Source organism: Miscanthus floridulus, chromosome 16 (genome assembly GCF_019320115.1).
Source record: "Miscanthus floridulus cultivar M001 chromosome 16, ASM1932011v1, whole genome shotgun sequence".
NCBI lineage: Eukaryota > Viridiplantae > Streptophyta > Magnoliopsida > Poales > Poaceae > Miscanthus > Miscanthus floridulus.
The window spans coordinates 31745936-31890114 of record NC_089595.1 but is presented as its reverse complement, the minus strand read 5'-3'; the positions used below and the strand labels follow the sequence as shown (position 1 = coordinate 31890114).

The 144179-nt window shown below is 45.2% G+C and overlaps 2 protein-coding genes and 1 pseudogene across 3 annotated transcripts; all 3 read left to right on the top strand.

Annotated features, from left to right (window-relative positions):
* Nucleotides 1–34845: 34845 nt before the first annotated feature.
* On the top strand, nucleotides 34846–38885 carry LOC136512515 (uncharacterized). Of its 2 annotated transcripts, XM_066506479.1 has the most exons (4): nucleotides 34855–37004; nucleotides 38028–38128; nucleotides 38216–38392; nucleotides 38485–38885. In XM_066506479.1, the coding sequence occupies exons 1-4, from the start codon at nucleotides 36897–36899 to the stop codon at nucleotides 38534–38536; spliced, it is 438 nt and encodes a 145-aa protein (XP_066362576.1). In that variant the 5' UTR covers nucleotides 34855–36896; the 3' UTR covers nucleotides 38537–38885. The 2 variants fall into 2 exon arrangements, 1 of the variants encoding a protein (XP_066362576.1); XR_010773108.1 differs by lacking the exon at nucleotides 38216–38392 and having other exon boundaries at nucleotides 34846–38128.
* Nucleotides 38886–40963: 2078 nt separating this feature from the next.
* LOC136512514 (serine carboxypeptidase-like 26) lies at nucleotides 40964–115177 on the top strand (annotated as a pseudogene).
* Nucleotides 93287–94901, top strand: LOC136511602 (uncharacterized). The gene is made up of 5 exons (XM_066505644.1): nucleotides 93287–93337; nucleotides 93433–93618; nucleotides 93693–93785; nucleotides 93873–93977; nucleotides 94458–94901. Exons 1-5 carry the CDS (start codon nucleotides 93287–93289, stop codon nucleotides 94899–94901), a joined length of 879 nt encoding a protein of 292 aa, XP_066361741.1.
* Nucleotides 115178–144179: the final 29002 nt, after the last annotated feature.

The following is a 144179-nucleotide window of genomic DNA, read 5'->3' as shown; positions in this document are numbered from 1 at the left end:
AAATCGGCCTTAGGCCTTCTCCATGTCTTGCCGTGACTAGGAGGCTTCATATGTTGGTTTGGTCTATCGCATAACGTTGCTAGATCCACTCTAGCCTTAACGTTGTCCTTTTACTTGTTAGGAATGTCCATGATTGTTGCCCAAAGTGCCTCGACGACATTCTTTTTAGTGTGCATTACATCAATGTTGTGTGGAAGGAGAAGGTCATCAAAATAGGGGAGCCGAGTCAAGCCCGACTTATGAGTCCACATATGTTGCTCTCCATATCCCATAAAACCACCTTCTGGATTGACCATGAGACCATCTATCTGTTCACGAACCGTGGCACCAGTCATTATCGGTGATGCAGGGCCTGTCACTATGACACCTTTCGTAAAGTTCTTGATGTCTCGTCTGAATGCATGGTCAAGAGGGAGGAATTGCTGATGTTTGTCGAACGATGAATACTTACCACCCTTCTCCAACCAAATGAACCTTAGACCTTCCTTGCATACTGGACATGGAAACTTCCTGTGAACACACCAGGCGCAGAGTATCCCATACGCCAGGAAGTCATATAGGGAGTAGTGGTACCAAACATGCATTTTGAAGTTTTTCTTTGTAGCTCGGTCATATGTCCATACCCCTTCCTCCCAAGCACGGACCAATTCATCAATCACAAGCTCCATGAACACACCCATATTATTCCTCGGGTGTCCAAGAATTATCAACGACAAGAATATGTTCTGTCGTTGAAAGCATACGCCGGGGGAGAGATTGAGGGGGATAACGAACACGGGCCAACATGTGTATGGGGCAACCATCATTCCATAAGGATTGAACCCATCTGTTGCCAGTGCAACACGTACATTACGAGCCTCTTTAGCTTTCTCATGATGAATGCCATCAAAGTGTGTCCATGCTCACCATCGGATGCATGTACCATCCTGTTAGGATTGTATCGTTTGCCATTTTTGTGCCATGTCATCTGTTTCGCGGATTCCTCGGTCATGTATAGCCGTTGGATCCTCGGTATGAACGGAAGGCACCGTAGGATTGTCACGGGAATGTCAAGCTGCCTCTTCTAGCCATCACCAGAATCTACCTCCAGGAACCTAGAGGATTTACACTTTGGACAGTACTTTGCTTCCATGTATTCTTTCCTAAATAGGATGCACCCCTTTGGGCAAGCATGTATCTGCTCATACGACATCTTAAGTGCACGAAGGAGTTTCTGTGACTCGTGCATGCACTTTGGCAGAAGGTGACCCTCCGGAAGCAGGCTGCCAATAACTATCAACATACCATCGAAGGCGTCTCGACTCAGGCTATACTGGGACTTTAACGCCATTATGCGTCCAATGGCATCCAGTTGAGAAATCTTTGTCTGGCCGTGAAGGGGTTTCTGTGCCATGGCAAACATGTCATAGAACGCCTTTGCAGTTGCCTCTGGCTCCTCCTCCGTACGTCCTTCAGCGAATTGTGCCTCGTGATAGTCATTTAACATGTCTGCTACCCCCGCATCAGCATCATAATCCTCGATGCGTGGTCTCACCACCTCCTCTCTCATACGATTGGCTTCACCATAGTAGACCCACCGGGTATAGTCTGCCGTAAATCCATTCTTCCAAAGATGTTCCCCCATGACCTTCTTCGTTTGTCTTTTCCTGTTTGCATATTTGCTGCAGGGACAGCAAATTTTACTCGCTCCTTTAGCAGCCACGCCAAATGCCCATTCCAAGAAAGCATCGGTCTTGTTGATCCATTCATTGGTGACCTAATCCTGACTTGCACAGCCCGTGTACATCCACTCATGGTCCTCCATCCTCTAACATATATAGCGACGAGTAATATAAACATCAATTGCATCTACACGACGTTCCTACTATCTAATAGGTGAGGATAGGTCCTATTCCCACGCGAGGATGCGTATGTGGGGTTAGTTTCTATGCTCTACTCCTATCCGAGATAGAATTTCGGTAGCACCTCCCCGCTGTTCTCCAAATACACGTCCTGCCAGGGAGAGTGTGTATCCAGAGAACAACAGGGAGATGATGCCGAAACTCTATCTCGGATCAGAGCAGACCATGGAAACTAACCCCATCTATGCATCCACGGGCTATCCAAAAAATGTGGACAATTCGAAACAGATACAGTTTTAGATATGGAAATATCTGCATATTTCCTACCGTATCTCTTTCGAACGGGAGACGCCTAACTGGGTTACGTGATCTACGACCATGATACGGAAAGAGGGGTTATACCTAGGGTGGCGGTGGAGTCAGGCTAGCGGGGTCATGGCGGGTTGGTGCAGTGGCGAGGCGATGCGGTTCAGGCAGACCCGTAGCGGCGAGGAAGGCGATCGGGGTCGCCGATGTAGTTTGGCTCCGCTCCGACGGGCTCTTCTCTACAAAAAAAGAAACATAAAACTGTCAATACCAAATTTCGGCAGCACCTCCCCTGCACGGTGTGGTTTCCAAAACCTGCAAGAAAACCAACGGCACGATGGCCAACATGCACATATATATGAACGGCACGATGGCCGACATGCACAAGATTATATCCAACCACATATATATAACAATGTCACAAACCACTCCTACGACTACCACCACTGCTACTCTACCACTACTACTACCGCAACTACTAGTAATACTACGATGATGATGACGGTAGGGCATACCTAGTGGGCGTCGTAGGGCGGTGGTGGTGAAGGGGCCAGGGTGCCGGTGGACAAGGCGACGGCTGGGGAAGCACCGGCGACGGCGTGGGCGCGGGCGGGGGCGGCGGCGGGGCTGGCGCCTCCTCCTTCTTCCTCCTTCCTCCTTCCTCCTTCTTCCTCCTTCCTCCTTCTTCCTCCTCCTTCTCTTCCTCCTTCTTCCTCCTCTCCTCCTCCTCCTCTCTTTCTCCTCCTCCGGTGGCGCAGCGCGAGGGGCTGCGCGGGCGGGGGCGGCGGCGGCGGGGCTGGCGCGGCGGCGCGGGCGTGGGCCGGGGCAGCGGCGGCGTGGGTGCGTTGGCGAGGGCGTGGGCGGCGGCGGCGGCGCTGGCGCGGGCGTGCGTGTGTGCGTGCGTGCAGTGTGTGGGCCGGCTGGGCCGGGAGGTTAAATCCCCTCTTTGCCGAGTGCCCCCGATCTAGCACTCGGCAAAGTTTTTTTTTATTTTTTTAATTCTTTGCCGAGTGCCACCTGGCCAGGCACTCGATAAAGAGGGGTTTTTTATTTTTTTAAAAAAAAATCTTTGCCGAGTGCCATAGGTTCTGACACTCGGCAAAGAGACTCCTTTGCTGAGTGTCTTCTCTTGACACTCGGCAAACCATATTTTTTTTCACTTTTGACCTCCAAAGTTTTTCTGTGGTCCTCAGTCAATACCTGGTACTCCATGTTCCAATGTGGCACATTTCTCGGACTTTTTCTATATTTCTTTAATTTATTTCATTTAATTGAATTTTCTATAAAAAGCAAACGAAGTCCAAGAAAATTCAATTAAATGAAATAAATTAAAGAAATATAGAAAAAGTCCGAGCAATGTGCCACATTGGAACATGGAGTACCAGGTATTGTCTGAGGACTGCAGAAGAAGTTTGGAGGTCAAAAGTGAAAAAATATGGTTTGCCGAGTGTCAAAAAAATGACACTCGGCAAAGGAGCCTCTTTGCCGAGTGTCAGGATAAGACACTCGGCAAAGGGTTAACGGCGACTGCCGGCCGTTAATGGCGGCGGCCCTTTGCCGAGTGTTATTGTTTGACACTCGGCAAACCTGGTCTTTGCCGAGTGTTATTCTTTGTCGAGTATTCGGCACTCGGCAAACCACCTTTTTGCCGAGTGCCATTTGTTTGCCGAGTGTTTTCTCTCTGACACTCGACAAACAGCCTCTTTACCGAGTGCCTGATAAAAAACACTCGGCAAAGTCTGGGACACTCGGTAAAGAAGCCGTCTCCGGTAGTGATCATTGTATGTTGGAGACCCTAACACAAATGGATTAAGGTAGATACACAAGAGCATCCAAATAGGCCCTGAAGTGATGCTCTGTCATCCTCGTTACATATGCGTGTATAGTTGCGAAATGAGATCATCACATACATAAACATGCTTTGTGTAAGAATTGATTCGCATATAGTGCCAACTTAACTGCCTCTCGAGCGGTCGGCCTTAACCGATCGAGCATCAAACTGAGAAAACTAATGAAAGCAGATGCACCCATTTCCTAGAATTAAGGAATTAAAATTAGAGCAGACAAAAAGGCCCCAAAGCATCCGCCTTTTGGTTGTATAGAGAGCAGCAACACGGCATCTAACCCTACTTGTTATAGTCTGTTCGATAGATATATAGAGAAGCACACATGCACCAACAGATTCCCAAACAGTGGTCTTCAGCGTGATCAATTTAGTCTAATGCATGCATGCAACAGGCACATCACTACTAGCCACATAATTAATCTATCATCCCCCATCATCAGCTACTGCCTAATGGCCTAACTAACAAAACAAACTCAATTAGATACATAATTGGGGCGTCGATCGAAGACATTGTTCAGGAGCAATGCTCCTCCATGCATCATGCATGCATGAACCATCAATAATGCATGCATGCATGCATACTTGCTTCACAGTGTGTGATTGTACCTACGTGCATGCATGAATCATTTCACGGAGCTTTTGCTTAATCATGTATCATAACAGTATTATATTAAACTACCTGTACTTATCCTCTCAAACGGGATGGATGACATATGATAGATGCAATGTTTTCAACATATATATACTACTACTTCATTCATCACTTTCTCACCTGATCTTTATAAAACTACAAGTACAGTGTAGCATAGTCAAATGAAATTCAATTTAATTCGTAACAGGAGAGTAGTACCTAATTATTATTTTTTGATTACACAGTACACCACATACACGCACACTCACCTCTATAAATATACGCACGCAAACCATACCCCTATGAGCACCTTCCAAGACCGGCAAATCCTCGAGAGATTCAAGAAGTCACCACAGGCTCTTCGCTGTCGACCCTGAAAGTACAAAGCTGTTAAATCCCGATTATTCGCTTTAACGGGGAGTCGAACCTAGGACTTCAGGTGCTAGTAGGCTCTCGTAACCACTATGGTACATGCTCTTTCGCGAGTAGTACCTAATTATTGGCAGACAGGACCTAGTTCCGTTCGGCGCAGTGCATGATTGAACAATGTCATGGATTAATTAGTAGTGCTCGCTAGTTTGATCAATCTATTAGGGCATGCACGTAAGGTCAAGTGTTAGTTTGGAAGGTAGCAGGACACTTTGAGTCCTGCATAATTTATGCCTTAGATTCTGGGAACAAATGTCATCAGATGATAAGAACATCTATCCCGGCCGGCAGGACGACGCTTTTAGTTTTAATTTTAATTAATTTCACTTGCACGCATGCATGGAAGAGGTGTAGCGAAGCTAGTTTGATTAAGGTCAGAGGGCACCGACTTTACCAGACAGAAATGATTTGTGCAATGCTAGCATAGTTTAGCCTCTCTTTTTGTCTCTTTGTCTGAATGTCTTTACAAAAAGCTGTAGTGCCTGACTGCCTCCTCTTACTTCCTGTGATGTTAGCAGCTCCGTGCAAAAAAGAATGCAATTTTCATTTCTTGAAAAGACAAATAATTTTAGATTTAATCAATTTTATATGAAAAATAATAATATTTATGATACCAAATAGATATTTTCATAGTGGACCTATTTGGAGACATAAATGTTGTTACTATTTTTTCACAAACTGTATTGAACTTATGAAAGTTTAACTCATCTCAAGACTAGAATTGCATTTTTTTTACGGAAGTATATCCTAGCTTCTAATATATCTTTGTAAATAATAACTGTAGCAAACATGGGCAAGGTAAAATAAAACCCTAGGTATACACATAGCCTTTTTTTAGTGTGTTACTGTGGTCTTGATTTCTGGTTGCCATGGCGACATATATCTATGCACCTAATCTACTAGCGTTCGTGGATAATTGGGGTGCACACTACAAGTTAGGGAGCTAGCTAGGTACATATATAGCAACTATATATAGCCTATGACTTGTGCACTTGAACTCAATAATTTTAGTGTTTATCTAAGTGACGCATGATCGCTAAACGTGGCACTTACTACATCCATCCATTGTAGGTTGATTTGAAGAATACCAACATGCATGGTTTTATTTGAAGATTTGATGGTTAAGTATTTGTGGGATAAATTAGTAAAGCAGTGCTTGTGACAACGAAACCATTTTGATGAAGTTATATTAACATGCATGACAAATTCAAATAATTGTAAGCTCTGTATATGTGGAAATGCTGTTTTTTAACAAACATATATATAGTGGTACACACATATATATGGAGTCTCTCTTGTCTATTCCTCTTGGCATCAAAATATAATTAAGGACCATGAAGGCATCATTAATTCAATTAATTAACAATCTAAGTTTGACACTTTGCTTAAAGTGCTGATGTGTATAGATGCCAATCAAATAAAGGGAATAAAACATGATGAGGTCGGTGTTATTTATTTGCCTAATTGTACGTGATGTATTTAATTTGTTTATCTTGTACTTTTTTCTTGTCGAAATAATACATTCTGTGAGAGGAGAGACCACACACACAGAGAAATTAAATGAGGAGTTGAGGACGCATACACCAGGCTTTATGTTGATTATTAGTTTGCTTATTATATACAAGAAAACAAAACTAACATGCATAGGTGTACCAACTGCCTCGTCGCCTTTTTGGAACATGGCCACCAAATACGTTTATACTACGTATACGTAGAAGACGTCTTTCTTTTTTTTAATTAAAAAAAACAAAATTCCGGTCTAGAAAGCGAAGGAAGCACACTGAGCCACTGACAAGGAGAACGTGAGCGACGACGTCAATCGCAGCGCCGTCTAATAATTAAGTAATTAATTAGGCGAACAAAGATTAGATTAAGACAAAGTATGTCGATGATTGGCTTTGCATGCATGCATTAGGCCGCAAACACGTTGGATGACAACCTACGTGTGCATGCATGTCGAGCCATATTATAACATACTAATAATGTGGCCGATCGTCAGAATTCAGATGGAGAAATGCATGCAGACGCCGGCAACATGTCATTTTCATGGTCGGTTTGTGATTGCCATTTGGATATTACAATTATTTTATAGATACTTCCTACTCTTTCCGTCCCTAAAATATTACAATTCTAAATTTGAGACATGTCAATTTTTTTCTAAGTTTGACCAAGTTCATTAAAAAAACATTAATATTTATGTCTTCAATTAGATTTACTGTGAAAATATGTTCCGTAATTAATTTAATGATACTTTTTCATTATCATAAAAGTTAGTAGTAGTTTTTTTGTATAAATTTGATAAAGCTTAAAATTGTTTTACTTCTCAGAAGGCAAAAAATTACATTTTTTTGGAACGAAGGGAGTATGTTCTAAAAAAAGAACTCTTCTATGTTGTTGTTGAAAGAGTTTAGGATGGAGCCAACAAGATTTGCTGTATTGATCTCTGTATATTTTATACAAGTACAGGGCAGTGGAACTGCCGGCGCGAGGCGCGTCTGTGGGCCGAGTGCACGGACGTGGAGCCACGACGTGAGCGACGTTGTGGCTGACTAGCGCGTAACCGCGGCGACCGCAGAGCGGGAAAACCTCAGCTAGCCTATCCGAAGTAATACAAATTACACACTTTATTACACACTTTATCACCCCCCGCAGTCTGATGAGTCATAGGCGTGACACAAAGACTGTCCCTAAAAGCCTCGAAGGTCTTCGTCGTGAGTCCTTTCGTCATGATGTCGGCATACTGCTCGCCCGTCGGCACATGTAGAATGCGTAGCTCACCAGCCTGCACCCGTTCTCGCACGAAATGGATGTTGAGTTCGATGTGCTTCGTTCTCTTGTGATGCACTAGATTCGCGGACATGTAGACAACCGACACATTGTCACAGAACGCGATTGTAGCCTTTAGAATGGAGTAGTGAAGTTCGCGTTGCCGTAGCCAAATGCACTCGGCGGCGGCATTGGCCACTGCGCGGTATTCCGCCTCCGCACTGGATCACGACACAGTGGGCTGTCGCTTGGACGACCACGACACCAAGGAGTCGCCAAGGAACACGCAGAAGCCGGACGTTGAGCGTCGAGTGTCGGGGCACCCAGCCCAATCCGCATCAGAGTACGCCGTGACATCGAGGTTCGATGAGGCACGGAGCAGGAGGCCGTGCGACGTTGTGCCGCGGACGTAGTGCAAGATCTGCTTCAGCTGTGCCCAATGTTGCTAGCGCGGATCATGCATGTAGAGGCATGCTTGTTGCACGGCGAAGGCGAGGTCCGGCCGTGTCACTGTCAGGTACTGCAGGGCGCCGACGATGCTACGGTATGACGTCGCGTCTAGCACAGAGGGTCCATCAGAGGAAAGCTTGCCTTTCTCGTCGATCGGCGTCGTGGCGGCCTTGCAGTTGGACATGCCCGCGCGCTGAAGAATATCCTTGGCATACCGGCTCTAGGAGAGGTAGAAGCCGGTCGCCGTGCACTGGACATCGATGCCGAGGAAGAAGCGTAGGTCGCCCATTTCTTTGACAGCGAACTCGGAGCGGAGGGCGTGGACGATCTAGTGCAACAGCGAAGAGCTTGATGTAGTGATGACCATGTCGTCGACATAGAGGAGGAGGTTGGCGACGTCGGATCCTCGGCAAAGAACGAAAAGGGAGGAGTCAGATCGAGTCACCTAGAAGCCGAGATGAACGACGTATGTCGCGAACCGAGTGAACCATGCCTGTGGCTCCTGGCAAAGACCATACAAGGATTTGTCGAGGCGACAGATGGCTTGAGGACGCTCAGCATCCACAAAGCCAATGGGTTGCTGGCACAACACGAATTCATCGTGATGTCCGTGTAGAAAAGCATTCGAGACATCGAGTTGCTGAGTCGGCCACTGCCTGGAGGCAGCAATGGTGAGCACTATGTGCACGGTGGCCAGTTTGACGACCGACGTGAAGGTCTCCTTAAAATTGACCTCGACGCACTGTGTAAAGCCGCGTACCACCCATCTCGCCTTGTACCGCTCAAGAGAGCCGTCTGGATTCAGTTTGTGCTTGAAAAACCATTTACCCGAGATGATGTGCGCAACAGGTGGCTTGTCAACCAGACACCATGTCTGGTTTGCTTGCAAGGCAGAGAACTCAGCCTCCATGGCACCTCACCAATTGGGATCGCGCAAAGCTTCCCGAGCGGATGAAGGGATCAGTGAGATAGGCGTGGTGGTTGCAGCCATGGTGTATTGAGGATTGGGCTTGAAAACACCAGCACGAGCACGAGTGACCATAGGATGTGCGGGAGGTGGAGGTGGTGTGGGTGGTGGTGCTGGTGCGGTGGAACTCTGGGGCGAACCGGAGCTGGCAGACCCAGGGCCGAGCTGCACATCAGCCATGTCAGGTGAAGGTGGAGGCTGCGTGGGCGCTGAGCTTACCACAGGGGATGAGGTGATGCTGGGCGCAAAGACACGACGGCGTTTCGGCGGGGCATCCGGCAGATGCACTAGACCGTCTGCCAAGGCGACCGAGGAAGGCAATGTGGGCGACGTCGTGGGCACAGATGGCGGCCGGAATGGAAACATAGTTTCGTCGAACACCACATGACGAGAAGTAATGACGCGACGGCTAGCAAGGTCGAAGCACCGATAGACGCGGTGGTCAGATGAGTAGCCCAGAAGAACACACGCGCTAGAGCGAGCACTAAGCTTGAGCAGTGCGATGGTTGTTTGGTTGGGAAAGCATAAACAACCGAAGACCCGAAGGTGACTGTATGATGGTGGAGCACCCAGAAGACGCTCGAAAGGTGTGATTGGTGCCATGGCGTGGCACGGATGCCGATTGAGTAGATGAGTGGCAGTAGCGAGAGCTTCAACCCAGAAAGGAAAAGGCAGGCCTGCGTGAAGAAGAAGACTACGCACGCAATCGTTAAGTGTGCGTATGATCCGCTCGGCTTTACCATTTTGCATTGAACTATATGGACAAGAAAGGCGGAAGCTGATGCTGTGTGCGGCAAAATGCTGACAGACTACAGTGTTGTCAAATTCCTTGCCGTTGTCGGTTTGGAAGGAAATGAGTGGCAACTGAAATTGCGTCATGACATAGGCATAGAATGAAATCAGACATTGAGCAACTTTAGATTTGGCACGTAAAGGAAATGTCCAAACGAAGTGAGTACAAGCATCAGTTAAAACCAAATAGTATTTGAAGCCGGAGTTGCTCGGAACAGGCGAGGTCCAAACATCACCGTGTACAAGCTCGAAAGGAACATAACAAACTGAAGAAGAGGGAGAAAAAGGAAGATGGACATGCTTGCCAAGCTGACAGGACTGGCAAGTATGAGCTACTGTCTTTGTACAGGTAAACTCGAACTGATGAAGAGTAGGTTGGAGGGAGTCCCGGCCAGGATGCCCAAGACGTTGATGCCACAAATCAGTGGAGGTAGAGCTGGATAGCAGCGCCAGTGTAGATGGAGGCCGAAGAGGATAGAGCTCGCCATCGCTGTTACATCGGAGCATCTCCGTCCGAGTAGGTAGATCCTAGATAGAAAAACCAAAGGGATCAAATTCGACAGAAACGTTGTTATCGCGAGTGAAAGAACAAACATATATGAGATTTTTAACAAGATCAGGGGAAATAAGAACATTGTTCAGATGAAAGGGAGTGCCAGGAATTACAGAGTTGGCAGTGTGGGTGACGGGCATGGAAGTCCCATTACCAACGGTGATGGGTGCAGAATGAAGAAGGGGGTGGGCAGAAGAAAATGTACCGGAGCCCGAAGCCATGTGAGAAGTGGCGCCTGTGTCCAAGAACCACTCGGATGCTTGAGGTCCAGCGGCTGGCACATTGGTTGTGGCCAGAGCAGCAAGGAGCGCCTACTAATTCCACACACCAGAGCAAGAAGAGGCCGGGGCGGGTGCTGGTGCTGGTGGCGCAGAGCCAGCAAGGTACGCCTGCTAAGGAGAAGCGCCGGGTCGAGGGCCGAGGACGCTAGCGCCGGGAACGCGGAACGACATTGGCCATGCTTGAACCATGCTAGTCCAGGGGTGGAAGCCGGGAACCCATGGAGAGGGTGGGCGGTTGCCACCGGATCCACCCTGGTTGGCGTGGCCGTCGCCGCTGTGGCCACCAGAGGAGTTGTTGCTACCGCCACAGCGCATCTTGTTGCCGCGGTTGTCAGGCCATGTGCCAGCGCCCGCGGTTGGTTGGCTGGACCGAGGGACACCGGCATCGGTGTGAGCAGGAGGCTATGTAGCAGGCAGATGAGGGGCACCGGTCGCCAGGAGGGCCTGGTGAGACGCCATCCGAGCGTGCTCCTTGTCGTAGCGCTCCTCAAGAAGAAGATAGGACCGCTGTTGGATATAATATGGGCTTGGCTCATATAATATTTAATGAATCAAATAAAACTCTATGGTACGTGACATTAAGTGTTGCATGGTTTAATACCATATGGGATTTTGTCTGAACGCTGACTCAGCTTATATGGTTGGAAATTATTCATCTAAATTGAGAAGCTGAGAAAAGGACAAAGGCGTGCCACACGAGCGCGCACGCCGCCGTCGCCGACGGCCGGGCCGGGCCGGGCCGTGGGCGTGGCGGGTGGTGAGCGGGCGGGCGTGGCTAGTCTTTTGCCACTTAATCCACATTACAATGGGAGTTACTCCCCTTGATGGTGGAGGCAAACTGATTGCGGCAGTTACTGTCCCTTCCGCTTCCGTCTCTCCATCTCCATCTCCTGGGATTCTCCGCTGCCTCTCTTCTCCCCGTCCATATATCCGAGTCCTCCGTCCGAGTCCTTTCGCAACCACTCCCGAGAGAAACACACTTCCACAGCCTTCTGGTTTCCCCGTCCCGAACCTCTGCGTGCACGGAGTAGAGGGAGAGCAGGTGCCTCCGGAACCCTCGTTCGCTAGAGAACATTGCACGGGGTGCGCAATGATTAGGTTTTTGGGGAGCGATCCATGACTGCTCATCCACGTACATCTTCTTCTCGGTGATTGCCTGCGGAACGCCAAGGTGTCTTCTTCCCGGTGATCCGTTCGTGGGACTGCACTGTGAACATCTTCCTGCATCGACTGTGGTCCGCGACTTCGAGCAACGCACTATGTCAACTAGTGTGAATGGAGCCTCCGATGCCCTCGGCATGGGAGCCTCCGCTGGGTATAGGCTAATCTCTGTACTTTGTGTTTTTACTGTTTTCACTAGTATGTCATCTCTGCATGCTGTAGTGTTCATAAGAAATATACACATGCACATATATGTCGTCACAAACCTGCTGATGTTATTTTCTGGATTAAACTGATAATGAAATTGTCTAAATTCCTACCAATCCAAAAAACTAATGTTAGGCAATTTTCTGTTAGTGGTTTTGCTGCTGCTTTGAAGCCAAATAATTTTGATGGCAAGAATTTCATGATATGGCGTGCCAAGATGGTATTGTGGTTGACTGTGATGAACTGCTATCACGCCGCATAGGGGAAGCCTGAACAGTTTACTCCTGAGGAGGAGCAAAAGTTCTTGGCTGCCGATAACTTGTTTCGAGGCACCGTGATTAGTGCACTTCATCCCAAGTATGAGAAAAACTACATATCTTGCACATCAGGCAAAGAGTTATGGGATGCTCTTGAGGCAAAGTTTGGGGTTTCTGATGCTGGCAGTGAGCTGTACCTTATGGAGCAGTTGTATGGCTATAAAATGGTTGAAAACCATTCTGTGGTCGAACAGGCTCATGAGATACAGGCGCTAGCGAAGGAACTAGAACATTTCTCGTGTTTGTTGCCCTACAAGTTTGTGGCCGGCGGTATAATCGCTAAGCTGCCACCTTCTTGGAGGGATTTTGCTACTTCTCTAAAACACAAGAGACAAGAGTTTAGTCTTGATGTTGAGGAGAGGGCGAGAGCAAAAGACAACCATGGAAAAGGAGTTGAGTCTTCCACTGCCAATATGGTGCAGAAGAAAAACTCATTTGCATCTCGTAATAAAAAGAAGAAGAACATGCAAGAGAACAACAATGCAAAGCTTAAGCAGACTGCACAGTTTAAGAAGAAAAACAACAAGAAAGGTGGAGGATGCTTTGTTTGCGGGAGTGATGAGCATTGGGCAAGTGCGTGCCCAGACCGCAAATATAAGCAAGAAAAGAAATTAGCAAACATGGTAATTAGCGAGATTGGAGGAGGAACATCTGGGTATGGCAATTCTTTACCTTTTGTTCTTTCAGTTTGTCTTTCACCAGAGTGGTGGATGGACAGTGGTGCTAATATTCATGTGTGTGCTGATGTTTCTTTGTTCATTTCCTATCAGGCCGGTAGGAGTGGAGCCTTGCTAATGGGAAACGGTTCGCATGCGCGTGTTCTTGGTGCTGGTACGGTCGTTCTGAAGTTTACTTCAGGAAAGACGGTGCTATTAAAGAACATGCAGCATGTCCCCTCCATCAAGAAGAATCTTGTTAGCACTTCTCAGATGTGTCGCGATGGCTTTAAAATTGTGCTTAAGTCCAATAAATGTGTTGTGTCGAGACATGGAACTTTTGTTGGAAAATGTTATGATTGTGGAGGCTTGTTCCGCTTATCTTTGCTTGATGATGTGTGTAATAAAGTGGTGAACAATGTTAATGTTTCGGATGAGTCGATTATATGGCATTCACGACTTTGTCACATTAATTTTGGTTGTCTCACGCGGCTTGCAAATCTGAATTTAATCCTGAAATTTAACTTAGTCAAAGATTCTAAGTGACAAGTGTGTGTGTGCAATCAAAGCAACCGCGCAAGCCTCACAAGGCTGCTGAGGCGAGGAACTTGGCACCATTAGAACTCATTCATTCTGATTTATGCGAAATGAATGGCGAATTGACTAAAGGCGGTAGACGATACTTCATGACATTTATAGACGATTGCACTAGATTTTGCTACGTGTATTTATTAAAAACAAAAGATGAAGCGTTGCATTATTTTAAAGTCTATAAAGCTGAGGTAGAAAATCAACTTGAGAAGAAAATCAAGCGTTTATGGTCCGATCGCGGGGGAGAATATTTCTCAAATGATTTTTCTGAGTTTTGCGCGGTGCATGGAATTATTCATGAGAGGACGCCACCATACTCGTCACAGTCTAATGGGACTACAGAGAGAAAGAACCACACTATAACTGATTTGGTTAATGCCATGTTGGAGACTGCGGGACTATCTAAGGAATGGTGGGGTGAGGCTATATTGGCAGCATGTCATGTCCTAAATAGAGTGCCCACAAAGAACAAGAAATCACACCATTCGAGGAATGGGAGAAGAAGAGATTAAATCTCTCTTACCTGCGAACTTGGGGTTGTTTGGCAAAGGTGAATGTGCCAATAAACAAAAAGCGAAAGCTTGGACCAAAGACTGTTGATGGTGTCTTTCTTGGTTATGCTATTCACAACGTGGGTTATAGATTTCTAATTATAAAATCTAGTGTTTCTGAGATGACTATTGATACAATCATGGAATCTAGAGACGCTACATTTTTTTAGAATGAGTTTCCCATGAAAAATGCACCTAGCACAACTGGTCATGAATTTATAATTCCCCATGAGCATGAAAATTTTATTCCGATAGAACAAATTAAGGAACCCTATGTGCAAAATCCTAAGGAGGATGACACTATAGCCACCAGAAAAAGCAAGAGACTGAGGACTGCAAAGTCTTTTGGTGATGACTATATTGTGTACCTTGTGGATGACACACCAACGACCATTGAAGAGGCATATTCCTCTCCTGATGCTGACTTATGGAAGGAAGCAGTACGGAGTGAGATGGATTCTGTTATGTCTAATGGAACTTAGGAAATAGTTGATCGTCCCTATGGGTGCAAGCCTATAGGTTGCAAATGAGTGTTCAAGAAAAAGCTTAGGCTTGATGGTACTATTGATAGGTACAAGGCAAGGCTTATGGCCAAGGGTTATACTCAAAAGGAAGGTGAGGATTTCTTTGATACTTATTCACCGGTTGCCCGATTGACCACAATTCGTGTTTTGCTTTCCCTGGCAGCCTCTTATGGTCTTATCGTTCATCAAATGGACGTTAAGACAGCTTTCCTAAATGGAGAGTTGTAGGAGGAGATCTATATGGATTAGCCTCATGGGTTTGTAGCAAATGGTCAAGAAGGCAAGGTGTGTAAATTATTAAAGTCATTATACGGCCTAAAACAAGCTCCTAAGCAATGGCATGAGAAGTTAGACAAAACTTTAACATCTGTTGGCTTTGTTGTGAATGAAGCTGACAAATGTGTGTACTATCGGTATGGTGGGGGTGAAGGAGTCATTTTGTGCTTATATGTTGATGACATACTGATCTTTGGATCTAGACTCAAAGTGATCGAGGAGGTGAAGGAATATCTATCTAAAAGTTTTGAGATGAAAGATTTGGGAAAGGCTGATGTTATTCTTAATATCAAGCTTCTAAGAGAAGGTGATGGTGGGGTAACTCTATTACAAACCCATTATGTGGAAAAGGTGCTGAGTCACTTTGGGTTCAGTGACTGTGCACCTGCTCCTACACCTTATGACCCTAGTGTGCTATTAAGGAAAAATCGAAGAATAGCAAGGGATCAGTTGAGATATTCATAGATCATTGGTTCGCTCATGTATCTTGCTAGTGCAACAAGGCCTGACATCTCATTTGCTGTATGCAAGCTGAGCCGGTTTGTGTCAAACCCAGGAGATGATCACTGGCGTGCTCTTGAGAGAGTAATGCGCTACATAAAAGGGACCATGGGCTATGGTATTTGTTATACCGGACATCCGAAAGTGCTGGAAGGCTATTGTGATACCAACTGGATTTCTGATGTTGATGAGCTTTATGCCACAAGTGGATATGTGTTTTTGCTTGGAGGTGGTGCTGTCTCCTAGAAGTCTTGAAAGCAGACTATCTTAATGAAGTCTACAATGGAAGCAGAACTCACAGCATTAGACACTGCTAGATCTGAGGCTGAGTGGCTTCGTGATCTCCTTATGGATTTACCGGTTGTTGAAAAACCCATACCAGCTATTTCTATGAACTACGATAACCAGACTGTGATTACAAAGGTTAATAGTTCTAAGGACAACATAAAGTCCACAAGGCATGTTAAGAGACGACTAAAATTTGTCAGAAAATTGAGAAACTCCAGAGTAATAGCGTTGGACTATGTTCACACGTCTAGCAATCTAGCAGATCAGTTCACTAAGGGTCTGTCACGCAACATGATAGAAAGTGCATTGAGAGAGATGGGTTTGAGACCCACTTCAAATTTACTATAGTGGTAACCTGTTCTATGTGATCGGAGATCCCATGAAGTAGGACGGTGAAACAAGCTAGTAGTAAATTGTGAGGAAAGATCCTTAGTAAAACTCATTTTTGATGCATATCTGTCGGTGTAGGACCCACGAGATACCCCGCAAGGAAGGGAGAAGATCTAGTCTAATTAGGATTCTTCCCCTGTAATCTTAGTAGTAGTATTATTCTATAATCCTACTAGGAAATCTCATTGTAAACCGACTAGGATTCTGACCTCCTGACTATATAAAGGAGGGAAGGGTTCCTAAGGACGGGTGACTTTTTGTACAACACAACACTTGACAATCAATCCAACGCAAAGGCTAACACCGATTGGACGTAGGGCTATTACTCGATCATCGATCGAGGGTCCAAACCAGGATAAATTGACTGTCTCTTATGTTTACCATCGAGTTCCGCATACACTGAAGCCCGAACATACTGCCCTGGGGACCCCCGTGGTAGGCTATCGGTGGTCAAACATCGACAGCTAGCGCGCCAGGTAGGGGCTTTCGGTGACTTTGCATCCGAGAGCTCGATGGACCTCGACAACATGATCTTCTCGAAGGGATCAACCTTCATCTTCAGTTCATGGATCTACAAGGCAGGTAACAATGGCAAGCTCCAAGGCCATCTCCTTGAAGATTTAGATCATCATCAAGACCTTTCCATTTCGGCGACAATGATAGATCAACTTGCTGGAAGATTCACGCAGCTTGCGATGTCTGATCTGACTCAGATTTCATGGCTTCACACATCCAATTCAAACTCAAGTTCCACTTCCGAGACGAAGTCTTTTCGGAGTTCTTTCGGAAAACTGAGTTCTTTTCCGACAAGGCTCCGGAACACGACATCAACCTATCAAGAATACAACTCGAAGTACACTCAGAGTACTCTAAAGAAGTCGGGTCCTCTTCCATTCGGACTCCACAACATGACAACATCTTATCAGGCATAGCTCAAAAGATCTCTGAATCTAGTACTTGGAATACCACTGGCGGGAGCTCAAGAAGGTCTCGTCTTAACTATAACATCTCAAGACTGCATCGTCCACTGGCTAGGTTCTGTTCCTGAGGATAGCGGCACACAACTAGTCGACAATGCGACAACAACAATTCTACCCTACCAAGAAGGAGACTCGATCTGCAACCTAGAAGCCTCTACTGAAGTTATCAACAACTCTAACAGTATGAAAACCAACACCGATAATAGAACAACTCATGCTCGAGAAGTATTCATGATTCATCGTCCTCGATCACCATTGGTCCCCCTAGAAGCGCCCGACGTCAGGTCTTCAGATGAATCTGAGTCCAACATATCACCATTTACCCAGGGGCACGATGGTGAGACCGAGAGTCAGAGACAAGCTAGAGAAAGAAAGAACAAATTGAAACAAGGGCGTCAATGCCGTGCTAAGCAGCGCAAGGAAGCTTGGATCAAATATGACTTAGACCTAGCCGAGTACAATAGAAGAAAATCAGAGCGAGAGGTCGAAGAAGGACAAGCAGTGAATACACCCTATGATAAGATTTGAGAAGCACTAGAAGAACTCAGGGCGACTTCACATCCCAATGAAAAACAAGAACAGCTCTGGGATTCCTCCAATCAATAGTCCTAAGGATGCATGACTAAAGGGCAACATCTCATGAGTAGGAAGATCAAAATCAAAGGAAGTCCACCTTCGAGAGACTTCGACCAAGTGAAAGTCACAACAGAGAAAGTAAAAGAAACCATAGTCAAAACGACTGAGTCGAACAACCAAGAAAGGCCAGAAGCAAAGCACCTACTCGGACAGCTACGCAAAACTACTCTCACCAAGACAACAGTTGGCAAGAAGGGGGCGCTGAATCAGAATACACAGAAGCCAGAACGCACGATAGATTCCCCTATTTTGCAAACAGACTTGCTTCAATACGACTGCCTCACAAGTTCAAGCCGTCCAACCACTCCAAGTATGATGGCAAGACCGAACCAAGGTAGTGGCTCAGGATTTACTCGCAATCAACTGAATTGGTCGGAGGAGACGATGTCATCAAGACCTTGTTCTTTCCCATGGCCCTAGAAACCATGCCCCTTCAGTGGTTTGACAAATTGAACCAAGGATCAGTCAAAAATCAGGAGGACTTACAAAGAGCTTTCTGCGAACTACGAGCTCAAGTACATGACATCACCCAATGAGAAGTGATCGAAGCTTTCTCTCACGGAATCATAGCTAGGTGGCAATTCCAAGACTTCTGCAAAGAAAACCCAAGAAACAATGAAGAATTCAGATGAATAGTGGAAAAAATGATTACCGCAGAGGAAAAGACACGAGAAAGATTCCTAGATAGAAACAACAGAAACAACCCGGATAGGCAAAATCCTCGAAACAACAGACATCAGGAAAGAAAATGTGGACCAGACAACACCGTAGCAGTGACTGACAAATCAAGGAAATTTTCCAAACCCAGGAGGTATGACGACATTGAAAACATGTGTTGCGTCTTGCACCCCAAAGGAAATCACACCATTGGAGATTGCTACACCTTCAAAGATCGATACACAAGAAAGGATAGTAAGGAAAATACCAAAGAAGGCAATCAGAGAAAAGAAGAAGACAACCACGAAGACAAAGGATTCCAAAAATCTAGGGGGGATAGTAGCAGTAATCTTTGCCAGAGTTCTAGATTCTAGAAGCAAACATCAAGAAAAGCTAGCACTGCGAACCATCATGGCAGCAGAACTGGCTACTCCAAGATATCTCAACTGGTCACAGTATCCAATCAAATTTTCAAGAGAAGACCAATGGACTAGCGTAGGAAACGTAGGCCATTACCCACTGGTTCTATATCTAACTATTACCGGTATGACTGTCACAAAAGTACTAATCGACGGGGGAGCCGGACTCAACATCATTTTCTCAGAAACTCTAAGGAAGATGGGACTACACCTTGCCGAGATGATTACACCAACAAGCACGCCTTTTTATGGCATAGTACCCGGTAAGGCAGCAATGCCACTTGGACAAATCACTCTACCAGTTACTTTTGGGACTCCCTCGAACTACCGTACAGAGTTCATCAAGTTCGAAGTTGCAGATTTTGATTCATCATATCACGCAATCCTCGGGCGCCTAGCACTAGCAAAATTCATGGCAATACCGCATTATTCGTACCTGTTGCTTAAGATGCCAGGGCCTAACGGTGTTCTCTCCTTTCGGAGTGATTTGAAGCGCGCATTTGACTGCGATGTTCAGGCAATCCAAATTGCAGCAAAAGCACAGGCTGCCGATGGAAGAAAAGAAATAGCCACTGTTGCAGCAGAAATGAGCCCAGAAGATCTAGTGATACTGGCTAAAAAACCCAGCATCCTAGCACCACCAAAAGAAGCCGACGTCAAGCAAAACGACATGGGCACCGGTGATCCATCAAAAACGGCAACCATCAGCGCCCACCTCTCGGCAAAATAGGAACTCGCACTCACCAACTTTCTTTAGGACAACAAAGATATCTTCGCCTGGAAGCCGGCCGACATGCCAGGGGTCCCAAGAGAGTTGGCTGAGCACAGAATTGATATCAATGAAGGCTCCAAGCCTATGAAGCAATGACTACGATGATTCTCACCAGACAAGAAGGCAGCAATTAAAAAAGAAATCACAAAACTAATGGCAGCCGGATTCATCAGAGAAATCCTCCATCCAGATTGGCTAGCAAACCCAGTTCTAGTACAGAAAAAGAATATGAACGAGTGGCGCATGTGTGTCGACTACACAGATCTCAACAAACACTGCCCGAAAGATCTGTTTGGGCTACCATGCATTGATCAGATAGTTGATTCAATAGCAGGATCTGCCCTATTATCCTTCCTTGATTGCTATTCAGGATATCACCAGATCGCATTAAAGGAACAAGACCAGAGCAAGACATCTTTCATCACTCCATTTGGTGCCTACTACTACAAAACAATGTCATTTGGACTCAAGAATGCTGGTGCCTCTTACCAAAGAGCTATCCAAACATGCCTTGGTGATCAGATCGGCGAAAATGTAGAGGCATATGTGGATGATGTAGTAGTAAAGACAAAGAACCCAGATACACTAATTGAAGACTTAAAGCAAACCTTTGAAAACCTAAAAAGATGGAGGTGGAAATTGAACCCAAACAAGTGTGTATTCGGAGTTCCTTCAGGACAACTACTCGGATTCTTGGTCAGTCATCGCGGAATAGAAGCAAGCGCCAAGCAAATTCGAGCCATAACAGAGATGGGCCCTCCTCGAAGTGTCAAAGATGTGCAGAAACTAACAGGCTGCATGGCGGCCCTCAATCATTTCATATCAAGACTGGGTGAAAAAGGGTTACCTTTCTTTAAATTGCTAAAGAAGATAGACAAGTTCGAGTGGACAGAAGAAGCCAATGAAGCTTTCAAGAAGCTCAAGGCATACCTCACCTCCTCACCCATTCTCACACCTCCGAAGAAATACGAAGACATGATGCTGTATATTGTGGCAACTTCTACTATGATCAGCACTACGATTGTCGTAGAAAGAGAAGAAGAAGGACGTGTATATAAAGTACAACGCCCCGTATACTACATCAACGAAGTACTATCAGAATCAAAAATCTGGTACCCGCATGTGCAAAAACTACTCTACGCCCTCCTGATCACTTCACGCAAGCTTCGCCACTATTTTGAAAGCCACAAGATTACCGTGGTGATAGATTTCCCACTCGGAGACATCCTACACAACAGAGACGCAACAGGGCGCATATCTAAGTGGGCAGTTGAACTTGGTGCTCTCAATATCGATTTCACCCCACGGAAGGCAATTAAATCTCAAGTCCTAGCCGATTTTGTTGCCGAGTGGACAGAAATTCAACAACCTATGTCAAATACCATCCTTGATCATTGGAAGATGTACTTTGATGGATCACTCAAGCTAGGCGGAGCCGGTGCAAGCGTCCTCATTTCTCCAGATGGAAAACAACTCAAGTACGTCCTTCAGATACTATGGCAAGCTACAAACAATGAAGCAGAATACGAAGCCCTCATCCACGGGCTACGAGTGGCAATTACCCTCGAAATCAAGCGTTTACTCATATACGGTGATTCAACAGTAGTCATCAATCAAGTCAACAAAGATTGGGATTGCACCAAAGAAAACATGGGCGCTTACTGTGCAGAAATACGAAAGCTCAAAAAACATTTTCAAGGACTAGAAATTCTACACGTCCTGCGCGATTCTAATATTGCGGCAGACGTCCTCGCCAAGCTTGGATCAGACAGGGCAAAGGTCCCACCCGGTGTATTCATAGAGGAGTTATCGGCTCCCTCTATCAAACAACACGGTGAGATAACCCCTAAAATCTTAGCTAAAGACACCTAGATTTTGGTAATCACCACTTCAAGGACCCAGGTTTTTATTGATTACATCAAAGAGAATAAGTTGCCAGCGGAAAAAGAGGAAGCTACCCGAGTTGTTCGTAGAAGCAAGAATTATGTCCTAGTAGGAGACAAGCTCTACAGAAAAGCCGCATCATCAGGACTACTACTAAAATGCGTCTCATTTGAAGAGGGCAAAGAGATCCTAGACAAAATACACTTAGGTTGCTGTGGAAATCACGCAGCCTCAAGAACACTAGTTGGCAAAGCATTCTACATCGATTTCTACTAGCCAACCGCTTTGAAAGATGCAGAAGAACTCATCAGAAGATGCAAAGGTTGTCAAATGTTCGCAAGACAAGCTCATGTGCCAGCTCACAACCTCATCTGCATCCCACCTGCTTGGCCTTTCTCCTGCTGGGGGCTGGATCAAGTAGGACCTCTCAAGAAGGCAAAAGGCGGTTTCGAGTACATCTTCGTAGCAATTGACAAGTTCACCAAGTGGATTGAATACAGACCACTCGCAAAATACAGCGCAGCCAAAGTAGTCGAGTTCATCCAAGACATTATGCACCGCTTCAGCATGCCTAATCAAATTATCATAGATTTGGGTTCTCCCTTCACAGCCACAGAATTCCAAAGTTGGACATAGGACTGCGGCTTCAGAATAGATTACGCATCAGTCGCACATCCAGAGGCCAATGGATAGGTCGAAAGGGCTAACGGACTCATACTAGCCAGATTAAAACTAAGACTGTATGAAGAACTAGTGGACTATGGATCAAAATGGATTGAAGAATTACCCAAGGTCGTATGGGGGCTACGAACTCAAATAAGCAGAGCCACCGGATACTCACCTTTCTTCCTAGTTTACGGATCAGAAGCCGTACTACCCGCCGACTTGATCTGGACGTCACCAAGGATAGAACAATATGACGAAGGAGAAGCAGAACAAACCTGAAGATTAGAGCTCGACAGTACAGAAGAAGTTAGAGTAAACGCTACCCTTCAATCAGCAAGATATCTCCAAGGATTAAGACGCCACTACAACAAGAATACCAAGTCTCGATCATTACAAGTCGGAGACCTAGTACTAAGAAGAATACAAAAAACCGACGGATGCCATAAACTACTCAGTCCATGGGAAGGTCCTTTTATCATCACAAAAGTCACCGGACCAGGCACATACAAGTTGATAACTGAAGACAGAAAAGAAGTCAACAATACATGGCACATCAGCCAGCTACGAAGATTCTACGCATGAAAACAACTCAAGGGAAAATATATATACAAGCCACAAGAGATCAATGTTCATGATCAATAAAGATAGCGCTCATCAACATATGTACTATTATGACCGATCAATATTCATGATCAATAAAGATAGTTCTTTCTCGACAAACATATGTCTTATTATGGCTTTTCCCGAGTTGTTTCCAATGAGCACCAAAAAGCAAAATGGCTGAAAAGACGCCTGAGCATACCGGCCGAGAGCAAAAGAGCTGAAAACATGCTTGAGCCCGCCGATGAGGGTAGCTAACAAGCTAACACCCGAAATGAAAAGCAAAATGGCTGAAAAGACACCTGAGCATACCGGCCGAGAGCAAAAGAGCTGAAAACATGCTTGAGCCCGCAGATGAGGGTAGCTAATAAGCTAACACCCGAACAAAAAAGCAAAATAGCTGAAAAGACGACTGAGCATACCGGCCGAGAGCAAAAGAGCTGAAAACATGCTTGAGCCCGCCGATGAGGGTAGCTAATAAGCTAACACCCGAACCAAAAAGCAAAATGGCTGAAAAGATGCCTGAGCATACCGGTCCAGAGCAAAAGAGCTGAAAACATGCTTGAGCTCGTCGATGAGGGTAGCTAATAAGCTAACACCCAAACCAAAAAGCAAAATGGCTGAAAAGACGCCTGAGCATACCGGCCGAGAGCAAAAGAGCTGAAAACATGCCTGAGCCCGCCGATGAGGGTAGCTAACAAGCTAACACCCAAAACAAAAAGCAAAATGGCTAAAAAGACGCCTGAGCATACCGGCCGAGAGCAAAAGAGCTAAAAACATGCTTGAGCCCGCCAATGAGGGTAGCTAACAAGCTAACACCCGAACAAAAAAGCAACATGGCTGAAAAGACGCCTGAGCATACCGGCCGAGAGCAAAAGAGCTGAAAACATGCTTGAGCCTGCGGATGAGGGTAGCTAACAAGCTAACACCCAAAACAAAAAGCAAAATGGTTGAAAAGACGCCTGAGCATACCGGCCGAAGAGCAAAAGAGGTGAAAACATGCTTGAGCCCGCCGATGAGGATAGCTAATAAGCTAACACCCAAATCAAAAAGCAAAATGGCTGAAAAGACGCCTGAGCATACCAGCCGAGAGCAAAAGAGCTGAAAACATGCTTGAGCCCACCGATGAGGGTAGCTAATAAGCTAACACCCGAACCAAAAAAGCAAAATGACTGAAACTAAGCCTGAGCATAAATCAAAGCAATTTCAAGACAAGACCCTCCAGCTCCTTGTTCCAAATAGCAAGAGGCTCGGGGGCTACACTCAGTGGATCCCAAGAAGCGCTACACGGTTTTGCTCAAGAAAGCACTCGGACGACAATTGTTCCTGCTCAACAAGACTTGAAGGAACAAGACGAGGCTTCTAGAATTCAACCATGAAGTGCTCGGGGGCTTGTCGATCATAGGATGTTTTTGCAACCAAAGATAGGACCAGATGCTGACCACACTTCGAGTTAAGCCAAAAAGAAGAAGCTGGAGATGTCCTAAGTCTTTTCAGTACTAATGAGAACACAAAGCTTGTCAAGACAACAATCTATACCGAGTTGTTTACAGGTCACAGACGAAAACCAGACAAGCACTCGACAAATTAAGGAAACCTGTCAAGATATCAATCTACATATACCGAGTTGTTTACATGGCACAAACGAAAGCCAGAAAAACACTCGATAGATCAAGAAAGTTTGCTAAGACAGTGATTTACCTAAGCCGAGTTGTTTACGAGACAAAGAAATACAGACAAAGAAGACATCAACAAAAAATAAAGAATCTCCATTCAGTTTTCAAGTATAGTGTTTTGTTACAGAAGTTGGAATACAAAGGTCGATTACATCAGGCATTGTCATCAGGAGAAGAAACATCAATGTTAAGATTATCTACAATCTTCCTAGCTAAGTCATTGACCTCAGGCTCCAACCTCTCAACAACATCTAGGTACTCTTGGCTCTCGGCTCATCAGCAACCTTGGACAAAGGAAACTCCGGAGAAAGAACCCGGACCTAGGCAAGAACATTCGTGGTACACAGATGGGCGCACCTCTTCACAAATTCCTGGAAACGAGTCGGCACTTGGGGAATAAATTGAGCCCAAGATTGACCATCATACGCTGGAGTCCGGAGAAGGTCGGCTACTGACTGAAAAGATTTCCACAAAGCATTCTAGTTATCAGTAGCCGTTGCCAACTTACCAGTCAAGTCTTGAACAGTTTTTTGGGCCTGCACAAGATCCCTATTAGCTCCATGCCTAATCAACTTAGCAAGCGCGAGTTCTTCTTCAGCTCGAGTAATTACCTCCTCAGCCTTGTTGTGGTTAGTGCGGACGAGTGTCTTCATCACCTCGATACCCTCCGAGAGCTTCTCCTTTTCAACTCGGAGAGCTAGGCCAAGCAACAAAAACAAGTCAACAGAAAGGAAAATCAGAGTACAAAAGAAAAACAAGTCAGCAGAAAGGGAAATCAGAGTACAAAAGAAAAACAAGTCAGCAGAAAGGGAAGTCAGAATACAAAAGGAAACCAACAGAACCCGTAATACCTTTGCACTCGTTCTTCATGGACTCCACCGTAGCATCCTTTTTCCTCTCCACCTCTACCACCTGGGCATGAAGAGCCTTCTCCTCCTTTTGGTGCGTTTGGCGCTCAGTCTCCATCTCAGCTCGATAGAGATCAAGCTCTGCCTTTAGGGCGCTTACCTCAGAAGACAACTTTTTCTCATTTTCGGACGAGAAAAAGAAGTCAGTATGATCCCGAGAAAAAGACTGAACAAAGAGAGAGAGAGAGAGAAAAGGCATAAAGAACAAAACAAAGACGAACATCTAAAGAAAGAACTTCAGAAAAACTTACCTGGAGCTTTTCCCCAAAAGAAGTCACAAACGTCGCCAAGTTTCCCCAGGCACCGGTCAGCTCTGACAACCGATGAGTAGCATCAAATTGATGCAACACATCATCGTCCAAGCGCTGACTACTGGTTCCAAGGACAGCAGAGGGAGAAGCCAGCGCAAGCAAAGAGGGCAAAACCAGGGCCATATCCTAGGAAGCCTCTGCTACCTCCTCAGAAGTACCCACCGTCGTGGCCACGGTCACCTCCAGAGCAACAAGATCAATGGTAGCAGGGGAACCAGCTTCCCTCATAGCCACCTCACCGATCGAGCATTCCAAGTCCCGAGACTCAGCGCGCATAGGCAGGTCAGAGGACTAAGAAGAAGTCAACGGAGGGTTAAGGGAAAGCGAGGGTCTGCAAGATGATAAGAAAAATCGACGATAAGAATATGAGTCAGGGAAAAACGAGAAGAAAAGCAAAGAAGCATAACAAGGGATCACTTACTCAGCTATCTTCTTCTTCAGAAGACCAACAGAAGACCTCGTAGGGGGAACCACAGCAGCAAAAATGTCACCGCCACTCGGCAACAGGAGCGGCATAGCCGGTACCGGAGCCCCAGAAGAACTTGGTACCGGAGCTACAGAAGAACTCGGTGCCGGAGCCCTAGAAGAACTGGTACCCAACGACCGCTTACTACAAAGAAATCAAGACCAAAGTCAGAACAAAGGAGGGGTTCAACAACAGGAAAACAAGAAAAGAACTCACCGACGCGCGACAAGAGGCGCATCATCAGCCTCGTCTTCCTCACTCTCGACCAAGGCCACCATAGCTCCAGCTGAAAAAAGGACAAAAGTGCTTGGTCAAAGATAAAAACAAATAGCAAAAGGACAGAGCGTATTAATATGCTCACCTAAGAGCATGCTAGCTACAACTGGAGTACCTAGACGAGTACTCGACTGGCGAGACTTCTTAGCTACAGATGGAGCAGAAGAAGAACTATCCGCTCGCCCCCTCTTTCCGAAAGTATGAGGAGCTCGAGGAACTAGACGAATAACATACTCTTCATATACGTCAGAAAATGTGGAAGAAACACCCGGAAGCATCATGGTAGTTTGAAACTTACTGGTCAAGGACGCCCCAGCAAGACTACCCCTAGCCTCCACATTTGCAGGGAGATCATTAAGGGGAATTGGATCAGCGAAATTACGCCCCAATTCCTATAAAAGAGTAAAACAACAAGACAAGGAAGATTAAGCAAAAGTGGATACAACGAAAGAGAATCAAAAGTACTCGCATAAAGAAAAGAACAACTCACAGCAGGGGGCGGGTTCTTAGCGCTGTACTCAAGGACAGCAAGCGGAATGACGCTTACTCCTTTTAGCATCTTCTGGAGACGCTCGAGCACCTCCTCGTCGGTCAACTCAAGGGCAGGGACCATACGAGAAGGGTCCTCCGCCCCAGAGTACTCGAAACCGTAATGTTCACGCTCCTTCAAAGGTTGAACTCGGCGGCGAAGAAAACTTGAAATAATCCCGAAGCCGGTCAAGCCTTGTTGTTTCAGAGTGCAAATCCTCTCGAGAAAAGGCTTGATCGTCTAGAGCTCAGCAGTCATCACAGGGTTCTTTTCCCATCGGTCATTAACCAAGGGACCAGATCTGGGGGGAACGGAAAGAGGAGGAATCAAGTTGGCAGCATAAAACTAGTCAGCATGCCAATCCCTCACAGAATCAACCAGGTCATAGTCAAAGAATTTGCTTCTAAAACCCTGGCGAAACTGAATCCCGCAGCCACCAAGAACGCTGGTGTCATCGCGGCGAGGTTAGGGCTTCAGACGAAAGAAGTAACAAAAGAGGGAAAGAGAAGGAGGAATTCCAAGGAAAGTTTCATAGAGATGAACAAAGACAGAAAGATGAAGGACAGCATTGGGAGCAAGATGATTCAGGCTAATTCCAAAATAGCTGAGAAACCGATGAAGAAAAGCAGAAGCCGGGAGGCAAAGTCCAGCACGGATAAAGGAGACGAAAAGAATAATCTCACCAGGACCTGAAGCAGGGACCCGATGCTCGCCTAGAGCCCTCCATTCAGCAATGTCCTTGCTCTGGATCAGACCATTGCCAACAAGCTCGTGAAGCTGGTCTTCAGTCGTTGTCGGAGCTAGCCAAACCTTCTAGGCAGCCCTCATGGCCATGAACTCGTGGTTCTCGATCACAGAAAGTGTTGACTCCTCGTCCACAAAGGCTGCCTGGGACTTGCTCGTGGCTTTCTTCCTACCCATGTACTAGCGGAAGCAAAAAAGCACTAGGGAAAGATGAGGCTCAGATGACGGTGGCAATGGCGACGACAGAATTTCGAAGGCTAGGGTTTCAAGGCAAAGGCAGGGTACCAAAGAAAAGGAGGAGAAAGACCCTTAAATAGATTTTACGCCAATAAAAACGTGGCCCACCAGGCCCGTTAAATACGGTGTGAGAACGCAACGGTCCATTTACTGACACAGCTAAAATGATGGAAGGCACAAATCCACACAACAGTACAGTTCAACGGGCAGATTTCGGACTTATCCATCCAGCAAAACAGCAGAGTTACCATATTGCTGCAAAAAGAACTCATCAGCCATGAAGCAATGGAAGGTTACCTCACAAGGAACATAACAACCCGGTCCTTACAGAAAGAACTAGGAAATCTCATCAACAACTGGGACATCAGGAGAATAAAGAATGACAACTCAGAAGACAAGATTCTTTCCATTATAAATGGTTTCAAAAAATAGAAGATTACACATCTTACAAGACCCGATGAACTTGGTACTACGACAAGCAAGGTAGCAAAGAGGAACCCGGACACAGCTAGGCTCTAGAACGACTACGTGTTCCAAATTACTACTCGGTAGAACAAACCGCACTCAACTACACTATTTTCTTCAAAGGATGGACGCAGTACATCCAAGGTGGAAATCAGCGGCATGGCAGGACAACATGGAGCAGAGAAGGCCGGCAGGCATCTATCTACCCAAGTCCGATGTGATGCTGGATATGGTGTTGATCTGCACCGGACAGTTTCAGGGCAGGCGACGAGGGTCAACCCAGAACTGCCAGATGAAGGAACGAAGCCCACATCACAAGACTTCCTCCAACTACCGCCATGTACATCCTGGTACATTGCTGCTGTGGGATTAGTCTACCTCTAACCCCTATCACAAGACTTCCTCCGGCTACGACAAGATATACAAGAACTACAAAATACGCTCGGGGGCTGCTCTACTTCACAAACTACCATATTCATGACTACAGAGACTTCAGAACAAACAACGAAATGCTCAATGAATCAAAATAGCACTCCAGGAGGGTATTTATAGACAAGAGAATTCCTTATTTGACACTAAACAAATGACCTGTTCCTTTCTTGGCCCTCAAAAAATTTCCGTTCCCTATTTGACACCGAGTTCATCTTTCATTCCTTATACGACATTCCGTTAGATTTTCCATCCGTGAACCGTTAACTGTCATGTGAAAAGACAATTTTGCCCCAGTGGGCCCCACCACCCTTCTGCAGAGGAGCGGTGCATGGCAACTGTCGTACATATGTTTAGTGGAACAAATAAAATAGTATATACGCTGCACAGTCTCTATACATACTTTTTGGATGAGAGTATATATATATATACTTTTTGGATGGAAGTATATACTGATACATTTTTGAATGGGAGTGTATATATACATACTTTTTTTAGAAGAGTATATACGTACATACTTTTTGGATGAGAGTATATACATACTTTTTAGAAGGAAGTATATATGTATATTATTTTCTCGTCATGAAAGGAGATATACATGTCTGTTACATAATGTAAAACCTTATAAGGAGCATGCGTACTAGTGGAAGTACCATCCATTCTGCAGTGGGCGGACATAAATTATTCTACACAATAGTATGAACACATACACGTTTATGCGTGAAGCGTATATGTTCAAATTCTAAGGATAGTATGATAATATACACATGTTTCACGGGAAGTATATGGCGACATACATGTTTAAAAGGAGTATGATGACATACATCTTTACGGGAGTAGGTGTGCTTAACATAGACTGCAACAGCGATCTGGAACAAATGGCCGAGGGCGGGGCGGCCACACAGATCCAGCGCGGAAAGGGAGATGCGGCCGGCTACTGGGAAAACAGAACCTGCAGCACGCACGGATGGAGGCAGGCAGCGTTGTCCCACGAGACCGCGACAGCACGTGTGGACGGAGGCGCAGGGGTCGGGCGATCAGTCGGGGTCGGAGTCCAAGGTGTCGTCGGAGAGGGAGTGGCCGCAGCCCGGAGTCGGTGTGCGGGGATGGGGAGCCGGACGCGGAGATGCTCCGCTGTAACTTGAGCTCGTCGCCTTCATCGTGGGCGGCGGTAGCGTGAGCTCTGGCAACCCCGGTGGCGTGGTGTAGGGCTGGAGGCTCGCGAACCGCGCGAGCATGTCGGTGACGCACTGGAGCTCTCGGAAGTAGGTGGCGAGCACGTCTACGAGGTGCGCGCGGTCGTCAGCTGAGACATGCAGCAGATCCCAGCGGTCCCAGCACAGCGTGGTCGTTGGCGACGGCCGAGGTAAACGGCGGCGCAAGGGAAACTTGCGAGGCAAAGCCTCCGTGACTTGAACTAGAAAATTTGGGATCTCTTTCGATGACGCGGACAGGAGGGAGAAGGGGAGGAGAGGAGGGTGAAGGGTGGTGGGGCCCACAGGGGCAAAATCATCTTTTCACATGGCGGTTAACGGTTCACGGATGGAAAATCTAACAGAGTGTTGAATAAAGAATGAAAGATGAACTCAGTGTGAAATAGGGAACAGAAATTTTTTTAGGGCCAAGAAAGAAACGGGTCATTTGTCTGATGTCAAATAAGGAATTCTCTCATTTATAGACCGAAGGAGCGGTGCACATGGACCAGGAGCACCAACAAAACAAGCATAACAAAGGACACAGTGAAAAGGCAGAACTCAATAATGGAGGACTCAGAAGTGAAGGAACAATACTCGAAAACGAGCATATTCGGAAGAATATACCAACACTGTGCAACTCATGAACAAACAGCATTTATACTCAACTGCCACCATGCAACTACACCTGACAAATAGCAAACTACCAGAGAATACGCCAAGACAGTTTATCCGAGTTCTTTTTGAATAAAAGAACCCAGAAATGTGCTCCGGGGCTGCAACAGGAAAGGTTCTCAATTCTTCAAACAACCCAGAATCAAGACCCTCCAACTTTTTGTTCCAAATAGCAAGAGGCTCAGGGGCAACACTCAGTGAGTGCACTTTTTCTTCAATAAGCGCACATCGCTCAGAAGACTTCTTCAGAATAGAAAATTTTAAACAACATAAAGATTAAGGACCCTCCAACTTTTTGTTCCAAATAGCAAGAGGCTCGGGGGCTACACTCAGTGAGTGCACTTTTTCTTCAAAAAAGCGCACATCACAGAAAAGACTTCTTCAAGGTAGACCACTTCAAGACCTTAAGACAAAAAGAACCCGGAACGAGCCATATCCGAGTTCTTTTTGACCTTCAACAAAGAAACAGAGAAGTTTCAAGACAAGATCCTCTAGCTCCTTGTTCCAAATAGCAAGAGGCTCGGGGGCTACACCCAGATGGATGAACTTTTTTCAAAAAGCACACACCACTCGAAGATCCAAAGAAGCGCTGCATGGTTTCACTCAAGAAAGCACTCGGACGACGCTTGTTCCTGCTCGACAAGACTTGAAGGAACAAGACGAGGCTTCCAGAAGTCAACCATGAAGTGCTCAGGGGCTTGTCGGTGCGGGACCCACGGGATACCCCGCAAGGAAGGGAGAATATCTAGTCTAATTAGGATTCTTCCCCTGTAATCTTAGTAGTAGTATTATTCTGTAATCCTACTAGGAACTCTCATTGTAAATTGACTAGGATTCTGACCTCCCGACTATATAAAGGAGGGCAAGGTTCCTAAGGACGGGCGACTTTTTGTACAACACAACACTTGACAATCAATCCAACGCAAAGGCTAACGCCAACTGGACGTAGGGCTATTACTCGATCATCGATCGAGGGTCCGAACCAGGATAAATCGACTGTCTCTTGCATTTACCGTCGAGTTCTGCATACGCTGAAGCCTGAACATACTGCCCCGGGGACCCCCGTGGTAGGTTATCGGTAGTCAAACATCGACAATATCTTTCCTTTCTGTAAGGCAGGCTGGCTTTTGCCTTAATGCGTTCCAAGTGGCTTGTTAAAGCAAAGATGTTGTCCTACAGAACATCTTTTGAGGAATACACCTATATGAGTCAGACTGCTGGTCACAGTCTATGAGATTTGGGTGATCTCTAAATACTCATGAAAGGCACTGAAGTATGACTTATATGCTTCAAATAGAGAGGATGCCTTTTGCTGCCCAGTATTAGCTAAGGACTTTAGTGACATTCACCTCACACAAAACTGTCAATTCAAGGCTCAGTCCATTGTTCAGTTGTGACTGAGTGAAACTATTGTTCTAGACGGATATTTAACTTAACAGTCTCCATCGAAACACTGGTATATAAAAGAAATGTGGTTCTAAGACTACTTTGTTACAAACCCTAGAGTTTGGTGGGGATTGTTGGATATAATATGGGCTTGGCCCATATAATATTTAATGAATCAAATAAAACTCTATGGTACGTAACATTAAGTGTTGCATGGTTTAATACCATACAGGATTTTGTCTGAACGCTGACTCAGCTTATATGGTTTGAAATTATTCATCTAAATTGAGAAGCTGAGAAAAGGATAAAGGCGTGCCATACGCGCGCGCCGCCACCGCCGCCGTCGGCTGGGCCGGGCCGTGGGCGTGGGCGCGGGCCGGGCCGAGGCCGTGGCGTGGTAGGCGGGCGGTGAGCGGGCGGGCGTAGCCAGTCTTTTGCCAGATAATCCACATAACAATGGGAGTTACTCCCCTTGATGGTGGATGCAAACTGATTGCGGCAGTTACTGTCTCTTCTACTTCAGTCTCTCCATCTCCGTCTCCTAGGATTCTCCGCTGCCTCTCTTCTCCCCGTCCATATATCCGAGTCCTCCATTAGTCCAGATCGAGTCCTTCCGCAACCACTCCTGAGAGAAACACACTTCCACAGCCTTCTGGTTTCCCCATCCTGTACCTCTGCGCGCACGGAGTAGCGGGAGAGCAAGTGCCTCCGGAACCCTCGTCCACCGGAGAACCTTGCACGGGGTGCGCGGCGATTAGGTTTTTGGGGAGCGATTCGCGACTGCTCGTCCACGTACATCTTCTTCTCGGTGATTGCCTATGGAACGTCAATGTGTCTTCTTCCTGGTGATCCGTTCGTGGGACTACACTGCGAATATCTTCCTGCATCGACTGTGGTCCGCGACTTCGAGCAACGCACTATGTCAACTAGTGCGAATGGAGCCTCCGATGCCCTCGGCATGGGACCCTCCGCTGGGTACAGTCTAATCTCTGTACTTAGTGTTCATAAGAAATATACACATGCACATATATGTCATCACAAACCTGCTGATGTTATTTTCTGGATTAAACTAATAATGAAATTGTCTAAATTCCTAACAACCGCGCTGAAAGGAAGGTGTGGGGAGGTTGCTTGGAGGTGATAGCAGGGATGACATGACGGTATTTGGGATTGAGCCCGCGAAGCATGTTGAGTACCTGGCTCGTCTCATGGATGGGCTGCTCGACGTCGTGGAGCGCGTCGGCGAGCGACTTCAGGCGACTGCAATACTCGTGGACGGACATGTCGCCGTGGTAGATGTTGTGGTACTCAGCCTCCAGGTACACAGCTCAATGTAGCTCATTGTCGCGGAACTCGTTCTCGATCGCATGCCAAACGGAGTAAGCAGTGTTGTGCGGTCGGCGAACGACGTCGAGCACGTCTGTGGAGATGGTGAGGAAGATCCAGTTGACAAGGCATTGATCGATCACATGCCACGCAGCGTTGTGGCGCTAGGCGGAGGTGGGGGAAACAACGATGTGGGAGCCGAGGCCGAATTTGCCGACGACGCTATCGAAGAACGTGCGCCATTGAGCATAGTTCGGATTGGCGAGATCCAAAACGATGGGGACGTGGGACTTGATGTTGATGGTTTGAAGAACCGAGGTAGTAGGAGTCACGACGGGAACATCATCGTCGAGATCGCTGGAAGAGGTGGAGGAAGAAAGACGAGGGGAAACAGGAGGGGAGGTTTCCTTATCGGAGAAGAGAGGATTGGAGTTCATGCCGTTCATGGCGGGGCAGCGGAGAGAAGATGGGCGGCGGGAGGCTAAGCAGGATCACAACGCGCTCTCTGATACCATGAAAGAGTTTATGATGGACCCAACAAGCTTTGTTGTATTGATCTTTGTATGTTTTATACAAGTACAGGGCAATGGAACTGCCAGTGTGAGGCGCGTCTGTGGGCCGAGCGCACGGACGCGGAGCCAGGACGTGGGCGACATTGTGGCTGACTAGCGCGTAACCGCGGCGACCGCACAGCGGAAAAACCTCAGCTAGCCTATCCGAAGTAATACAAATTACACATTTTATCAGTTGTAAACATTTATTTTCAGGTTTGCTAATAAATAATAGCTGAATGTTTTTCTTGTTGGTTTTTACTCGCTTATAATGGTCTATATATCTCTTTAAGATCTGTGTAGCTGTGTTTCACCTTTTTTTATATTCTCATTTTCGTCCGTGGCCTAGTTCTGCACTATGTTGCTCGTATACGTCTTGGACCAAATCTACGCAGTAGATGAAGGGGCCATGTCCCAACAATGTAGCCCAGGTCATGAAGAGCCCAAACCCAAATCTACCTCATGGGCATACCCAAGCACAAGAATGGTGCCCTGGCCATGGGCGGTGGGCCAGGATGGCATTGCCGTCTTCAAACTGGGGGCCAAACCCGAAATACAAAATTTGACCCTGCGTCCCTGCTCCTTATATTAGAAAAATACTTACAAACAACTGAAATGTTTTCGAATTTCATAGTATAATTGTACGGAATTTCTATCCATCATCCGAGTGATGGGTATTTATATGTTTTCATTCAGCCTTTGTTGGTTGCCGTTTGTGTCACGTGGGCTCAATCTCTTTTTTTTGTTTTGGCCCATTTGTATGTCACGTGGAGTCAAGAGGGAAGCTTCGTGTCCATCTTCGTCTTCTATCTCTTCCGTACTCGGAGGAGCTGCGGCGCCGCTCACCTCAGCTGCCGGCGTCGTCCCTCGCCACAGCTGCGTCCTGCGGGCGTCGTCCCTCACCTCAACCCCACTCCCCTCTACAGCAGCTTCGATTTGGTCGCGCCCGTTGTGCTCCCTCGCCTAAGGTTGAAAACGGAGGGAAAAAATCCTGTTCCGATCCGTTGTGTTTTCTACTTTCTTCCGTCTGTTTTCGTAATACGAAAACGGAAAAGGGGTTTTTCTATCCGTTTCTGTGAGATCCCACTTTTATTCAGAATTGACCTGTATTTATTTTGTTTTCCATCCCGTTTTCAATCTATGTGAGATATGTCTAGAAATTAATATGTTCATAAACCTACTAATCACAAATTATACATGTTAACATATTAACACATGGTATATTAGTGAATATTGGACCGATAATTTCTTACATGTGACTTTGTTCATGTATACTAAGAATATTTGATCATGTTATTCTAACTTATTTTTCTGGCTCTCCGTCCGTATTTGGCTGTTTCCGTATTTCCGTATATCCCATCCGTTTTTAATTCCGTTTTTTTTCCGAACCCGATCCCGTTTCCGCTAAAAATATACAAATGGAGATATGAGAGGAGTTTTTCCGCCCGTTTCCGTCCGTTTTCATCCCTACGCTCGCCTCAACCCCAATCCCCTCCACAGCAGTTCCGTTGGCTGTGTACAGGATGTCACAGACGGGGCGAAGTGGGCTGCTCCGCCCAACAGGTGCGCGTATCTGAAGACTAGTGTTGATTTCCCCCGTTGTGATTCAGTTTCCCCATTCTATTTAGGTTCATGTGATGGCGCCTCCATCCTCTTCTGCATTTCACTTCTAGCATGCCGTGTCAATTAGTTTGGCATATGTTTATTCTGTTGAATTGGATCCATCATTTCTAATTGCCTATCAGTTAGTTGTCTTGTAAATTCACTGTGTATTGTTTTTATGAACTGTAGTTTTGTTATAATTATTTCTTCAGTGAGAAATTCATTGTGTAGTGTTCTTATAATCTGTAGTTGTGTGATAATTATTATCTCTTCAATGCGATTCAGTTATCCCATTCTATTCACGTTCATCTGATGGCATACCCATTTGTTTTAAATTCAACTTGTATTCTTCATTTCTATGTGTTGTCTGTGCCAGAACAAATTGGTTCTTGCCTTTTTGTTCTAGTGTGCTGTTTGTTCAAGAAAGAGAGAGGGAGAGGGTTCTGTTTTTTCTCTACTCGCTTTGCGTTTAGTGCCTGCATTGCACGCATGGCCCCTTGTGCATGTATTTCAGTTCAGACTTGTTATTCTTTATTTAGGTTTTAGTTTTTGGAATTTCTATGTGTATGGATAAGTAGCCTTGATACATTTATTCAAGAGTATCTATTTTTTAGAGCTTGTTATTTTTAGTATTTCATCAGACATTATAATTGCATGACGTGTCATTTTTAAGCAATGGTGATGTATTATCAATGATTAGTTTTAGTTTTATGATGTTTACAGTTAAAATATTACTATTCGTTTCAGTTAAATGAGTTCAGAGATTCAGTGTTTTCTTTGTTTGTGAAATTATAGGAACCATAACAGATGATTCAGTTTCCTCAAATAATATAATTCTTAACAGATTATTGCTTGTGGTGGCTAGTGCTCTGGTTCCTCTGTTTTCTGGTTTTGACAGGCTAGGATGCGGAGTTGTGTGTTTAATTATATATGGTGGTTAATTTCCTTGAGTTGTTGCATTGATATAAGATATGATTTGTGTTGAGTCTAAAACGCATCGATCGATCTGACCCGGAGTTTGATAGTGCTAATTATATTGGAATGAAACGCCTAGACAGGTCATGCATCGATCGATCTGCCCCGGAGTCTGATATTGCTAATTATGTTGGAACTAAAACTCCTAGACAGGTCATGCAACACTATTTGGTTGCATAGGTTTTAGTGAGGTTAGAGAATATTTGCAGATGAAACGTGTAATTATTATCTTTGTACAGAGTACTATGCTATTCAAAAACAAGAACATGCATTGCACATATTTCATTAAGAGAAGAGGGAGTGCAACCAACATCAAGGTAATCTGTAGTGCACCTGAACTTTCCAGTTCCAGTTATCTGATGTTTCCAGTTAAAATGATACCATTAGTTTCAGTTTAATTAGTTCAGAGATTCAGTTTTTGTTTGTGTGGCTCACGTTTCATAGTCCACCTAAACTTTTCCACTTTTTTCTGTATTGCACGCGGGAAACAATTTTAACTAAAACGAGCAGTACGATGTGTGCGGGAGCGAGAGCTCGATGAGCCGCCAGTACTCGCCACACCACGTCGTCGTGGCCGACCTGGAGAGGGCGAAACGGAGACAGGGGAGCACCGATGAAAAAATTGCAGACTCAATCTGCAATTTTTGTTCTGAGAATAAAAAACCCATTAGACAAAACCACAAACCTAACAAAATCTGATATGTGTTGTCGCAAAGACAACTCGATGATTTACAATTATTTCTTTAGTCAGACAATGACAAAAATTTGATACGTTATGACACAAAGACAAATTATCACCCCTTTCATTCTGGGGTTTTAGTTTCAGTTTTGTTATCAGTTCACTTTTTAGTTTACTCTAGTTTTATTTTAGTGTAGTTTTTCAGTCAAAGTTCAGGTTTCAGAGTCTCTAGACTTCAGTGTCAGGTTCATTATTGTTGTTAGTTCAGGTTTCAGAGTACCTAGACTTCAATTTTAGTTTCAGTTTAGTTATGAGTTCACTTTTTAGTTTGCTCTAGTTTTATTTTAGTTAAGTTTTTCATTCAGAGTTCAGGTTTTAGAGTATCTAGACTTCAGTTTCAGGTTCAGTATTTTTATTAGTTCAATTTTAATTAATTCTTGTTTTGTTTTAGTTAAGTTTTTAAGTTCTAGTTCTTCAGTATAAGTTGATGTAATTTCTCCAAATCTTCAGTTTAAGTTATTCTTAGAAATAGCTTCGGCATATGTTAAATTCAGTATATCTTCAGTATATGCTACTGATGTAATTTCAATAGTAATAATATAAGTGTTTAAATTTTATATCAATAATCTTGATATAAGTTTATATTTAATCCTTTTGGTAGATCCCCGCTTTCAAAGAATGTTGGTATGAACATGCTGAGGTAAAGTTAGACCTTGAGAACTTCTCAGTTGTCTACCCTCCTGTCCCTAAACAGAGGAATATGTAAGTTGAAACTATTCATTTAACATATACAATTTTTTTGTTCTTCTTCTTGTTGAGATGCACAACTTAATATTATTTTTCTATCAGCAATGATTGTGTGACATTTGCAATTATGTTCATGGAGTTCGTGAATAACGACACTGATCTTAGATGTTTCTTTGATCAATCCGACATCCCCAACATAAGAGTCAAACTTGGAAATGCTCTATTTTTCAGCAAGAAAAAATTTGTTGATAAAACACTAGTACAAAACTTTTTGACCAGGTTAGCTTAAGTTTTTTTTGTTAATTTCTCATATCTTTAGTCTTTTACCCATTGTAACTATTACATATCTTTTTCTATCTTCTATTCTGCAGGGCATTGATCCTCGCATCTGTAACTAGAGGAATTTCAAACTGTGAGAAATGATGTAGACCATAGTTCTATAGATATACATGAGTTGTAGCCTCAACAGTTGTCACCATAATATAGTTTCCTTTTCAAGACAGTATGTATGGATGATGTTGCATCTGTAACTAGAGGAATTTCAAATTGAGAACCACATTAAGAAATGACGTGGAACATAGTTCTATAGATATACACGAGCTGCAGCCTCAATTGTTGTCACCATAATATAGTTTCCTTCTCAATATACTATGTATGAATGATGTTTTCTGTATTTTTTCTGGGATTTGCATGTTTACAGAATGTGTTGATCTCTGAAAATTTAGATCATATTAAGTTCTTTATATAATCAGTAGAAATGCTTGATACCTCACTCGATTCAATCTGTATGTTATGATAGAGCTGCGTAATTGTTCCTTTGGTTGAAAATCTGGATATGGCAGGAGAATCTGGTTGATATTTTGGTTACTTGTCAATCAGTTTTTTATTGCCCTGCATAGAAAATCTGGATGATTATATTTTATTTTGTCAATCGTTTTTTACTTTGGCGTTTTATATACAATCCTACAGATGATGTGTTCAATTATGATTGGCTCAAAAAGTGGATGATAACTGTATCAATTGTCAACCGGGTGATGAGTAGTCACTAATTGTATATATATTATTATAAAATAATAATATCTGCAATAGGCAGTCATGCTAATAAAAGAGTAAACGCCCAGTCTCCGTTACTGATATCTTCTTATATTCTATCAACTAATAAAAAGCATCTTTTGTTTGGTATTATTCAAAATAAAATTTTCAGTTATATCTTCATGGGTACCCGACGTGTAGGTGTAGCGCGGCTGAATAAGTAGTTGCAAAAGGCCACAACGCAGTTTGATCGTCAAGTTGGAACACCAAATTAATGTTCAAGGCCTAGTTCTGAGCCCATGCCTCCAGCATGACAGGAGAGTGGATGTGGCCGGCTAAGTATGGGCCTTAACAGCGCTCAATGGGGCTAATGATTTGGGCCTCGCAACAATACTGGGCAACGGCACGCTCCAAGACCATCGTATCATTTCCTATATATAAATAAATATAAACAACTAAATAGGCCAACAGCGCGTCCGGTCTATCTTCGTTCTTTTACATCGAGACTCTTTCTTTATTTTTCTTATTATATTTTTATTTTTATTTTTATTTGATTTCAACCGTCACAAAGTGCTGTTATATACGCCATAGGGCCATAAATAATTGGAGGATGTTTATACAACACATAAGTAAATACTACGCTAGTTAAAAAAACATTTTTGATTGAGTAATGTCAGATTTACCCTCCTAAAGCTATCCCTATATTTTTAAAATCATCCTCCAACTTGAATATAGAATAATTTACATTCTTGAGTGGAGGTGTTCTGAGTTGTTTTAGTTGTTAGCTAGATGTTAGGGTAGTTGAGTTGCTAGTTGGGTCGTTTCGACCAAGTTGACGTAGAGTTGGAGTGAAGTTTCCAGTTGTTCGGTTCGATGTATTGAAGTTTGTGACTTTTGGAGTTGGTTTTCAATAAAAAAAAATTGGGCCAACAATTTACCTTTTATTTTCTCCATCTCATAAAAAATTGCGGCAAAGCTTTTGTTGTCTATTTGGAAAAAAACTTCTAGTTGAATAGAGAGAGTATAATATATAAGTAGATATGTAAAAGGTAAACGTGATTACCCATCCTATGGGCGACAACGGCGACCCTAGAAGAGTAGAAGCGATGGAGGCCTGGGAGTCTGGGCGGAAGAGGATAATCCTCGGCGACAGCAACAGAGGACTCCAACAGAGGAGACTGCCATTATCCCGACGACGACGGCTGCCCTATGGGTGGCGGAGACCTTGGATTCTAGTGAATTGGAAGCGGATCCAGTCGGCTCGCGTCTAATCGACTAATCCTAACTGGACGACGATGGATGAAGGTAGGCTAACCGACGACGCATGGCGTCACCTCATTTGAAGCGGATGAAGATGGCACCAGCGGAGGTTCGCGACGATGGTGTACTTGGGGCAGCGGCGACTTGACGACTCTCACTCGTCGAATCTGGCTGTTTCAGGAGATGATTTCGTGATGCAGGAATGTGCCGAGGTCGTAGTTTTTTCCTCTTTTAATTGTGTGTTCTCCTCTTTGTTAAGGTATGAGTTAAGTACTATTGTATTTTTTTGGCTGTGTATATCCTTTTGGATATAAAGGCCTGATTAATGAATCCTTTATATAAAAAAACAGATAAACATGATTAGCCATCCTACACGCAACATAAGCACATGAGCGATGGTGTGAGAAAGCATAAAAAAAAACTCCCGACTTTGACCCAGCAAAAAAACTTTATTACCAAACATTCTTGCCAACAAATCACGAAAAACTCTATAGCCAAGTTATTCTTACCAAACATTCATTCCCAGTCCCAGGCACCCAAACCATCTCCCACCGACCGTACCCGTGGCGATGTCGGCAGCAGGTCTCTTCCTCTGCCTCGTCTCCGCTCTCGCCTTGCCCACCTTCTCTTCCTCCTCGCAGTCGCTGGCCAGCGCCACCAGCGACCAGCGGGACGCCGACAGGGTGGTGCGCCTCCCCGGGCAGCCGGAGAGCCCGAGCGTGTCGCAGTTCTCCGGCTACGTCACGGTGAACGAGCGCAACGGGAGGGCGCTCTTCTACTGGTTCTTCAAGGCGCAGACCACGCCGGAGGAGAATCCGCTCCTCCTCTGGCTCAATGGAGGTCGCTTCTTCTCTACCGTACCTTTAGCAGTTACAAAATTTCAAAGGATTAGTTTCCATTGGAAATTAGTGACCTTTACTCGATTCTTAGTGTACTGCTCCTACCATTTGTTCTGCTTCTTTAGTTGGTGAGCAGCGATGACCTGTCTGTCTTATTGGTTACTACTTACTGGTACGTCTGTTCTTGCTTTTGTAGTTTGTTCTTCTCTGTGCCGATTCATGTTCTTGGTATTTGTGATCATTTCATTTGTATGCATTGATGATAATTTTTCTGAATTACCTTTGCGCGTTTGTCTCATTTTTGAACTTCACTTCTTGCTACCCTTTGCGCGTTTGTTTTAATTTCTAGAAGGTTTAACTTGTGATTACCGATTTAGGACCTGGTTGCTCCTCAATTGGCTATGGAGCTGCATCTGAGCTAGGGCCTCTCAGAGTTGTCAGACGAGGAGCAGCGCTGGAGTTCAACGAATATGCCTGGAACAAAGGTGCTCTGCTTCCTGATTTCTGATTCTTTTTCATTCTCAAGGCTAGTTGCATTTGTTTCAAAGTCTTTCTTGTTCTTGCCAGAGGCTAACCTGCTGTTCTTGGAGTCTCCTGTTGGAGTTGGCTTCTCCTACACCAACACGTCCTCTGACCTTGACAAACTCAATGATGACTTTGTATGTAAATTCATCATGTAACAACGTTAAATTATCATAAAAGCACGCGCCCCACTAAAGGCTTCAATTCTAAACTTTGCTTTGCTGTTCAGTTCCGGTCATTATGTGGTTACTACAAATGGGATTCTATGTAATCCTTTGCTCTTTCCAGCGGAAGATGCTTATAGCTTCCTAGTGAATTGGCTAGAGCAATTTCCGGAGTACAAGGACAGAGAGTTCTACATCTCAGGAGGAGCGATGCAGGTAATTTTGGCTAGAAATCATGAAAGGTTTTCAACTTTTTTAGGGGGGGGGGGGGGGGGGGGGGGGGGGGGGGCACCGGTCTCTCCTCGACGGAGATTACGCAGGTGGGCCTCTCCAAACCCTTCCCGAGAAGGTGGAGGCTAAAGCTCGGGGTGCGGGGACAAACACTTTGATCACGTTGGTGAGCAAAGACGTCGTAGCCGTCGAGGCGCAGGTGTCTCGCAGTCCGACCAGCTTTACTCAACGCTTGTCTCCGCACACCTTGCCTTCAGTTTTTTAACGTGAGGAGGGGTCGGGCATAGAGAATGTCTACCGAATAGACACTCTTGCCAGCCCCCGAGCGGTGCCCGACCCCCTGCCTTTGCTAGGGTCGGAGGCTCGATAGCGAAATTAATGTGCGTAAAGTAAGGGTGGCCCGTCTCTCGACAGCGGTTTTGAGCCATTCGATCGACCTGGGCACATGATTTACCTTGATGGTAAGAGTGATGGGTTCAGGGAGCTCTTACTGGATATGATCAAGCGAGATCCGGGTCCGTCGTTCATGACGGGGTCAGCATAACTCGCGTGGGGTATCCTGCTGCTGCCTACCCGTTTCTTGGCAGTGGCCAAGCCGTCCGATCGACTTGTGTTACCCGCTGAGACAAGACTTACCTGCGCAGATAGAGGATGAGAACATCCCTGCAAGAATTTAGATAGGCAGATAAGCCAGGCGGCGAACTTGTAATAAATGAACGAGCTCTTAAATTTTGTTATAGCAAAACAACTTTTTAGCTCTTCTCTCCTTTTTGTATAAAAAGGTTAGTGCATTTCGTCCCTTTCCGTTGTTAAGGTTGTAAAGCTCAGGGTGCGGGTGAGCAAATTCTGATCATGCTGTTGAGCAAAAGCGCCGTAGCCGCCGAGGCATAGGTTACTCGCAGTCCGACCAGTTATACTCAGAGCTTGTTCCCGCAACCCTAGATCATAGGTTTTAACGGGATAGGGGGTCGGGCACAGAGAATGTTTGCTAGGCGCATAGACTCTTAAACGCGTACCGACTCTTTTCGTGGCTTACGCCAAAAAGCCCGGGGTGCGAAAAAACTCTGATTATGCTGGTGAGAAAAGACGCCGTAGCCGCCAAGGCGTAGGTTTCTCGTAGTCCGACCAGTTTTACTCAGCGTTTGTTTCCGCAAACTTCGCTTTTGGGTCTTAATCGTGAGAAAGGGTTGGACGTAGAGACTGTCTACCAGATAGGTATGCTCTTATTAGCCTCCGAGTGAGGACTGACCCCTTGCCGTTGCTGGGTCAGGTGTCACAAAAGATCGGGGAGTTCGATAATGAAACTGATAAGAGAATGTGTGTGTTCATTAAGGGTAAAAGCAATGTAGCTGCTCGATGTTCTAGGAATTGGTGAAGACCTCGCCGTCGATGGTCTTCAGCTTGTAGGCACCTAGCCGGAACACTTCCACGACGATGTATGGTCCCTCCCATAGCGGAGAGAGCTTGTGGCGGTCCTTGCTGCTCTGGACGAGGCAGAGGACTGTCTCCGATGTTGAAGGCCTAACCCCACACTCGACAGATGTGGTACCGGCGCAATGCTTGCTGGTACTTGGCCGAGCGGAGGATGGCAACATCGCGCGCTTCATCCAGCTGGTCCATTGCGTCCTCGAGGGACGCCTCAGCTCCCTGTTCATCGTATGCCCTGACCCTTGGCGCTCCATAGTCGAGTTCGGCCTCTCCTCGACGGAGATTATGCAGGTGGGCCTCTCCAAACCCTTCCCGAGAAGGTGGAGGCTAAAGCTCAGGGTGCGGGGACAAACACTTTGATCACGTTGGTGAGCAAAGACGCCGTAGCCGTCGGGGCGCAGGTGTCTCGCAGTCCGACCAGCTTTACTCAACGCTTGTCTCCGCACACCTTGCCTTCAGTTTTTTAACGTGAGGAGGGGTCGGGCATAGAGAATGTCTACCGAATAGACACTCTTGCCAGCCCCCGAGCAGTGCCCGACCCCCTACCTTTGCTAGGGTTGGAGGCTCGATAGCGAAATTAATGTGCGTAAAGTAAGGGTGGCCCGTCTCTCGACAGTGGTTTTGAGCCATTCGATCGACCTGGGCATAGGATTTACCTCGATGGTAAGAGTGATGGGTTCAGGGAGCTCTTACCGGATATGATCGAGTGGGATCCGGGTCCGTCGCTCATGATGGGGTCAGCATAACCCGTGTGGGGTATCTTGCTGCTCCCTACCCGTTTCTTGGCAGTGGCCAAGCCGTCCGATCGACTTGTGTTACCCACTGAGACAAGACTTACCTGCGGAGATAGAGGATGTGAACATCCCTGCAAGAATTTAGATAGGCAGATAAGCTAGGCGGCGAACTTGTAATAAATGAACGAGCTCTTAAATTTTGTTATAGCAAAACAACTTTTTAGCTCTTCTCCCCTTTTTGTATAAAAAGGTTAGTGCATTTCGTCCCTTTCCGTTGTTAAGGCTGTAAAGCTCAGGGTGCGGGTGAGCAAATTCTGACCATGTTGTTGAGCAAAAGCGTCGTAGCTACCGAGGCATAGGTTACTCGTAGTTTGACCAGTTATACTCAGAGCTTGTTCCCGCAACCCTAGATCCTAGGTTTTAACAGGATAGGGGGTCGAGCACAGAGAATGTTTGCTAGGCGGATAGACTCTTAAATGCGTACCGACTCTTTTCGTGGCTTAGGCCAAAAAGCCCGGGGTGCGAAAAAAACTCTGATTATGCTGGTGAGCAAAGACGTCGTAGCCGCCAAGGCGTAGGTTTCTCGTAGTCTGACCAATTTTACTCAGCATTTGTTTCCGCAAACTTCGCTTTTGGGTCTTAATCGTGAGAAAGGGTTGGACGTAGAGACTGTCTACCAGATAGGTACGCTCTTATTAGCCTCCGAGTGAGGCCTAACCCCTTGCCGTTGCTAGGGTCAGGTGTCACAAAAGATCGGGGAGTTCGATAATGAAACTGATAAGAGAATGTGTGTGTTCATTAAGGGTAAAAGCAATATAGGTGCTCAATGTTCTAGGCATTGGTGAAGACCTCGCCGTTGATGGTCTTCAGCTTGTAGGCACCTAGCTAGAACACTTCCACGATGACGTATGGTCCCTCCCATGGCGGAGAGAGCTTGTGGCGGTCCTTGCTACTCTAGATGAGGCAGAGGACTATCTTCGATGTTGAAGGCCTGACCCCACACTCGACGGATGTGGTACCGGCGCAATGCTTGCTGTACTTGGCCGAGCGGAGGACTGCAACATTGCGTGCTTCATCTAGCTGGTCCATTGCGTCCTCGAGGGACACCTCAGTTCCCTGTTCATCATATGCCCTAACCCTTGGTGCTCCATAGTCGAGGTCGATCGAGTGGATAGCCTTAGAACCGTAGACCATGAAGAATGGTGTGTAGCCGGTAGCTCGGCTGGGGATTGTCCTTAGGCTCTAGAGCACCGCAGGAAGCTCACCGACCCATCGTCTGCCAAACATGTTCAACCGGTTGAAGATCCTAGGCTTGAGGCCCTGTAGGACCATGTCATTCGCGCGCTCGACCTACCTATTCGTGTGGGGGTGTGCCATGGCGGCCAATCGACCCGGATGTGGTATTCAATGCAGAATCAGAGGAACTTCTTTTCAATGAATTGCGTGCCATTGTCCATGATGATAGAGTTCAAGACCCAAAGCGATGGACGATGTCGAGGAAGAACAACACAGCTTGCTTGAACTTGATCGCAGAGATCGACCGAGCCTCTATCCACTTTGTAAACTTGTCTACAATGACAAGCAAGTGGGCCCCTAGGCGCCCTTTTGAGAGGTCCGACCAGATCGAGGCCCTAGACCATGAACGACCATGTGATGGGGATCGTCTGCAGCGCTTGGGCTGGTAGGTGAGTCTACCGAGCATAGTACTGACACTCTTCGTAGGTGCGCACAATCTGCTCGGCGTCGGTTACTGTGGTCGGGCAGTAGAAGCCTTGTTGGAACACATTTCTGATCAGGGTTCTAGGCGCGGCATGGTGACCACAGACCCCACCATGGATATCGCTCAGCAAATGCTTCCCCTGTTCGATGGGGATGCAGCGCTGCAGGATCCCGGCGTGGCTTCGCTTGTAGAGTTTGCCCTCAACAAGGACAAAGGATTTGGCATGACGTGCGAGCCATTGAGCCCCCATCTTGTCCATCAGTAGTGCCTCATGGAGGAGGTAGTCGAGGTAGAGAGTCCTCCAATCGACTAGAGGGTCATGCTCTGTCGCTAGGTCTTCTTCGAGCTCCATGATTTCATGGTCAGATGGAGTCGACGGTTGGTCAGCCCTCGAGCCCGATGCAGATGTCCCATCACCAGCTTGTTCTGGCTCCTCATAGCGAACCGAGGGCTTGTGCTGATCACTGGCGAAGGTGCCTATTAGCACCAGCTCTCGGCCAGACGTTGCTTTTGCCAGCGCGTCGGCTGCCTCGTTGAGACGCCTTGGAATATGGTTGAGCTCAAGGCCGTCAAACTTGTCCTCCATCTGGCAGACTTCTCGGTAATATGCAGCCATCTTGGCATTGTGGCAGCTTGACTCCTTCATGACTTGGTCGATGACTAGCTAGGAGTCACCCTGGACGTCGAGGCATCGAATGCCCAACTCGATGGTGATGCATAGGCCATTGATGAGCGCCTCATATTTGGCCACATTGTTGGAGAAGGGGAAATAGATGCAGACCATGTAATGCCCTGACCCATCAGCTCGAGTGCCCACTTCGTGATTCTTCTCGTGGCATCCTAGTTTTGGATGACCTCGCCGAGGGGGAAGGACGTCACAACTGTCACCGAATGTGACTCAAAGTAGTGGCGTAGCTTCCTCTTAGCGATGAGTACGGCGTACAGGAGCTTCTAGATTTGGGGGTAGCGGGTCTTAGAATTGGATAGGACCTCGCTAATGAAGTACACAAGGCGTTGTACTTTGAGGGCGTGTCCCTCTTCTTCTCGCTCCACTACCAGGGCGGCGCTGACCACTTGCGTGGTGGCCACAATGTAGAGCAGAAGGGGTTCTCCATCGGTCGGAGGAACTAGGATTGAGGCCTTCATCAAAAGTTGCTTGACCGTGTCAAGTGCCTTCTGGGCCTCGGACATCCATTCAAAGTGGTCGGCCTTCTTTAGAAGTTGATACAGGGGGAGACCTCGTTCGCCGAGGCATGAGATGAAGCGGTTGAACACGGCGAGACACCCTATAACTCGCTATACCCCCTTTACGTTCTGAATCAGGCCCATCCATGTGATGGCCGACATCTTCTCCGAGTTGGCCTCGATGCCATGCTCGGAGACGATGAAACCAAGCAGCATGCCCCTCGGGACCCCGAAAACGCACTTCTCAGGGTTGAGCTTGAAAGCATCTAGACCCCGTGTTGGGTTTCGATGATTAATGACAATACAAGATTACTATGACTAATGTGTGTTTTGCAGAGGCAATTAAGTTAGGTCATGGTAATGGAGATCGATTGGGCAATCGAGGTGGTCATGCCCCTACGATGGAAATCATTTCGGTTTTCAAAGGATGGACGACAAGGTTAAGGATGACTAGTTCTAAGTGTCGATTGGAGTTAGAGTGACACTTAGAGTAGTCTAGGACTTTGTTTTTCCTTTGGCCGTACTATTAAGGGGGGTATGGACGGGTAGCTTGACCTAGATGAGTCTAGTGAGTTAGGTGTGGTGCACACTTGTTAAAACTAGCACTAGGTAGCTCCACAACAACCCTATGATCCATTGGAGCAAACTTCATTCACATATGTTCGAGAGTTGGAAGTGAATGGAGGGTCAAATGCTGACCGAACACTGGCTCCGGTGCGACCGGACGCTGGCCGTAGAGTCCGGTCAGTTCATTTGATCAAGCGACTGTGTTCAGTGCGACCAGACGCTAGAGAGGTCAAGTGATCGGACGCTGAGAGGCAGCGTTCGGTCGACTCCAGTAAGGTTCTAGAGAAGGGAATCTACGACCGAACGCGTCCGGTCAGTCCTGACCGGACCCTGGGGGTTCAGCGTCCGGTCGAGTACAGTAAGGTTCCAGTAAGGGTTTAATGCGACCGGACGCGTCTGGTCAGTGGTGACCGGACCCTGCCAGCGTCCGGTCAACACATTTTCACTGGAATGCGGGTTGAACTGACCGGAGCGTCCGGTCAACCTGACCGGAGCGTCCGGTCACCCCGTAGAAGCTCATAACTGTTTGTTTTTTAGGCTGCCTTATAAATAGAAGCTCCACTCATGTGTGGAGTTACTTTTTGCTCATTCCAACAGCTGAGAAACACATTTGAGAGTGCCAAGAAGAGAAAGGTCCTAGTGAGGTGATTGAGATTCGTGAATCCAAGAGAGTAGCTTCATTAGTGAATCAAGAGTAGACAAGTGTGCATCCATCTTCTCATTAGGCTTCGCGTGGCCAAGTGAGAGTTCATGCTTGTTACTCTTGATGATCGCCATCACCTAGATGGCTTGGTGGTGATTGGGAGCTTGGTGATCACCCGGCGGAGCTTGTGGGTGACCCAACTCAAGTTGTGAGCGGCTTTGGGTGATTTGTCACGACGGAGTGTCGAAGAATCAACCTGTAGAGAGCACTTGATCCTTGCGTGGATCAAGGGGGAGCTACACCCTTGTGCGGGTGCTCCAATGAGGACTAGTGGGGAGTGGCTACTCTCCGATACCTCGGCAAAACATCACCACGTTCCTCTCTCTCTTTATTTACCTTGAGCATTTACTTTGAGCATTTACTTTAAGCAATTCAATACTTGTTCTTACATTCATAGAATTGTCGTGCTAAAGTAAGTTTGGAACATAGGTTGCAAGTCCTTTGTGCGTTAGATCAATAGAAACACTTTTCTAGGCACAAGGGGTTAATTGGGCTATCCATAGGATTTGATTATTGCAAGAAAATTTAGAATTAGCCCAATTCACCCCCCCCTCTTGGGCATCTTGATCCTTTCAATTGGCATCGGAGCCTCGTGCTCACGTTTTTAAGCTTAACCGCTTAGAGCAAGATGTCTCATGGGGATGGACCTCCTCCTATCTTTAAGGGAGATGACTTTCCATATTGGAAAATCCACATGGAGGCGTACTTAGAAGCTCTAGACGTTGGTATCCTTAGAGCCGCCTCACAAGGCTTTCTAAAACCTCGGGATGCTACTAACCTACAAGGCGATGAGGTTAATTATGAAAAATGGAATGCAAAGGCTCGCAACACCATCTTTAGAGGCCTTTGCAAGGATGTGTTCAACCGCGTAAGGAACCACAAAGACGCCCATGCACTATGGTCGGACATTTGTGCGCTCCATGAGGGAACCAAGAGTGAGCGTGAGGAACGCTATCATCTTGTGATTAAAAAGCTAAATTCATTTGAGATGCTTTCCAAAGAATGTGCTAATGAGATGTATTCACGTTTGAATGTTCTTGTAGAGGAAGTCAATGGGCTTGGACTTACTTAAATGTCACCATCCGACGTTGTGAGAAAGATCTTGAGTGTCCTCCCCATTGACAAATATGGGCATATTGTGACCGTGCTACACCAAGGTGATCTTTCCACTGCTACACCAACACAAATCTTGGGAAAGATCAATGCTCATGAGATGTACATGCACATCACGCCACAAGATGGCTCATCCTCTAACAAGAAGAAAGACAAAGACTTAGCATTCAAAGCTAGCCAAGAGAAGGGCAAGGCAAGACTTGAGTATGAAAGCTCAAGTGAAGATGAAGTTGATGATGAAAGTCTTGCTCTCATGGTGAAGAAGACCGCCAAGATGCTAAAGAAGCTCAACAAGAGTGGCATCAAGTTCGATGGCAAGAAGAAGAAGTTCTTCACAAGCTCAAGAAGAAAGCCTATCTCCGAGATGGATTGCTATAATTGTGGCGAACTTGGCCATCTCGCTCATCAATGCACAAAGCCCAAGAAAGACAAGTTCAAGAACAAGAACAAGGGCAAGAAAGATGACTCAAGCAATGAAGATGAAGATGAGAAGAAGAAGAACAAGCCATACAAGAAGAGAGATGGCAAAAAGAGAGACTTCCATAAGAAGAAGAAGAGTGGAAAGGCCTACATCATCGGTGATTGGCTCACGGACATTGATTCATCAAGTGGATCATCCGATGATGATAGTGACAATGAGAAGGTGGCCGCCATTGCTATTGATCTTTCATCTTCACCGCCACCATCGCCATCATCCTCTAAACACCTATGCCTTATGGCCAAGGGTGAACGCAAGGTATCAAATGATGGTGATAGTAGTGATGATGAACATGCTAGTGATGATGATAGTGATAATGATAGCGATGATGATGATTCACCTTCATATGATGATCTTGTCAAAATACTAAGAAAATACACTAAGATCATTAGGAAGAGTAGAGCTAAAAATGAAAAGCTTGATGCTAAAAATGATTCACTTTTAGCAAAATGTGATACATTGGAAAAGGCTAATGATGAGCTTAGAGAAACTAATGATACTATATCATCCAAACTCAAGGAGCTCAAATCTTCTAAGAAAGAGCTTAAAGATAAACATGATAAACTTGAGTGGGTGCACAATGAGCTCATCACTAGCCACAACAAGCTAAAAGACGAGTATAGAACTCTTAAGATCAATCATGATACTCTTATTATTGCTCAAGAATTTTTACCAAATGAGCCACATGATGCTACTAACCATGTTGTTAAGATTGATATAGCTACATCATGTGATGATTTGATTGATGAGAGCATTGAGCAAGGATCTAGTGGCAAAGGCAAGCAAGTGGTTGAGTGCAATGACTATGATGAATATGTCAAGCTCAAGAGTGATAATGAGAAGCTCAAGAAAGATCTTGAAGAGATCAAAAGCCACAATGCCATTATGCTAGAAACTCATGATCATGATGAAGAGTTGATCCTTGAGAATGAGAAGCTCAAAGAAGAAAACAAGAAGCTCAAGGAAGAGAAGAACAATGATGTTCTCAAGGAAGAGAACAAGAAGCTCAAGATGGAGAAAGAGCATCTCAAGGTGGGATTGAGCAAGTTTGCAAGAGGCAAGCATCTCCAAAGTGAGCTACTCATGAACACCATCATGAAGATGGATAGAAGTGGCATTGGATATGTGGCAAGTGTAGAGAAGAAGAAGGCTCAAGTTCAACAACAACAATCAAAGCCAAAGCCAAAGCCAAAGAGATGTTTTGAGTGTGTACAAGAAGGCCACTTTGCTCATGAGTGCCAAACTCCACCGCCACAACCCTTGCCCAAGCATGCTAGACCCTTTGCCTTCAATGCTCACTACATGCTTAGAAAGGACTCTAGTGGGAAGATGAAAGTCATGTTCTTAGGCCCCCCTAACAAGAATAGGCCCAAGAAGATTTGGGTGGCTAAGTCACTTGTTGAGAAGGTGAAGGGCCCTCAACAAGTTTGGATTCCTAAAGCTTGAATCTCTTGTGTGTAGGTGAACTACAAGACCGGTGGAAGTCATTGGGTTATTGATAGTGGTTGCACTCAACATATGACCAGTGATCCTCGTATGTTCACCTCACTAGATGAAGAGGTAGATGGACAAGAGAAAATAACATTTGGAGATAACTCAAAGGGCAAGGTTAAAGGATTGGGCAAAGTGGCAATATCAAATGATCATTCCATCTCCAATGTGCTCTATGTTGCTTCATTGAGCTTCAACTTGCTATCCGTTGGACAATTGTGTGATCTTGGTTTCCAATGCTTGTTCACCGAGAAGGAGGTTGTTGTATCCAAGGTAGATGATAATCAAGTGATATTCAATGGATTTAGATACAACAACTTATATCTAGTGGACTTCACCTCCAAAGATGCCAATTTGAAGACTTGCCTATTCACCAAAACAACACTTGGGTGGCTATGGCATAGAAGACTTGCTCATGTTGGGATGAGCTCACTCAAGAAGCTTATGAAGAATGATTTGGTGAGAGGGTTGAAGGATGTAAAGTTTGAGAAGGACAAGCTTTGTAGTGCATGTCAAGCCCGCAAGCAAGTTGCAAATACTCATCCAACCAAAGCTTTCATGTCAACCACAAGAGTGCTAGAACTCCTACACATGGATTTATTTGGACCAACAACATACAAGAGTTTGGGAGGGAATCCCTATTGTCTTGTGATTGTTGATGACTATTCAAGGTATACATGGGTATTTTTCCTTCATGACAAATCCGAAGTTGCATCTTGCTTCAAGAAGTTTGCCAAGAGAGCTCAAAATGAATTTGAAGTGAAGCTCAAGAAGATAAGAAGTGACAATGGAAAAGAATTTGATAACACAAACATTGAAGCTTATTGTGATAAAGTTGGGATCAAGCATGAAGTCTCCGCAACTTATACTCCTCAACAAAATGGTGTAGTTGAGAGGAAGAACCGGACCTTGATCACTCTTGCAAGAACTATGCTAGTGAGTACAACACCCCCGAAGCTCTATGGGTGGAAGCAATCAACACCGCTTGCTATGCATCAAACCACCTATTCCTTCAAAAGTTCCTTAGCAAGACACCTTATGAGTTGCTCAATGGGAAGAAGCCGGACGTCTCCTTCTTTAGAGTGTTTGGTTGCAAATGCTACATCTACAAGAAGCGGCAACATCTAGGGAAGTTTCAAAGATGTTGTGATATTGGTTTTCTTGTTGGTTACTCATCAAAGTCCAAAGCATATAGAGTATTTAATCATGCCACCGGCTTGGTTGAAGAAACATATGATGTGGAATTTGATGAATCTAATGGCTCCCAAGGAGCACATGAGAATCTTGATGATGTAGGTGATGAACCATTGAGGGAGGCTATGAAGAACATTCCGGTTGGAGACATCAAGCCAAAAGATGATGTACAAGTCATTGATCAACCTTCTTCATCAAGTGTGCCACAAGATGGTGAAAAAGATGGGAGAGAAGAAAATGAAGATACTCATATCTCCCATGAGCAAATGGTGGTACAAGCACAAGATGTTGATGCTCCACAACCGCCTCCTCAAGTGGTCAATAGAAGAAATACACCTCTACTACAAGATCATCCACAAGATCTCATCATAGGGAGTCCATCAAAGGGTGTAATGACTCGATCTCAAAAACTTGCTTCATTTATTGCTTATCACTCTTTTGTCTCTTGCTATGAGCCTACCAAGGTAGAAGAAGCTCTCAAAGATCCGGATTGGATCAATGCCATGCATGAAGAGTTGAACAACTTCACTCGCAATAAAGTTTGGACTCTTGAAGAGCGACCAAAAGGTGCAAGAGTCATTGGAACAAAGTGGGTGTTCCGCAACAAGCAAGATGATCAATGTGTTGTTGTGAGGAACAAGGCAAGACTAGTGGCAAAGGGGTTCTCTCAAGTTGAAGGTTTGGATTTTGGAGAGACCTTTGCACTGGTTGCAAGATTAGAAGCCATTTGTATCCTACTTGCATATGCATCACATCATGAAATGAAACTATATCAAATGGATGTGAAAAGTGCATTTTTAAATGGCTTTATTAATGAACTAGTCTATGTTGATCGACCTCCCGGGTTTGAAGACCCTACATATCCTAATCATGTTTATAGGTTGTCCAAGGCACTATATGGGCTTAAGCAAGCCCCAAGAGCTTGGTATGAGCGCCTTCAGGACTTCCTCATTGAGAAGGGCTTCACCATTGGGAAGGTCGACACCACACTATTCACCAAGAAGCTTGATGGGCATATCTTCATTTGTCAAGTATATGTTGATGATATCATCTTTGGATCATCAAATGAAGACTCATGCAAAGAATTTGGTGAATTGATGTCGAAGGAGTTTGAGATGTCCATGATTGGTGAGCTTACATTCTTTCTTGGTTTTCAAGTCAAGCAAATGAAAGAAGGCATCTTCATCTCTCAAGAGAAATACACTAAAGATCTTCTCAAGAGATTCAAGATGGATGAATGTAAGCCAATCAAGACACCAATGCCTACCAATGGACATCTCGACCTAGATGAGGGAGGTAACCTGGTTGATCAAACTTTCTACCATTCTATGATTGGTAGCTTGTTATATTTAACCGCATCTAGGCCCGACATCATGTTTTGCGTGTGTATGTGTGCTAGATTTCAAGCTAATCCTAAGGAAACACATTTAATAGCCGTAAAACGAATCCTTAGGTACCTTAAGCACACACCAAGCATTGGCCTTTGGTATCCCAAAGGAGCTATATTTGAATTAGTTGGCTATTCCGATTCAGATTATGCCGGTTGCAAAGTTGATAGAAAGAGCACATCCGGAGGATGCCATTTGCTTGGTAGATCACTTGTGTCTTGGTCCTCCAAGAAACAAAATAGTGTGGCTTTGTCCACCGCCGAAGCGGAATACATTGCCGCGGGTGCTTGTTGTGCACAAATTTTATACATGAAACAAACTTTGCTAGACTATGGTGTAGTTCTAGAAAAGGTACCTCTTTTGTGCGACAATGAAAGTGCGGTAAAACTTGCAAATAATCTGGTTCAACACTCTCGCACCAAGCACATAGATATCCGCCATCACTTTCTAAGAGATCATGTTGCTAAAAATGATATATCACTAGAAGGTGTAAGAACCGAAGATCAATTAGCGGATATCCTCACTAAACCGCTAGATGATGCTACATTTTGTAGATTGCAGAATGAGCTCAATGTACTTGACTTTAGCAACTTCACTAAAAATTGAGCTTGTGTTGTCCCTTGCATTCATTATAATATACAACATGTTTAATTTTTGGCAATGCATATAGGGCTTGTCTAACATGGTTAAGATAACCGCTGAAAAGCGTGTGAAGAAGCTTAACCTTGGATCAAACTTGACAAGCATCTAGATTTACTTACAAAGTATTGCATATGCATGAATGTTGTTTTGTCGTTTTGTTTCATTTGCCCTCTTATTGCCTATTTTCTTAAAAAGAATTATAGCCTAAGGCAAAATATTTTGAAAAATATGAGGGTTTGAGAGAGGTCACTCACATCAGTCCCAATTGGTGTTTATTTGGATCTTATTTAAGTTGGGACTTGATTGGGAACAGGCAGCGCAAAGGAACTTTGAAGATTTGCTAGAAAAGGACCACCGGACACTGCACCGGATGCTGCTGTCCAGCGTCCGGTCAGTTCACAGGTGCTGAACAGCTGCTGAAGGAGTGACCGGACGCTGTGTTTATGCGTCCGGTCAGGAAGGGATCCAGCGTCCAGTCGTTTGAAGAAGAAACATGCTGTACTAACCGGACCCTACCTGCGTTCGGTCATGGACCATCGGACGCGTCCGGTCGCGATTCCAGAGGAATTGGACCTCTCTGGAATTGACCGGACCCTAGGTGGTAGCGTCCGGTCGCTACCACCGGAGCGTCCGGTCAGTGGATCTTGCGCGACATCAGGACTCTTCTTCTGTTTCCTTAGCTATTGCGTTGGGGGACCTATTTAATCCAATCCGGCCGTACCACCCCATCTAGTCCAATGCCCAAGCCGCTGACGCCACCACAGCATGCCTTGCCAGCTCACCGCATGCCTCCCAAGCCAACGCCGCCATCTAGCTCCACGCGCCGCCATCCACTGCAGCCGCGCGCCACCACCGTTTGCCCTGCTCTTGCTCCCACCGAGCCTCCTCGTGCGCTCAAGCCACCACGCGTCACCACATCGCCGTCCTCTGCTCCCACGCGCCTCTCATGATCCAGCGCCGCCGGAGCCGAGCCAGTGCATCTAGCGTCTCCAGCCAGCGAGCAGCTCCTCCGCGCCGATCTGCCATGCCCCAGCCCTGCCTCCACGCCGGTAAGGCCCTTCTGCCAATTCATCTAATTACCTAGCGTCAGCGCAGCAACCCTAACTTTGTCATTGTCGCTGATCCCCGGTCGATTCTTCGCAGAGCTTCGAGAACCCTAACCCTAGCCGGTTCAGTGTTTCCCCGCGCGACGTCTCTTCTTTTCCTGGATCGCTGATCGTCAGGTAGCATGCCCGTCATCTCAATTTTGTACCTACATTGCTTGCTTCCTAGGTCATTCGCATCTATTAGATATATTGTATTTATTTGTATATCCATCTATTCCATCGTGCAGCGAGTCGGTGTCATTGAGGTTCTTGTGGCAGTTATCAGACAACTCGGAGCCAAGCTCGTGAGTACGGATCGAGGCCAAGCCTTAGGAGTGTCAGTTTGACAGTTGATCTTCATCAGCGGCAGTTCATCTTCTTGTCAGATCAGATGGCTCACACAAAGAATGTTGGTGGTGGTCCAGGAGATGACGATCAGAGGCCCCCGCCTCGCCAGCCTATAGGATCGAAAGGCAAGGCAACGAAGCAGGTGACATCCAAGAAGCGCAAGTACCCCGACATAGAGACAGCAAGAGCAGCAGCAGTCGCTGAGGCAGCAGAGCGTGCCAAGAGAGGTGGTGCTCGTAGTGGTGTTGTCATTGTAGATCCACAGCTCACACCAGCACAGAGGGCAGCGGTTGAGGAGGCTGAACATCGTCATGGTGGTCCACCTAGGACTGTCATGATGGTAGGACGTCGACTGGCTATTGAGGAGCCTCGACATTAGGGGGAGCCCCAGTAGGAGCCACAACAGCAGCCCCCACCAGTAGAGCCTCAGCCAGCTCAGGATACACAGGAGGGCCAGCAGGCCAAGGAGACCGAGCAGGCACCCCAGCTACGCCGCTCTGGTCGTTCCAGTGCTACAGTTCAACCGAGGCCAGCTACACAGCGCAGGGGTTCATGCCCACCACCTAGACCATAGGGTTTGCCTCCAGTGGTACACCTTGACTTGAGGGCTGCCACGGCCAGACAGGTTCGGCAGCTGAGGTTTGTTGAGTTTGAGGTGTGGTTCCCTCCAAGGAGGGATGAGAGAGCAGCTGAGGGTTTCTACACGCCACTGCAGGAGGATTTCTACAACGCTTATCTCAACAGTGGGGCAATGTTCAGATCTCAGCGGGTATGCAGTATAGAGTCTATTGTGGCAGCAGCTGGAGAACATATCCGCCCCTACTTGTCATATTTGCCAGGGTTGTCAGATCTGATTGGCCGGACTGGACTGTATGTGCCATCTTGGGTTCGGCAGTTTTATGCTTCGCTCTACGTTGACCCACAGCACAACTTCGTACACTTTGCATTCAACGGCAGAGACTACAGGGTGATGAGTTTCAGGGCCCGGGAGATACTAAGGCTATAGGATCAGCCTGTCAAATTGCATGAGGTATGTTATGGATAGCAGGAGCCTCCTAGGCATCCTCATGGATGTCACAGAACCGACCAATTTATAAGAATACAAGTACAATGGCAATCCGCAAGCGGTCGCACTGTTATACTTGAACCCATATAAACCCGGTAGTCCGTCGAGTACCACGATGGGTCTTGATAAACGATTTACAGCAACCAAGATCGTACAGGATTCAACATACATGCCACATATTACATAACGTTCACAAATACTTTTCATCATCAGAGTACGAATAAAAGTTATTATAAACCGAGTTTGATAAATAAAGCGGAAGCAATTAAGTTCGAAGATAAAGTTTCCAACATAGTTTGATACAGTGCCAAGCCAGATCACGGTCCACAAAAGCAAAGATAGGAATTACTAAAGAAGCCTGCCCAAGGCTTACTCCTCATCCACGGCGGGATAGAAGCAACTCTTGCAATACCCATGATACACAGTGCCATCTGCAACAATGGGAAAATAAACCCTGAGTACGAGAAGGTACTCAGCTAGACTTACCCGTCATGAACCAGAAATAAAATGACTCCAAGGATTATGCAAGGCTGTATAAGTGGACGTAACTTGACAACATTTTGCGTAAAAGGCAATTGATCCGTTGTACAATTATGATTCCTTTATCAAGTTAATTATAACTATCCATTTCTAGATTAGCAACTATCCTGTGCCAAACATGTGGTATATCATTTAGAAGCATACAATAGTAACCATAGCAGGTGTTGTAATTCCATATTCATCCGAACCATCATGTTTCATAACACAGTTACTACGATGTTGGAGCTAATCAAGTTTCTCACTATCCGGGAGAGACGGTGATTCGAATCGATTTCAACCAGCTAGGAATTTATTCCTAACACAAACCCAGGTCTACCAGCCACGATAGCCTTAGGTCACCTTTGGTACAACTCAGGTACACATTTTGCGGGTCCGTACTACGCCGCACAATCTAGAACACCAGATGCCAGGATGCTCAGGCCAAGCCTGCCCTTGGGCTCAGTCTGATCGTTCCCCGGAAGGAGCGCACAACAGAACGATTCCCGGCCTGAGTTGAATTACTCGACTTCGTGGTCGGAACGAGTTATCCGGCCAGCTAAGTGAGAGGCATGCGTTCAATCTTGTCAGAAGTTCTAACAATGGTACGGTCCTTGATCAACACAGACGGGGATAGATCCACACCCAAGACCTCCATGTCTTGTTGCTTCTCTATCGACCTCCCGTCCGGTCTTGATTTACTTTTACCTCATGGTTCTGTTCCACGATGGCAGATATAGCCAACCGTACTCCGGTATCCACCTATATCTCGCAGGTGACAGGACATCACCCGACTTCTACCGGTCTAAGCATGGCTAAGCATTTATTCGATCCTGGACCTATACCGATTAAAGGTGTAATATCTAGACAAGGAATGTACATGCATCAAGTGGTTTCATTCAACTCTTATAACCTAATGCATCAACCATAAATACGTAAGTAAACATTTGTAAATTACTGGGAGACTTATAATGCTCCAGGGCTTGCCTCGCAGAAAGGAAGTAGGGCGGTGGTCAGGGCACTCTGGAAGCTCTTTAGGGTTCTGCTCCATGCCTTCAGGAGCTGTGGCTTGCGGATCCTCCTGCTGGTTCCCTTCCTCTGCTTCTTCGAATTCCAGCAACATGATCTCTTCCTCCGATCCTAGATGCATGAGTATGGCATAAGTATTACGAATGCATAATGTTAACAAGTGCATCATGTTTATTGAGTAGGTGCATATCTCTTCTCGATTATTACTTAACTACTTCTACAATGCATCGACTATGCCACAAATAGTAGCTATTCGTTTCACTCATAACTAGAGTTCTACTAATCCAAAAATAGTGATCCTAGACTTTCTGGAAAGCTTATCAAATTCTCTACCATTTTGTTATTAACCATTTTTACAGTACACATCAGTTTCAACATGCAACTCCTCAAACTACAGAATCTATCCGGGAAACTATTCAACATGCAATATAAAGTAACAATACTTCTACTTCATGTAATCATTCAACATTTGACAACATAGAATCTACCAACAGTTTAAGCATACCAAATACATTTAAGGTAATAAAATGGTGAAGCCCAAACTATTTATTTAAATGCCTTTATTATTTTACTTAGATATCTAGGTTAAATGATAAACACATATCAGATGTACCTCATAAATTCTCAAAAATTTACAGTGCCTTACTAATGCTATCAAAGGACTACTATAAAAATTTCATGTCATTTTACTAAGTAGAACATCCTATACAAAAATGACAAGGAAGCAAGGCTTGAAATAGCATAAATGGAAAATCCTATTGAAAAGTGTCAAGCAATAGATTTCCTATTTTTCTTAGCATCAATATGGTACTAGGATTACCTCCAACAAATTTCATGAATTTTGGACTCACAAATAATTTATAAAAATTCATGCAAGGATTAACTATTCATAAAAGAAAAATATATAACTATAAATCTACACATGCACTGGTCCTCAAATTTTTACCAGAACTCATATATGCTAAGACTAGCTTACCACAAAAATTTCATAAATTTTGGAGCATAGGAACTCTAGATAGAAAATAAACAAATTTGAATGCATTCAAAAGCACATTTCAAATCCCTATTTAAATCTCCAAAACTTTCTACTGTAAATGTTAAAAACATATTTTTCCTAAATACTACACTTCCTAAGGAACACTAACAAATTTATTTCACAATTTATGGAGCCAGCAAGTTGAAGATACAAAAATTACAAAAACATGTGAAATCTGCATTCAAACTGAATTGGATTTAAAACATGGAGTCGCTGACCGATGGGACCTACGCGTCAGTTGGACCCACACGTCATCGAGATAGAAACAGAGCCGGCGGCGCCTCTCTACGGACGCGGCCAGAGCTCGTCGACGGCGAGGTTGCCGGCGGTGACATCTTCACCAAACTTTCTACTCGACCTAGCGCATCTAATGAGCCAGTTGGCCGACCCTATTGTCGACTCTAGAGATGACGGCGGCGGCCATGGCGGAGCGTTGGGGCTGGACTACGGCGGTACGTCGGTGGAGGCCACGGCGAAGCAAAAAAGGGCATGGACGAGTATCCCGGGGCTCAGGCGAACCTAACGCGCATGGCTACACAGTCTACGGTGGAGGGACGTGCCCCAACCACGGTGACGGACTTGGCGGTGGAGCTCCGGCGAGCTTGCACACGACGCTGGCGCTTACCGAATGCTGTCAGCGGGCACGGGAGGAGGCAGGGGGTTGCTGGGGTGGCGATGGAGTGCTGCGGTGGTGATGGAGTGGCTAGGCACAAGCTTGTGCACGGCTATGGCGATGGCGGAGCTGCGGGAGCTTGGCTGCTGCTGCGGCGAGGAAGAGAGGCCGAGAAAAGCGAAATGAGGGCGCGGGATGGCTCGGGCAGACACTGGTGGGGTTAAGGCCGTGCCCAGGTGCATCGTGGCCTGTGCGATTAGGGCATTGGCGATGCGCTGCTATCGCCGCAGACACACGGCGTTCGCGCTTTGGCGTCGGTCGGCCACCGAAGGTTTGATTCAGTTCGTTCAGTGAACCGAAACCGAGCCTGACGACGGGTTTTCACATTGAACAAACTCTTAATCCGTGGACTTCTAGCCAAAACTTCCTAAACCGAATTTGTAGACCTATGTACCAGCTACAATATTTGTTCAAAGCACTTGTTCTAATTCACAACAGAAACAGAGTAAAGTCATGCTCAAGGTCAGCTTGTCAGGCTGTCAGTGATCCAGACTTAGAAAAAATTTGATTTTGCTGATTTTTGTGGGACCTATTCAAGCATGTTAGAAGCTAAATCAGTTCATGACTTAAAAATAAAAGTTGTTCCTTATGTCAAACCCTACAACTTTGCTTTAGTGATCTCCTCCATGCAAGGTCTCTAACATCTAGTTCAACTTTAGTCAAACATGTCACTTTGAAATTATGATACATACTCAAACCATGACTAAATGACCAAATTAGCCCTAGCCCTAAATACCAAAGTTGTTCATAATGATATCCTAAGCATGTTTAAGCAATTTGCAAGGTCATTCAATCATTTTATGTAGTAGTCACTCATAGAGCTAGTTAGGGCAATCACAGGAAACATGCCTTAAAGGCTTGATTAAGAAAAGTGACTTTCATGAACAATGTTCTAATTGCTAACCCAAGTGTGGTTACATGTTTTTGTGACTCACTTCTACCAAGTACATGTTTTCATTCATGATCATTTGCAGATACACATGGAGACATGAAATAACGAGAAATGTTGCATATGATAATGAAACATGCGATAACAAGCAAATGTTGCAGATGTTTCAATCAAATGTTTCAATTGTAAATGCTTGTTTATGAATGCGTGATGATCATGCTCATGTTATGCAAGGCTAACACCCAAGGTGTTACAGCCCCTCCCCCTTATAAAAATCTCATCCTGAGATTTGCAAGACCTACCATTCTTGGAAAAAGGCGGGATAAACTTCTCGTAGATAATCTTCTCTTTCCCACGTAGCATCTTGTTCACTATGATTGTTCTACACCACCTTATAGAACTTAATAATCTTACTCCTTGTCACTCTCTCCATCTCTTCTAATACTCGAATTGGCTTTTCTTCATAGGTCAAATCTGATTGGAGCTGCACGTTGGTGGGTACAATAGCTTCTTCCGGTACTCGAAGACATTTCTTTAGCTAAGAAACATGGAACACATCAAAGATTGCACTCATCTCTGGTGGAAGTTGTAACTTATACGCAACCTTCCCTTTTCATTCCAAAATTTTGTATGGCCCTACATATCTTGGTGAAAGCTTCTTTTTCATCCCAAATCTTTTCACACCTCTCATGGGTGATACTCTCAAGTATACATAGTCACCCACTTCAAAAGTTAGTGGTCTTCTTCTTCTGTCAGCATAACTCTTCTGTCTTGATTGAGCTGCCTTCATGTGTTGTTGGATGATACGTACTTGCTCTTCGGCTTCATTGACAAAATCAATACCAAAGTATCTCCTTTCATCGGGCTCAATCCAATTCAATGGAGTTCTGCACTTTCTGCCATACAAGGCTTCAAATGGAGCCATTTTGATACTCGCTTGATAACTGTTGTTATAGGAGAATTCAGCTAAAGGTAACCATTTCCCCCATGAATCTTTTGAAGATATAACACAAGCTCTAAGTAAATCTTCTAGGATTTGGTTCACTCGCTCTATCTGTCCTGAAGTTTGCGTATGATAAGCTGAACTTCTGATTAGCTTGGTTCCCAAAGCTTGGTGTAAGTGCTCCCAGAAACGAGCTATGAACTGTGGTCCTCGATCTGAGATTATGGTCCTGGGTACTCCATGCAGTCTCACGATCTGGGAAACATATAACTCAGAGTGTTTCCCCACGTGATATGTTGTGTGAACTGGTACAAAATGTGCTGACTTGGTGAGACGATCAACAATAACCCATATTGAATCATGACCTTATGGCATCGTTGGAAGGCCTGTGATAAAGTCCATGCTGATTTCCTCCCATTTCCATCCTAGAATAGGCAATGGCTGAAGTAATCCAGCAGTTTTCATATGGACGGCTTTCACTCTACTGCAGTTATCACACCTAGCAACATAGGCTGCGATCTCTTTCTTCATCTTAGTCCACCAAAAAATGGGTTCTTAAATCTTGATACATTTTACTACTACCCGGATGGATAGACAATTTGGATGAGTGAGCTTCTTCTAAAATTTGATTCCTTAGCTCACGGTCTTTTGGTACCACTAGTCGGTCCTCAAACCATAATACACCTCTTTCGTCCAATCTAAAATGTTTGGTTTCTTGCTCTTGCATTTTTCTCTTGATGTGACTTATTCCTACATCTGTCTGCTGTAGCTCTATGATTTTGCTCTCAAGTGAATAACTGATTGTGATATTGTGTAGTACAGTAGGATGTAACAAGTTGAATCCATCTTCCAACAATGCTTCCACAGTGTTGTAATGGGACTTCCGACTAAGTGCATCGGCTACTACATTTGCTTTACCCGGATGGTAATGCACTTCTAAATTATAGTCCTTAATCAATTCTAACCATCTTTGTTGTCTCATGTTCAGTTCTGGCTGGGTAAAGATATACTTGAGACTTTTGTGGTCAGTATAGATATGACATACATTGCCCAACAAGTAATGTCTCCATATCTTTAATGCATGAACAACGGCTGCAAGTTCCAAATCATGTGTAGGGTAGTTGACTTCATGTTTTCTCAATTGCCGAGAAGCATATGCAATAACTCTCCCTTCTTGCATAAGCACACATCCCAAACCTATTCCTGATGCATCACAAAATACATCAAAAGGCTTTTCAATGTCTGCTTGTGCTAGCACAGGCGCTGTAGTCAACAAAGTTCTGAGGGTGTGAAAAGTTGTTTCACATTCTTGTGTCCATTTGTACTTCTCATCTTTCTGAAGTAGTCTAGTCATAGGCTTAGCTATCTTTGAGAAATCTAGAATAAACCGACGATAGTATCCTGCTAACCCTAGAAAACTCTGAACTTCGTGAACCGAAGTTGGGGCTTTCTAATCCATGACCTCTTGTACTTTGGATGGGTCTACTGAGATTCCATCTCTTGATAAAATGTGACCTAAGAAAGGTACTTTGCTCATCCAAAATTCACATTTGCTAAACTTGGCATATAGCTTATGCTCCCTTAGTCTGGATAGGACAATCCTCAGATGCTCCTCATGATCTGACTCATTTTCTGAATAAATCAATATGTCATCGATAAACACGACCACGAACTTATCAAGTTCGGGCATGAATACCGAGTTCATTAGGTACATGAAATAGGCTGGAGCATTTGTTAGTCCGAAAGACATAACCAAATACTCATATAAGCCGTACCTAGTAGAGAAAGCAGTTTTAGGTATATCCTCTGGTCTGATCTTTATCTGATGGTAACCTGATCTCAAATCAATTTTGGAGAATACTTTTGCCTTCGCTAGCTGATCGAACAAGATGTCTATGCGGGGCAACGGATATTTGTTCTTGATGGTCACAGCATTGAGTGGTCTGTAATCTACACACATTCTCAGTGACTTATCCTTCTTTTTCACAAACAAGGCTAGGCATCCCCACAGAGATGAGCTAGGTTGGATAAGACCCTTGTCCAATAGATCTTGCAATTGAACCTTAAGTTCTGCTAACTCATTGGGTGGCATTCTATAGGGCCTTCTGGATATGGGTGCGGTACCTGGCACTAATTCAATCTTAAATTCCATGTCCCTATCTGGTGGTAGACCTGGTAATTCTTCTGGGAATACATCCGGAAACTCACAAACCACGGGGATATCACATACTGTGGTGGTTTGGATAGCATAGGCTAAATGTTGGGGTTCAAAATTGCGGGAGAGGGGTACTAGAAAAGCATTCCCTCCCGTGGGTTCTCTCAACATGATAGTACGGGTGCTGGTGTCAATAAGAGCACCATAATACTTCATCCAATTCATGCCTAAGATTACACTTATCGACAACCCCGACAATATTATCAAATCTGTTGTGTACTCCCTCCCTTGTATCGAGATGAGTATATTTTTTACTATCTTTTTGGTAGTAACAGTTCCCCCTGCTGAACTTATGTTAAAACCCCCTTTGGTTACTTCGATTATTTCTTGATCATGTCTAGATGCAAATGCTTGACTCATAAATGAATGAGAAGCTCCCGAATCAAATAAAACAACAGTGGGATGCTTGTTGACGAGAAACATACCAGCCGTGACAACTTCTCCGGCGGGCACTTCCTCCATAGTGGTATAATGCACTTGTCCCTGACGTGCCCTGGCATTCACCTGCCTCTGATTGTTCTGATTTGGGTTGCCATTCCTCTTGGGGTGGGGGCATTCCTTGGACCAATGACCTAGTTGGTTGCAGTTGAAACATGGTTGATTACTTTTGAATCCAGTGGAGCTGTCCTGATTACCATTTCCTTTTGGTAAGGCAATAGTGAACGCCTTACGGAATGGTTTCTGTGGCCTATTATTCTGAGCTTTCGGTGGTGGAGGCCTAAACTTGGGTGCATGTGGACGGAATTGTGGCCTAGCTGTGATAGGTGCTTTTGACTAGAAAGATCCGGATGCACCGGCCTCATATGCCCTCTTGCGACCTTTAGCAACTACATGCATATTGTTGTGGTTTTCTTGGGTCAAGGCATCACTAATAAACTCATTGTACGTGGCACATCGAGAATTTGCCATAGTCTTCATCAGTTTGGTACCCAAACCTCGCTTGAAACTATCTATCTTTTTCTCCTCGGTATCCACGAAACTAGGAGCATATCTTGACAAGTTGTTGAATGCGTGCATATATTCTGTGAGTGACTTTGTTCCCTGAGTGAGCCTCATAAATTCGGCCGCTTTCATGCGCATCAGGCCTGGGGGAATATGGTGTCCCCTAAAAGCCAGCTTAAACTGTTCCCAGGTCACTCGCGCATTAGCAGGCAGGGATGACAGGAAATGTGTCCACCAGATCCCTGCTGGTCCTTGCAATTGATGAGAAGCATACTCTGCTTTCAGATGCTCCGTGACCCTCAACAGATGGAATTTCTGCTCAATGGTATTTAGCCACTCATCGGCCTGCAGTGGTTCCTCAGCCACCTTGAAGATCGGAGGCTTCGTGTCTAGAAACTCCTTGAATGTACTGTGCTGATTTGGCTCGGCCCCTGGTTGATGTGGGTGGCCACGAGCAGTGTTTTGCGCGATAAGGCGCAAAGCTTCTTCCATTGTCCTCTGGCTCCCCAGGAACTGGGTAAAGAATTCCTGAGCAGACGGCGGCGGTGGGGGTGGCAAGTCATCATGGTTGCCATCCTGGCTACAACCAGCTCCAGCATGGGTACGCGTCATCTGCGAAGTTGCAACAACAAGCGATTATTGGTGGATGTCAAGAGATTGCAGATGAATTAGGTACTCATGCCAAACTGAAATTACTAGAGAAAATTCTCAAAAGCACAATAAAAACAGAGGCATAACAATTCATTCTCGCAACATGACATCACCAATTTGACCATTTATCACGCTCATAACGCATGCAAATTTAAATCATAATTACCGACAAAGGACTAGAATTGCATTGATGTTCAACCAAACGTGCACTTAATCAACATTACATGATAGTCTGGTTACTAATGCCAAATTCGAACTACAGGTCCATTACATGAATAAAGGTGATACATTAGTCCTTCCACTAAGTGCTAAGTGATCTAATCCTCATCATGATCACTATCGAGGTCAGACGTAGGATCATCTCCTTCCTCAGGTTCTACTTCTTCTTCTTCCTCGTACCCTTCTAGATCCATTTCTATGGCTCCAGGTGGGACATAAGGGTGGAGCTGATTGTTCAGTAGATGAACCTCTTCATGTAGATTATCATTGTATTCTTATGCATTGGCCAGCTGCTGTCCTAGCTCAAACTGTTGAGCTCTCAGGACATCTTCCCTGGACCAAGCTACGTTTCGCTGGTGAGTTAACCGAGTCATCTCTTCAGTGAGCCTCTCAATCTTGGCGTCGTGCTCCCTCTGAAGCTGATGTCGGTCCTCACGGGCATGACCAAGAGCACCAGATACACGTCTGAGGCTACCTTCAACTCCATCTAACACTCTCATCAGTGCGAATATGGCACTCATGGCAGGGTTATCACTGTTCTGCCCTTCTACTGCACCAATCTCCAAGGGTCTTCCTCTTGCCTGCTGCCATGAGTCAGTGGAGGGGTTGCCCCTCGGAAAAACTCCAACCAAAGCGGCTGCCAGCTCCTGAGGAAAACGATCCATGATATCTCTCAGGATCCCAAAGGCTGCCCTGCTAGTTGCTTCTTCAGTAGTCCTGCCAGTTGACTCATAACACTAGCCTGTCCACTCAGAATCATCACCTCGGGGATGAACAACAGCCTCCACAGTAACTAAGAGAGCTTCTCCCAACCGCTCATTCGCCCAGAAGTAGCGGGGTTCCATTCCATCAGGATAGCCTACATAGCTGAGCACTCTCCACAAGAGTGTAGGCATCCCAAACTCTCCAAGGAACGTGTGACGTTGACGGGTACGTGGAGCAAGCTGACGGCTAGGAGCTCTGCCTCCGGTGGACTTGCGAGCAGTCTGCTTGGTGCGTGCCATCTGCACCATTAACATGTACCCCTTGGTGAGACAATGCCATAATGGATAAGAGTTACATAACCGAGTAAGAATTTTATAAGGGGAGGAACAATGTAATTATGTGAATGGTAATTTAACATGATGCATGCTCGTGCCGTATGTCCTCACAACTTAGGAAAAAATTTGTTTCTAACGGTAGACATGGTGGCATACATACGTTCTCTCATAAATAGCGTAACTAATCGAGCTACACGTTTCGTTGTTAGTGTACCTGCATAAAATTTCATTTCAGCCCTAAACCCATAATGAAATATGCAGAATGTAATTGTAAATACTTTCATATATGTATACCCATACATATACTTCCGTATCAATCTACCCGACAATAATTTAAACCCACAATTAAATACGTACCATATACACATGCAAGCATGCATACATAGCCGTACCAAAGCTAACTCTTCTCGACCGCACGCTCCCATCTTGCGGTCATACACTCATCTTACCTTGGCGTAGAGGCATTTGATCCATACATTACCACTCAAGTGAATGGCATCCATACAATAGCACGCCGTATGGACGACGAAGTAAAAACCCCCATGTTAGTACTTAAATAGCCACCTAATAGTCCTTAATTTGGGCATACAGAAAGTGATCATTGGCACACTTTAGATTTCAAATACCTATTATATAACTAATAGTTGCTAGAGAAGGGTTTTTGGAAAACAAAAACTTTTGTTTTAAATACACTTGTGACAATTAACGTTGAATCTTGCTCTGATGCCAGCTGTCGCAGAACCGACCAATTTATAAGAATACAAGTACAATGGCAATCCGCAAGCGGTCGCACTGTTATACTTGAACCCATATAAATCCGGTAGTCCATCGAGTACCACGACGGGTCTTGATAAATGATTTACAACAACCAAGATCGTACAGGATTCAACATACATGCCACATATTACATAACGTTCACAGATACTTTTCATCATCAGAGTACGAATAAAAGTTATTACAAATCGAGTTTGATAAATAAAGCGAAAGCAATTAAGTTCGAAGATAAAGTTTCCAACATAGTTTGATACAGTGCCAAGCCAGATCACGGTCCACAAAAGCAAAGATAGGAATTACTAAAGAAGCCTGCCCAAGGCTTACTCCTCATCCACGGCGGGATAGAAGCAACTCTTGCAATACCCATGATACACAGTGACATCTGCAACAATGGGAAAATAAACCCTGAGTATGAGAAGGTACTCAGCTAGACTTACCCGTCATGAACCAGAAATAAAATGACTCCAAGGATTATGCAAGGCTGTATAAGTGGACGTAACTTGACAACATTTTGCGTAAAAGGCAATTGATCTGTTGTACAATTATGATTCCTTTATCAAGTTAATTATAACTATCCATTTCTAGATTAGCAACTATCCTGTGCTAAACATGTGGTATATCATTTAGAAGCATACAATAGTAACCATAGCAGGTGTTGTAATTCCATATTCATCCGAACCATCATGTTTCATAACACAGTTACTACGATGTTGGAGCTAATCAAGTTTCTCACTATCCGGGAGAGACGGCGATTCGAATCGATTTCAACCAGCTGGGAATTTATTCCTAACACAAACCCAGGTCTACCAGCCACGATAGCCTTAGGTCACCTTTGGTACAACTCAGGTACACATTTTGTGGGTCCATACTGCGCCGCACAATCTGGAACACCAGATGCCAGGATGCTCAGGCCAAGCCTACCCTTGGGCTCAGTCTGATCGTTCCCCGGAAGGAGCGCACAACAGAACGATTCCCGGCCTAAGTTGAATTACTCGGCTTCGTGGTCGGAACGAGTTATCCGGCCAGCTAAGTGAGAGGCATGCGTTCAATCTTGTTAGAAGTTCCAACAACGGTACGGTCCTTGATCGACACAGACGGGGATAGATCCACACCCAAGACCTCCATGTCTTGTTGCTTCTCTATCGACCTCCCATCCGGTCTTGATTTACTTTTACCTCATGGTTCTGTTCCACGATGGCAGATATAGCCAACCGTGCTCCGGTATCCACCTATATCTCGCAGGTGACAGGACATCACCTGACTTCTACCGGTCTAAGCATGGCTAAGCATTTATTCGATCCTGGACCTATACCGGTTAAAGGTGTAATATCTGGACAAGGAATGTACATGCATCAAGTGGTTTCATTCAACTCTTATAACCTAATGCATCAACCATAAATACGTAAGTAAACATTTGTAAATTACTGGGAGACATATAATGCTTCGGGGCTTGCCTCGCAGAAAGGAAGTAGGGCGGTGGTCAGGGCACTCCGGAAGCTCTTCAGGATTCTGCTCCACGCCTTCGGGAGCTACGGCTTGCGGATCCTCCTGCTGGTTCCCTTCCTCTGCTTCTTCGAATTCCAGCAACGTGATCTCTTCCTCCGATCCTAGATGCATGAGTATGGCATAAGTATTACGAATGCATAATGTTAACAAGTGCATCATGTTTATTGAGTAGGTGCATATCTCTTCTCGATTATTACTTAACTACTTCTACAATGCATCGACTATGCCACAAACAGTAGCTACTCGTTTCACTCATAACTGGAGTTCTACTAATCCAAAAACAGTGATCCTAGACTTTCTGGAAAGCTTATCAAATTCTCTACCATTTTGTTATTAACCATTTTTACAGTACACATCAGTTTCAACATGCAACTCCTCAAACTACAGAATCTATCCGGGAAACTATTCAACATACAATATAAAGTAATAATACTTCTACTTCATGTAATCATTCAACATTTGACAACATAGAATCTACCAACAGTTTAAGCATACCAAATACATTTAAGGTAATAAAATGGTGAAGCCCAAACTATTTATTTAAATGCCTTTATTATTTTACTTAGATATCTAGGTTAAATGATAAACACATATCAGATGTACCTCATAAATTCACAAAAATTTACAGTGCCTTACTAATGCTATCAAAGGACTACTATAAAAATTTCATGTCATTTTACTAAGTAGAACATCCTATACAAAAATGACAAGGAAGCAAGGCTTGAAATAGCATAAATGGAAAATCCTATTGAAAAGTGTCAAGCAACAGATTTCCTATTTTTCTTAGCATCAATATGGTACTAGGATTACCTCCAACAAATTTCATGAATTTTGGACTCACAAATAATTTATAAAAATTCATGAAAGGATTAACTATTCATAAAAGAAAAATCTATAACTATAAATCTACACATGCACTGGTCCTCAAATTTTTACCAGAGCTCATATATGCTAAGACTAGCTTACCACAAAAATTTCATAAATTTTGGAGCAAAGGAACTCTAGATAGAAAATAAACAAATGTGAATGCATTCAAAAGCACATTTCAAATCCCTATTTAAATCTCCAAAACTTTCTACTGTAAATGTTAAAAACATATTTTTCCTAAATACTACACTTCCTAAGGAACACTAACAAATTTATTTCACAATTTATGGAGCCAGCAAGTTGAAGATACAAAAATTACAAAAACATGTGAAATCTGCATTCAAACTGAACTGGATTTAAAACATGGAGTCACTGACCGGTGGGACCTACGCGTCAGTTGGACCCACATGTCATCGAGACGGAAATAGAGCCGGCGGCGCCTCTCTACGGACGCAGCCAGAGCTCGTCGACGGCGAGGTTGCCGGCGGTGACATCTTCACCAAACTTTCTACTCGACCTAGCGCATCTAATGAGCCAGTTGGCCGGCCCTATTGTCGACTCTAGAGATGACGGCGGCGGCCATGGCGGAGCGGCGGGGCTAGACTACGGCGATACGCCGGTGGTGGCCACGGCGAAGCGAAAAAGGGCGCGGACGAGTATCCCAGGGCTCTGGCGAACCTAACACGCACGGCTACACAGTCTACGGTGGAGGGACGTGCCCCAACCACGGTGACGGACTTGGCGGTGGAGCTCCGGCGAGCTTACGCACGACGCTGGCGCTTACCGAATGCTGTCAGCGGGCACAGGAGGAGGCAGGGGGTTGCTGGGGTGGCGATGGAGTGATGCGGTGGTGATGGAGTGGCTAGGCGCGAGCTTGTGCATGGCTATGGCGACGGTGGAGCTGTGGGAGCTCGGCTGCTGCTGCATCGAGGAAGAGAGGCCGAGAAAAGCGAAATGAGGGCGCGGGATGGCTCGGGCAGACGCTGGCGGGGTTAAGGCCGCGCCCAGGCGCGTCATGGCCTGCGCGATCAGGGCGTTGGCGACACGCGGCCGTCGCCGCGGACACGCGGCGTTCGCGCTCTGGCGCCGGTCGGCCACCGAAGGTTTGATTCAGTTCGTTCAGTGAACCGAAACCAAGCCTGACGACGGGTTTTCATGTTGAACAAACTCTTAATCCATGGACTTCTAGCCAAAACTTCCTAAACCGAATTTGTAGACCTATGTACCAGCTACAATATTTGTTCAAAACACTTGTTCTAATTCGCAACGGAAACAGAGTAAAGTCATGCTCAAGGTCGGCTTGTCAGGCTGTCAGTGATCCAGACTTAGAAAAAATTTCTTAAGTGTTGAAATCATGATTTTGCTGATTTTTGTGGGACCTATTCAAGCATGTTAGAAGCTAAATTAGTTCATGACTTAAAAATAAAAGTTGTTCCTTATGTCAAACCCTACAACTTTGCTTTAGTGATCTCCTCCATGCAAGGTCTCTAACATCTAGTTCAACTTTAGTCAAACATGTCACTTTGAAATTATGATACATACTCAAACCATGACTAAATGACCAAATTAGCCCTAGCCCTAAATACCAAAGTTGTTCATAATGATATCCTAAGCATGTTTAAGCAATTTGCAAGGTCATTCAATCATTTTATGTAGTAGTCACTCATAGAGCTAGTTAGGGCAATCACAGGAAACATGCCTTAAAGGCTTGATTAAGAAAAGTGACTTTCATGAACAATGTTCTAATTGCTAACCCAAGTGTGGTTACATGTTTTTGTGACTCACTTCTACCAAGTACATGTTTTCATTCATGATCATTTGCAGATACACATGGAGACATGAAATAACGAGAAAATGTTGCATATGATAATGAAACATGCGATAACAAGCAAATGTTGCAGATGTTTCAATCAAATGTTTCAATTGTAAATGCTTGTTTATGAATGTGTGATGATCATGCTCATGTTATGCAAGTCAAGTTATGCAAGGCTAACACCCAAGGTGTTACAATGGAGGGATGGTGCCCCCTACAGATCTTGTACGTCATTGCTTCAAGGAGCCTTTTGGTGAGGGGTCAAGGAGGAACCCCAGTGACCTTACTCCTACAGCTCATGTGCTAGAGGCTATCATCCAGAGGACACTACTTCCTAGGTTGGGATACAGAGAGGGTCTGACTCGCCTATAGCTCTGGCTCCTTAATGCCCTGATGCAGCAGACCGTGTTCGACATTTGGGACCTCCTTCTATCAGAGATGGAGGATACTATAGCTGAGGGCTTCAAGGGTCACAGACAGCTTCCTTATGCACATTGGATCACATTCTTGATGCTCAAGTCTGTGTAGGTCAGGACCCCAGAGATGGTTACCGAGTACAAGGGTTCCACTACTAAGTTTCCAGCTTATAACATGGCACAGAGGATCAGGCACAGCACACCACAGGCCCCCACTCAGCCCAGTCGTCGTCTAGATGTTCCAGAGTCAGCAGCTCAGCAGGACAAGATCATCAGAGGCATAGCTGCTACTAAGGAGGAGCAACTTGAGGCACAGTAGGAGGCGACAGAGTCTAGTGACAGCTCGGATGATGATTATCTACCGATTCCTCATATGCCTCCACACAGACATGATGCAGAGGCCAGCAGTTCCAGCTCAACTCCACCTACATCGCAGATGGACCCTGCTCTGATTGCTATTCTTGAGAAGATGCAGCAGGATTAGGCACGACAGGCACAGGAGACCGCTGCTAACTTCGTACAGTTTCAGGCTCGTCAGGATGAGTTCCAGCGGCAGCAGCAGATCCTCCAGCAGCAGCAGCAGTAGATGCACCAGCAGCTTATGGGATTTATGCAGCATGTAGTAACATCACTTGGGGCCCCATAGCCACAGCTCTCGCCCCAGATTGCTCCGCCTACCACCACTACAACGACTCCAGCAGTACAGCCCAGTGGGCTTCAGAGTCAGGGATAGCCTCTAGCTCCATTTGCTTCACCTATAGTTCAGGTGTCCTAGTGGTTGTCCTCTCCAGTGGTTGCCCTATAGTTCACACCATATCATATGGGCTTCTCACCGGATCAGTCATCCTCGCTATTTGTGCCTAACATGTCAGTCTCTAAGAGTCTTGGAGCATCCTTCAGCGAGTTGACCGGCATGCCTACACCGCCTCATATGCATGCCCCCGGTCCTTCTACAGCAGCCCCTGTCGTCGTGACTACTCAGAGGCTCCCTTTGTCTGTCGCCTCCTCAGATCCTATGACAGATATTCTAGCAGCTTCACAGGCAGCACCTGCCCCAGCTCAGACCCAGACCGCTTCAGTGACACTTCCTGCCACAGAGGGTCAGTTAGTACCGAGCTCAGGGTCAGATGATGATGGCGCCCAGTTCCAGCTTGCCCCTCGTACCTCAGCGCCCGACTCGTTCGCTGTAGCCCCGCCGATCGACCCTTAGGTTTTGATGTTTGACGCCAAAGGGGGAGAGGGTTCGAGTATGTAGACTTAGGGGGAGAGACATTTAGGGGGAGCTAGTTATCTAGTATTAGCTTATTATATACATTTGGAGTTTTATTTATGAGATACACTATTACTATTATGCATTCATGTGTTACTTTCATGCATACTATTATATCTATGTGATAGTGATATCTATGTGATTGTGATATATGACATGTGTGCTCTCTACTTTACATTATTTACATATCATATTACTTGTGTTATGCTCATTTGCCTTTGCTTCCGCATTTATACTCCGATGCAAATGAGCTTTGTTACTCGTACTCATGCTTAATTCATATCCTTTGATTACATTGTGTTGGCTTGGGTCATATAAGCTTGACTAACACTTTTGTTCCTATCGACAAAAGCTTATATGAACCAAGCCCGTCAAAAACCTCACTCTTTCACATACTCGAGGTGGTATTGTCATCAATCACCAAAAAGGGGGAGATTGAAAGCATCTAGGCCCCGTGTTGGGTTTCGGTGATTAATGACAATACAAGATTACTATGACTAACGTGTGTTTTGTAGAGGCAATTAAGTTAGGTCATGGTAATAGAGATCGATTGGGCAATCGAGGTGGTCATGCCCCTACAATGGAAATCGTTTCGGTTTTCAAAGCATGGACAATAAGGTTAAGGATGACTAGTTCTAAGTGTCGATTGGAGTTGGAGTGACACTTAGAGTAGTTTAGGACTTTGTTTTTCCTTTGTCCGTACTATTAAGGGGGGGTATGGATGGGTAGCTTGACCTAGATGAGTCTAGTGAGTTAGGTGTGGTGCACACTTGTTAAAACTAGCACTAGGTAGCTCCACAACAACCCTATGATCCATTGGAGCAAACTTCATTCACATATGTTTGAGAGTTGGAAGTGAATGGAGGGTCAAATGCTGACCGGACGCTGGCTCTAGTGCGATTGGATGCTGGCCGCAGAGTCCGGTCAGTTCATTTGATCAAGCGACTGCGTTCGGTGCGACCGGACACTGGAGAGGTCAAGTGACCGGACGCTGAGAGGTAGCGTCCGGTCGACTCTAGTAAGGTTCCAGAGAAGGGAATCTACGACCGGACGTGTCCAGTCAGTACTGACCGGACCCTAGGGGTTCAGCGTCCGGTCGAGTACAGTAAGGTTCCAGTAAGGGTTTAATGCGACCGGACGCATTCGGTCAGTGGTGACCGGACCCTACCAGCGTTCGGTCAACACATTTTCATTGGAATGCAGGTTGAACTGACCAGAGCGTCCGGTCAACCTGACCGGAGCGTCCGGTCACCCCGTAGAAGCTCATAACAGTTCGTTTTTCAGGCTGCCTTATAAATAGAAGCTCTACTCATGTGTGGAGTTACTTTTTGCTCATTCCAACAGCTGAGAAACACGTTTGTGAGTGCCAAGAAGAGCAAGGTCCTAGTGAGGTGATTGAGATTCGTGAATCCAAGAGAGTAGCCTCATTAGTGAATCAAGAGTAGACAAGTGTGCATCCATCTTCTCATTAGGCTTCGCGTGGTCAAGTGAGAGTTCGTGCTTGTTACTCTTGGTGATCGCCATCACCTAGACGGCTTGGTGGTGATTGGGAGCTTGGTGATCACCCGACGGAGCTTGTGGGTGACCCAACTCAAGTTGTGAGCGGCTTTGGGTGATTCGCCATGACGGAGTGTCGAAGAATCAACCCATAGAGAGCACTTGATCCTTGCACGGATCAAGGGGGAGCTACACCCTTGTGCGGGTGCTCCAACAAGGACTAGTGGGGAGTGGCGACTCTCCGATACCTCAGCAAAATATCACCACATTCCTCTCTCTCTCTATTTACCTTGAGCATTTACTTTGAGCATTTACTTTAAGCAATTCAATACTTGTTCTTACATTCATAGAATTGCCGTGCTAGAGTAAGTTTGGAACATAGGTTGCAAGTCCTTTGTGCGTTAGATCAATAGAAACACGTTTCTAGGCATAAGGGGTTAATTGGGCTATCCGTAGGATTTGATTATTGCAAGAAAATTTAGAATTAGCCCAATTCACCCCCCCCTCTTGGGCATCTTGATCCTTTCAGAGCTTAATGCCATTTGCTTAGAGTTTTGCGAAGGTCTGCTCAAGGTCAGTTACCAGCTGGTCTGCTTGTTCGGACTTGACCATGATGTTGTCTATGTAGGCCTCAATGGTCTGCCCGATGTGGTCTCCAAAACACTTGAGCATACAACGCTGGTATGTAGCCCCAACATTCTTCAGACCAAACGGCATCGTGATGTAGTAGAATGATCTGAAGGGGGTGATGAAAGATGTTGCGAGCCAGTCGGACTCTTTCATCGCAATTTGATGGTACCTGGAGTACGCATCAAGGAAGCAAATGGTTTCACACCTTGAGGTAGAGTTGACTATTTGGTCTATGCGTGGCAAAGCAAACAGATCCTTTGGGCACGCTTTGTTGAGACCCATGTAGTCAACACACATCCTCCATTTCCCACTCTTCTTTCATACAAGAACGGGATTGGCTAACCACTCGGGGTGGTACACTTCCTTGATGAACCCGACCGCCAAAAGCTTCACGATCTCCTTGCTGATGGTCCTGTGTTTCCCCTCGTCGAAGCGACGCAGGCATTGCTTCACCAGCTTGGAGCCTGGGTGGATCTTCAAGGCATGCTTAGCGACTTCCCTCGGAATGGCCGACATGTCCGAGGGTTTCCACGCAAAGATGTCTCTATTAGAGCGGAGGAAGCCGATGAGCGCGCTTTCCTATTTAGAGGAAAGCGTGGTGCTAATGCGCACCAGTTTGCCATTGGGGTTGCTAGGGTCTATGAGGACCTCCTTAGTGCCCTCCACTTGCTCGAAAGACCTAGCCAACCGCTTGGGGTCGGGTGCTTCTTCGGCGACCTCCTTCCTGATGGCTGTGAGCTCTTTGGAGGCGACGATTGCCGTAGCATGATCGTAGCACTTGACCTCGCACTCATTGGCATGCTGGAAGGAGATGCCGATGGTGATGAACCCACCTAGGCCCAACATCTTTAGCTTTAGATAGGTGTAGTTGGGGATGGCCATGAACTTCATGTAGCATGGTCATCCCAGGATGGCGTGGTAGGTTCCATGGAACCCAACCACTTCAAAGGTGAGGGTCTCCATCCTATAGTTGGATGGATCCACGAAGGTGATGGGAAGATCGATCTACCCAAGTGGCACGACCTGCTTTCTAGGCATGATGCCATGGAAAGGTGCTCCGGTTGGTCGGATGCGCGCTCGGTCGATGCCCACAGCGTTGAGCGTCTAGACGTACATGATGTTGAGGTCGCTGCCTCCATCCATCAGTACATTGGTGAGCCACTTAGTGCCGACGATCGGGTCAACCATGAGTGGGTATCTCCCCAGTTGCGGGATGCTCTCCGGGTGGTCGGTCCGGTAAAAGGTTATGGCGGACTCTGACCATCGGAGGAAGGTAGGCACAGCTGGCTCGGCCATATAGACCTCGCAGCGTGCGAGCTTCTGGCAGCGCTTGGAGTCATAGGCCACCGAGCCTCCAAAGATCATGAGGCAGCCATCCAGCGTTGAAAAGCCACCGTCCCTCCCCTCAGCATCATCCATGGTTGGCTCAGGGTCCTTCCCCTGCTCATCTTTGTTGGGACCTACGGACAAGAACCGCTTCATGAGACCACAGTCCTTGTGTAGATGTTTGACGGGGAAGGCATGGTTTGGGCATGGACCTTCGAGTAGCTTCTCAAAGTGGTTCGGGATGCCCTCCATAGGCTTCTGACCCCCCTGCGGTCGGCGACGGCCATGAGCGAGCCCTCATGTTGCCGCTTGTTCTTCCTCTTGATGGGACAGTTGGAGGCGCCTTCGTTGGTGTCCTTGTCCCATTTTGCCTTGCCCTTGAGGCGATCGAAGATCGCTCCAACCACCTCCTCGCCCGAGGCATGGCTGGTGGCGATATCGAGGAGCTCCTTAGTGGTTCATGGGTCCTTACATCCTAGTTTGTGAACCAGGGACTCATAGGGGGTCCCAGACAGGAAAGCTCCTATAACGTCGGCGTCGGCGATGTTAGGTAGCTCAGTGCACTACTGGGAGAATCACCGGATGTACCCACGAAGAGTTTCTCTGGCCTTCTATAGGTAGTTCTTGAGATCCCATGGGTTCCTAGGGCACTTGTACATGCCCTGCAAGTTCCTCACGAAGATCTCTTTTAGGTCTGCCCAACTTTGGATTCTGTTGAGCGGAAGGTGTTTTAACCATGTTCGCGCTGAATCAGCTAGGAACAATGGAAGGTTGTGGATATTGAAATTGTCATTATCCACTCCACCGGCTTGGTAGGCAAGCCAATAATCCTCGAGCCACAGTCCGAGGTTTGTTTCCCAGTGTATTTTGGGATGTTGGTTGGTAGTTTGTACCTTGGCGGGAAGGCGGCGCTGAGGATGTGTCGGTCGAAGGCCTAGGGCTCGGGCTTCAGTCCTCGGCACTGTCGTAGCGTTCGCCACGACAAGGGTGATAGCCGCAGCTAGCTCCCTCTCTCAGATCATCACGAGTACGTCTGCGGGCGTTGATGGTGTCGCGCGCATCACGGTTGCGGCCGAGAAGCTCATGCAACGGGACCACAGTGCGCTGCCTGTCACCTTGTGGCGCCTGGTGGACTGACGCGTCCTTGTCGAGTTGCTCAGAGGGCGTGCGTTGGTTGGTGTCGAGCTCGCATCGCCAAGACAGCGATCTCTCAGCCAACTACATCGCCGCACATTCGAGCAGCGTATGAATTTTGCGGTGGGCTCGATGATCCTCGGGTGTTGCGGGCCCCAGAAGCCCATAGAGCAAGGCTGCCACAGTAGCGATGTTCAGGCTCACCCGGGTGAAGTGTGGGAGGGCTTCATCATCTGCGGTGATCCTCCGGTTCACATCATGGGCCATGGCATGCGCGCCCACCATCTCCATGGCGCTCGATCTCTTGATCGAGCTCTATGTGTTCCTGCTTGACCTAGAGTCATGCTTCCTCGAGCTCTAGGTGTGGGGCCTTTAGCTACTCCACCTATAGGCAGGGTGGGGCCCCTATCTCCCCCTCGACCTTGCCATTGAGGTTGTCCGTTAGCGTAGCCTCCTCTTTGTGGATGCTTTCGGCATGTCCCTCGAGGGTACCTGCCATGAAACACTCACGAGAGGGGTGATGACTCCCCCGCTGGAGTCAGAGCTGGAGGGCAACTCTGATTCTCTCACGAGGAGGTCGTGGAAAGACTCCGCGACATATTCAGTCATCCCCACAAACCTGTCATTCGCAGGGAATGAAGGCATGCGTTGTGCCATAGGGTGGCCATTGGTCTCTGCGACATTGTGGAGACCGAATGGGAGCGCTATCGGGGCGCTCCAGATGAGGTATTCTAGAGAGAGCGGCTCTCCTCCTACAAGCGATGCCATGCCATTAGCGAACGAGAAGGTGAGGTGTGCAAGTCCTCCCTGGACGGCCAGTGTCCTAGGAAGGCACCGAGCTGACGCTCTAACCTCCCGTAGTCAAAGTCGAGGAGCTAGTTGCTTCCGAGGGTGCGGGCCTCCGGTGCATGCAGCTACAGCTCCTCAAGTGCCTCGATGATTGTGTCGAAGCCACTGAGTGGAGAGCTTAGACAGCGACAGGAGCCATTGCAAACTCTCCCTCCACCATTACGATGAAGTCCAGGTCCCCAAAGCGCACCTGCACGCCTAGGACCCAGCTGAGGTCGTGACAAGCCATCCAAGGCCTGGTGTGGATGTTGAGATGCGCAAAAGGCCCCTACCTGGCGCGCCAACTATTGGTGTTTCAAGTTGCCACCAACAAGTAAATTTCTAATATTGCGCGTCTGGCCCAGATGGTGTGCTAAGAGGACACAAGGTTTATACTGGTTCGGGCAGAATGTCCCTACGTCTAGTTCATTGCTGCTACTCATGTTACTAGCACTGAAAGTTCATAGTAGGGGTTACAAACGGTCGAGAGAGGGATGGGTCCCAAGTCTCTGGTGGTGTGTTGTGATGAGTTCCGATCGGTTCGGATTTGAGTCAAGCTCGGATGTGTTTGGATGCAGGATCGGTCGAGTCTAGTTTCCCTTAATGGGACGCCCTGCTTTCCCTTTTATAGGCCAAGGGGAAGCAGGGGTTACAGTGAAGGGAAAAGAGGGGAATGGGAAGGAGAAGAAGTCCTCCAGGATCGATGGGTCCTTCTTTTCCTTCACGTGGGTCCCGCCGATCCTATAGATGTAAACAGGGACAGCTCCACGTCGCGGCCCTGTCCGTCACTAGCGGCATGTGCAAGCGTCATCGCCCGATCGTGGCGCTCCACTCTGTCCTGGCGAACATCGTGGTGAACTGACGTGTCTATCAGTGTTCGTACGAGGGTTAGGTAGAACAGTACCGGTATGCCCGACGCTGTTCCTGATGTGAGTCCCCAGGTACGGCCCATCAAGACCATGGGTTATATCGGAGAGTGTCGGTCACTTCCCTGGTGTCAGAGCTTTGACCTAGACCCATACGCTTGGACCTAGAGTGGTTGATGGCGGTATGGGTCTTCGTTAGGTGAGATAGAGCCTCCGGCCTTAGGGTCAGGAGATGCAGAGTTCTTCCCTAGAGGCCAGGCAAGCTAGAGTGCAATCCCAAGGCTTGGGCGAGGCAGAGCCCAAACCCTTGGGTCAGGCAAGGTAGAGCGCGGACCCAAGGGTCGGGCGATCCGGAGCGTGGACTCAAAGGTCGGGCGAGGCCAATCCCTGCCCTCAGAGGTCGGGCGAGGCGGAGCTTGGACCAGAGGGTTGGGCGAGGCGGAGCGCGGACCCATGGGTCAAGCGAGGCGAAGCCAGCCCTCAGAGGTTGGGCAAGGCGGAACCGGCCCTCGGAGGTCGGGCAAGGTGGAGCGCGGACCCAAGGGTCGAGCGAGGCGGAGCTTGGACCCGAGGGTCGGGTGATGCGGAGCACGGACCCATGGGTCAGGTGAGGCAGAGCCCTGCCCTCAGAGGTCGGGCGAGGCGAAGCCAGCCCTCAGAGGTCGGGCGAGGCGGAACCGGCCCTCAGAGGCCGGACGAGGCGGAGCTTGCGTACCTGGGGGTCGGCAAGAGCTGTAGTCGCGCCCTTGACCGCTCGGATGAATTAACGTTGATGGTTATTAGCTTCTCCTCTTCGGGTACCCTGGTATTGGTCCCTGACACTTTCGGAGCATCGTCGGCGGTCTGCGCTACCTAGTCCCCACGAGGTCGGACATTGCGTTCGCCGTGGGCTACGTCAACCGGTTCATGGAGAATTCCCAAGAGGATCACTGGGCTGTGGTGAAGCGGTTGCTGCGCTACGTCGAGGGGATGGTAGATTAGGGGATCGTCTTCCCCAAGACCGACAGAAATGGGCTGCAGCTGTGTTCAGCGATGCAGACATGGCGGGGGACATCAACGGACGGCGGAGCACCTCTAGCGTGCGCGTTTTCCTCGGGTCGGCTTCAATCTCATGGTTGTTGCTGAAACAAAAGGTGGTGACGCTGTCCACGTGCGAGGCAGAGTATGTGGCGGTGGCCATAGCGACGAGCCAAGCTATGTGGCAGCTCCGGCTGCTGGACGAGCTGACCGGTGTGGAAGCTCACCCACCAGCACTGATGGTGGATAACCAGCCCGCCATCGCCCTTGTGAAGAATCCGGTTCTTCACGACCGGAGCAAGCACATCGACGTCAAGTTTACTTCCTCACGGACTGTGTCGATGGAGGGCAGATCATCATCGGGTTCGTCGAAACTGGTCGGCAACTTGCGGACGTCCTCACCAAGCCACTCGGCTGTCTTCAGTTCATGGAGCTGAAGAAGATGATCGGCATAGAGGGGGTTCTATGATTAGCAGCAGGATTAGGGGAAAAATTGTTAAGTAATCTGCTGCTCCCCTGTATGAACGCGCGGCAGGGATAGGCGCCGAAGTCAGCCCTGCTGTCACATCTAGTCTCTGTAGCAGCATGGCAGCCTGACATGTCTATGTACTAGGATTAAATGAGTAGAGTTGTATATATAGTTTCCCACGGGAACTCAGTAAAGAGAGCGAGTTTAGTTGTGCAATCTCCTCTGCAGAGCTCCAGCCAACGCTGGTGTTTGTGCTGTGTGTGTGCGCGTTCTGTTCTCCCTCTCTTCTTCTACCTCTAATGTGGTCGGCAACACTGGTGAGTGATCGGCTCACCCGTACCGGTGATCAGGGGCTAACACGCTCTTCTACTGATTCTTCGAGGCGCAGATGACACCGGAGGAGAAGCCGCTCCTCCTGTGGCTCAATGGAGGTCGCTTCCGCTTCTGCTCTCCTTGTACTACCTTCAGCAGTTAAAATTTCAAAGGTTTAGCTTCCATTGGAAATATAATTAGTGAGCTTTACTCGTTGAGATTCTGAGTGTACTGCTGCTACAATCTGTTCTCTTCTTTATAGTTGTTGACTATAGTGCATACCAAATTGTTTGTGCTGTGTCGATTCATGTTAGGTGTTCATGGTATTTGTGATCCTTAATTTGTATTGATTTAGTAATGATAATTTTGCTGAATTTTCTTCATCACATGTTAGGTATTCTGTTCTTTCTACTTTTTGCACTTTTGTTTACGACAAGCTTTTACTTCTAATTACGCTAGGACCTGATTGCTCCTCGATTGGCTTTGGAGCCGCATCTGAGTTGGGGCCTCTCAGAGTTGTCGGACAAGGAGCAGCGCTGGAGTTCAATAAATATGCCTGGAACAATGGTGCGTTTGAGTTGCTCGCATGCGCCCTTATTCGGTTGCCTGGAACACTTGTGTGAAGCACAATGTTAAGTATTTTTTTTTCTTGACAGAGGCTAACTTGCTGTTCTTGGAGTCTCCTGCTGGGGTTGGATTCTCCTACACCAACACATCCTCTGATATTGAAAGGGTGAATGATGAATTTGTAGGTAAATTGATCGTTAAACAATGTTTTGCCTGACACTCTATTATTTGAAAAAAAAGGCCCTAGAGCTACATTTCTGCTGTAGATTAGATTTTGCCTTAGCTTGCTGTTGAATTTCGGTCATTAATATTAATAAGTGCTAGCTTGCTGATTAACAATGGATTTCATGTAATCTTTTCTCTTATCCTTTTTTTTAGCTGAGGATGCTGATAGCTTCCTAGTGCACTGGCTAGAGCGATTTTCAGAGTACAAGGACAGGGAATTTTACATCTCAGGAGAGAGCTATGCAGGTAATTTTGACTGGAAGCTATAACAGATTTTCAGCCTTGGTTTGGACTTTTTAGACATGGCCACAATTTTGAACTAGAACTATGCAGGATAGTTTGACTGGAAACTATGAAAAGTTTCGATATCACAGGAATCAAAAGCATATAAAATCTGGCGCGAAGCATGTGAGTGTAATTTTGTGTGCCTCCTTTTCCACATTCCACTAACCTTCTATTCTTTGGTTTGTGTTGTTTTGTCAATATGCCAAGTATAAAGTATTCGTGTTCTTAGATTTCTCAATATGCCAAGTATATGCCTGACAAAATAGTGTCACAATCTTGTTTAGAGCTAGAACTTCCACTCGAAGTAATCACCTGTTACTTTCTAGAATGGGATGACAGATTGGATTTCTACTAGGTTGGTGATTATGACAACTCATTGCTCACGCATGGTAGTAGAAATTCTCATGCTTAATTGTTGTATATTGAATTGTTATCAAGGTTACAAATATATAGACCAAGCCTATAGGATACACTCATTAATTTAAAGATACAAAATAGGATCAAGATGATAGAAAATAGGATCAAGATGATAGAGGGGCAGCTATGATCACTCATGCATGATAGGTACACTGCAGGGCGTGTCACACTAAGCCCGCAAGGCCCGTGTAAGATGGAGAACAAGAGCAGAGAGAAAGCACATTAACACCCATAGTCTAATTGTCAGAATGATAGACTCAGGCTAGATTTGAAGTCTGTGAAGACTGGAGTCAATGGACCCTTAGCAAATATGCCGGCGAATTGTGAGGTAGTTAGGTCCCAATATACGCTGACAACATGTTTGTGGATGAAATGAAGATTGATCTTGATGTCTTGTGCCCCGTTCGGCTGGCAGAATTTTAGCTGAAACTGGCTGAAAATACTGTTTTGGCTGAATTGTTGTGAGAGAAAAATACTGTTCCGGCTAAAAAAAGAAGCCGAACAAGCCGAATATGGGGTAAGCCGAACGTGGCCTTGGTGCATTGGTGTTGGACTGGATTCACACACTAACATTGACAAGAATAGATTCCTTTTTCATTAGAGGAAGTTTTATTGATCTCAGTCAATTGCATCAGGTAGACATATCGGCCATGTCAAGGTGAAGATCAACCTGAGCAAATTCAGCCTGGCTTGGCCCACAAGCCTTAGTGAACAGGGCCTGGACATAGGTTCTGCTGCTTAGAAAAAAAATCTCAACCCAAGCTCGGCCCAAAATATGTATTTTAAAATTGTTTTTCACTAGAAATCGCGCAGGAAGTCCACTAGGCGCCTGACCCAAAACATGCAATCTGACTCATCTAGTGGACGATCATAAGCAAGATTTTTTTGGGCCTGACCCGACCCACAAAATGCTCAGGTCTAGTGGGGAGTACTAAAGTGACCAAGGATGACAAGAGACCTGGTAACTAGGCACTGCTAGTGCCTGGGCGTACGGAACGGCTGCAACCCATTTCGTGCCCCCGTTTCTTGCGTCCAGGCAGGGGGCCGCACTGCCCGGACATTGCCTACGCCTGCGTTTCGTGTGCCATGTAGGGGCCCATGCCGCCCGGACGTCGCCTGTGTGGGGACTGCGCACGCCCCTCTCGCTTCTAGACTTGAGAATGGATGCACATCCAAAATCCAAACATAGGGATCCAGCAGAAGTCCAACTAAACCAGCGTTCTTGTCCAGTCTAGTCCTCATAATTAAGGCCTGTTTGGTAGGGCTCCAGATTCTCACAGAAACATTTTAGATCCAGATTCTTTGAAGAAACATTTCTGGTGATGAATCGGAATCACTTTATGAAATCGTTTGACTGGTAGTTGGGATTCCGTTTAAAAAATGATTTAAATAAAAACATGTTCAAAAAATTCTCAACTATTTTGTGGATGGAGAACAACTTAAAATAAAAAACATTATAACTTGTTGCACTAAAAAAAGATTAATTGAACAATCGAATAAAAAAGTAAGAAGCAATGAGATGAGAATCTATGCGAAACTAGCATCTAGCCGTTTCGCATATGTACATAGAAACGATGAAATGCTTCGGTTTCGAATCACTTGCTAAAAAGACCGTTTGAAAGTGATTTTAGTGATTCGCATAAGAAAACTGAAACGTTTCTCCCATCCAAACAGGGCCTTAGTAGAAACGTCCAATCCAGTCCAATCTAGCTCCACCTAAGTCCAAATCCACCCAACACAATCCAACTAACTACGTACGTGTTTGCCAGAAACACGTGCTGACGTGCGCAACCGCCGTGCGGTGCCGTATGCAAGCGCTGTGCCATTGGCGTCAGCGAGCGTGAGGCGGTCGAGGGATGCGCCGTCGAATCGTCGATGGCAACGCGCACTGGGATTTTGGGAAGACGATGGTGTAGCTGTGTAGGCCAGGTAGAGCCGACGAGCACGAAGACAAGCAACGACCCTGAGTCCGTGACAGCGGAGAGCCGAGAGCACCACGACGAGAAGCAGCAGCATTTTGCGGGGAGCAGCTTGCACCGCCGCACCGCAACAGTCGGTCTCTACGCATGCTACCAAGCAGACTCAGGTCCAGCCATGCAGCAGATGCAGCGGATGGCGGCATGACGCACATGCAGCAGCAACATTTGATGAGGACCGTACCTCTGCCCTCGGCGCCAGTGTTTCCAGCGAGGCAAGTGTGTAGATGTTGCTGCTCTACGTCGGCATTGTGGGAGGCCGGGATGGCGGCGAGCTGATGATTTGCGGGAGGCAGTTTAGTCCAACTGAGATTGGATTATCCTGGGTTTTTTCGTCAAACGGAATCCAATGCTATTGGATCAGCAGCAGATGGATGTCCACGTCCAACGAAATCCAAATACTAGAGAATCCAAGCGTGAAAGTCCAATTGGATCTTCGCCTAAGCCATGTTCATTCCTAGGTCTACCCGATTTCCACGTGCATCCCACGTGTAACAACCGATCTACTTTTGAAACATTCAGATACAAGACAGATGAAATATTTGAAACATGCGTCTGAAACACTTACAAAAACACCTAAAAAACACTTGAAAACCATTGCAAACACACGCAACATCCAGATAAAAACTTTGTAATATATGCGTAAAATATATACAACATCCAGATAAACACACTCGCAACATATGTCTGAAAAACAGATAAAACATTAGAACAGACGCTTGCAACATATGTGTACAACATTTGTAACATCTTGATCTACTTTTGCAACACCACAACATCCGTATGAAACATTTGCAACATAACTCTAAAACACCTTAAACACTAGAAACATATGCTTTCGGCGCAACATCTTCTTGCTTCTTGGGAGAATGGATGCTCATCGGTATGTGGAGTTCACCGGAGGTAGCGGCCCAGCGGTGGAGAGGCAGCGCTCACATGACCGGTAGATGGCAGCAGCGCGCCGCGCCTAGCAGGGCCGGCAGCCAAGCGCCGTGACTTTGAGCGCGGTCACGCTTGGTTGGGCCAGCGGCTGAGTGCTACGGCTCAAAGGCGGTGGAGGACGCTGTGGGTGCCTCGCTCCAGGTCCTCGCGGTTGCCATTCACTACTATACTAAGCTTTTGTAGGGGCGGTTTTGCCAGTCGCTCCTACCACAGTGTTACTACAATTTAGGGGCAGCTAGCAAGTCGCGGCATTTTTCGCGCGAAAATCGCGCGCTTTGCGGCTATGGGGATTCGAACCTGTGACCTCCCCCTCGTGCGTACCCTCGTCTACCATCGCACTCACACTCACTTGTGTCTTTATTGGATTTTGGTTCCCCATATATTATCCTAAATCGAGTTTAAATTGATTGTTTGAAGCCCTAAACGAATTCAAATGAAAAAATGTCAACTACAAAGTTTTATAGCTTTTTGAGATCTACAACTTTTATTTTAGTAGTTTCTCAATCCGAGATCGTTTACAAAATTTGAATTTAAAATTTGTGAAATTCAAACGTAGTTTTCCTTGATAAAATGATTTCAAATCAAAAGATTGTTAACTATAAAGTCTCATAACTTTTTGAGATCTACAAACTTCATTTTTGTTGTTTGTCCATCTGAGATGGTTTAAAAAGTTCAAATTTCAAATTTTTAGAAATTCAAACTTAGTTTTCCTTGACAAGATGATTTAAATCAAAAAGTTGTCTACTACAAAGTTGTATAACTTTTTGGGATCTACAAATTTCATTTTGGTTGTTTCTCCATTCGAGATCGTTTAAAAAATTTGAAATTTAAATTTGAGAAATTCAAACATAGTTTTCCTTAACAAAATGAATTCAAATAAAAAAGTTGTCAACTACAAAGTTCTATGACATTCCGAGATCTTTAACTTTTATTTTGATGAGTTTTTCAGCTGAAATCATTTAATGTTTCAAAATAACATTTGAAGTTACCATTTTTAGAAATTCAAAATTTAAATAGATAAAACACAGTCGCATGAAATGATAGATAAAATAATAGCCGTAAGAACACAATAAATTGATAGAGCATGATTTTAGAATTTTTTTGAAAAAATCATCAAATTTGAATTTAGTACGAGGGAAAAAGACTAGTTATAAGTTTTATCCACAGATTAAAAAAAGAAATCTGAGTTCTTCGACAATTTCAAAATTGAATTTCAAACAACAATTTGAAGTAGTAAATGATTTGAAATGAAAATGTTGTAAACAACAAAGTTTCATAATTTTTTGAGATCTACAACTTTTATTTTGGTCATTTCTACATCCGAGGTCATTTGAAAAAAATCGAATTTTAGTGCTTAACTTTTACTATTCGGCGTCTATTTATAGGTATTGAACCGTCCCTACAAGTTGTGTGTGTGTGTGTATATATATATATATATATATATATATATATATATATATATATATATAGAGAGAGAGAGAGAGAGAGAGAGAGCGAGAGCGCTACTGCCCTGTAGCTGGCTACAAAATAACACTACAGGAAGACCGAGCATCTGTGATAAAATGTGGTGGCGAAATCTTAATTTGTCATTGATTCCCATGTTATTAGTGACCAAACTAATTTTCATCACTATTGCGTCGATTATTAGTGGCAAACTACTATATCGCCATAGGATGCACCTTCAGTGGCGAATTTAGTGATGAAACATTAATTTGTCACTAATAAATAGGTTAATTGTGACTAAATATTTATTTCCTCACAGTTTTGCCATCTACCGGTGACAAAATATTATATCACCACACGGTTCAAGGTCAGTGAGAAAATGTTGTGGCAAAATTGTATTTTGCCACTATTTACCATCTTAATTGTGACTAAACAATTCCCTCCCACTATTAGTACGTTAATCTGTGACAAAATTTTGCATCGCCACATGGTAGCTGATTACTGAGAAATTTTTGTGGCAAAATATTCTTTTGTCACTTGTTACCAAGTTAATTGTGAGCAAATAAATTTTCTTGTTATATAATATTTATATTAGTGATAAAAACATGTGTTCCGTATGATAAATAATTAGTGGCAAATATTGTATTATCATGGGTCCCACTTGTCAGTCAAACTCCACCTTATCTTCTTCCTTTTTTTTGAAACAATATCTTCATCCATTTTCTACAGCTGCAATTACTGGACGGAGCATCTCCGGCCGCCCCCAAGCTCTGAGCTCCGCCAAGCGCCGACGAGCTCGCCCATAGTCGCCGGCCGTCGATGCCCTTGCCCATGGCTGCACCGAAGCTCGCACGTGCAGCGCTTAGCAAGCTCTCCCACGGCCGCAGCCGCCTATCTTGATGAGTGTCTCCGACCGCCCCCAGCTCGATGCTTCTGCTCCACGCCGACGAGCTCGCCCATGGTCTCCGGCCATCCCCGCTCCCACCCGGATCCACCGAATCTCGCCTCGCACTCGACGAGCTCGCCCACGGTCGCCGCCGCCAATCTCGACGAGCTCGCAAAAGGTTGGATTCGCTGCGTCCCTAGCCACGGCTGTGCTATGGGTATGGCAATGACAATCAGGATGGAACAATCGAGCTACACAGAGGTCCTGCATCTGGCTGCTTCAAGAACAAACACGTGTACGGTCTTGAAAGGGGAGAGGCTTCAAATGGAAACAGGAATGATAGTGCGGACAACTTGTATTTTGATCAAAAGTATTACCTGACGGCAGAGGTGTTGGACATTAGCATCTCAGCTCTGCACCAGTGGATCGGTGGCAAGAAGCAAATGGATCAACGGGCGGCGGCCATAGCAGTTTGGGGGCTGTTTAGGGTTTAAGCGGTAGCCATTGAGTATTGAGTTCAGATTCGTGGGCTACCTGATCTGGGTCCAAAAATGTAGGAGGTTTTCGCTCTATTTTCTTTTTCTTTCTATTTTTGTGGTGAACATTAATGCCGATGAATACGGCAGGCAGCCTGGTTACTTGTTAAGGACTTGATTTTGTATTTTACAAAGATTTAATAATTAATAAAGCACCATAATTTGCTTTATTAGTCATCGAAATATGAGTTAGTTATTTGCAAACAAAATGTTTGCCAAAACAAAACTAATATGGTTCGAATGTTGATATTTGGCATGATATTATGAGTAGAAAACTATGATATTCTATATTATTTTTTATAAATATTTAATCTATGATCTAAATAATCATTTGTTTATGATTTTTATATATTTAATTATTAGTTTAACACTTTATTTGTTATATACTCATACTTTAATCCTAACTTGTTCAATGATATTGTTCTTATAAAACTACGTATAAAAAGGTAGATACATGATAATAACACGGGTAGCAGATGCTTACATGCATACACGCACACTCGTCCAAATTAATCACCACACTGGAATAAATTCAGAAAAATAGGAGCAACTACATCGTGACTAACACGGCTGGCGACTAACACGGCTGGCCAGGTTCCACCATAAGAACCTAAACAGATGAGTCTCAATTCAACTTGTTTGGTTTGGTCCCCAACTCTTATATATGCAAACTCTAGTTAACAATTTTTGACCTGTTTGGCCGACCTGTTGGGCTCGTTAGACAGGTTTCTTGAAGCCACCGATCACCTATTAGTCAGGCCAGCCTGGAACGAGGTGGGCGGCCGTTTTCGTGAAGCTAGGCCCGAGCTAGCCCTTTTATCCGCTCGCCTCACCTCCCGCTACAAGATAAAGCAACCAACAAAAACGTAACATTTCTTATACTGACTAAGCTAGGTCATGCAACCAAACAAGTTCATCTTGTATTGTTGAAGCCAGACCAGGCTTAATTGGCTAACCAAACACACCCATATTGAATATCTTTGACTGACCCCCTCTATGTATAATTTCTAGCTCCCCCAAGGTTTCGAGGATACACTGGCTATGGTTCTTGGCTATGTTATAACGCTATGAGGAGCTCAAAGACCCTTTAGTACATTCTTGCCAGCTTTTGCAGCCAAGGTCCATGGAGTTCTTCGCCTCCCACATATGTCCTTTTATTTGTTGAAATTTAGTTATATGGCATTCAAAGAACCTTATTTTCTTTGGAAAATACCATGAAAGGACCATTTAGAGAAAACTAATTGTCAAGTGATGCGTCTTATTCGAAGAGATTTGAAGTCGAATTTTATTCACTATCTAAAAAATAACAAAAATATTTTTCCAATAAACACACATTAAAATAAATTTGGTATTAAAAATTATAATTTCTAGTAGAAATATTATGGACCTTGTTTATATTTTTTCACATTATATCTCTAGTAGAAATATTATTGGCCTTGTTTATTGTTTTTTTTTCACACCGAGCGCACTCTTTTCCTCTTAATAATTATAATTGGTGAAAAAATGTTCCCTCCAAATATCCATTCACCTTTCCCTTCAATTAATCCGTGAATTTTTTTGACTCCCGCCATATTGCATTGGACATCAAGTATATATATACATACATGGAGTCCTTTCCATCATCTACGGATCTACCAAACAATCAAAGCCAACTGACGGAGAGAAACAGGCGACCACAAAGGTGCACTGCGTACTACTACTAGTATTTTTTTTGCCAAGTCATCCTCCATCCGGCCAGCATCATCATTATTAGCCACCAATGATTACTCCTATCCTGTGTCAAAGCCAAGGCCATGTATCGCCGTGGCGCACGCCCAGATGCCTCCGGTGGCTAGCTACCCCACGGATCCATGATGCCGATGCGGAAAATCCACCACCGTGATCCGTCGTTGCGGCCTCCGATCCAGTTCGTCGTGGCCGCGGCCAGTGCCGCCGTCGCTGCGGCGGCCACCGCCATGGCCGCCACCACTGCGGCTTGCACAACTACCATCGTCACCGCCTCCGCCATCTCTACACCACAAGAAGATGCGATACCTCCAATTCCATACTGCCATGTGCCATGTTGATCCGTCAAGTCTTCCTCCATCCGGCCATCATCATCATTATTAGCCACCAATGATTACTCATGTCCTGTGTCAAAGCCAAGGCCATGTATCGCCATGGCGCACGCCCAGATGCCTCCGGTGGCTAGCTACCCCACAGATCCATGATGCCGATGCGGAAAATCCCCGGCCTCCGATCCAGTTCATCGTGGCCGCCGCCGCCGCCACCACGGCCGCCATGCCCGCGTCCAGTGCTGCCATCGCCACGGCCACGGCCACCGTCGCCGCGGCGGCCACCGCCACGGCTACCGCCACTGCGGCTTGCACAACTGCCATGGTCGCCGCCTCCGCCATCTCTACACTGCAATAAGATGCGATACCTCCAATTCCATACTGATATCTTGATTTCGATCTATGAATATGCATCACATCCATACCATATTTGTACTGGACACCAACCTACGACACCCATGCCTCCAGCCCAGTCCAACTTTATATTTCTCAAATTATTTTTTGACAGATTGTTTCCATCCTTTGTATATCTCAAATTATTTTTTTTCATCAGATTATTTCTTTTGGTAAAATATCCATCAATTTGATGGCTATGTTTCTCCATCAATTCCATTGCTGTTTCGCAGGGAAAATGGCTCCACGGGTGCCTCAACGAACAATTGCTGAAATGGATACAGAATTTGATGAGCTTGCCTCTGCTTTATCCAAAGATCCAAGGGACCAATTGACCTCTGGTATAGGTTTGTTTTATACATTCAACACCACCAAATATTTCTTTGCGTAAAAATTCTGATGTATTGTAGAATGTGCATCAAAGGAAATTAGGAAAGCTATAATTTTCTGCAGCCTCGTTTGTAATATAATGTTTCTATATTGCTTCTAGTGTATAAGAAAACTTCCATGATCTTTTGTTAAGTTCATATGATGTGTCTTCTAGTTATCAGCAACTCGACTTATTAGTACTGATAGCGATTCCATTAATAATCTCCATGAGAACATGCAAGTTCTTGACTTGTTTAATTGAATGCGCCATTACTTGTTCATAGATCTGAACGAGAGCTACTATGAACAAACACATGGGGTTTGTGTTCATGCCAATGTCAAAAATCCTAGTTATATTACTTGCAACTGTGTTCACTTGCATTACTTCGTGTGCTGATGGTATAATAAAAGATAGCCATTTCTGTTGTATTTAGTTATGTAAAATTTACAAAATGCCTATTTTTGTTTCTATAGGTGAAATAACAACCAGGTTACGTTCACGTGGCTCTCGAACTAACAATGAACGTGATCAATTTGATTCAGATGTGGCAATGGATGAAAATAATCAAATAAATGCTGCAACACACAACACTGAAGGTGTTTTGCTAATCTGAAACCTGCTTCTTTACACCATTGTTTATTTCGCTGATTTAGCTAGGTACTGTTATGTTGATCTACATTTATTTCTTTATACGACATAATAACAAGTGCTACATTTAGCATGCCACAACCTGTTATACTAATCCAAAATTTGATTCTTGACACTATAGAGTACAAACATTACATTTAATTACCCTTGTTCTTTTCCCTAAATTAACTAGGCCTTCCTAAGAGTGGAAGAAAACTTACAATTAACAATCAACTTCGCAAGAGAAGAGCAAAAGGAAAGCATATTGATATAAAGTTCCCTAAAGAATTTACAAAAGTGTGTGGAGAACATGCTAGTTTATTTAAAAGTGAGATAACAGTTCTTCTAAGAACTGTACCACTCCAAGTGAAGAAGTGGAGGGACATGGATAAGTTTCATCCTCGTACTACTACATCTATTTGGAGAAAACTAAAGGTGACCTACTTTTCATATGAAATGAACATATTTGGCATGCATAGGTTATCGTTGCATTCAGTGGCCGGTTATTACAATATATCTTTGCTGTACAGCAAAAGTTTCCTGAGCTTTCAGAAGAAGATAAAGATTATGCCATGAGACAAGTAGAGAGTCAATATAATAATCGGCATTACCGTCTGCTTCAAGCTTACCGAAACAACAAGCCAAGACCACAACATGTCTCACCAGAAGGTTGGCAATGGTTGATAAGGAATTTGTGGACGGATGATGATTTTCAGGTACATACAACTCATATCCTAAATTACAGTGCTGCATAATTGTTAATGATACATTTATGCGATTTGTAAACCAGAAAAGGAGCAACCAAAACTCCATCAATAGAGGAAAGCAAGAGATGGGGTCCAAAGTAGGAACTAGATCAATTGCTCAAATCGCTTACGATCTGGTGTGGAAAATAGTTACTAGGCAGATTTTTTTTCTATTACACATCGTTCTGAATTAGTGAATATATGCTTTTGTTATTCCAATGCAGCGAGACCCAAAAACTGGTGAATGGCCTACTACTATGCAAGTTTGGAAGGCTACATATCAAAAGGCTGATGGGACATGGTCCATTCCAACGGGTGAAGAAATAATGGTATGACCATATTACTTCCCTTTCTGATGGCATCTTTGGGTTTCACATTTGTCAATCTGTATCCTACCTTTTGAACTAGGATTAGGTGGAAGTGATGTGTTTTTTGTATGAAAAAGTATGGTAGTAGAATTATGTATGACTCTTTCATGGTTATTATCTCTGCAATGTAGTCTCTGTATTGTTCATTTAATGAGTTGAAAAGTCTAGGCACTACGAAATGTTTGCAGTATCTCTAATCATGAACAATATCGTTTTATTAAGCTGTTTGTAAATTTCATATATTATTTAATTTGTCTGCAATTTTCAATTATTAGATAACATGTTTGCAGATTTTTTTGAATAGTAGCAACTCTGAGAACATTTGGATGTTACACTATCCTATAGCTAATTTGTGCTCATACCTATGATTCATTACATGAACGCTTTTGCCTGCTGTTTAGTATATGGGTTCTTAATTAGTTTGTTTTTCATGCTTTGCAGACCAAACTACATGAAGCTACTGGGATACATCAAGAAAAGATTTCTTCTGCGCCCGTGCCAATAGTGGAGCACTTCGCACTAGTTCTTGGTCGAAAGCCAAACCATTCACGTGGTGTTGGCATTCGTGCTGTAAACCGAGTGGCTGAGGAAAGAATCAGATTGCAGGCACAAATTGAGGCTTCAGAACAGCGTGAAGCTGCAGCTCGAGCACGTGCAGATGCCGCTGAGCAACGTGCTGAGGCTGCTGAGCAACGAGCACAAGCTTTGGAAGGCCAAGTTTCCACGGTGGTCGAAACAAATGCACAACTGCAAGAAGAGCAGCAATCCCAACGTGATGAGATGAGTTCTTTGCGTCAAGCACAGAGTGGAGAAGTTGCTCGCCTAGTGAGAGAACAACTTGATCATCAAATGGCTGCATTAATTGTACGCATTGGTGCCTCGTAGCCTCTAGCATCTTAGAGTTTAAACACTTTAGTTGAATAATTATTGTGAGACTTTAAAGTAGTGTCAAGAGAGTTATTTTGAGGTTTGAGTGTTCTTAGTTTTATGTAATGCTTGATTGCCAAATTTGAATTATTGAAATAAATATTATTGGTGCAGATTTGAAATAATCATATTGCTATAATGTACATTTGTTGAGCTATTTTTGTCACTACAACAAGGATAATAATGATAACTTGGTCGCCACAACATCTAATGTGTTTCACACAATTGAAACTTATCTTGTGACAAAACTTGTCCTGACTAATATTTTTCTACAAATGCTATGCTTTTTTGTGATGAAACTATTGATACATTTTGTCTTGTTAGTTCTCACAGAAAGATAATTTTTTGTGACAAAGGTTTGCCACCGTAGTTTACATGTGAGGATTAGTTTGCATCACAAATGAAAAGTATTTGTGTTAACAAGTTACCACTTTTTCCCATACATATTGTGGTAAACAATTAGACACAATTATAATTTAATAGTGAGAACAAGCATCGACACGACAAACTCAAGTAATGGCGAAACTTCTATCACTAATATGTAGTCTTTAGTGACCACAAAATTTGTCACTTTTACAATGGTAATTGTGACAATTATATTGCCATAGATTCTGTATAGTTGTGGCAACTATTATCACCACTAAAAACATTATGAGTGGCATCATTTTTTGCCACTAATGCATATGTTTTTGTGACAACGAATGAGCCACAAATGGTCCTGTTACTAGTGGCAGTACAATTTGTCACTAATGAGTATGGTCATTTGTGGGGAACAAAAATTCATCACTAGAGTATCTGTGAGGCGAGTATTTGTGGCGACTAGTGGCGATTTAAAAATTCGCCACAAAGGTTGGTTTGTGGCGAAAAAATAAGCTTTTGTGATGAAAATTTTCGCCACAAAAACCCTTTGCCCTTGTGGTGTAACTTATTCTGTAACCGTTTTGAGTTACGATAATTACTATGTTAATTTACAAGATTATAGTAACTTCTTACTAAGTGGTTTACTATAACGTTATGGTAAATATCTCCATGTGTTATAGTAACCCAACTATCATAAATATGTATTGACATTATTGTAAATTAGTATATAAAATTATCGTAAATGGAGGTGGCTACAGAATAACTTATTTTTGTAGCTGGCTACTGAATATACTCTCCATATATATATATATATATATATATATATATATATATATATATATATATATATATATATATATATATATATATATATATATATATACCTGCAAAACATAATAGAACACATGGAACTTGTAGATCTAAAAAAAATCTAGTTATCTCAAATTTCTCCATTCTTTGAAATGGTTGGCCGAAAAAATTAACCGTGAAGGCCACCCCCACACACAACCTTAGAATGTTGCTCATCCTGAGTAAAGGGTTACAATTAAGAACCAAGGGCTAAGAAAGAACTATAAGGCAGACATTATGCACAACTACTGAAGATATTAAGCTGGCATAAATCATATTCCAAAATATTCGTACCGTGGGGTGGGTATGAACCTTGCCTTCAGAAGTTGAAAGATGGAACAGTACGCCTTGTCAAGCTTCAAGTTCTAGACATGCAGGGCTCAATGAAGTTCATACAAGCGCCTTGCCAAGCCTAGATCGAGTAGGTTTTCTTTCCCTTCGATGGTGACTTCAGGAGGCTGCTTGACATAGACTCCCTTCTTGATTTATGGAAATAGGACGAAGATGAAAGATGGGTGGTTATGGTTGCAAACTCTTGACTCATGCACCTAAGGCAGACGCACTCAGGGGCGTGGCATACCGTGCGCCGGACGTGCAACAAGGGTACCCAACAAGGCCCGTGCTAGATGGGGAACAACGGTAGAGGGAAATCACACTAGCAATCACTACGCCAGATTTGCACATCACTGCCGGCATCATCACTGCCGGATTTGTGAGAACCGGCAGTTAGGGATGAAAACGGTACGGATATTTTCCGACCGTATTCGAAACTGAATCCGTTTAGAGGGGTTGAGATCTGTCCGTATCCGAGTCCGGATATCCAACATCCGATACCGTATCCGTATCCGAATACTTAAATCGCATATTTATGATGTCGATATCCAATCGTATCCTATCCGACATAGTTGACACTATCCGTATTCGAATCCGAATCCGGACAGAAATATAAAAACAAATGTAATATCGGTGATATCCGTCCATATCCGATCCGTTTTCATCCCTACCGGCAGTGATGTAACTTCACTACCGGTTATGAGCTTGAAAAATGAAAAAAATAATTGGAGCTGGGCTAAAACCGGTAGTGAAGGACCACATCACTGCCGGTTTGTGGCTTGAACCAGTAGTGTTTTGGCGGCCACTCATCACTGCCGGTTTAAGCCAAGAGCCGACAGTGATTGGGCTCTATCACTGTCAGTTCTAGCCAAGAGCCGACGGTGATAAGCCTACAACACAAAAGACTGCAGTCGTCCTCTCATTCCTCCTCTCTTCTATCCCGAGAACATAGACGCGCGTTTGGACCCTTCTCTCCATTGTTGCGGCTGCTCTTCACTATGAAGCTAATGCTTGGATTTTGAAGAATGGCTTGATCTTTTTGCTTTAAGGTTAGTAACAAACATCCACTCCTTTGATTTTGTTGCTTAATTAGCTTCATTTTGATGGCTACATTGCTTGATTCTCATTCTAGTTCTTTTTCCATTCTAGAGAGCACTTTTCTAATTGGACATTTATGCAAGGCACAAATTGTGGTGAATCCATCATCCAAACGGTTGGTGTCTACGAACACATTTAAATTCCTAGCTAATTATTCCATGGTGGTCAAGATCATCATTGTTAGTATGTGATGCTATAATTAGTTCTTAGAAGTAGAGTAGAATATATGTTCTTTATTATTGCGCAATAATTGTTTTACTACGATTTTTAATTTACAGGGCTAGGGCTACCAATTTCAATTTTCTAATAATTAGTGTACAATAATATTTTTCAAAAATGGTACTTTTGAGCTACAATTGTTGTTCATGAAGCTCGATTTCTTATTAATTCTTTGTAATTACTATCTCAGTATTTTTTTGTGCAGAGATGGATCGAGAGTGGATGCATCTGTCCCGAACGGACAAGCGGTACATGCATGGCGTCAGCCAGTTTATCACTAATGCCAAAGCCCATGCTGGGAATGGGAACCCTGTCTTCTGCCCATGCAAAGATTGCAAGAATCATAGGAACTTTTGTCAAATTGAGTCTATACGATCGCACTTGATTACTAGGGGGTTCATGCCAAACTATACGATATGGACTATGCATGGTGAGGTTGGTGTGAATGTTCTGTAGAAAAATGATGATGATGTGGACATGCCTGACGTAGCCATCCACGATGCTGACAAGGAACCCAGTGTCAATACAAAACCTATGGCCACAGTTAATAATGTGTTTAAGAACATGCTAGCTGACGACATCGAGGATAACGATGGCATTTCTCAGCTGCTATGTAATGTAGAGACCGGATGTCTTAGTGAAAGACAGCTGAGAAAGCTAGAGAAAATGAGACAAGATGGCAAAACACCATTGTATAGAAATTGTCTAATGAGCAAACTAGAAGCCGACATCATGCTGTTAGAGTTCAAATCAACAAACGGATTGAGCGATAAAGGCTTCGATCAGTTGTTAGATATAATAAGGAAAATGCTCCTAGAAAAAACAAGTTGCCAGAAAAGACATACTTGGCTAAGTAAATGATCTACTCCATCGACCTCGAGGTTGAAAAAATCCACGCGTGTTCCAATGATTGCATATTGTACCGTGGAGAAAAATACAAAGACTTGGACGAGTGCCCCAAGTGTGAAGCTCCACGGTACAAGGAAGGGCCGTCAGATGAGGGTACCAAGACCAGAGGAGGTTCCGTAAAGGTCGTTTGGTATTTCCCTATAGCTCCCCGGGTGCATAGGCTGTTTGCATGTGCAAAGTCAGCCAAGCTGTTGCGCTGGTATGGTGAAGAGAGTAAGAAAGATACAATGATGAGGCACCCACCGATAGACATGACTGGAGGACTATCAATACTATGTTCTATAAGGACATCGGTGAAGAGGTAAGGCACCTTTGGTTTGCTTTGAGCACAGATGGGATGAATCCTTTCGACCAGGTTAGAAGCAATCATAGCACCTGGCCAGTGACGCTTTGTATATACAATCTTTCACCTTGGGTTTGTATGAAGCGGTCATACATCCAGATGCCACTACTGATCCAAGGGCCAAGACAACTTGGGAATGACATTGATGTGTTTCTGGAACCAGTGATCGATGAACTAGTGGAGATGTTTGAAAAGGGTGTGCCGGATGTTTGGGATGAGTACAAAAAGAAACATATCACGATCAAGGGAGTACTTATCGCTACAATCACCGACCTGCCAGGTCGAGGTTTGTTGTCTAGAGAGAAGACAAAAGGCTATACTGGATGTGTCGAGTGCTTGGACGACACCGATGTGGTAAATCTACCAAATAACTCAAAGATAGTTTATATGGAACACCGTAGGTTCCTATCTAAGGATCACCCTTACCGTAGGAATAGAAAAGATTTCAACGGTACTATTGAGAAGCGCTTTGCTCCAAAATATCGAGACAGGCCTACGATACTTCGAGAACTCAACAAACTGGAGGTTGTCCTTGAGAAGGGGGACAATGTAGTAGCAGCGCCTGATGGGAGCATTTGAAAGAAAAAATTAGTTTTCTAAAAACTACCTTATAGGCTATTTCTGAGTGTACGCCACTGTCTTGATCCTATGCACATCACTAAAAGCGTGTGCGCTAACACTCTTAACACCTTGATGGACACCGGGGGGACATCGAAGGATTCACTAGCCACATGCCTGAACATGCAACACTTGAGAATCAGAAAGGAGCTGCATCCCATGGAGCTAGAGAATGGCCAGTTCAAACTTCTGGTTGCGTCATGGACATTAAAGAAGGAAGAAAAGCATGCGCTTATTTCTTTCTTCAATGAACTCAAAGTCCTGACGGCTACTATGCGAACCCAAAGAGGCTAGTGAACATGAGAGAACTCAAGTTCAACTATGGCCCTATGAAGGCCCATGACTATCATGTCATTATGACTCAACTGCTTCATGTTGCCCTGCGTGGTATCCTCCCCCCAAAGGTCCATGCCCCAATCATAAAGCTTTGCTCGTTCTTCAACGTGATCTCAAAAAAGGTCATTGATGTGTCCACGCTAGAGCAGCTACAACGGGACATAGCTGAAACTCTCATTAGGCTTGAGATGCATTTCCCGCCGACTTACTTTGATATCTCATTGCATCTGCTCATTCATCTTGTTGACCAAATTAGAGCCCTTGGCCCAATGTACCTGCATCAGATGTTCCCTTTTGAAAGATTGATAAAAGTTTTCAGGAGGTATGTTAGGAACAGATTCAGGCTAGAAGGGGGCATGGTTGAAGGATGATCAACGGAGGAGGCCATTGAGTTCTGCACATATTATCTGGACATCAAAAGGGTCAGAGTTCTAGAATCTCGTCACGAGGGAATACTACGTGGCAAAGGAACGATTGGGGAGAAATCTGTTATAGTAGATGACCCTGTTTCTTTCAGACAAGCCCAGTTCGCTATTCTCTAGCAAGCCGAGGGTGTGATGCCATACATTGACGAGCATAGGCAGTCCCTGCAAACTCTGTATCTAAGCAGGTCACAGGCTTGGCTGGATAAAAAACATAAGGAGGAATTTGTCAACTGGTTGCGACATCGCTTGCTTGGAATAAAGTTGGTGTTCATTTTGATGCTCATGACGAAAACGGCAACATGCAGGCGACATACTATGGTTTCATAGAGGAGATATGGGAGCTAGCCTACAGACCATTGAAGGCAGCTCTTTTTCGCTGCCAGTGGGTCCGGCTTGAGGAAATCAACACTGACAGCAAAGGGTTCACTACCGTTGATCTCACTAAGACCGCATACAGAGACGACCCCTTCATCCTTGCAAGAGATGTTATGCAAGTCTTCTATGCAAGGGACAACAAGACAAAAGGAAGGCTAAAAGTAGTCCTAGAAGGCAAAAGGAAGATTGTCGGTGTCGATGGAGTGACGGACGAAGAAGACTACAGGGGCTATCAGGAAATGCCTCCATTCAGGATGAACATACCCCTACCTATCCTTCAAGAGGGTGACGAACCTACTTACGTATGGCTTGATAACAATGAGGACCTCATTGTTGATGCACGTAAAGATAGTTAGATTATTGTTAACTTTGTAATCATTATGCACATAACCGTGAAGGATGTTTGATCCTGATGAAACTCTCATCTCCCCTCTCCTCCTCGTTAATACTCTGCTAACTCAGCAAATATGCCGACGTATCATAGCAATTAATGAGAATGAAAGTTATTTAAAACTACCATTGAGACTAACCTTATTACTATTCAAACACTCGATTAGACATCGGACATAACATTTCTAAACTTTACTCTCTGAATTTAAACACCAGCTAAATATAAATATAAATATAAATATATATGTCTAGACTTTCGATAGAAGGACATTGGGGCGGCCATTCTCTATCGAGCTACTACTAGTAGTGAGGGATCCACAGCTCCTCGACGCCACTGGTCCCTAACCAGTTTGTAGTCCCTGCTCGCAATACTCGAAGGAGCCCAGCCCATAGTTGGCATTGAGCAAAGGTGTAGTACTCCTCCAACCTTCATTGACCATTGATGTATGTGCTCCTAGAGATGTGAATGGAAATGCCTATGGCTTGTGTGTTGACTGTTGAGTGATCCATTTACATGATGCGTGTACTATTACAGTCTCCAGACCAGGCCGAGATGAAGAGGAATGCTAAGAAGGCCACAGAGAAAAAAGGTGCATAGAGAAAATTCATTTAATAAATTATAAAATAGAACAAAAAAATTAGGCCGCCTGGGACTCGAACACGGGTCTCGGGGGCTAAGTTGAGGGGTCTTAACCGTTGCGCCAGTAGGAGGAGTTCGAAAGAAATCTAAAAGTTATCCTACTTAACACCTAACTGCTACACCACATCACTTCCGGTTTGGAGAATGGCCTGGTAGTGATGTACCCCATCACTGTTGGTTTACAATCAAAACCGGCAGTGATGAGTTATTTCCGAAGTAAATTAATAATTTATTAAATAGAACAAAAAAATTTGTCGCCTAGGACTCGAACACGGCTCTCGGGGGCTAAGTTGTGGGATCTTAACCGTTGCGCCAATAGGAGGAGTTTGAAACAAAATGAAAAGTTATCCTACTTAACACCTAACTGGTACACCACATCACTGCCGGTTTGGGGAATGAACCGGCAGTGATGTGATGTGTAGATGCTCCTCACATGCCAACAGTGCTCCCACTGACCACAACAGTAGGAACACTGCTTCCAACTACCCCGACAACTTTAGTTCAGAAACAAAAATGTATCATGACTGCTAGCCCCTATAAAATGACCCTCGGCCAGGAGCTAGCCTCTTCATGCATGTTGGTTTCAGCCAGACCTTATCAGCCATGATATAATGTTTTCCTCTCACAACAAATCATAGATATCGTTATGCGTCATAGTCCACCAAAATGGTGCACACAAGAGGTACTAGAAGAATGCTACTGAAGATAAAGCAACACCGAAGATTGGAGATGCCACGAGGTTCACAGAGCCATCCGCTGCGGTGCGCATCTAGAAAAAGGCCATGTATAGACAAGGCAGATTCATCGATGCCACCTTGTCATCTCCAACCGGTATAGCTCGTAGACCACCTTGGTGCTGCTGTTTGACCCTAGTTGGTGCTAGAAGAATGCTACTGAGGTGGTTACATTATAATGTGTTGATATACATTGATTGTAACATTGACCTGTACGCAAATAGGTCTTTGTTATCGCATATGGAATTTTAGTGTAAGGTCTTTGTTATCGTATATGTAATTTAGTTTTAATATTTTTTGTTATTTTTTGATGTATTTCATTACTATCTAAATAAATATATCATTGTTGTTAAAACTTTTTCACTGTACTATCTAAATAAATATATTCTTTACATATATGCACCTTCACTGTCGGTTCTACTTACAAACCGACAGTGATATTAACTTTCACTGTCGGTTCTACTTACAAACGGCAGTGATGTCCATGCCCCCTTTATAAAACAAACCGCCGCCCACATACATCGATCCCACCCACCCATGAACTCTCACAGTCTCATTTCTCACGTTTCACTCTCACTTCTCAAGAAATCCACTCTCTCTACGTGATTTGGTCATGGCTCCTGCATTTTTCAATGGTATTGATATGTTGTCTTCTCCAATATTCTATCTATATTCATTTGATCTATATTTATATTCATGTTTCTTTGCATTCTACATTTATATATATTCTTATTCCCTGCATTCGATCTATATTTAATTATGTTACCACATTTTACTTGGAAGACTTTTTTGTGCATATATTTTATGTTCATATTTTTTTGCATTTTATCGATCAGGTGGTATGAACAACGGACCTCCCCTACCACAAGAACCAGGTTTCCACCCTAGCGATGAGCCATTCGCTCCTAATATGGCCATTCCACAGTTCCCTGTTCCAGCTATTGTATGAAATATTTTCCAACATCTTTTGTTTTTTATGCTAACAAATAAGTGTAATTAGTTTAATATCATTGTTGCATACATATATATTGCAGACTATATCCCCAATAGATTGGCTGCGAACAGCACTTAGCTGGTTCTTTATCTCGGACATCGTCGAGAACACGACATCTAATGCAAGTGGTCAGCTATGGACGTGTGAACTCAGTTTTTCCATCCCTTTGAGGGGTGCAAATCATCAGAACCATATCCACAACATGGGAAGACAGAGTCCGGATGTGATAAGCGCCTAATTCAGTGCCGTGCGCATCTGTTTAGAGGCACTTTGACGTGTTTGCTATGATGTGCCTGATTTCTCGCACTTCAAGTCACTTGCTTTGAATGCTGGTGATATCCTCGTCCCGCAAGCAAGCGAATGGTTTGTGAGCTACAACCGTGCGGTGTCATAAAACGGTCACTTATACCTAAGTCATAGTTATTTGTTGTTTATTATTGTAATAACATTCTCTAATTTTTTTTCTTTTTCTCCGCATGCAGATTGCGCTCCAGGATCTTACCTATGCTACATGTGGCTTGTGGACCATTCTAGACCAAGCTACGGAGCAACTCGGGTACGATTGGGACTTTTGCAATGGTAACCTCGGCCAGCTCACTGTAGAAGGATGTCAGTACTGCATAAGGATTACTAACTAGGGTAGTGGTCGTTCAGTAGGTTACATCTATTGCCGACCATTCTTTTGGTATTGTGAGATATGAGAGAGTGCACTCATACGGGCATTGGACTTCATCGATATAAGCGGATACATAATCCGTGACATCAATTACCATATATGGCTACAGAGGCATGTTAGTGTGCGTGGCCCGATCGAACCCGTCAGTGATTCCAATAGTAATTAATGTTTATTAAGTTGTTTTCAATGTTATAGTTTAATTGGGTTCTAATTTTAATTTGTACTGCTTTATGTGTTTAATTATTGTCATGCATGTAATTCGTGTAACATTTATTGGGCAACTAGAAATATACATTCTGGTGTCGTATTCGTCTTAAACTTTTTCTTAGGCTTTCTCGTGCCACATGTGAAGGAAACACCTAGTTTGGGATTTTTCGGGGATGGTTTTCTACTTTCTGAGGTTTAATTGAATTTCCGTGCGACGACACCGTTTAATTATAGGTTGAACCGAGTCTACCCACGAAAAGATCTGGAATAATGCTAAACTTTTACACAGGCTCTAATGTGCCCTAGGGATAAGAAGTTTGTGGAGGTGGATGACAAAATCTATTGGGTCCAAGATAAAATTCACCCTCTTTTGTCTCATTCGGCATCGAGAAAAAAATATAATAAATAAAAAAATTGATTAGAAAAACCTCAGATCCTGTGTGGGGTCTTAATTTGGGTGTACATGCTTGCTAAAAAAATTCAAGCTATTTCGACATAGGCGGAGTATACATGCTTCACAGAGGTACATGTGCCTTTTCATCGAACCATGACTATACACATAGGTTATCAAGGTTTCTGTGGTTCATAGGCATTCCGGTGTCGTATTGGTCTCGAACTTTTTCTTAGGCTTGCACGTGCCACATGTGAAGGAAACACCAAGTTTGAGATTTTCCGGAGATGGTTTGCTACTTTCTGAGGTTTAATTGAATTTCCGCACGACGAGACCATTTAATTATAGGTTGAACTGAGTCTATCCACAAAAAGATCCAGAATGGTGCCAAACTTTTACACAGGCTCTAATGTGCCCTAGGGATAAGAATTTTGTGGAGGTGGATGAAAAAATCTAATGGGTCCAAGATGAAATTCACCTTCTTTTGTCTCATTTGGCACATAGAAAAATATAATAAATAAAAAAACTTATCAGAAAAACCTTAGATCCTGTGTGGGGTCTTAATTTGGGTGTACATGCTTGCCAAAAAATTTTTAGTTCATTTCGACATAGGCGGAGTATACATGCTTCATAGAGGTACATGTGACATTTCATCGAACCATGACTATACACATAGTTTATCAAGGTTTATTTGGTTCATACGCATTCTGGTGTAGTATTGGTTTTAAACTTTTTCTTAGGCTTGCACGTGCCACGTGTGAAGAAAACACCAAGTTTAGGATTTTTCGGAGATGATTTGCTACTTTCTGAGGTTTAATTGAATTTTCGCACGACAAGACCATTTAATTATAGGTTGAACTGAGTCTACCCATAAAAAGATCCAGAATGATGCTAAACATTTACACAAGATCTAATGTGCCCTAGGGATAATAATTTTGTGGAGGTGGATGACAAAATCTATTGGGTCCAAGATAAAATTCACCCTCTTTTGTCTCATTCAGCACATAGAAAAATATAATAAATAAAAAATTTTATTAGAAAAACCTAAGATCCTGTGTGGGGTCTTAATTTGGGTGTACAAGCTTGCCAAAAAAATTTCAAGCCATTTCGACATAGGAATACATATGCTTCTATTTATTTAGTATATAAAAGAAATTTTTTAATATATATAAACATCACTGTCGATTTAAAAAACCGGCATTGATGAGAATAAACCAACAGTGATACTGGTTATCACTGTCAATTTATTTTAAAAATCGGCAGTGGTATTTAAAAAAATAAAAAAATTTGTGCCTGCCCTCGGGTTCAAGCTTGGGTCTCGGGCTGTAGAGTTTAGAGACTTAACCGCTGCGCTAGTATAGGATGTGTGCTTAGGGTTATTTACATTTTCGTTTTGACCTTGATGCTGCTTAATAAATTATAAAATAGAACAAAAAATTTGGGCCGTCTGGGACTCGAACACGGGTCTCGGGGGCTAAGTTGAGGGGTGTTAACCACTGTGCCTATAGGAGGAGTTCGAAACAAAACAAAAAGTTATCCTACTTAACACCTAACTTAACACCTAACTGCTACACCACATCACTGCCGGTTTGGGGAATGACCCAGCAGTGATGTACCCCATCACTATCGGTTTACAATCAAAACCGACAGTGATGAGCTATTTTCCTAAGTAAATTAATAATTTATAAAAAACAAAAAAAAATTGGGCCACCTAGGACCAAACATGGGTCTTGGGGGCTTGGTTGAAGGGTCTTAACCATTGAGATAGTCGGAGGAGTTCAAAACAAAACAAAAAGTTATAATACTTAAGACCTAACTGCTAAACCACATCACTGCCAGTTTGGAGAATGACCCGGCAGTGATGTGCACCCATCACTGTCGGTTTGGGGAGTTACCCAGCAGTGATGTACCCCCATCACTGTCGGTTTCGACTTACAACCGGTAGTGATGAGATACTGGTATAAAAGAGGCACAGGTTGAAATTATCCAAATTCATTTCAACCCCGCACCAACCCCTCCCCCCATGCCATCGGAGCACCGCCCCACGCCATCCACCGCCCTAAGCCGGAGCACCACGCCGTTCGTGCCCCTCCTCCTTCCTGGTGAGTGCGTTCAGGAGCACTCCCACCGCTGAGGCCTTCAGGAGCGCGTGGACAGCTGCTTTCCCTCCCCCACAGTGAGTGCGTGGCTCACTGCCCACTGTGTGTTTGATGAAATGCCCCATGGTGTTAGCGCCTCATAGTAGCGCTTCTCCCTCCTGGTTCCTACCTTCCACCACCTATGGTTAGTAACATTGCTGATATTTTTGTATCACCGACATCACACATATAATCATGGTCATCTCAACTCCATCTTCCGCAAGTATTAGTGGTCTCCTTAGACCACTTAGGCTCAGATGCCAGGTAAAGGAAAAAAACAGGGACCTCGGTGGCTTCATGGATTGCTAGATAGAGCACGGGATGAGTAAAGTGACTGAGTCACAAGATGGCATAACATGGAGTGGTTGGGACAAGAAGAAAGTGACAAATATACACTGTGTTAGGAAGAGTTAGTTCTAATACATCCACTCCTATGTGTATTATAGTTTTTAAGATAGTTGATAGTGTATGCCCACATTGATGATGCTGTTAGGGTATGTTTGTTTGTTCAGGCAAGAATCCTAGGCATCTAATTTTTAAATGTCTAGAACGAAAAATAAAGAACTACCTTGTGACTTCGAAGAGCATTTGCTGGTTTTATGAGCTTTCTAGCATCCTTACTAAGATAGTCTTTTCTAGCAGATTTTAGATGATTACTGATGATGATGTATTGTGTGATCTTGATACAAACACTGTAGCTACGTATTTGATGTTCAAGTACAAATTTGTGTGCTCTCGCCTCTCTATCAGTCAGGAGAAGAAATGATATATTTTAATGGCACAGACATGCACCAGCATCCCAAAAATGCATCTAGTTGATTTTTTAATTTCCTAGAAGATGTGGTTTTCTATTATTTGTTCATCAATCCTTTTACAGCAAAAGCCACATTGACATACCTACAAATATTGTTCATTAGAGCAGTGGTATCCATAGCCTCATGTTTCATGTAGATTTCGATATAACAGTGTGTGGATTACCAATGCATCAATGAGAGGTTTTTTATATACTAATGGCAATGTAAAACATGACATAGATAGGTGACACCTAAATAAGTAGATTTTATTAAGATATGACTATATAAGTCAATTTTAGCTTCCTCCAAAATTCATAAACCAATCGGTATAACATGACTATTGGGAGCAATGAAGAATTTGGTTATTCAACTTGCACATGAGCAATACTGACAATGTATTGCCAAACAATGTTCTTACTCTTAAGCTTCTCTAGTTCAGTGAGTTACTATTACCACTTACCACATGTCTCATTTACTTAAATGTATAGGCAACCATGGCATGGTATGTAGTGCATGTTGGTTACATGCCTGGGATTTATCAAACCTAGGAAGATTGCTATGCTCAAGTCAATCGCTACCCTGGTAATTTGCACAAAAAGTACAACACAGAAGCTGAAGCTTTGAGGGCCTACTATAGTCATCCAGCCTACCTTGCAAACCATGGGCAACCGGCCTACTATGGTCCAATGAATGCAAACCATGGCCATCCGCTGACAATAGAGATTGAAGAGAAGCCACCCGCCAGAGATGTGAAGATTAGGAGAATTGCTCCTTGGCCTTGGAAAGATGTCATGCTTTTATTTATGGCTATGGTCATTGCTTTTCTTATTTGGAAGTTGATGTAGGCTTAGTTTCATAGAACGGTAGGTGGACTTTGTTGTATGCGGTCAATCAAACAATGAATTTGTTCTAGGTGAACATATGCTATTATTTAACTTTGTTGTATGTGGACTTATTATTAGACTTTGCATTAAACATATTATATAAATATATATGTATATATATGAACATATGCTATTAGTAGTTGTCCGCATCCAAAACTAACCATGATCGTGTCATAGCCATGACTCATCGTTGCCTGTTACCCCATCGCGGAAGAACAGATCGGCAACAAGAAGCTGCTGATATCGCTGGGATGGAAGAGCCGCATGATCCGACAAACAGTGACGGTGTCAATCAGGACGGTGAGAATGAGCAGCCATGGACCTTGTCCGGCCTGCTCGATCTAGGTCAAAATGACCAAGATGGCCAGGTAACTTTGGTATCATGTGACTATGTAGCCACACACGCTGATCAATTGAGAGGGTCATAGCTTACTTGGTGTCTCTAGTAGGAGCCTCCGCCGGCCGAGGAGCTAGAGGGTTCGGGTAGCAGGAAGGCCAGATCCAAGCGAGGCGTGTCAAAGGTTCCTGTTGGTAGGAATGCACACTAGCACAATACTGAGTTCAATGAATTTAGGGATCCACTCTCACCGCCTATAGCTTTGACCAAATACAAGACTATCCTCGGGTTACTTGTTAGGGACTTCATCCCAATTAGGTATAGGAAGTGGATTGGGAAAGATGACCCGTGGAGGGTTCCCAAAAGTGAGAAGGATTACATATAGGATGTCAAGATCCCAGAGTATTTCACTTTCCTATGGGAGTATGATAGGGAGTTAGTCAAGAAAAAATCAAAAGAAATTATGGGGACATGCTTCAAGAATTTCAAGGGGACATTGTACAAGAATTTTATCCTCCAAAATAAAGAGCCAGATTTTGATGGTGGATAGTTTAACAAGCAGAAGGACTTCTGGCAGGATTTCAAGGAATACAGGTTATCTGAGGAGTACTTAGAACTGAGCAGGAAGAATAAGGAGAACTCGCAGAAAGCGACGAATCCTCATCATCTCGGCTCTTGTGGCTACGCCAAAAAGATGCCATCTTTTGAAGCAAAACTTCAAAAAATGGATCACCTTGCTGAGGAAGGCATTCAGGTTGAGACCGCCGATTGGGAGCCTAGATCGGTAATATACTGTATGGGGAGGAATGTACGGCATGCCGAGGATAGGAGCTTTAGCTCCACAAATGAACCCATGAGTGAACTCATCCAGAGGATCTCCCAGGTAATTGAGGAGGTGAGGCAATGGACTCGCACTTCTAATAGGGAGAAAGACATGCTCACCCAAGCCCTCAGAACCAAGGAGCACCCTGGTCGCACTAGAGGAACCGGTGTTGTTCCTTGGAAACTAGCATTCCCCTAAGAATCTAACACTTACCGAAGCCGCTCGAGGGGTAGAGCGGAACAGGAGGCAGAGTATTTGAGGTGACTAAAAGAGATGGAAGATAGAATGGAAGCGCGGATTGAGGCGACTGTTGAAGCACGAGTCGAGCAAATTTTGTTGTCCAAGGGCTCAGTAGTACCACAAAACCCTAATCCTTCTGCCTTTAGCCCATAGTTTACGGGTCGCAGCAGCTGCGGATTGACCCTGCTCGATGAAGAAGAGACGAATGTGCCTCATCCGGTGGACGGCACCACTGAACTCGTCAATGTCAAGTTGTACATCCGTCAGGAATGGACAAAGGATAAGGTGGTGCTTGGCCTGGCCTGGCCTGCGGGAGACGGGAAAATTAATGGCTGTCCAATTCCATAGGGGTACGCTCGCATCACCATTGATAGAATACTTGATAAGAAGTATAACAAGATGCCCATTGAGTACCCCATAGTGGAAGACAGGCCGAAACTTGGTCAAAACAAGGGCTCTCAAGTGGCCTAGCGTAAGAGCTTCATTAAGCTTGACCATCAATTGTCCTCTGATGATGAGGACGACTACGAGTCTTCGCCCACCCACGATGATCACTCACCATCTCCCAACAGAGATCACTCCCCTCCTCATCCGGAGCCATCACCCCTGAGAAGACAGAGGTCTTCTTCTATTCCTCCTCATCCGACTCCATCTTCATCAGCCCCGAGAAAAGAGACTCCTCCTCCTCCTCCTCCATCTTCATCAGCGTCGGGAAAATAGAATTCTCGTCGTCATCCTCCTCCTCCTCCACCTCAGCCCAAAACAAGATCAAGGACATCCTCGCAGTCGCAGAAAAGGTCCTTGGATTCGATCGCTAATGCTCCTAAAGTGGACTAACAAAAAAGAAAAAGGTCATTCAGTGGCAGCGTTACCACCTTGATGAAAGAAAAATTTACAACACACATCTCAAAGGAAGATTGTGTTAGTTTTTTCAATCTCTGTGCCTCACTGCCTTCGTATTTGTTGAAGTCCGAATTCGAAAGGCAAACATAGAACAAATACGCTACAACAAGAGACGAAGAAATACACAATAAAGATTTAAGGAACATACAGAAGTACATCGAAGACAACCCAGGATTAACCATGGAAGAGGTTGCGGACATCTATTATGATGTACAAGGGACGGGAACACCGGCAATGAAGTATGAAAGGGGCAATCTTTTGGTTTCTGATCATGAGTATAAAAATCTGACAACATATATGTGCCAGTTACATGAATATTACATGGCTCAAGCAACAAAGACGGACGACTTTGGTTTTGAGGTTATTATCCATTCGCCACATGTTTTTCATTATCCTGAAGAAGAGAAGTTTGATGTCGAGTGGGAGTGCTTGTTCCAGCTATACCAGAAACGCTCTCTCGATGTTCAAATGTTGACGCTGTGGACTATGTAAGTACCATACACGCACGATATTACAATTAACTACTCTCTCGAGACATAAATTGTTAACTTTTGAGCACTTTCCATGATTTTATGTAGGTGTATAGCAAAATTTTGCATTCTAAAAAGCAAATGGGATTACATAAGCTTCTTGGACCCCTTGCGAGTCAATAAGAGGACATGTCTAGACCTCCATGGATGTGACGTGGAAGACCTGAAACAGAGATTGATTGCTGTTTTCGACGAATTCACGATAAAGAACAAAACCCACATACTTCTAGCCTACAACTGCGAGTATGTGTTCTCGACTTTTAATTTTATGCTTCTTTTTTGTTAAGATTATTCGATAATTAGGATTTTGTGATTGTAGCAACCATTTCGTCTTCATTTGTGTCAATCTTGCTAAAAATCTGATTGAAGTGTGGGACTCGAAGAAAAAACCATTTCATCATCTAGATGTACTGGTGGCAGTGCTGAATTAGTAAACAATCCTAATAACATATTATTTTCTAATCACACATACCGCTTTCTAATGTTTCTCCCTTTAATGTTGCTCAGTGTTCGAAGAAGACATATCAGTGGGACGTAGGTCCCATTCAAGGTTGTCAAAATAGAGGGGAAATACCTATCATAGTCGGCGGGAAACAATGAATGCGGGTTTTATGTAATGTGGGTAATGCTTCGCTACATCAGCGGGAAATCGAAAGAAGTCGATAAGTTGGTGTGTATAATCCCCATTTTATTTATGTCTGTTAATAATTCAATAAAATGATTTATTGTTCCTCTTTGGATATCATCTTTTTTGAATGACAACGCAAGAAATATAACCACGAAAGGCTGTTAGACATGGAGATCGTCGCACTACAATAGGAGCTGACAAAATTCAACTTAGCCGAGGTATTGGAAAAAGATAGAGTATTTTTCATTGCACAATCCGTGAAGTACAATGACTAGTATGGCCCAGAGCAGCTCGCCAGATTATTGTAAGAAGTCCGAGAAACATTGCACAATCTGTGAAGTCCGAGAACATTTCTTTTTTATTTGAGGGATCGAGATCTGGATAAGAACATTTGAATTGTAACCGTAATTTTTGTAATGTTTAATATTGATGGACATGTCGTCTACGTAGCGTATATAAAACGAAACCCGATTCCACGAAAAAATATAAATTAAAATAAATTATAAAATAATAAAATGTGAACGGACCCTCACTGCCGGTTAGCAACAAACCGACAGCGTTGTCGTAACCATCACTGTCGGTTAGCAACAAACCGGTATTGTTATCATAACCATCACTGTCGGTTAGCAACAAACCGACAGTGTTGGCTTGCTCAACACTGCCGGTTTGAGCCATGAATCGACAGTGATGGTTACGACAACACTGCCGGTTTGAGTCATGAACCGACAGTGTAGGCTTGCTCAACACTGTTGGCTTGAGCCAAGATCCGACACTCTTGATGCAATCTTCACTGTCAGTTGGGACTACAAACCGGCAGTGTTATTTAACTGGATACTGTCGGGTGAACCCAGGAACTAACACCGTTGCCTGTAGATGTCGATTTTTAAGAACCGATAGTGATGTCAACCTCCATTACTGTCGGTATGCCACTATCGTTTCAAAATCCGACAGTGAAAAAGATTTTTGAATCAACAGTGATGTCCGTATCTATCTAGGGTGTAGTGAATGCAAAAAGGATAAAGTGTCGAATCAGAAAGCAGCAGTTTGAAAGAACCAAGGCGTCATTTTTCCGCTTGTTTTCGAGACGTGCAATAAATTTTTCGGAACAGAGAAGGAAATCTGAGTTAAAATGTATTTTTCTTGGATTTCTGAACGTGTGAACACAAATGGGCCCCTTACTGAGTTAGTTTGCCTATTTTTCTTGAAACCAACAAAAAAAATTCATTTCTGCGTATGTGCATGTTGTTTAGTTTTTGTTTTTTAATGTTCCATTGGATCTGCGAACATATGTCATTAAAAAAATGGGCGAAGAACTAGTATGTTAGTTGAAAGCTACTCCCTCCATGCTAAAAAAATAAAGTTGTTTTGGACAGCGACACGATCTTCAAAGTATTACTTTGACTCCTTGTTTTTATAAAAATATTTATCAAAAAGTGATATATGTATATTTTTATGAAAGTATTTTTTCAAAAAAATCTATTTATATGGCTTTCACATTTCCAAACTCAACAACTTAAAAGTTATTCATGATTTATATTCTCAATGTTTAACCCAAGTCTTGTCCAAAACAACTTTATTTTTTAAGTACGGAGGAAGTATATGTAAGGAGAAATAATACCCTATGCTGCAGGTCATTATGTGCCACAACATGCTGAACTTGTTTATGAGAGGAACAAGGACAAGAAGGGCAAAGCATATATAAACCTCAAGGGGTTCATTGTAAGGATTTGAATAGATTTTACGATGCGAGAATTTCCCTTTTAAATAAGTTATTTCATGGATACAAATACAGAGCATGCAAATAGGACTCATTCTGGTGGTCTGAATCGATTTCCAATGTGGATTTGACTTTTTTCCCCAAAATTTACAGTGGACACATGAACCATGAAAGAATGGAAACAAGAGTTAGATTCATGTTTTACATATAAGAAATCAATTCTTTCAGGCACAATCATAATGAACTTATTGCAGGTTGGCAATCCTGTCACTAACGATTCCTATGATTCGAAAGAGCTAGCTGAGTATGCTGTCTGATGATTGCAACGCGGCCATGAACTTCATCGATAGTCAGTACCAAGAGATCGACCCATATAACATCTATGCACCCAAATGCCTTCTAAATCAGAGTTCAGCATCATCTACAAATCATGGAATCTTCGTCAATGATCAGGTAAGGTATCCTTGCATCAATGCGGATAGTTTAGCTAGGCCAATGATCACTCTCAAAATGATGCTCATCTTCAGCATACCATGAGCATGCAGTTCAAGAGAAGCAAACACATTTCCTCTGGCTATGATCCGTGCTACTCATCCCATGCCGAGGACTACTTCAACAAGCAGGAAGTGCAGAAAGCGTTTCATGCGAATGTGGGAAAATGGCATATCTGCAGGTGGATGGCCTCAGTTGTTCACCTGGATGTATAGAAAAGTACAAGTCACTGCATTCTTGTAGAACTAAACTGAAGGAACTGAACTCATCCATCTCTTGTGTAGCAATCCCATCCTGAACTCCTACAATTTCACGGTATCCTCGGTCCTACCCATATTCTCTAAGCTCATCAAAGCAGGACTGAGAGTTTGGCTCTACAGGTCTGGTTCTTTTCAAGTGAACCTTCTGTGAAATCTCACAACAAGCTAAGTGTATGCTCAATTGAATTCTTAACGCCCACTAATCATTCTCTCTGAAACGCATCCTATTATTCGTCGATGCAGCGGTGATGCAGATGGTAAGGTCCCGGTGATCGGCTCCAGATACTGCGTCGAAGGGCTCGGGCTGCCAATCAAGACCCAATGGCAACCCTGGTACCTTGACAAACAGGTCTTATTCTGAGCCAGCAGCTTATCTGGACATCTTTTGCACTGAACATATCAGGAACAAATGATGCTGAAATGTGGGGCAAAATATGGAATGCAGGTTGCTGGCAGGTTTGTGGAGTACTATGGGATGAGCATGGTGACGGTCAGGGTGCAGGCCACATGGTGCCCCTCAACAAGCCTGCTGAAGCATTGCTGCTGATCAACACATTCCTCCGAGGCGAGCAACTTCCAACACACCGTTGATCAATGCCACGGTGGGATAGTGCAAATCCAATGGTTGTTTGAATTTGGGTTGTCATAATTTGTGGTTGTTTGGAAATTGAAACTAGTCATTAGATCGAACCTATTTATATATTGTGCACAACTGAAATCAATGCCTGGTTCAAAACTTACTGCATTGCACCATGCATACACATGTTTCCCCAACATTATTCGAGATGAACTGGGTGGAGCGTGATCGTATTCTGAAATTGAACCACAACCTTTTTTTTAATTTAATAAGCACGTATATGTTTATGTGGTTGATGTTTGAAATCAAGTGGTGAGTGGCTATGGAAAGAGATCCACACAAGAAACGGCCCAAGGCCCACGTAACTAATCTCTTCCAGTCTCCACGACCACGACAAGGCCTGGCTCGGCAGCCCAGCGTCCGCGAACCTTTTGGTGATGGCCCGTCAGCACCGGCAGTGAGCCAAGCAGCGGCGACCGAGCTGCCAAATCCGAGACCGAGAACAGGGTAGAAAGTTTTGTCTCTTGTCTGAGTGAGCTCCCTTTTTTCGTAGTGGAGAAAATGGATTTGGCAGTTATAATGCCATTTTGGTTTTCTTGTTCAGAGTACCTTTAATGAAAATGGAGACAGTGAACGGGTTCAAGTTAGGATGGACCTATTTCCTGTAAAATTTCAGTTATTTGTTCTTGTACTATGGTGAAGTCTCTGCACATATGGGCATGCAGCTTGTGGCACGACAGCCCAGCACGAAGCCCACATTTTTTGCCCGACATGAACATGGCCCGGCCTGGTGGCGAGCGGGTCCGGGCTGGCACAACCCGGTACACAGGGCTAGGCACACGGGCTGGCTCAGCACGGCCCGCAATTTGGTGAGAGGCCTGGTGGCAGCCCGGTGACCACCCTGGCCTCCTAAGAGCCTACCAGCCTCCTTCCCCCTAACCCTAACTTCCTTTTCCCATTCCACCCCTCCCCGCGCCGCACTCTCTACTTGTGAGCCACGCGAGGCAGCGTCGTAGCGATGCACTCACGCCCCCCCCTCTCTCTCCTGACGCCGCCAGCCCGCCACCTCCGCGCCTGGCTACGGACGCAGGACGCGGGCGCACCACCGGCTCCGATGTCTCCTCCGCCTCCGGATGTGGGAGCGCCAACTCCAGTGTGTCCGCCGCCATCGACGGCCACGGCCCTCTCGATCCCATGCCTCTCCATTGCCTACGCGGCCAGCGGCCTGGCTTCCTCCATGACCTCAAGCACCACTGTCCTCCTCTCTTCCCTAGCGGAAGCAAGCCTCGGGCTGGCTCGAGCTCCTTGGCAAGCCGTGCTTATCGGGCCAGACTAGCCCAAAAATTGGCCCAGCAGGCCGTGCCTGGGCCGTCAGTCAGGCACGACGACCGGCTCGGCATGGCCCGGGCGGTACGGCGTGCCGTGCCGGCCCGACCCCCTTTAGGCCATGCCTGGCACGGCCTCATGCCGGGCCGGGCCGGCCCGTTGCCCATCTATAAGTATGTGGTATTATGTTTTAGTTCTGAGAGCTTGACGCTGGCTAAAAAGTTGGCCAAGAATGAAAAAGTGCCCCCAAATTAAGAGGACGAACAAATTTTCTAATAAGTTGGCTAACGTGAACACAAATATAGGATATGTTTGGTTCGTGTTTAATTCCTAGCCTGGCTAGCTTTCTGAGCCAGACTAGACTTAGCCAGGTTAGAACAAGCCAACCGTCACTTGTTTGGTTGGAGTGATTGCTTGCCCGGTTAAGTTTTGGTGTGTTTGGTTAGCTAGTTTTGCTTGAATAGAATCACCTCCTTTTTAGAGGTAAGTTACCCCGTTTGAAGCAATCCATCAAACATGTGTGGTGCATCACCGTCGCCATTGGCCTCTGGCCTTGAGCCCACTGCTGCATTCAGCCATGGAGAACAGCGAGGGAGGGGGAGGGGAGTACACCAAGGAAGGCTTTGTCGACCTCCGCGGTGACCCCGCCCTTTGCTCCAAGCGCGGTGCTGGACTGCTTGCACCTTCAATCTCCGTGGACAGCTACGGCCTCAGCTCAAATCTTCGAACAGGTGCGTCGGTGGCCGCAGGCGAAGGGAGGCTGTGGAGGAGGCGACAAGGACGGCCATTACCCGGATGGCTACTGCTGTTGTTTCTTCCGGCAGCTGCGGCGCGGAGGCGAGGTGGTCGAGGAAGCTGGTGGGTAAGGCGGATGCGAGGGCGGCCATCTCGGCATCATCATTCACCTGCAGCAACCCCGACGTCGGCCTTCCCCTCGCCATGCACGAGCACGCCCTCCATGGCAGCCTCCTTGGTCGTGCCCCGCTGCGTGGCAGCGAACAGGCATGCCACCGCGCAGCACAGGGAGGTGGAGGTCACCAACGGCATGAAGAAGGCCGCGGGTCGCCATGCTTGTGGACCGCTCTACGAGCAGGGGAGGATGAGCAGGGACCTCCACCGCCGCGTGTTGTCCTCCTTCGCGTCCAGTAGCCGGTAGGTGAGGGGCATGGCGGTGACGAGAAAGGAGCACGGGGCTGGCTTGGGCCTGGCTTCAGGAGAACGACTGATTTGGGCGTTTAATCCTGGCCCGGCTACAGCAGTACGGATGGCCTGCCCTAGCCAGGCTCCAACCCACTTTCAGGCAACTAAACATGCCAAACTTGGCTCCAGGGAGCTAGGTTAGGGGTTGGCCACCCAACCAAACACACCCATAAGCTCACTCTGTCCCAAAATAAGTGATGTTTAGGTTTGTTTCGAGTCAAACTATTTTAAGTTTGACTAAATTTATATAAAAAAAATTCTAATGTTTAGGATACCAAATAACTATTATTAGATTTATCATGAAATATATTTTCATATTCTACCTATTCAGTGTCATAAATATTGATGTTTTTTCTATAAAAACTGATCAAACTTAAAATGGTTTGTCCTAAAACATCACTTATTTTGGGACAGAGGGAATATCAACTAGAAGGATACCCCATGTGTGGTTATGGGACTTTACAAGAAATAAAGGCGTTGCATATCTGAGTTGGAGATACATGTTCTTGCATTGGCTCTAATCAAAGGCAGGTAATGGAAGAATCCAATAAAAAAAACTAATAGAATATGTATGTTCAGTGACCTATCATCAATTAACTGCTAAAATCTGGATAGAAGTGCAGTCTTTTATTGTACAAAACCACATTCTAGTTATGCTATGTATGGGGACATGAACAATATATGAATATGAATGATAAAGAAAATCTAGGGCATAGGCTAGCCGATGCTAAGCGTATTGCTGAGTTCTGTTGTCTCATAAAACAAATATGGTTTGATTGATTTTGTCAACAATGGCCCTGCATACACTTGAACTAATGTGTGCTTCAACTCTAACCCCACTTATGAATGATTGTATCGTTGTTTAGGCAATGCAAAATGGTGGACGATGTTCCCTACTATGATGATCTACCATCTCCCTATGATAAGAAGCGACCATGTGCCTATCCTCGTTGTTCTAAATTTTAACAGAATTAAAACTGACAAACCTCTGAAAGGTCCTAATATGGCTAGAGGGGGGGGGGGTGAATAGTCTATTTAAAAATCTACAAATCAACTAGAGCAATTTGATTAGTATGACAAATAGCGAAATGCAAACTTGCTCTAGCTCTACAAGGGTTGCAAGCCACCTATCCAACAAGTGAGGTAACTCAATGACACGAGCATTCCACTAGAGTTACCTTTCGGTGCTCCGCCGGGGAAGGCACAAGACCCCTCGAAATCACCGGAGATGGCCATGAACAATCACCAACTCGTGCCAATCCTCCTCTGCTGCACCAAGCCATCTAGGTGGTGGCAACCACCAAGAGCAACAAGTGAATCCCACAGGAAAACACGAACACCAAGTGCCTCTAGATGCAATCACTCAAGCAATGCACTTGGATTCTCTTCCAATCTCACAATGATGATGGAACAATGATGGAGATGAGTGGGAGCGCTTTGGCTAAGCTCACAAGGTTGTTATGTCAATGCAAATAGCCAAGAGAGTGAGCTTGAGCCGGCCATGGGGTTTAAATAGAAGCCCCCACGAAATAGAGCCGTTGTACCCCTTCACTGGGCACAACTCGGGGTGACCGGATGCTCCGGTCAGATCGACCGGACGCAGGACCCCAGCGTCCGGTCGCCCGATGCTTGTCACGTGTCATCGGCTTCAAACGCCGATCGCCCGATCTCAACGGTCAAGTGATGACCGGACGCGTCAGTTAGAAAGTGACCGGACGCAGGACCCCAGCGTCCGGTCGTTTCTAGTAAGGTTTCAATCGTGAAATTTCACGACCGGACACGTCCGGTCATGCTCGACCGGACTCACCCGGCGTCGGTCACTCAACGTTTCCTCTATGTGCCTCACGTCAGTGTACGTCAGCACTGACCGGATGCACCATGCCAGCGTCCGGTCACTCTTCGCGCCAGCGTCCGATCATAGGATTGAGACGCGTGCGCACTGCTGCTACTGACCGGACTCTGAACCCAGCGTCCGGTCACTACACCACCAGCGTCCGGTCACTCTGTGAACCCCTCTCTTTTCTGTCTAGGGCACCGGTGGCACCGTCTGACTGTCCGCACTCTACGGGCGGACACTCCGCCAGTGAAGTTTCTAACCCTTGCTCAAATGTGCCAACCACCAAGTGTATCACCTTATGCACATGTGTTAGCATATTTTCACAAATACTTTCAAGGGTGTTAGCACTCCACTAGATCCTAGATGCATATGCAATGAGTTAGAGCATCTAGTGATACTTTGATAACCGCATTTCAATACGAGTTTTACCCCTCTTAATAGTACGGCTATCTAACCTAAATGTGATCACACTCGCTAAGTGTCTTGATCACCGAAATAAAATGACTCCTACTATTTATACCTTTGCCTTGAGCCTTTTGTTTTTCTCTTTCTTCTTTTCCAAGTTCAAGCATTTGATCATCACCATGCCATCACCATCGTCATGATCTTCGCCATTGCTTCATCACTTGGAGTAGTGTTACCTATCTCATAATTACTTTGATAAACTAGGTTAGCACTTAGGGTTTCATCAATTAACCAAAACCAAACTAGAGCTTTCAACCTCCCATATTAAAAAATTGGTGGCTCTTGAGCATCACTTTCAGGTTGCACAAACAGAGCTGGGATAGAATCATGTTAGTTATAATCATACTGAGGAAAAGTAAGATAATGTCAATTAAAATTAAAAAATATTTAAGTTTAAGGATAAAGGTAGTTTATTACTGTTAAATATTTGTCATGAGTCATGTATGTTGGTCATTTATGGTTAATCCTTTTTTGCTGTTTTGAAAGACGTCATGTGGTGATTTCGATGGGGGAATCTTGAAATATCGATTATGGATTTTGGACAGTTCTTTGGTATGGCTGAGAACAAAGGAACTTTTTTCCCCTTTGAGGCTCTGTTTGGATTCCATTTTTTCTGTTTCATACGTTTTCTATAAAAGCAAACCAATTTCTATGAAATTCTTACATGATTCTCTTGAAATTTCTGTTTCCTACTAGTAGGTCTAATTATGAGAAAAAAATACTCATGTAACTCAGATAGGCCTTGAATCGAATGGCAATGCAATGTAGCCATGCCAACGTGTCGTTTATGGTGTTCTCATTTTCTGTGTTGTGTGTTCTAAAGTGCGCTTGGATTTTCTTTTCCTATCGATGGCTACTCCAGTGCCCGGCAGGTCACGTTAGTCATAGTCAGTGGCCCCTCTCTCGATGATGCATGCTCAGCATGCATGTGAGCATGTCTCCTTTCTGTCATGCTAGGCACGCACAGCACAGAAACTTATCAGCCAAAGAACTGTGTTTTTTTTCACAACAAATTAGTTTTAACCGAAGCCGTAGAAATTATTTATTCCTTCCCTGCGGCTGATAGCTTACGCTAGCTTAATTACCAGATATGAGGAGTAGGTCTACAACAACAGAGTAGCTGGAACTCGGGAAGCACACATCGCTGTGCGCATGCGCATGCATGCAGCCAAGCACTACACACAGGGGAGGCGCAGCCGCGTGCAAGGGGCAGCTCCATCGGCGACTGCATGCCGCTTGGCTAGCTGCTCGCCCGTCTCTGCCACAGTGCCACCAGCGTTCCGCTCCGCCACTGATCACTGCCCAAACAAGGAGCCCACCCGGTAGCCTCCCCGCCTCATTTCGCCCCACACCCACACCCACACCCACACCCTACATGGCTACACCTAGTAGTGGGCTAGTGGCCATATATAGATAATTTCACTACGTCATATATGATTTTCAGGGGCGGCTAATGAGTATTTTTAGGGGCGGTTTGGCCAGCCATCCCTATCATACCGTCTCTACAAATCATGCATTTGTAGTGGCGGTTCCCAGACCGCCCCTACAAATCGATTTGTAGAGGCAGCTGGTGTTATCAGCCGCCCCTACAAATCAATTTGTAGGGGCGGCTGGTACTGTAGCTACCTCTACAAATCGATTTTGTAGAGGCGGCTACAGTATCAGCCGCCCCTATAATACATATTTGTAGGGACGACTACAGTACCAACTACCCCTACAGTGCATTTTTCCGTAAAAAAAAATCAAGAATACAAAAAGCAAACCAATTGAATCCAAATACCAAATCGGATTATAACATATATGTAAAGGTGGACAGAGAAGCAGAAATACAAACAAGACATCAATATGTTTCTCTTTGTACAGATAAGTTAGCAATGTCACTCAAAAATCAAAACAGAGCAATATAGATTAAGAAATGATAACATTTGGTAGAATGATGATCTAGCGATTCATTGACGCTACACCATCCATTGTACAAAGTCAGGAGGGAAACAAAGTAAGAACCCAAAAGCATAAAAATAGGAAATATGGTATGGCAGGCACCTGTGTTGGATAAATGAGTTGCATAGTGATATATGAACATGTTACAGGTGGAGCTGTGTCTTCCTTGAGCGAAATGCATTGCAATGTTACAAATAGAAATATAGACTCTACCGCTTGCACTAGGCCCGCCCTTTGAAATAGATATGAGAGAGATAAATTATTGCTATATGCAGATAAGCCTATAACTAAAAAAACAGAGGACCCCAGCTCCAAGACGCACCCCCAAATTTCATTTCATTCTCCTGAAATTGGACTGTTTTGGATGTACAAATATAACTAAAGCACACAGATTGTTATATAAACCTGAAATCATTTTTGTGTGGGAAAAACACTTCAGAGGCTGTCTGAGAGCGTGTGCAAATCACAATTACCAGAGGTGGTGTAGTTTGGCCTCGAAGCATCCAGACCAGATGCAACCAGCGACCGCAGCATCAGTTTGACTGATGACAGCTATGCTAATCTTTAGCCATTGCATTAGACTTGCATCGATGACAGCTATGCTGAACTTCTTGTCCACTCGTCTGCACACTGCCAATCCACATTAGTGAGAAAATAACTAATTAGTATAATAACCAAATAAAACTTCAAGAGTGAGGACGGTAAGGATATCGACGTATCCCACTGTATTGTTTTATAAAGCATGTGTATGGATTAGCATCGTGCCTACAACGACCGATGCAAAGTGATTGAGGTCTGAACAAAGGCAGCAATGGCATCTTGAGTAATCTAAATGGAAATGGTTCATTAATTTGGAAAAAAAAATTGGTCAGTATGGAACCTGCTCGATGCCTTTATTGTTCAATCTGCTATAGACTATAATATAGCTAAGAATGCATGGGCAGGTGAGATTTATGTTATCTGTAGCGGCATGAAGGTTCTTTGAATTTTCCCACCTTATTGAGATAATAGCAGCAGAATCACAAAAGAACTATTTCTGGTGATAGAAAGTAGCATTTTATGAAAGCTTGAGGTAACCAAAACAGAGTAAAAAACACCTACATTATACTGGCAAAGAGCTCATTCTTCTGTATGAATCAGTCAATGATATCCTAGATCATCCGTACATCGTCCCTCAAATAACTTATAAAATGATCAACATCAGAGATGACTTCAAATTTCTTGCAGAGAATATATAAGTTCTCAGAGCACGATAATCTGGCTGGAAGCAAATAGCATATCTAAGTAGGCCATATCATGTAAAAGTGGAGCATAGAATCATTTCTTAATTAAAAAGATGCTTGGAAGAGATTGTAAATTAAGCCTAGAAACAGCTCTAAGAGCTATATCAAACAGACTCTAATTGACAACTGCCTTTTACACTAAGTTGACCGCACAATTAGAACACTCCTCAAGGTACTTAAGGAAAGATGGGCAACAACTATATTCTCACGGTAGCCATAACAATGGCTGCAACCTAGAGAAATCTAGGATAGCCCAAATATGAATCTATAATTACATTCATATGGGTAAAATATAGCAGCTATTACAAGAATAAAATTTGAGCAGTGGAGGCAGAGGCAAGGCAAAAGGAAAAATTAAGATGTCCACCTCACGAGCAGCTGCTGCGTTAGAGCAGGCAATATGGCAGCAATGGAGGTATTGAGAACATTGACAATATCATTATTCAGGTGCATAGAACAATATCCACCATTAGTTTGAAGAGGAAAAAAAAATCCATTCAGCAAAGGAATGGAATAGTGCAGAAAGCACATCGCTAGAACAGATCCATACATCTGTCTAGAGCATGGTTGATCACTAAGGCCAATAATCTTGAACTCCATGTTGTTGTGCTTAGCTTTAACTCTGAGGTTTTTAAGCATTTTCTTGGCCTGCATCATTTAAAGGTAGATGTTAATAAAATATTTGAAGCTCTGCTCTTCAGAAGACAAATAATATAGGATTTTAGGGAGAGTTATTTTATTCCACGGACCCTGGGCCAGTCAATATCTCTGATGTCTCTGACATTTTGATTTGTGAGGAGAAAATCAATAACTGGACCAGAAGTTACAATCATAGTGGTTGAAACATCTGTATAACCAAAAAACAATTATATCAATATTGGCAATTTGAATCAAAATCCAGTTACATGTATTAAAATGCATACCTATGTTTAGTGAAAGACCACCAATTGTAGTACGGAAACTAGAATGGAGTCCACGACGGCCACTAACTCCACCAGTTAAATCAACAAGGTTTCGACTATCATCACTGAAAAAAATGACTGCCTAACAAGTAGACAACCTCTGTACAGCACAAACAGCAGACACATGGTAACCAAACAGAGAAAATACGTTATTGAAATGACAAAACAAATAAGCATACCGCTTAGCCTGTTGTTGCCTTAAAACAATGTTCGCTCTCGGTAATACTATCTTAATCAGTTAGGCGCTTTGGCACGCGCAGATCCCTGCAATTTTGCAGGTTCTATGGAAAGGAATCAAAGAATCAACGGAGCTCGAGAGATCTGCGGAGTCGGGAGGCCGGATTTCACTCCATTTGGCGAATCTACCAAATATAGGGTGGCTAGTAGATATACTAGCTGATGCTTATCGGCTACTACTAGAGCAAGCAGGTCTAGCCTCGAAGTTAGCAACCGAACTATCCTCTGCTCGTGGAAGCATACCGGATCTACCGGGTATGGTTCAAGCAATCGACGATTTACCTCAGGAGCAGCAGCAGATCTGCGCGGGGCGACAAGACCTGGGTGTCGGGCGGTGGGCGGTGACGGGCGCGCAGAGAGCGCAGCTCGGCTCAGATCCAGGACCCTCCCGTCTCTTCCCCGCTCCCACACTCGCTCTCTCTCTCCGCCGGCGGAAGAGTTGACCCCGCTCGGCTACTGTGGAAGCGGAGGTGGAGGAAGCGGTCCACGGCGAGGACGGGAGGAGGCTAGCGACTCGGGCAAAGAGGGGAGGAGACGAGAAAGGAAATGGCGCGAGGGGGGAGGAGGTGGAGAAAGGCGGCCGCAGCCGCCTTGTCCGCGTCGAGGGAGAGAGGGAGCGAAGAGGAAAGAGAGAGAGAGAGAGAGAGAGAGAGAGAGAGAGAGAGGAGGGGGGGGAGAATTTTCTAGCCGCTATATATACAGTGGAAATCTATAGGGGCGGCCGGTGATTCAGCCGCCCCCACAAATGGACACGGTAGGGGCGGCTGGTAATACAACCGCCTCAACAAATCAGACCCATTTGTAGGGGCGGCTGATCTCGTGGCTCCCGAGCACGCCACTGTAGGGGCGGCTCCATCACTAGCCGCCCCTACAAAAAATTTGTCCCCTTGCTACAAACTGTTTTTCACGTAGTGTTTGTAAGTAGTTTAAATGATGCACAATAATTTTACCTTACTAATAATTAGTCATAGATAGATATGAACTGTAGATGGTTTCATCAGACATTGTGTGCATCGTCTTCCTCTTATAAGCACAACCTACGCAACCTAAGTTGATGTGGTTCGTCTGTGTGCGTCACACACTCTAAAAAAAAAGACATTTTGTGCACCAATTCACTGAGTGTGTGAGCGTGTTGTGGGCGTTTGCATCGTACCATGTAATTCTCAAAAAAAGAAAATATGAGCAACTCCAAGAGACTCTTCGGTCTTTGTTATGTATTCTAATTATGAGAATTTTGTATAAAATAAGCCTCCAACAAACTCTCCGTCTTGCTCTCTAAAAGTAGCCGCAGGCTATTCCTCCTTTTTCGCTCGTCATAGAAACCGAGCAGGCCTTGCTCGCCAAGTCCCCGTGAACCCCGAGGCAGCAGCCTCTCCTGCACGCTTTCGGCCCACCCCGCGTGCTGAATCGCCCATTGCGGCACCCGAACGGCCAAACACGACAGGTACCTGCCGGACTTCCACGGCGGCGGCGCCGGGGCCCGAGCGCTCCCTGGTGAGGCGGAGCACATCCTGCATGATGTGTTGGTGCCATGGTGGAGACGTACAGGACCTCGTACAGGGAGCTACCGTTGGTCACGGTAGAGCAGTCATTGGGCCGGTTCGTCGTCTGCACCTTTGACTGAGCTGCGGCACGCCGCACGCCATGGTCGGCTGGAGCCCTCCTTGGCCGGCTGCTGTGAAGACCCTACGGTCCTCTTGGCCGGCGAGTAGATGATGGCGTACGGGATCATGGGCCACGCAACGGGCCACGTTTGTTCATGAACAGCACCAAGATACAGAGGCTGCTGTGGTGTTTAGTATTTGGAGAGCTATTCCTTTTTAGAGAGCCTGTAAATCCTTTTTAGACGCAAATACTGTGGGGGAGATCCCCACAGTTGGATTTTATAAATTTTTAAAGGTTTAGAACAGAGTTACAAACCTGAATTAGCTAAATGCATCAAGCCAAAGGTAAAAGGAAGACCTCAGATCTTCCCTAAATCTAACCAAATGTAAAATACACTCATTTTTGAAGTTGGCTAACCATCTAAGAGTCGGATCATGTCTCTGAAACACCTTGTCATTTCGTAGCTTCCACAGTTCCCATGCTCCAATGAGGGAAGCTTCCGTGAAGAATTGCAAGTCATGATCCTGACTGGCTCGTGCAAACCTCTCCGGCCGGCAGTGATAAACTGGTATCCCATGTGAAGCCAATGGCAGCCCAGCATTGGCTCGCGAATGGACAATGGAAGAAGAGGTGGTCAATGTCCTCCTCTGAACCAGTGTTACACATAACACATAGAGCATCGTCTTGGATGTTTAGATGCCTTCTGCGGAGCATTGATTTGGTGTTTAACTGGTCCATCAATACCAGCCACGCAAAAGAACTTTATCCTGGGTATACAGTGTGATTTCCACAACATTTTGAAGTATGAAGGCGCCTATATCCCACTGAAAACGAATTTATAGAATCTCTGCGAGGAATAATTTTCCCCCCATGCCAGGCTCCACGTGTCTTTGGAGGTATATCATCATATTCCTGGTTAGCAAGATAGCTCTGAAGTTGCATCAATTCCTCATGGGCTTGTGCTGAGAGTGGGAGGTGAAAGATGGCATCCAAGTCTTCCTCTACCATAACTTCCCGGACAGAAATCCCATCTTTCCTGGCAAAAGAGTGTAACCTGGGATATTGGTCTGAGAGAGCTGGTTGTATCCAGAGATCATTCCAAAACGTGACTGCGGAACCATCACCCAAGCGACTACACCGTGCAATTCCTCTATAAATATCACTTAGTCTCATCACATCGTGCCACCAGAAGGATCCCATCTCACGAGAGGCGTGCGGCACTTTGTCAGTGTAGTATTTGGCCTTGTTCGCTTTGCTGAAAAGCTCTGGCTGAAACTATTGTTCGCTGATTTGTTGTGAGAGAAAAACACTGTTCGTTCGTTGAAATAGTACGGCTCATAAGACAAGCGAACATGGCCAATTTGTCCCAAACAAGTTTAACCCATGGTACATCTTCTTTGTTGTAAAACTTGTGGAGCTGCTTGAGGAGAAGAACATCATTTTGTAGTCTCAAATTTATAACACCCAGTCCTCCTTTCTGTTTTGGTTTCATGACATTGGGCCAAGCCACAAGATTGCCCCCTTTCGCCGTGTCATCACTGCCTCTCCAGAGACACTGTTTTTGTGCTCGGTCAATGTTTTCAATGAAGCCCTTAGGTATTTTGACAGTGCACAAAGTGTAGGTGACAATTGGAGTGATTGCCGAGTTGATCATTTGCAGTCTCCCTAAGTAGGATAGCCAAGTGGAACATGCTGACAGCCTTCTCTCAACACGATTCATGATGGGCGACAGATCTTCTATCTTTGGCTTAGTGGTACCCATGGGTAATCCCAGATAAGTGAATGGGAGGCCTCCAATCTGACAGCCAAATGTTCTAGCTAAAAGCTGGGTCTTCTCTTGACTGACGTTGATGGGAATTAACTGAGATTTTCCATAGTTCACCTTTAAACCCGAGGCAGTTTCAAAGCTGTGCAGCAAGGCTTTCAAGAAGAACAGCTGGTTTGCATCTGCCTGTAGAAGAAGGAGGGTATCGTCGGCGTATTGGATGATCGGGAATTCACCAGCTTCATGAGGGATCGGTGCCTTGAGCAAGTTTATACTAGCTGCCTTGTTTACTAGAATTTGCAAGAGCTCAGCCGCCAGAACAAACAGCAACGGCGACAATGGGTCCCCTTGTCGAACACCACGCTTACATTTAAAGAATTTCCCAGGAACTCCGTTCAGAAGGACTGCTGAAGATCCAGAGGAAAGTATACTTCGAATCCAAGAAAGCCATCTGCTAGGGAAACCCATATGCTGCAAGATGAGAAGAATGGTCGAGTGCTCTACTGTTTCAAAAGCCTTTTCGAAGTCTAATTTGAGGATGATCATCTCTCTGCGGGAATGATGACACTGATGTATATACTCAAAGCTCCAGGCCAGGCAATCCTGGATGGAGCGTGAACAAATGAAACCGTATTGGTTTTTGTGGACAAGTTTGAGTATAACCAACTGTAAGCGGTTAGCCAGAATCTTGGTGAGGATCTTCAAACTTATGTTCAAGAGTGAGGTGGGTCTGAAATCACTGACAGTCTCCGGGCTGTAAATCTTGGTTTTTGGAGATATATTTTACATAATCTCTTGGAGATGCTCTATTAGGATAGAAAAAGATATAGTGAAAACAGATTCGGATACATCTATTAAGCGTATATTAAGGCCCCGTTCGGTTCCTGGGGATTGACCCCCGGGAACCATTCCCTGCCGAGTTTCCTTCAACAATTTGAATAGCGTCGGAACTGTTCCGGCCAGGAACGGCCCGGAACAGCGATAACCGAACAGGCCCTAAGCATTTTTTTTGGGAAAAAGGCCTCCGGGCATTCACGAAGGTCACATGACAAATCCTGGATTATGAATTCTCGAGGGTCTCTAGCGTGGCTGAGAACAAATTTTGAAAAAAAAAGTGGGAGCACGGGCAGGGTGAGGAGGACAACGGCGTGGAGGGCGACCTCGGGTAGAGACAGTGGCGGTGGTCCTCGCGGGACTCAGGGGATGACAGTGTGGCAGTTGTCCTCAACGGTGCAGTCCTCATGGCGGCTTCGGCGGTGGAGGTGGTAGTGGATATTGCGCTGGTTCGAATTTGGACTAAAAAATTTTGAGGCAGGCCCTTCACTGCCAGGTCGAAGGACAAATCAACACTGATGAGGCCCATCACTGTCGGGTTATAGCAACAACCGACATTGATGCTAGGACATCAACGTCGGTTCGCAACCAAAACGAGTAGTCATGTGGGTCTTCACTCCCGGCTTTTGATGGCTCCACACACATGTCCCACTACCAGAAACAGTGACTTTGCCGTGTGCCACAGACACTCGGCAAAGACCAAAAAACATTCGGCAAAGGCTTTGCCGAGTGTAACACTCGGCAAACAACACACAACATCTACAGTGCCGGCAAACAGCTATTTACCGAGTGTTTTTTATCACGTACTCGGCAAATGGTTTGTCGAGTGTCAAATTTGACACTCGGCAAAAAAAAAAGTGGCTTGCCGAGTGTTTTTCCAAAATACACTCGGCAAAGGATTATTGTTTGCCGAGTGTTTTTGAAAATTACACTCGATAAACCTATTTTTCAAAGAAAAAATAATAATTTTTTTCTCAGCATACCATTATTGTTTGCCGAGTGTTTTTGAGAATTACACTCGACAAACCTATTTTTCAAAGAAAAAAAATAACGATCTCATCAAACAAGATGGATATGCCTTACGTAGCAGCCATACGAGGTATTATCATTATCACAGTATGGTAGATGGACACATGATAGCACAATTACATAACTAAAAGATAAAAAAGAAATGGCTATAGGGCTTGCAGCAGAAGTCTGAGCCCTATATCTCATCTCAACTAGTGACAGGCGAAGCTCCTGACTCTTCACTCACTGGGTGCCAGGGGTGGTGCTGATGAGTGACATTACAGGGGGTAATAATTGTTGAGTGACAGTTCCGAGCGGAAGAAGATAATGACTGTGGGGTAGGCCCCCAAGACATGGGCCGCACCATCAGAGGTGGCCCCGCCCACAAGATCAAGGCGTGCACCGCAAGACATTGTATAGTAAAAATAGGATACTTTACTTGTAACTATGTCTCTCTAGACTATATAAGGAGAGGCAGGGGTCCCCTAGCGGATAGGCTACATCAAGCTACTTGGTCGTCCAGATCAATACAATACACCAAAGACACAGGACGTAGGGTATTACGTCGATCAGACGGCCCAAACCTGTCTAAATCGTTGTCTCTGCGCCTTGTGTCACCATCCGGTTCCTGATTACGCGCACCCCCACCGACAAATCTACCATCGCGGGATACCCCTCGGTGGACTGCCGAGCATATTCTGTCGACAGTTGGCGCGCCAGATAGGGGTGTGCGCTTGATCCATGGCGAGCCAGATGGACCTCAAATCAACAACGCGTTCTCGTCATCAATCTCGTGGAGATCCATGCTGGTCCACGACGACGATCCATCACTGCTACGCCAGCCCCTGCGACAACAGATCCGATCTCGGAACCACCTCCGAGGTCGCCTTCACCAACAACTCACCGCCCGCCGCGTGTTCGCCGTTAACGCCGATCAGATAACGCCATACGTCGCCGACCAGACGCTCCATCAGAAGCTAAGTCATGCTTTAATATTTTTCTAAATATTCTCCAATCTTCATATATCGCCGCAATGTTTCTCCAAACTGTTTTCTCCATATTTGCTCTCCAAACGATTTTTCGAACCTCCGAACAGTCGCGTTGATGCTCAGACGCCTCCAGAGACGGCCCTGTCTCCGGCTCCTCCCTACACGTGCTACGGGCTCCGCGCTCTACGTTATGGGTGGTCGGCAGCGGCTCCTTGGTCACACCTGTTCCTCCTACACGTGCACGGGCTCCGCGCTCGACGTTATGGACTATGGGCTAGCTAGGGCTAGAGACTCAGCTACATACTAACTGTTCGGGCGGTTTATATTAAACATAAATATATTTTCACGTCAACTGATCGCCGAACTGCATACGTCGTTTCATCACCATTGCTGATTTTTCTCCAGAGTTTATTTATTTGTGCGTCATGTACTACCCGTTCTACATGTTTGTATTGCAGGATCATCGTCCAGGTGATCGGATCACCTGGTGCTCGGACTTCTCCAGCGATCAACTGGTCAGACCTCTTGGTTCATGGACTCCATCGCCGACCAGTTGATCGGACTGTTCACCGCTCGTGCTTCATCGCTAGCTACGCCGGTTACTCCTCGGCGCACGGATACTTCATGCTCGAGGACTAAGTGGGCACACTTCACCGCATGGGCGTCGTCAGCTATGTCGGTGCTCGGACCTCGCCGCCTACGCAGAGGACTCCTCGGTGCTCGGTCATCGCCGGGGACTCCTCGCTCCTCGGTGCTCGGACATCGCCAGCTTCGTCGAGAACTCCTCGGTGCTCGGGCATTGCCGCCTACGCCGGGGACTTCTCGGTGCTCGGTCATCGCCAGCGACGCCGGGGACTCCTCACTCTTCGGTGCTCGGACATCGCCGCCTACGTCGGGGACTCCTCGCTCCTCGCTCCTCGCTCCTCGGTGCTCGGACATCGCCACCTACGCCAGGGACTCCTCGCTCCTCAGTGCTCGGTCATCGCCAGCGATGCCGGAGACTCCTCGCTCCTCAGTGCTTGATCATCGCTAGCGACGCCGGGGACTCCTCGCTCTTCGATGCTCGGTCATCGCCAGCGACGCCGGGGACTCCTCACTCCTCGCTCCTCGGTGCTCGGTCATCGCCAGCGCCGCTGGGGACTCCTCGCTCCTCGATGCTCGGTCATCGCCAGCGACGCCGGGGACTCCTCGCTCCTCGGTGCTCGGACATCACCGCCTATGCCGGGGACTCCTCGCTGCTCGGTGCTCGGTCATCGCCAACGACACCGGGGACTCCTCGCTCCTCGGTGCTCGGTCATCGCCAGCGACGCCGAGGACTCCTCGCTCCTTGGTGCTCGAACATCGCCGCCTACGCCGTGGACTCCTCACTCCTCGGTGCTCGGTCATCGCCAGCGACGCCAGGGACTCCTCGCTCCTCGGTGCTCGATCATCACTAGCGACACCGGGGACTCCTCGCTCCTCAGTGCTTGGACATCGCCGCCTATGCCGTGGACTCCTCGCTCCTCGGTGCTCGGTTATCGCCGGTGATGTCGGGGACTCCTCGCTCCTCGGTGCTCGGACATCGCCGCCTACACCGTGGACTCCTCGCTCCTCAGTGATCGGTCATCACCGGCGACGTCGGGGACTCCTCGGTGCTTAGTCATCGCCAGCGACGCCGGAGACTCCTCGCTCCTCGGTGCTCGAACATCGCCGCCTACGTCGGGGACTCCTCGCTCCTCGGTACTCAGTCATCACCAGCGACGCTAGGGACTCCTCGCTCCTTGGTGTTCAGTCATCGCCAGCGACGCCTGGGACTCCTCACTCCTCGCTCCTTAGTGCTCGGTCCTCGCCAGTGATGTCGGGGACTCCTTGCTCCTCGGTGCTCGGACATCGCCGCCTACGCTGGGGACTCCTCGCTCCTCGGTGCTTGATCATCGCCAGCGACGCCGGGGACTCCTCGCTCCTCGGTGCTCAGTCATCGCTAGCGACGCCGAGGACTCCTCGCTCCTCGTTGCTCGGTCATCGCCAGCGACGCCGGGGACTCCTCGCTCCTCGGTGCTCGGTCATCGCCGGCTACGTCGGGAACTCCTCACTCCTCGGTGCTCAGACATCGCCGGCTACGTCGGGAACTCTTCGGTGCTTGGATCTTGCTATGTCTCATCGGTGTGCTATCAAGCTGCTCCATGCTGTTCGGATCAGGGTGCTGATCTTGGGCAGCATGTCTGGGGTCTTGATATGCGCATATCAGACAACGTCGGCAAGCTTTCAGACTTCTTTGACCCTGCTACAAGATTCATTCTTCATCTTCCAGCAGGCTCGGGGACTAAGTGGGCACACTTCACCTTGCGGTGAATGTGCTTGCTCTCATCTCGAGGCTATGCCCGGGGACTGGCTGCCTGCTCGGCTGGTCTTCTACTTTATGACCCTGGCACCACGTGACTATGTCACCTACTGTCAGGCTCGGGGACTAGCTGTGGGGGTATGGCCCCCCAAGACATGGGCCGCACCATCAGAGGTGGCCCCGCCCACAAGATCAAGGCGTGCACGGCGCTGCTCGACGTGCACCGCAAGACATTGTATAGTACCAAATAGGATACTTTACTTGTAACCCTACCCCTCTAGAGTATATAAGAAGAGGCAGGGGTCCTCTACTCGATATCATGTATTCAATATAATACACCAAAGACACAGGACGTAGGGTATTATGTCGATCAGACGGCCCGAACCTGTCTAAATCGCTGTCTCTGCGCCTTGTGTCACCATCCGGTTCCTGATTACGTGCACCCCCACTGACAAATCTACCATCGTGGGATACCCCCTCGGTGGACTACCGAGCATATTCTGTCGACAATGACAATTTAACAGAAATGAACCTGGGTCGATGATACTGAGGCAGCACACCCTGTAGTACTTACCGCAGGCAGTGCCAAGATCAAGGTTGTCTGAAATGTCAACAAAACAATGGGTTGAACACATAATTGCAAAATTTACAACGCCAACCTTAGTCGATTAAATGAGTGGTGCCAAGTACAATTTCAAATAACTAAAAACAAACAGAACTTGCAATAGATAATCCTGAATGGATGAAGGTGGTCTTACTTCCATGGAAATGGTGCACGCTAACTTTGGCTAGCGTAGCATAGTACTCAATCTTAGACTTCCTAAGTGGAGGGCAGTTGTTCGCGATGATGATCAGCTTTCCTGAATACAAACATCAGAATCAGACTGTAAGAGCTCAAAATCATATGTACTCGGAAGCCAACACCACCTTTTCTTAAGTGTTCCCAGGTGCCAAAACAATAATGTTTGCGTACTCGTCAGTATTATGCATGCTGAGACGACCCCATCACTCAAATATACTTGAACCACTTGTTGTGGTGTACTAAGTTAGCAAATATTTCAACCTCCAATTGTATTCCAGGTTTATAGAATAAATCAAGAACTTTAATCAGGAGGTTGGCTTTGTTCTAGGGTGTTGCATTCATCTCAAAGGCACAGAAAAATAAAGGCAAAGAGCCAAACTCCAGCCCCATTCATAAACTATGCAACAATACAACATTTTTATATGCTAAAGTTAAAACCTCACTAATATTTTGCAAATTGAACCACGTTCACTATTTAGACATAATGGAACGAACAGAAATAGCCAACAAAAGGGAATAACCCTTGAAAGGATCAAGATGCCCAAGAGGGAGGGGTGAATTGGGCTAATTCTAAATTTTCTTGCAATAATCAAATCGTATGGTTAGCCCAATTAACCCCTTGTGCCTAGAAAAGTGTTTCTATTAATCTAACGCACAAAGGACTTACAACCTATGTTCCAAACTTACTCTAGCATGGCAATTCTATGAATGTAAAAACAAGTATTGAATTGCTTAAAGTAAATGCTCAAAGTAATTGCTCAAAGTAAATAGAGAGAGAGGAACGCGGCGATGTTTTGACGAGGTATCGGAGAGTCGCCACTCCCCACTAGTCCTCGTTGGAGCACCAGTGCAAGGGTGTAGCTCTCCCTTAATCCACGCAAGGATTAAGTGCTCTCTATGGGTTGATTCTTCGACACTCCATCGCGGTGAATCACCCAAAATCGCTCACAACTTGAGTTGGGTCACCCACAAGCTCCATCGGGTGATCACCAAGCTCCCAATCACCACCAAGCCGTCTAGGTGATGGCGATCACCAAGAGTAACAAGTACGAACTCTCACTTGACCACGTGAAGCCTAATGAGAACGGTGGATGCACACTTTGCTACTCTTGATTCACTAATGAGGCTACTCTCTTGGATTCTCAAATCTCAATCACCTCACTAGGACCTTGCTCTTCTTGGCACTCATAAACATGTTTCTCAGCTATTGGAATGAGAAAAAGTGACTCCACACACGAGTGGAGCTTCTATTTATAAGGCAGCCTGAAAAACAAACCGTTATGAGCTTCTACAGGGCGACCGGACGCTCCGGTCATGTTGACCGGATGCTCCGGTCAGTTCAACCCGCACACCAGTGTTTAAGTGTTGACCGGACGCTAGCAGGGTCCGATCACCACTGACCGGATGGCAGGGTCCGATCACCACTGACCGGACGCGTCCGGTCGCATTAAACCCTCACTGGAACCTTACTGTACTAGACCGGACGCTGAACCCTCGGGGTCCGGTCAGTACTGACAGGACGCGTCCGGTCGTAGATTTCCTTCTCTGGAACCTTACTGGAGTCGACCGGATGCTGGACCTCAGCGTCCGGTCACTTGACCACTCCAGCGTCCGGTCGCACCGAACACAATCTCTTTGGTCAAATGAACTGACCGGACCCTGCGGCCAGCGTCCGGTCGCACCGGAGCCAGCGTCCGGTCAGCATTTGACCCTCCATTCACTTCCAACTCTCGATCATATGTGAATGAAGTTTGCTCCAAAGGATCTTAGGCATATTGAGGAGCTACCTAGTGCTAGTTTTAAGACGTGTGCACCACACCTAACTCACTAGACTCATCTAGGTCAAGCTACCCGTCCATACACCCCTTAATAGTACGGCCAAAGGAAAAACAAAGTCCTAAACTACTCTAAGTGTATCTCCAACTCCAATCAACACTTAGAACTAGTTATCCTTAAACTTGTTGACCATCCTTTGAAACCGAAACGATTTCCATCGTAGGGGCATGACCACCTCGATTGCCCAATTGATCTCCATTACTATGACCTAACTTAATTGCATCTGCAAAACACACGTTAGTCATAGTAATCTTGTATTGTCATTAATCACCAAAATCCAACTAGGGGCCTAGATGCTTTCAATCTTCTCCTTTTTGGTGATTGATGACAATACCACCTCGAGTATGTGAAAGAGTGAGGTTTTTATCATGCTTGGTTCATATAAGCTTTTGTCAATAAGAACAAAAGAGTTAGGCAAGCTTATATGACCCAAGCCAACACGGTGTACTCAAAAGATATGAAATAAGCATGAGTACAAGTAATAAAGCTCATTTGCATCAGAGTATAAACACGGAAGCAAAGGCAAATGAGCATAACACAAGTGTTATGACATATAAATAATTCAAAGTAGAGAGCACACATGTCATACAACACAATCACGTAGATATCACTATCACATAGATATAATAGTATGCATGAAAGTAAACACACGTATGCATAATAGTAATAGTGTATCACACAAATAAAAACTCCAAATGTATATAATAGACTAATAGCTAACTAGGCTCCCCCTAAACATCGCTCCCCCTAAGTCTACATACTCAAACCCTCTCCCCCTTTGGCGTCAAACACCAAAACCTAAGGGTCGGTCGGTGAGGCTGCAGTGGATGAGCCAGGCGCTGAGGTACGAGGGGCAAGCTGGAACTGAGCGCCATCATCATCTGACCCTGAGCTCTATACTAACTGACCCTCTATGGCAGGAAGCATCGCTGAAGTGGTCTAGGTCTAAGCTGGGGCAGGTGCTGCCTGTGAAGCTGCTAGTATATCTATCGTAGGATCTGAAGATGCGACAGAAGACGGGAGCCTCTGAGTAGTCATGACGACTGGAGCTGCTGTAGAAGGACCGGTGGCATGCATATGTGGCGGTGTAGGCATGCCTATCAACTCGCTGAAAGATGCTCCAAGACTCCTGGAGACTGACGTGTTAGGCACAAATAGCGAGGATGACTGCTCCGGTGTGAAGCCCATCTGAAGTGGTGTGAAACGCGGGGTTGACACTGGCGAGGATAACCACTGGGACACCTGTACTATGGGAGAAGCAAACAGAGCTGGAGGCTGTCCCTGACTCTGAAGCCCACTGGGTTGTACTGTTGGAGTCGTTGTAGTGGTGGCAGGCTGAGCAAGCTAGGGTGAAAGCTGTGACTGTGGAGCCCCAAGTGCTGTTACTACATGCTGCATAAATCCCATAAGCTGCTGTTGCATGAGTAACTGCTGCTGATGCATCTGCTGCTGCTGCTACTGGAGGACCTGTTGCTGTCGCTGGAACTCGTCCTGGTGAGCCTGAAACTGTGCAAAGTTGGCAGCGGTCTCCTAAGCCTGTCGTGCCTGATCCTGCTGCATCCGCTCAAGAATAGCAATCAAAGCGGGGTCCGTCTGCGGTGCAGGTGGAGCTGAGCTAGAACTGCCGGCCTCTGCATCATGTCTGCGTGGAGGCATCTGAGGAATAGGCAGGTAGTCGTCATCCAAACTGTCACTAGACTCGGTCCTCTCCTCCTGAGCCTCAAGCTCCTCCTCCTTAGTAGCGGATATGCCTCTGATAACCTCGTTCTGCTGAGCTGCGGACTCTGGTACATCTAGACGACGGCGAGGCTGAGTGGGTGCTTATGGTGTGCTATGCCTGATCCTCTGTGCCATGTTATAGGCTGGAAACTCTGTGGTGGCACATCTATACTCTACAACCATCTCAGGAGTCCTAACTTGTATAGCCTTGAGCATAAGAAATGTGATCCAATGTGCATATGGTAGCTACCTGCGACCCTTGAAGCCCTTAGCTATAGTATCCTCCATCTCTGATAGAAGGAGGTCCCAAATATCGAACACGATCTGCTACATTAGGGCGTTGAGGAGCTAAAGCTGGAGGCGAGTCAAGCCCTCTTTGTATCCCATCCTGGGAAGTAGTGTCCTCCTGATGATAGCCTCTAGCACTCGAGCTATCGGAGTAAGGTCACTGGGGTTCCTCCTCGACCCCTCACCAAAGGGCTCCTTGAAGCAATGGCGCACAAGATCTATAGGGGGCACCAAACCACCATGAGGACGCCTGGGAGGCTCCTGCTATCCATAACATACCTCATGTAACCTGATAGGCTGCTCTTGTAGCCTCAGTATCTCCCTGGCCCTCTGACTCATCATCATGTAGTCTCTACCTCTGAATGCAAAGTGTATAAAGTTATGCTGCGGGTCAACGTAGAGCGAAGCATAGAACTGCCGAACCCAAGATGGTACATACAATCCTATCCGGCCAATCAGATCTGTCAGCCCCGGAAGATATGCAAGGTAGGGGCGAATGTGCTCTCCTGCTGCTACGACTATAGCCTCAATGCTGCAAACCCGCTGAGATCTGAAAACTGTCCCACTGTTCAGATATGCATTATAGAAATCCTCCTGCAGTGGCGTGTAGAATCCCTCTGCTGCTCTCTCATCCCTCCTAGGTGGGAACCACACATCAAACTCCACGAAGCGAAGCTGCTGAACCTGCTTGGCCATGGCGGCCCTCAAGTCAAGGTGGATCACTGGAGGCGGACCCTGTGGTCTGGGCGGTGGGCGTGATCCCCTGCGCTGAGTAGCTAGCCTCGGTGGGACTGGAACACTGGTACGACCAGAGCAGCGTAGTAGTGGCTAGGGTGCCTGCTCGGTCTCCTCGGCCTGCTGGCCCTCCTATGTCTCCTAAGCTGGCTGAGGCTCTGCTGTGACTCCTGCTGTGACTCCCCCTGAGGTTGAGGATCCATAATGGGAAGACGTCATCCTGCCATCATGATAGTCCCAGATGGACTACCATGAAGATGCTCAATCTCCTTAAGTCTACCCTGCACGTCTGGTGCCAGATGATCTGCTATGACAACGCCACTGTGGGCACCTCCTCTCTCGGCACGCTCTGCGGCCTCAGCAACAGCAACTGCTCTGGCTGTCTCTGGATCATTGTACTTCCTCTTCTTGGATGCAGTCTTCTTTGTCGCCTTGCCTTTAGGTCCTGTAGGCTGGCGAGGCGGAGGCCTCTGATCATCATCTCCTAGACCACCACCAACGTTCTTGGTGCGAGCCATCTGATTTGACTAGAACCACTGCCGCTGTCAAGATCAACTGTCCACTAACACTTTCGAGGCTTGGCCTCGATCCATACTCGTGAGCTTGGCTCCGAGTTAACTGACAACTGCACCTGTCACCTCAACGGCACCAACTCGCTGCACGATGGAATAGATGGATATACAAGTAAATACGATATATCTAATAGATGCGAAACCCTATGAGAGCAAGCAATGTAGGTACGAAATTGAATCGACTGGCCTGCTACCTGACGAAATGGCGATCCGATGAAAAGAGAAGTGACACGCGGGGGGAACACCGAGACCGCTAGGGTTAGGGTTCGCGATGAATTGATAGCCCTAGATGCAATTGAAGTCAAAGCTCTGAAGCAGATTGGGTTAGATCACGATGGCGTTAGAGTAAGGGCTTACCGGCGTGGAGCAATGGATGAGAGCTAGGACACCAGAGCTTGTCGGAGAGCAGCAGGCACGGCGGCGGCTCTGGATAGGATGCTGGCGGTGCGGGAGCAGTCGGCGGCGTGCGTGCGGGCAACGGTGGCGTTCAGCTTGGGGCACGGGCGTACGGTGATGACGGCGGATAGGTTAGGTCAAGAGCACACGACATTATATAGTGGCCCCCAGCGGATCAAAAACGGAAAATAGGGAAGAGACCTGATGCCGCACGATATCTACTGACCGGACGCTTCGGTGGTAGCGACCGGACGCTACCACCCAGCGTCCGGTCGATTCCAGAGAGGTCCAATTCCTCTGGAATCGCGACCGGACGCGTCCGGTGGTCCATGACTGGACGCAGCCAGAGTCCGGTTAGTTGCCTTTAACGCCATGTAGATCGATCGGACGCTGGAACCCTTCCTGACCGGACGCTCAAACGTAGAGTCCGGTCACTCTTTTCCAGCAAATCTTCAATGTTCCTCCGCGCTGCCTATTCTCAATCAAGTCCCAACTCGAATAAGATCCAAATAAACACCAATTAGGACTAATGTGAGTGACCTCTCTCAAACCCTCATATTTTTCAAAATATTTTGCCTTAGGCTATAATTCTTTTTAAGAAAATAGGCAATAAGAGGGCAAATGGAACAAAACGACAAAACAACGTCTATGCATATGCAATACTTGTAAGTAAATCTAGTTGCTTGTCAAGTTTGATCCAAGGTTAAGCTTCTTCACACGCTTTTCGGCGGTTATCCTAACCATGTTAGACAAGCCCTATATGCATTACCAAAAATTAAACATGTTGTATATTACAATGAATGCAAGGGACAACACAAGTTCATCTTTTAGTGAAGTTACTAAAATCAAGTACATTGAGCTCATTCCGCAATCTACAAAAAGTAGCATTATCTAGCGGTTTAGTGAAGATATCCGCTAATTGATCTTCGGTTCTTACACCTTCTAGTGATATATCATTTTTAGCAACATGATCTCTTAGAAAGTGATGGCGGATATCTATGTGCTTGGTGCGAGAGTGTTGAACCAGATTATTTGCAAGTTTTACTGCACTTTCATTGTCGCACAAAAAAGGTACCTTTTCTAGAAGTACACCATAGTCTAGCAAAGTTTGTTTCATGTATAATATTTGTGTACAACAAGCACCCACGGCAATGTATTCCGCTTCGGCAGTGGACAAGGCCACACTATTTTGTTTCTTGGAGGACCAAGACACAAGTGATCTACCAAGCAAATGGCACTCTCTGGATGTACTTTTTCTATCAACTTTGCAACCGGCATAATCCGAATCGGAATAGCCAACTAATTTAAATAAAGCTCCTTTGGGATACCAAAGGCCAATGATTGGTGTGTGCTTAAGGTACCTAAGGATTCTTTTTACGGTAATTAAATGTGTTTCCTTAGGATTAGCTTGAAATCTAGCACACATACACACACTAAACATGATGTCAGGCCTAGATGCGGTTAAATATAACAAGCTACCAATCATGGAACGATAGAGAGTTTGATCAACCGGGTTACCTCCCTCATCTAGGTCGAGATGTCCATTGGTAGGCATTGGTGTCTTGATTGGCTTACATTCATCCATCTTGAATCTCTTGAGAAGATCTTTTGTGTATTTCTCTTGAGAGATGAAGATGCCTTCTTTCATTTGCTTGACTTGAAAACCAAGAAAGAATGTAAGCTCACCAATTATTGACATCTCGAACTCCTTTGACATCAATTCACCAAATTCTTTGCATGAGTCTTCATTTGATGATCCAAAGATGATATCATCAACATATACTTGACAAATGAAGATATGCCCATCAAGCTTCTTGGTGAATAGTGTGGTGTCGACCTTCCGAATGATGAAGCCCTTCTCAATGAGGAAGTCCCGAAGGCGCTCATACCAAGCTCTTGGGGCTTGCTTAAGCCCATATAGTGCCTTGGACAACCTATAAACATGATTAGGATATCTAGGGTCTTCAAACCCGGGAGGTTGATCAACATAGACTAGTTCATTAATAAAGCCATTTAAAAATGTACTTTTCACATCCATTTGATATAGTTTCATTTCATGATGTGATGCATATGCAAGTAGGATACGGATGGCTTCTAATCTTGCAACCGGTGCAAAGGTCTCCCTAAAATCCAAACCTACAACTTGGAGAACCCCTTTGCAACTAGTCTTGCCTTGTTCCCCACAACAACACCTTGATCATCTTGCTTGTTGCGGAACACCCACTTTGTTCCAATGACTCTTGCACCTTTTGGTCGCTCTTCAAGAGTCCAAACTTCATTATGGGTGAAGTTGTTCAACTCTTCATGCATGGCATTGATCCAATCCGGATCTTTTAGAGCTTCTTCTACCTTGGTCGGCTCATAGCAAGAGACAAAAGAGTGATGAGCAATAAATGAAGTAAGTTTTTTAGATCGAGTCATTACACCCTTTGATGGACTCCCTATGATGAGATCTTGTGGATGATCTTGTAGGAGAGGTGTATTTCTTCTATTGACCACTTGAGGAGGAGGTTGTGGAGCATCAACATCTTGTGCTTGTACCACCATTTGCTCATGGGAGATATGAGTATCTTCATTTTCTACTCTCCCATCTTTTTCACCATCTTGTGGCACACTTGATGAAGAAGGTTGATCAATGACTTGTACATCATCTTCATCATCTTTTGGCTTGATGTCTCCCACTGGAATATTCTTCATAGCCTCCCTCAATGGTTCATCACCTACATCATCAAGATTCTCATGTGCTCCTTGGGAGCCGTTAGATTCATCAAATTCTACATCATATGTTTCTTCAACCAAGCCGGTGGCATGATTAAATACTCTATATGCTTTGGACTTTGATGAGTAACCAACAAGAAACCAATATCACAACGTCTTTGGAACTTCCCTAGGTGTTGCCTCTTTTTGTAGATGTAGCATTTGCAACTAAACACCCTAAAGAAGGAGACGTCCGGCTTCTTCCCATTGAGCAACTCATAAGGTGTCTTGCTAAGGAACTTTTGAAGGAATAGGCGGTTTGATGCATAGCATGTGGTGTTGATTGCTTCCACCCATAGAGCTTCGGGGGTGTTGTACTCATCAAGCATTATTCTTGCAAGAGTGATCAATGTCTGGTTCTTCCTCTCAACTACACCATTTTGTTGAGGTGTATAAGTTGCGGAGACTTCATGTTTGATTCTAACTTCATCACAATAGGCTTCAATGTTTGTGTTGTCAAATTCTTTCCCATTGTCACTTCTAATCTTTTTGAGCTTCACTACTTCAAATTCATTTTGAGCTCTCTTGGCAAACTTCTTGAAGCAAAATGCAACTTCGGATTTGTCATGAAGAAAGAATACCCATGTATACCTTGAATAGTCATCAACAATCACAAGACAATAAAGATTTCCTCCCAAACTCTTGTATGTTGTTGGTCCAAATAAATTCATGTGAAGGAGTTCTAGCACTCTTGTGGTTGACATGAAGGCTTTGGTTGGATGAGTATTTGCAACTTGCTTCCCGGCTTGACATGCACTACAAAGCTTGTCCTTTTCAAACTTCACATCCTTCAACCCTCTCACCAAATCATTCTTCATAATCTTCTTGAGTGAGCTCATCCCAACATGAGCAAGTCTTCTATGCCATAGCCACCCAAGTGTTGTTTTGGTGAATAGACAAGTCTTCAAATTTATATCTTCGGAGGTGAAGTCCACTAGATATAAGTTGTTGTATCTAAATCCATTGAATATCACTTGATTATCATCTACCTTGGATACAACAACCTCCTTCTCGGTAAACAAGCATTGGAAGCCAAGATCACACAATTGTCCAACAGATAGCAAGTTGAATCTCAATGAAGCAACATATAGCACATTGGAGATGGAATGATCATTTGATATTGCCACTTTGCCCAATCCTTTAACCTTGCCCTTTGAGTTATCTCCAAATGTTATTTTCTCTTGTCCATCTACCTCTTCATCTAGTGAGGTGAACATACGAGGATCACCGGTCATATATTGAGTGCAACCACTATCAATAACCCAATAACTTCCACCGGTCTTGTAGTTCACCTACACACAAGAGATTCAAGCTTTAGGAACCCAAACTTGTTGAGGGCCCTTCACCTTCCCAACAAGTGACTTAGCCACCAAAATCTTCTTAGGCCTATTCTTGTTAGGGGGTCCTAAGAACATGACTTTCATCTTTCCACTAGAATCCTTTCTAAGCATGTAGTGAGCATTAAAAGCAAAGGGTCTAGCATGCTTGGGCAAGGGTTGTGGCGGTGGAGTTTGGCACTCATGAGCAAAGTGGCCTTCTTGTCCACACTTAAAACTTCTCTTTGGCTTTGGCTTCGGCTTTGATTGTTGTTGTTGAACTTGAGCCTTCTTCTTCTCTACACTTGCCACATATCCAATGCCACTTCTATCCATCTTCATGATGGTGTTCATGAGTAGCTCACTTTGGAGGTGCTTGCCTCTAGCAAACTTGCTCAACCCAATTTTGAGATGCTCTTTCTCCAACTTGAGCTTCTTATTTTCTTCCTTTAGAGCATCATCTTTCTTCTCTTCCTTGAGCTTCTTGTTTTCTTCTTTGAGCTTCTCATTTTCAAGGATCAACTCTTCATCATGATCAAGAGTTTCTAGCACAATGGCGTTGTGGCTTTTGATCTCTTTAAGATCTTTCTTGAGCTTCTCATTATCACTCTTGAGCTTGACATACTCATCATAGTCATTGCACTCAACCACTTGCTTGCCTTTGCCACTAGATCCTTGCTCAATGCTCTCATCAATTAAATCATCACATGATGTAGCTATATCAATCTTAACAACATGGTTAGTAGCATCATGTGGCTCATTTGGTAAGAATTCTTGAGCAATAACAAGTGTATCATAATTGATCTTTAGAGTTGTATATTCA

Coding starts and splice junctions, on each gene's coding strand:
- LOC136512515 (XM_066506479.1), top strand. CDS start 36,897: ATGAAACGTGTAATTATTATCTTTGTACAGAGTACTATGCTATTCAAA. Junction 38,129..38,215: donor GTCCCTAAACAGAGGAATAT/GTAAGTTGAAAC, acceptor TTTTTCTATCAG/CAATGATTGTGTGACATTTG. Junction 38,393..38,484: donor GTACAAAACTTTTTGACCAG/GTTAGCTTAAGT, acceptor TCTATTCTGCAG/GGCATTGATCCTCGCATCTG.
- LOC136511602 (XM_066505644.1), top strand. CDS start 93,287: ATGGATAAGTTTCATCCTCGTACTACTACATCTATTTGGAGAAAACTA. Junction 93,786..93,872: donor CTCAAATCGCTTACGATCTG/GTGTGGAAAATA, acceptor ATTCCAATGCAG/CGAGACCCAAAAACTGGTGA. Junction 93,978..94,457: donor CAACGGGTGAAGAAATAATG/GTATGACCATAT, acceptor CATGCTTTGCAG/ACCAAACTACATGAAGCTAC.